Genomic DNA, 132589 nt, shown 5'->3' on the forward strand with positions numbered 1-132589 from the left:
AAGTTCCAAAAAACGAGTTTCACCTGACAGTGAGCCTATCGACGGCCACTGGACTGGAGTTATCAAAGTGCCTAGTATATAAGTATAATAGTATAGAAGTCTCTGGTACTATCTAGTATGAGAAAGGTTTATAACTATCTAATAATAGACATAGATTGTAAAAAAAAGTAAGGAGAGTTTGTCCTTGATGGAGTTTGACGAATAAAATACTGTAATATTGTTATATAGGTAGTTATAGTATAACTATACTATAACAGTAACAGTAACAGTAGTAAATGGATTACGTTACTGTTACTTTTATGCACTGTACTGCATTACTGTATTATTTTTGTTTTACACATATATGAGATGTAAACATTTGAGTGTGTTCCTCTGCGTGGGGACCTGTGCTTGTGTCAGGATGAGACTTTTTGGTGATCTCAAAGTAAACTGATATTATATAGTATATACTCTTGGAGTGTATCTGTTCCCTATTTCAACAAATTCCCCTGATATGGCTTGAATGTGTTGCAAGAGCCGTAAAATCCTTTAAAACAAACAAACCTTTATCTCTTTTTCAAAGGATTCCTGTTTCTTTATTGGGCCATTTTCTTTTTTATTTTCTTGTTTTTAGTTAATATCGTTATAAGATATGAAAGCAAAAATTTGAAAATATCAAAACAAAACATCATTAAAAATGATGAAGATAAAAATTTCATTTTAATTATTTTATGATTCTATATTCGATAGCAATCATGCCATTCCCATGGCGGCTGAAGAAAGCAAGGAAGTATGACATATCAACAAAAAATCTGTTTATTGTGGGTGTCTACTTGTTAGACAATGTGTACTTGGAATGCACTTTAAATGCAGAGAGCACTGGCCAAGAATGTTTGAATAGCATTGCGCAGAGAATCGAGCTTACAGAGGTAAAGTATGCTTGTTATAGAATTAATGGATGTAAGGAGCGCTTATGCTTAGTGAGGAATATAAGTAAAAATCAACTTGAGCTTTTATATAGAGCAATATCCACAAAACGTGCCCAAAGCGCTTTACAAAGGGTCCCTGACCAACAGCAACATGTAACTTGTAGAACGAGACATGATGCCTGTTAACTGATATTACTAGATTTTTTCTGGACAGAGACGACGTTGTTACAGCCAGGTACTCATTTTACACCTGAGTATAATGAGAGAATGTGAGTGAAGGCCTTTTTCAAGGACTCAACTATGCGCTGAGCAAGGCTCAAACCCGGGACTATCCAATCCGAAAACGAGGGTCATACCATTAGTCCACATAGCAACACTAAAGAGACTTGATCATTTTTCATATTGGAAAAGCTAGATGCAAAATTTATGAATTGTTTTAATTAAAAAAAATATATATATAGATCTTAGATCTATTTCATGCTCATAGAATATACAATCAGAAAACAATATATTGTGTGATAAATACATCATTAAATGGGTTACCTGTGAGGAAGAAAGTGATTAATCGTATAATGTGCAAGATATTTTCATTTTCATTCGTGTTGGTTCACTCCTATCCAGAGTCATTTCTTTGGTTTGAGATATGTTACAAAGAAGTTGCATTTTCACTGGGTAGATTTGGAGAAGCCATTGAAGAAACAACTGGACAAATATGCCCAGCAAGCCAGTCCATCCCATTGTCTCTATTTTGGAGTCATGTTTTATGTGTCAGGTGCACATAAAATACCTGATGATGTTGCAAGGTATGTTCCCTTAAATTAGATATGTTTCTTTTTTTTTTTTTTGTGTGTGTGTGTTACTTTACTTTCTAAATTGTGCTTTAATTCTCTTGGGACAGAATACATTCAAATTTACAAACTAACCAGGATGACTTTGCTTATTCACTATGCATGTAATTATGTACTGCCTGGCACAAAAAAAAGTACTTTGTAAAAATGTCCAATAGCTCTTTTAATTGTAGGATCACATCACTGTAAGTTTGAGTTTGAGGAAATTTTTATTTTGCTGGAAATAAGTGCACCTATTCCCTTCCGCGTTAGAATTCCAAATGCACATTTAGCAGACGTGCTAACCAGTCTGCATTTAAGCTTATTTTATACTTTGACTGGTCTCAGGTCACATTTAAGCTTTTACTACTTGTTTAATAGAAAATTTTTAATGAAAGTTAAATTGAACTTACATCTTTGAAAATGAGACCTTCAATTAAAAACTGTATTGCTAATAAGTTGAAATGTAAATGGGTTATTTCCGTTTATAATAACTAAAATTACTCTATTTTGATTTTTAAAATTTTTAATGACAATTTTTTTCTTTGTTATTTTGTATGAGTCTGATTTTTATTACCAAATAGGCAGCTTTAGGAATGCTGTTTAGTTCAAAATGAATTCACTAGAACTAGAACCATTTTTAGAAGTATTTAACATGTCTTTGCGTAGTAGTGTTAGTAGTAGTAGTAGTAGTACTTGTAGTTGTAGTAGTAGTGGTAGTATTACTACTATGTATGAATCAGAACAGACTGAAACTCAATGATGATAAGACAGAGGTGCTGTATGTGGGGAATAGGAAGTGGAAAAGTGGAACAGATTTGAAGCTGGGGGATGCTGCCATTCAAATTGTTGACAAAGTGAAAAACTTGGCACATTTTTAGACTCTGGACTGTAGATGGAACATCAGGTTACTAATTTGATTAGATCTCTATTTTTCAAACTATTATAGTTGTTTCCAACTACTTTCACAACATTATGTTTACTGACAGTATATTGTTTGAAAATGAAACATTTTTAGGTACCACTACTACTTACAATTGAAAAATGATGTAATTGATGGACGGTTACCATGCTCAGTGGATCAGGCCATTCGTTTGGCAGCTTACAGTCTTCAGGGTAAGTATTACTGCTGCCTTTGTTCCCAACTCCCCCTCAACTGTCTCTCAAAGAAGTATGTTGTATTTTAATAACCCATGAGTTTTAGTTTTAGTACGGTTTACTTGAACTGAATTTATATACTTTTTACATGATGATTAGTGCTTTACATTTTTTCTTCATTCAAAGTATTGTGCAGAATAAAAATCAAATTGAAAATAAGGATTGGAAAATACTGATTTTACATAATGGTTGAGCTATATTCTAGCTGAAAAAAGTATAAACAAATTGAATGATAATGCATTGGAAATTATGATAAAATGACTGTTTTTTTTTTCTTTTTCCCAGCTGACTTTGGTGACTATGAACCAGAAAAATACACTGCGGAGGAGTACCTTTTATTTCCGAAGGTAATTCTCATTAAATGCCTGCTCAAACTTTTGCTATATTTGGACAATGATTTGTAAGTTGCAATGTCTTGCTTTTAAAGACCCGAAGAGCCAATGTAGAATTCAAATCCTTCAGATTGGACAAAATTTCAATTTCAAAATTGCAATCAAATAATTGTGTGTTGTCCAGAGATTCAATTTGTTTTCTCTTTGGCTCAAATTTTAATTGACTAATTAGAGGAATATACACTGATTTTGCAATAAATGACAATTAGATTAGTGAAATCTGATATATCTCTATTTTCAAATCAATGCATGTATTTAGAGTCTGCTTGATAATGTGAGTTTTTAATCACAGTAAAGTGACTCATCTTTGGTTTGAATCACGACAGAAAGCCACTTTAATATGTTGTGATGAGTTTTAATGTTTTTTTTAAATAGCAGATGGACTTTAAGATAGAGGTGCCTAAAACCTTGTTTGTGTTATAAAAGGTATCAGATTAAAATTTTGTGAATTATATTATCCATTTGGAGATCATTTTTTTTCCCCCTCATTTTATTTTTAATTGTTTTTAAAATTTATTTATTGATTTATTTTATGTGTTACTGATTATAAAGTATTTTTACATAATAGATTTCATCTGTTGTTATTCCTGAAATTAAATATGAGTTTCAGACTTCAAAATGCTCTCCAAATTAGGGGATACTGTCTCTACTATGGTTCTTAAAATTTACAATTTATTTTTGTCCCAGGCTATGATGCAAGATGACACAACATCCTCTGAATTATTATCAGAAGCCATAGCTGGCCATGCAAGGCTACAGGGAATTCCACCTGACAGAGCAGAACTTCAGTATGTCAAAGAAGTACAAATGATGGATGGCTATGGCGCAGAATACTACAGTGCCAAGGTTTGAGTTGATGCGTTATAAAAGTAGTCCTTCAGAGCCATTAGGCCCATGGTGCAATAGTCTATCTCGGTTATTATAGCATGAAACGGACAATAGCAATTGCTTTTTATATTTTCGATAGGATGCAAGTCTATCGCAAAGTACTTTTCACCAGATCCAATAGGCTCGGCTACCCAATCACTTCTTGGTGGACAGGGGGGTCACAAAAAAATCTTGACTGTACCTGGAATTGATTATGGTCCTTTAGCATGTGAAGTGAGTGCTGTACCAACTGAGCTATTATGACCCTCTGATGCATCATAAATATGTAATTTTGATTATGGCTTTAATGATTTGAATATCGGAATAGAATTAAAAAGAAAATGTGCACACGGCTTTACATATTGATATTGCATTATGGAAAACTTAACAGTAATTAACAAATAGGATCATGAAAATTAATATTTTCTATTATTTTTACAATCAATTTTTTATATCTTTGATCTGATTAAATTTTTTGATGGTATCGAAACAGGTTATATGGAAGTCATTGGAGTCTTGGATTGTATTAAATCTGATTGAATTCTTCATAGTAGAATTTGGAAAGTTAATTTTTTTGTCTTATAAGTTCTCTTTTTTCATATACCGGTTACAATGTTATTAGTTTCCATGTTGTTGTTGCAGTGTGTTTTAATAAGTTTTGATATATGCAGAGTTAGGCTCGTTCTTTTTTGTATGTAATACTTTTTTATATAAACCATTATCAATCAGAACAGATTTCAGTAAGTAAAGCTATGAAAATAGCAATCAATAATTATTCCACGATATTCTCCTTTATTTTCTGTGAAGTTGTTTGCTTTAACATATGGGACTACGACTACCTCATATAATTCACTTTTAAATGGAACAAGATATTAATTGTTATGGAGACATCTAATGGTGACATTATATTCTATGCTGGATAAGAATGATGTCATGGCTTTCATGATGCTTAGAAGAGAATCTGTTCACCAAAATAGAAGTTTTCAAAGCATGGCTCTAGTATAGGAATCAAGTCCATACGACTGTGCTGGGCAGTCCACTAAATTCATTCCTTATAACCAAACGTTATCTGATAAATGTTATTTCATTTTGAAATAAATCTCATTTAAGCCAAGTCCTTTGAAAGCTTGAGAAATTCTTTTCTGAATGATATCGCAGAGAGAGACTTTTATCTTTTGTTTCTTTTAGCTGTGTGTACTTTTTTGGATCCCTTATAAAATTCAAAGGAGTTGAGCATTGCAGTCCAATCTCAGTCATATTTTTAATTTAAAACAATTTGTGTATTTTCAGGATGAATCTAGAAAAGACTTGTATTTAGGAACATCCTATGCTGGAATATTTGCAAGGTATATCGATGGACAGTCTACAGTGTATTACAGGTTTGTCCCTTTGTGTTATTTGTGGAAACTTCCAAAAACTTTTGCCATTATGTTTTGCTCATGGCAAAGCTATTGGGACAGAGGAATGTTTAATTGGCGTCATGATAATGATATTGAATCATGCATGTTATAAACTGTTTTGTTAAGTACTGAACAAAATGGAATATAACAGTAACAGAATTTTAACAAGAATAAAATACCAAACATGAACTTTTCAGACTCAAAACCCTTCTTCATCTAATAACAAAATCAATAAAAACATTAATTTAGTACATCACTTAAAATTTAGGCAGATGACAGAGAAATATTTGGCATGTATTGTCCACAAGTAATAGGAACTTGAATAGGATCCACAGCTTTTACCAGATTAGTATCACTTCAACGGTTTTGTTATGAGGCTTATCCAAAATGCGGTGGATGGTAAATCGTTCTTTAGGTCTGTTTAAGAAAAAAGATAAGATACAATTTTTTAAAAAGAATTCTTTGTGTAAATATATTGATTCCTGCTCTGTTGTTATGTTTCAGATGGAATGAAATTGCCAAAGTTAATCACAGTAAGAAAATTTTGGAGATTGATACTCCAAAAAGCTCAGTTCAATTTCAGATGGTAAGTTGAAGATAGTCGTGGTTCTAGAGATTATTGATAAGGTGGATCGCTCACTGACAGTTGATCGTTAAAGTTGATTGCTGACTGTTTTTTGTTTTTTTCAGCAAAGAAAACCAAACTTGGATGCAATGTTTCATTTAACAAGAAAGAAAGAAAATTTTGAAATATTTTATAGAAAAGATTTGGAACCCGTAAGGTTTTATTTAGTTCAATTTTTCTCGGGTAATAGTCGTGAAAATAACTAAAATTGTTGCAATTCCTATGAAACTACTTAATACAACAATGAAAAAGCTTTCTGATTGGAATTGTATCAAAGTAAATCAATTTATTATTTTATTTTTATATGAGGGTGTTCGTTTCAATTAGAAAAATGTCAGACTACACCTTGTTTCATCTTATTTCTTTATTTTTTTTTGTTTTCTTAATCTCATTTGAAGGAGGACACTGACACGTCCAAGTATGTGAGCAGAATGGCTCAGTTGCAACGTCAATTTTACAAATCAAGCAAAGCCAATTTAAGGTAATACTTTGAATTGTTTGAGGAATTATATTTGACCAGTTAATTTCTTTGCCAGCTGGAAGCCTTAAAACAATATTTACATTATGGAGCAGTTCCATCTGAGGGAAACCTTAATAAAATTGTCCCAAACTTAATAATTTGCGAATTTTTATGATGATTGTTTGTGAATCAAAGTTTGTCAATTGCTCTATTTAAAAATCGAAGTCCCTGTAATGATAATGATGTCATTCCTGCATTCCTGCACCATATTTATGGACAATAAAGATCTATTATTATTATTATTATTATTATTATTATTATTATTATTATTATTATTATTATTATTATTATTATTATTATTATTATTATTATTATTATTAAACAAAGGAAAAACATAAATTGCAGATTTTGATAGACATTTTTAAAATACAGTATACTAATGGAAGTCAAAGCATTTCATAATATTACATTTTGATTTCAATTTTATGTCTTTGTCCTATATAAGATGACACATGTCAATCTGGTGTTTCGGCAATCACTTTCAGCAATAATGGGTTTTATTTACTACATTTCAGGAATAAGGTTTTGATAAGGGTTAAAATAGTTATCCATTATTATTGAATGTATTCTGGCAATACTCATCTTTTTTATATGTTTAGTGTTGTTATCGTGGCCCATTTGTTATTGTTCAATGAAGAACTATTTCCAGATCCTTATTTTAGTTAAGCATATGTACAATTGTCTGTAATCAGCACTGGTTCAATGGTAGATGTAAATGGAAGTCTTGGTAAACATTTTTATTTGGATGATTTAAAATTTAATTTGTTTTGTTTTAATTATTTCCTTGTTTGCGTTAAATATCACCAAATATAAATAAAGTTGAATTTTATTGAAGTCTGGCAGCAAAATAAAAACTCTGAAAATCTTTAACATTTGAACAAACCATAAAAGGTCTTATGTTGAAATATTCAAGACCAAAAACTCTTCTTATAGTAATGTTAAATGATGGACATCAGATGTTGTAATCAATTTAATTAGTAGCTACTAATTACCAGTATTTTCAGTAATAATACTGTCAGTTATGTTTGGTTGTCAATTCTTTTCATTATTTCTTTCTTTATTTTTTTTAGTGAAATATTTTTTAAAAAGTTATAAGAAATAAATTTTATATTATCCTTAAATAACGTCTTATACCCTGTTGCTTCTCTTTGTAAGTGCTATTTAATTGCATGTTATGTCCTCTTTAATGTGGCGTTTTTTTGGGGGAGAAATGTGTAACAAATTTAAAGATTACTTGTTGGCTTCACATTGGCATTCGCGGGTGGTTGGATGGGAGCATCACCCTTGAATCATATACCTATGATGTTCGCATGGGTGTACGATCCGATAGTGATGTCGTTTCTTCTTCTCTTTACTAACCTATCCTGCTTCTTTGGTTTGTGATTGTATTTTTGACAGGGGATATTTTTTTTTCTGTAAATCTCCTGCCTGTTTGTTCTTGGTTATTTATAATTTAGCTTATGATATCTTTAGGTTATGATTTTGATTTACATTTGTACTATTTTTGTTAGATTGCTTGTTTTTTTGTTTCAGCGGTCTCTCATATAACCTCAATTGTGTTGGAAGAGACCTAAAGCAACAAACAAACAAACATTGGCATTCAGCAATGATAATGGCAATAATCCTCTCATTATACTTTCAATTCAATTCGTGAATTGCTTGTCATACTAAGTACAGAACGCAATCTATACAGTGAAGATTTGCATTAAGAATAAGGCCCATGTGCACATATTTGTAGGTCTGATAACTTAATGCAACTATGGGCTTGAGTTAACATTGGACATTATTTGATTTGGTTTGAGAGTTTTTCCATTATAACAATGAGCCCAAAACAATTTATGACATCAGACCTGCAAATAAGTACACGTCAAATTAACTGTATGTGAGCTTAGAATGATTTATTTTATTTTCAATGAGGTTCGTTGTCATGGGTATTTTAACATGTTTCATAAATGTCAGTTTCTCCTATAACTTAGCTGCATTTTTAAAACTTAATTTCAATCTGATTTTTTAATATTGATAAATGCATTTATTAACTTAAGTCAAGATTAAGAAATTCTTATTGGTTGCCTAATTAACGATTATGAGATTTCCATCTCAATAATTCATACTAGTTTTTCATTGCAAAACATACTGTTTTCTTACTAGCATAGACATTAAAATTGAGATATAGAATGTATAAATTACCTAATTTCTTGTCTCTCCTAAAAATCAAGCATCTTTTCGAAAAGGATTTTGTTTGTTTTGGTGTCATTCTCAATAATAAGGCCGGCGAATAACACTATTTTGAATGGATTCTCATTTTTTATGCTTTTACTCTAATCAGCAATAGATATAGCAGTGATGATGGTTCAGAGATTTCCGCTTTGCATGTAATTTGTTGATCATGATATTAGTGTTTACTTGCTGAGATCTAAACCTGAGAGATAATGAATGTAGATATGTTTGTAAGTAAAACATTTTTTTTCTTTTTTGTTTGTTTTGTCAAAGTGCATGTTTTCATCGTTTTGCATGGTTGTTTCCCCTCCTGTTTATTTCAGTAACAGTCATGCTGATGTGAATGCAATAGAAGAGACAGAGAGCCAAACTTACATGTATGTTGCCTTCTTTAAATCCTTTTTGTTTCAAAATTGAGCCCAGTGAATATCCAGCAATATTTTAATCAATTCATTTTACATCGAGTAACTTGGTTCGGTGCAGACAGATGTCCTCTGATCTCCAAGATTGATATAGAATTATGACGAATGAAAGAAAAAAAATGGTATTAGCTAATTACAGGAAACAATTATTTTCTTTCTTCATATCGACTCTATTAAAAGCAGAACTGCATTATTTATTGAAATTCATTTTTTTAATTAGCAGAAAAGTTGCATATATTAAAGTCTTTTCTCATTTAAGTAATTGGTCAACTCTCCTATACTGATGAGATCAAGGGAATTTGAGTGAAATGATCAGTTATTGTGCTAGACTTATTCTGCATTTTAAAATTTATTTTGGAAAAAAAATTGACTTGCTGTTGTATGCCTGTTACTGCCATTACAAGTAGTACTTGTTTCTTTCATTATTGTACGCGTTTGCTGAGAGCTGTACTTAGCTCCTCTGTGCGTTTAGAAATGTTTTGACCAATAAGAGGAATAATGTGTTGTTGCCAGATTAATGCCATTGAAATATTGATAATGTTGTGTCATTTCATTGTCTAACAGAGATGCCCAGCCTGTCTACATTCCTCCCATTGATCATCCACAGTCCTCTCAAGAGTTGGTATGGGATTATTGTAGTTGTTGTTATTATTATTATTATTATTATTATTATTATTATTATTATTATTATTATTATTATTATTATTATTATTATTATTATTATTATTACTACTATTATTATTATTTTGTTGTCTTTATTATTAAAATTTTTGTCATGAATTAGATAAAAGATGCAGTTTCTTGTTTGCACATTAAGTTTTTACATGTCAGTAGGAAAAATGTATTGCTAAGGTAGGGAAATGTTTAAATGTCGATATAAGTGTCATGTCATTATAAGGGGACAATTGAAAAATGGTGAACATTCAAAGGCAATTGCAAGCGAAAAGGATAAATAGATCTAAATTTTATGAGGGCTCTTAAAAGAGCTGGTGTTGAAGAAGATGGGGACATTGCTATCCTTTAGTTCTTGGAGTTGAAAAGGGTCAGTGATTATTGCCTGCGTGCATCATATAAACGTTCTCATTTACCTCATCCTTGGAATATCATTGATAGGTGTTTCTGCATATTTAGTTGCTTTAATTTTTCCTCACTGCTGGATATTATTTACAGGCAATCTCTTGTATTTTATTGCTAGAGACATACTATTGTTATGGATGAAAATAAAATAATGTCAATATATGCATCTCCTAGTTGAATTTGATGGTGAAATATTTAAATTTATTAATGTCATATAGCCAATGAAAAAAAATAAAAAAGAAACAAACAAAAGTAGGTCTTAAGTGCGAATTTACTATGATGTTGATATAAGTACACAGTGCGGCACAGATATATTGACATTCTACCAAGGTCCTGATTTTTAATAAGATGTTAATAATAATGATAATAATAATAATAGTAAATAATGGTCATATATACAGACGTTCTTTTGAACAGAATTGATTTATATTGATTCTGAAAAGCTAGTGGAGTAGGCACTTATGTTAAATCATAACAAGAAATGAAAGAAATTTTAAAATGTCAGACAATAGAGGATAAAAACTTTTGAGGTGATTAGGAGTTGAACCTTAGGCCTAACTGGTATGGCATCCTTCACCTGGCCATGAGATGGACACTCTACAATCGATGCTATCCACCACGTCAGTTCTCTGGTTCAACCAACCACCTCTGAAAAATTATGATTTCTATACTTCTTTGATCTTTTGTAAGGCTTATAATGGAATCGCAATGTTGTCAGTAGAATCAATTAAATTGATTTGTTGCACACAAGAAATTATTTGTCAGTTAAGCTCAGCAGTGAAAAATGACCTCAACCTCATTCTTATCAATGCCTGTCGCAATGGTCAGAATTAGGAATCCTTTTTAAGAACTCAGTTACATCCTTCCAAAAGAGACAGAGCAAGAAGATTATGCCAGATTTAAACGTTGGAAGCAACGAAGAAGTCTCTATCTACACAATTATTACTGACATCATAACAAAAATATCAATTCTTAATCATTCTTTTTTCTTTTCTTTTTGTGTGTGTGTGTGTTTTCCATAGGGCCATTCTCAAACATCCTTGACTCATTTACAGATGCAGGGTTATACTCAAGGTAAGAAACACTATGATTAAATATTTAATGGGAAGTTCAAGTTTTTTGATTTGTCCTTGTGTACCATATTAAACATTTCTTATAGTATTAAAAATATAACAAATATTTTGTTATAACTCAAAATGTCTTTTATGCTTGACTTTAAATGTCAATCGTTTTAATAATTGTTTATGTAAGACTCTAAGACTACCAGTAAGGTCGCGGGTTTGAGCCCCCATCGCCATGAAATTTCTATTCTCTATTGTTGTCTGGCACTTTCCTACTCACTTCATTTCTTGTTATTGACTGTTAATGTAATGCAGTTTCGTATTTGCTACATGTTTTCTTTCAGAAATCCTTCAGAGTTCTCAGCAAAGCCTTGCATCTTCATCAAGCAGTCAGCACCAAGAAATACAACAGCAGCAGCAACAACAGCAAATCCATAACTTCCAAATGCAGCAACAGAACAATCCCCAACAAATGCCACAACCATCCTCCCAGCCCCATCAATCTCTCCAACACCACAACAATATCATCACCATTGAAAATGAGAACGTACACCTTGGGGAGGTTAGATCATGTTATTTCTTACTCGTTTATGATTTCTATGTGTCGATATTTTTCATTGGCTCTTTAAACCATTCTGCTAATGGTGTTAGATCTGATGACTCATCCTCATCTCCATTATCCTGGCATTGTCTATTGTGTGGCTGAATGGAGTCCAGTAGCTCCTGAGATGTCAGTTCACCATTGATGGGTATATTGTTGTCCATCGTAACGAATCGATCAAATCATTACTTTTTTGTGTATTTTTAAGATATTTTTCTCCAATTAAGATGGAATTAAGGTGTAATGATTAATCAGTGATTTGCGATTATATAGGAAAATTTCAATATTTCAGTAATGTGCAGCCTATATGCAGTGTGTGCTATTAAGCGAAGTGAATTGTTTATGTATTAATTCTTAATTTTTTTTAAATTGACCCATTTGTCAGATATTTGGTGTCCTTTAGAACATGAACTTTAAAAATGTATTGTGTTTCATTATTACCAAACACTTGAATACAATTACATATCCACAGAGACATGACTCAATGACCCCAACAGCAGACACAGATCCGGTCTATGTGAACAGAGCTGCACTGCTACCTGCTTATAGGCCAAGTCCAGACTATGAAACTGTCATGCGACAGAGAATTTTGCAACAAGAACAGCAGCACCCACAACAGCATGATGATCCACAACAGCAGCAGCAACAACAGCACCATCTCCATAATCAACATCATCATCATCATTTCAATGAAATCAATACTCATCTTGGACCGGGCCAAGTTTATGTCCATCCAGAGGGGATGGCCTATAGCCAACCGGAGATCAGACAGAACATTGGAGGTTTTGGGGAGGATCACAGCAATTATGCCAATGTTGAAGCTCTCAGAAATTACAGCCATTCCATATATGCAAATATATTTCATGACAACCATAATTTGTATCCAGGACAGGGAAGTGGAAGATTGAGTAACTTAGCAGCCCATCCAACTTACAGTTCACCGGAGTTGAATACAGAGATGACTCAGCAGGATGCTGCAAGTTTTGGAATGAGAGGTGACCTTGCTGGTCATCAACAGTCAGTACCATACCATTACAAACCACCACCTCCTTACCCTCGTACCAGCAGCAGTACACCAGACTTGGCAGCTCAAGGTGGTGACCAAAGAGATATCATATTGACCAATGTATCGGGATCACAAGAAAATATGAATGTGCCAAACATTGTGTTACAGCCCCATGTAGATAGAAGTATTGAGGATATGTCGGAAAATCTGTATATGGCTTTGTCCTCCTACCCATCCAATGTACTACAAAATCATAGCCAGCAGCAACAAGTTGTTAAAATGGAGGAAGGAATACCCAGTATTGGTAATAATAGTATTGAGGATGAATACGATGAAAGTGCTGATGACAAACGAAGCACATTGACAAGAGATTCTGTGGCTCCAGTGGAAGATGTCACAGATGGAATAGAGTTGAATAAAGTAATGAGCGATGACCAAGATGACACGTCTAGTGAACACTCTTATTCAACTTTCCACGCTAAAGAGTCAGAAGAGAGTTCCGATGATGACACTGCATCTGCCCAGCCAAAATCATTGCCAACACATCAACAGAAAGAGGAACCAAAAATTCACATAAGAGTATTAACAGCTCAAGAAGCACCTCCTCCATCAAAGATTAAAGAAGAAGCTACTCTTAGAGAAAGTTTTAGACGGCTGAAAATAGCCAGAGTTGGCTCGATGGATAGATCTCGTCAACTTCAGACGTCGTTGAAAGGTGTCAAAGAAACATCAGAATCTGAATTAAGTCTTCCTCCATCTACAGAAGAAAATGATCAGATGCTCCAAAGTGATGGAGGAAATCCAAGTTCTTTGTCTGTGGGAGGTCCTGACAATATAGAAATGACTCCTCACATGAAAGAGGTTTTAGAAAGACTAGGAGCACCTCCACCCTATCCAGGGATCCCGACACGTAATAACAATAATAATCCAGAAATCTCAAATTCTTCATCATTCTCCTTAAATACTGATAAATCTTCCAGCATTTTATTAAAAGAACACCCTGTCCAAAACAACAATAACAAACGTGAGTTACCAGCTCTTCCACCCTCAAAACAGCAATCTCATATCACTGTCAAACGATCAAGCTCAGTGGGAACAACGCCTTCAAATCAAAGTGCTCCTCTCCTACCTCCTCGCCGCCAGCTTCCTGAAAAGCCAAGAGCTGCTACTTTTAATCTTGATACGATAGTCCCTGTTTCCAAACCTGGAATGGTTCTGTTTAGAAAGGACTCTACTGAATCTGATACTGGAACATCTGTGTTGAAAGTTGAAGAAGCAGAAGGCCATGATGTTGTCAAAGATAATAGTGGTAGTGAACATCTTCACAAGAATCAAGAAGACCATAATGACTCTGTTGCTGGATCTGATAGTGACTCTGATAGTGATCAGGTGAGTTTGGTCTATTTAAAGTCTCCAGATGATTTTTTTTTCTTCAAATGATAAAAATCAATGATTTTCTCTCTGCCATTCTGGTTTAGTGGGAAATTGATGCAAGCATTTGTATGCATTTTTTAAATGGCTCTCAGTCTCTGTAAAAATTCGCATGATTTCGTCCTGGATGTTAAATATCATTCTTCTTGGAATGTGATTAAAAGGAACACTTTATGATAAATATCAATGAAAAATGCTTAATTAAGTGTTAATGCATTTTTAATGAGCAGAAACAGTAATACTAGCCTTGTTTAGTCAGTTGTATTTTTTAAGACAGAGGCTTGTCAGCACTTTATAAATGTTTTTCATTTAGAAATAGATTTAGATCTGTTGCATTTATTTGAGTCCCTTTTTAAAAATATCGTCATTCTATATCCTATTCTATATCTTATTTAAGATAATCTATTTCAAGAAAAGTGCCCAATAATACACAGTCTGAATACAGTTGATAGACCTAATTAATGGTTGATAATACAGGACCTTGACATTTCACCAATGTTGTCATTCTCATCAGGTAGCCTGAATATTGTTATGTTAACTCACGAATCCTTTTTTCTACTTTTTAGGGTTCTTACGATGGCCAGTTACACATGGGTCCTCTCAAAATGGCAGCCATGAATGGCCTAACCCTGTCGAGGTCTGTAGTGTTGTCTTTGATGAATGATGACAGCAGAGCTCCAACAGATGACAGGGTGAGTGCTTATTTAATTTCCACATCAACAAGGATGAGATCAGTTTATTTTAAACTTGAATAATTCTGTCAAGTAGTATAAATTTTTAAAGTCTTTTGAGGTTTGATGTATATAACATCCCTCCAGTAACGTGACAATGTTAAAGCATTTATTATCTGTAAGCCTATGAAATTCTACATTGATAATTTATTTGTATTTGTATTGGAATCTCAATGAAAATTACACAATTCATAAATCAAGTCTTGGTCAGATTTTGTGTTAGAGTGAAAAATGAAGTTTTTACGAATTATTGTCTGGCACCACTGTTCATACCTATATATATCGCCTTATGTTCAAAACCTGTCCTTTGATATTTGAAACTTAATGAAACTTCATCATTGTCATAGATCTAGAGATTTTTTTTGAATTGTCTTAACAGTTACAAATTTTAAAAAGTCAAAGAGTAAATCAGAGATTTCAGCCTATCACCAGAATAATCAACTTTGTGCTGAATTCAATGATAGGTGTGCATTATTAACTGTCATTTGAATTGCAAATGTAAAGCTTGCCTTGTGTAACGAATACTTAATGTTTGGAATCATTTTGATTTTACAGTCATCCTCTTGGTAGCGCCCATTGCTGAGCCAAGTTTCTGTTTCTTTAAGTATTAAAGTAACAGAAATACAAGCAGTGGACTGAATTAATTTTTCTTGTAAGGATGTCCTAATTTATTTATTTTATTCAGTTCACTTTTTCTTTTCAGAGGCGAATGCTTGAAAGTAAAATTTCAGAGGGTCAGGTATATGTTGAGTTTGAGAAGATCCCCAAAAAATCTGATAGCTTGGATTGCAATATAGCTAACTCCCCATACAATGGACCCAGGAATAGGTTCAAGGATGTTCTTCCATATGATGTGTCCAGGGTGAAATTGTCACCAAGGAATGACAACCCTGATGGGTACATCAATGCTTCCCACATCAAGGTAAGCTTTAAGATGATTTCATTGTTAATAGTAATAATAATGATATTTCTTCTTCTATTGCGCCTCCTGCAGAAACATAAGCACTTTACACCCCATACTTTTAAAATGTTTTCACATTATTAATACACTCAAAAACACACATGCAGATGCATTTGCAAGTGAACAGACACCAGTACAGATGCATGATTTTAAAAAATTAAAATGTTATGAAACAGTAATATGTATGTAACTAGGATAATTAAATGTAATAAAAACTTTGCAAAAAGAAATCACTTCAGATGTTTCTTGAAAATTACAGCTTTGCTTAAGAATTGGACAGATGAAGGAAGCGAATTCCGAATAGTTCGGCAAATCATATATCACTGAAAGATTTCCGTTTTGTTTTAGCTGTTGATAGCTGTTTACGATTCCGCATTATCAGCATGCTTGTTGGCTTGTATTGGGTAATTTAAAAGAAATATATATCTATACTAGGGTAAAAAAATTAAAACAAAAATTAGCAATTTTGTATTCAATTCTTGCTTTAACTACTAGCCAATGAAGAGTGCAAAGCATTTGTTGAATTTTGATTTTCCTAATGCCAACCTGTCCATCCTGTTCTGAACTCTCTGAAGTCTATTTATCTTCACATCTGAAAAGTGACAAGCAAAGATTTACAATAATCAAGGCAGGCTTAAATCAAGGATGGCTCTACTGTCTTCATTGGGTCAACTGGTAGAAATGATCTGATATGTGTTTTACATATCTTATTTTAAAAAAATGATCAGGTAATGTTGCACAAGTCCAGGATTTTAAAAATGGAAATGTTAATCATGTTTTTACAGCTCACGGCTAATGACAAGCAATGGGTTTTTATTGGCACTCAGGCGCCACTGTCACACACATCTGTGGATTTCTGGCAAATGGTTTGGGAAAACAAAACTGATGTCATAGCAATGCTTACACCATTCCAGGTAGATTTGGTTTGATTTGTTTTTGTTGTTGCGGTTGGGTTTTTTGGGGTTTTTTTTTTTAGAGTTAAAATTTTTAAAATTATAGTTTGTCTTTTAAATGATGGAATATGATGTTTATTTGAATTGAATATGAGTGCTGAGAGTTTATTATGTATGATACATACTCCCAATAATGCATGATGTATTGAATTTGATTGTAAAGTGGTCATTTTCGTACAAATAGTTAATGATTATTCATCAAGGATAGTAGTCTTGTTATTCGTCTTGATAGGGTGCTGGACTGGCACATAAATGGGGCAGTTTCCAATCTGGTCAGACTTTTTTTTTTCCCTTTTTACCCACCTGGCAACGATGAAGTTACTTATGTCGACTAGCATCCTATTCAAATGGTAGCAAACTATTATTACTATCCTTTAAACATCACTGTGTTAAACTCCGGCTCCACAGGCCTCATTGCTTTGAATAACTATTCATTAAAGAAATATTATTACTCTGCCCTCTTATCAGGAAATGGGAAAATCCAAATGCTTCATCTATTGGCCTCAAGAACCAGGCAATGGATACAAACACAAGTATGGAGATGTAAGTATTGGATTGGAATGGGTTGATTTTAATTCTTGGGGGAAAAAATCTATTTATTGATTTGTATTTTTTTTTACATAAAAATTTTGAAAAATTAAGCTACCATTTTCAAAAGATTTTATGACAAACTGTGTCTATATATTTACATTTTATGAAGAGAGTGAGGCGAAAAGCATTCAACAATGCTCACTGAACAAAGAAAGGGGGGAAAATGTATATATATAAAAATTTTATATTAGGACGTAGTTCAGTTTTCTTTTTAACATTACTTTTTAAAAGGAATAAAAACTACTTTGATATAACGGGAAATATACTATTTTACATAAAGTGCACAAATGTGGGCAAATTTTTTATTACAGCTTTGAAGGAAAAGGAAACTGGATTCCTTTAATCATTTATTACCAATTTAAAAAGAAAAAAAATATTCATGCATCCTCGCAAAATCTAATGTTTTTTGTAAAATGTACATTTTCTTAATTTACAGTTCGAAGTAGAGCTGCAATTTACTGATGACTCCCTATGCTATGTGACTAGTCGGATTATCTTGCGACATTGTCCAACTGGCCAAGTCCACATGGTTTGGCATCTACAGTATACAGATTGGCCTGATCACGGATGTCCAGAAGATACGTATGGATTTTTAGGTATGCTGTCACGTCTTATCCTTTCAGTAAGAGGAGAACAAAAAGCATATTCAGGTTTACTTCCAGAAAACTAAAAGAATGATTAAAATTTGCTTGAGCAAATAACAAATGTGAAAATGGAATCATATATGTCATGAGATTGGCATAAATTTTAAGAAATGGAATGTGAATGTTTCTGTGGTATCATATGGTATGCTTTCTCTTTTTAAGGAGACTTTGAATCTCATTGTTTTGGGGAACAAGGCAGTTGGACAGATAGGGCTGTGTTTTTGTTTTGTTTAGCTTACATCAGTCATTTTATTTCATAGAATAGAGAATCAATACGATTCAGTAGTCTGATGTCACGCGCCCGGCACCGGCGGCCATCTTGGTTCTAAACAAAGAAAATCATTACTTCATGCTGGCTAGAACTTTTCATTCCCTTTTCGTATGCCTTGTGATCAGAATGTGTAAAAGTCAAAACATGATCAAATTTATGGGTTTTTTTTCCTCTGGAAACGCTTTTGTGCTCGCCGGAGAAATATTTCATACGGGCGTCCGCCATTGTTCCGATAGTTTAGAGCCAGTGTTACTAGGTTACCATGCGTCATTAGGAAGGAAGTGACGTTACGACTACTGAATCCTATTGTTTTGTTTTTCTTTGTGTCATGAGCTTAAAAGGGATCATAATGAGCAGCAACTCTATTCTTATACAATGAGGAAAGAAAACTATCATTCAAGATATTGCTCTTTGGGACAGAAATAATCTTTGTTTTTTCAAGTTTTAAAAAAAATGGCTTACCCATTTGTTCTTTCTGCATTCTTTATTTTATTGGAATATTAGTTTAGCCGCTTTAAAAAATGAAAGAAAGAATAGCATAACATGTATATTATTTTGTTTTTTCAGGTTTTGTTGATGAAATTGAGTCAGTGGCCCGTTTGGCTGAGGCGGAATCTGGCCGTGGACAAGCAAGTCCTGTAGTGGTTCATTGCAGTGCTGGGGTGGGCAGGACAGGGGTTGTCATCCTTACCATGGTCATGAAGTGGTGCTTAGAACACAATCATGTCAGTCTTTTTATTCTTTGTATTATCTCTTCTTCCCTTCCTCTTTCCCCATGATTTTGTCTTAACATAAATTTTAGTTTAGGGACAAAATTGAAAATTTAAACGATGAGATTTGATCTGTAGGTTTCTTTGATAACTTAAAACTACTTGATAACTTAAAACTACTTTGTTAATATTATTCTATCATTTTAATTTAAAACTGCTTTATTAATATTATAGTAATATAGAGCTTAACAACATTCAAGGAAAGCTAATACAGTTTTCATTCCTTTATTATAGAAATTAAGCCCTGTCAGTGAGTATCAAATATAAAAGGGTACAATTGGTGAAGTGGATTTGTTCGTTTTTGTTTTTTTTGTTTGTTTATTTGTTTGTTTTTTGTTTTATTGGGTTTTGTTTTTTTTGGTTTTTGGTCAGATATATTGATTTGATTAGGTTTAGTAGTAAATTACTATTTAAATCGTCCCCCTTCTCTCCCACAGAATGTGGACTTACCAAAGGCTTTGACTGGTATTCGCAACCAGAGAATGCACATGGTACAGACGATGGGCCAGTACAGATTCATACACGACACTTTGATTCAGTATTTGAAGAACACCAGGCTCATCTAACTTTTATTTTAAATCCCCAAATTTAATTGTTGGACATTGTTGTGATAACTTTTCTGACCTGGAAATAGACATCCATTTTAAAAATTTAAGTGTAAACTAGTTGTTTTCCAAGTTACACTAAAATGTATCTGCAGAAAACCCATTGAATATAATAGAAATAGATCACCCTTGTTTCAAATATATCCGGGCTTTTCATAAAATTATGGCAAATTATATCACCTTCTTGTCTTTAAAGCAATACTTTAGTTATGTCATTTAGCTATAATAAAATGTATTCCATGATGAGGATATTTATTATAACAAAAAAGATGAAAGAAAATTGTTAAAATAGGATATATATATATATATATATATCTATTATAAAATTTATATTAAATATATATATATATATATATATATATATATATATATATATATATATATATATATATATATATATATATTAAATGCATGTCGGTCATAGCATTTATGGATCACCCATTTATCTTTAATGCATTATCATGGCTACTAAATACCGATGAGATTTCTACTGTATTGATCATGTAGTAAATTTGCTTTTGTTTGATTGTTTGTTGATTTGTTTGTTATATGAGAGAAAGGTAAATGGTATGTATAGTTCAATAATATTTTCAATATTGGCTGTCTGTAAACTAATTCTGCTGATTTTGGAAGAATGACTCTACATTTTAGCAATATTCTTATTTATATCCATGAAAGCTACAGACTACGGATCTTTCTCTCCCTTTTCAGCGTATTTGGGAAATTGCCTGCTTGTATTTAAATCTTGATTCGTGGAATTCCTATGCTCATGGGTTGTGATCCACATGCAGTTCTCAGGATGGATGAGTGGTTGCCTTTCATAATGCTGTTATGTTGAGAGACTTGATATACAACAATACTTGATCAAACTGTTTAAATGAGCTATTTTTACTGTGGGGCAATGTGCGTAGGGATGTTTTAAAGAATCCAATGTTATGATGAACAATTGTCGAACAATATTTGTGATGTAAACTATATTTTACAGCTAATATACACTGAATATAATTTATACACAACAGTGAAATCTCACTATATCACCTTCATCCCTCATTCAACTAGCTAACTAGACTTATCTCCAACCTGATGCAGACATATTATTATTTTACCAATATTTTAAGTGATACCTCTCAAATTCCTTTGTCCAAAGTTTTGTGGTATAATGAAGTTTGATTGTACATTGAAGTACCTGTGGATTACAATAATTTGGAGTTTTATCCTTGTATGGCGAAATTGGTTGTGTGGTTATCATTGTAAATGTTGATTTTATAGATATTTTTTTTAATTTGTCGTTTTACAAAGTTTCATTACTGTATTGTCCTTATTTGTGCAAACATATCTAGTCCATGCTTATATGCATACATTATTTATTCAGTGTGAACAATTTAACTAAAACATGTTTCTGAAATAGAAACAATATATTTCTTCTAAGGCCATAGAAACCTTGGAGATAAAGTTTATTATGGTTTCTATGGCCCACAATGGCCGATAAGAATAGTTTCCTATTCTCTGGTCATTGTGATTGACTCACTTAATCCCTTTTAGCCAAGTGGAAAGATAAAGGGGATGGGAAGAGTTTCCAGTCATGCCTTTGATAAATTGCATTATTTATTCAATTAAAATAACTTGTGAGTGGAATTTGAATGGTAGTTCTACAACATTGATGGTGGCACAATGCCCTAACGGAGGATAATGTAGCACTTAAAGAAAAGGTATTTCTGAATTAAACCACTCTGCAGGTCTAATGATGTCGTAAGGTAGATTTAAAAAAAAGTTCTACAAATTCTATAACCGGCATCACTAATCGTGACAGATTTAGCATCAGCTAACTCTTCTGTGTAAAGATTTGCCTTCTTTTTTGGTAAATAAAATGGTGATTCTACAATTTCATTAAAAAATTTACTGTCAAACTACTTAATGTTTTACTCAGCCTGCCTTCACAAATGGCCTTACTTAATGCTGATTGTAATATTCATCATTTATGCAAGATTATCATTGCTTTTGTGGTATAGGATCTTGGAGAGGGCGAAAACATTTGACAATTTAAATGTACATTATTTATATATTTTGTTATTATTAGTACACCTTTTGCTGTTATGGGTCAGCTATAAATGTTTATACATCTTCAAGAAAATCATTCCTTAATTTGATTTTCTTGAAAAGGTATAAACATTTTTAGCTGAACCATAACAGCAAAAGGTGTCCTAATAAATTGTCCAATATTTTCGTCCTCTCCAAGACCCTCTAATCAAATTAAGGAATGATTTTCAGACTAGTCTCACTGGAATGTTTGTATTTTGTATAAGATGAAATTATTGGAAAATACTCATTTTCTCTGTTCAGAAAAAAAAAAGGAAAGAATACAAACAATATATATTCTAAAATTTTCTACCTACACTTACATCTCTTCAATATTATTTTCTAGTCAATGTGAAATCCTTATCATTTACGATATGTGGTACTCTGTCAAAATGTTCAAAAATAGACAAATCTGGATATAGCGAAATGTTCAGTGATAGAAAATCACTATAACTGGATTTCCGCTACATTTGGAATTTTTAGCATTGAATAACACTATTCACCTTTGCATTTTTTTTGTACAGGGCATGACTGACATTTGTTGGATTACAATCTTATATTATAAATCCATTCAATAATTTCAAATTTATAATCATTAATATAATGTAAGTGAAAGAAAGGCCTTTTAAATCAAATTTTACAGACTGCATTAAGTCTGATTGAAAACATTGATATTTTAAATATAATTTTGATTGCCTATTGAAGTGGATCTTGATATAAAAAGTATACCAAAGGATTTATGGTGTGATATGAACTGAATAAAATATATAGATTAACGGGTGCAATAAGTAGACAGTTGGTCGAATCTTCAATTGGTATGCAGTGATGAAAAAATAATCATATTTTTAATGTTATCATATTGCAACAAATTACCAATTTTCAAAAGTTCTTGTATATTTATAGAGATTTTATTAAGTTTTCACAATCTGTTCATGTGGTGTTTCGAATATATAATATTGTGTCATTTACTTGCCTCTGAAGTGAAGATATGCATCTTGTCGCTTCTATAACTGAGTTATGCCGAAGAGTTTATAGGTTTCAAGGTTATCTACACATCTTTGGTTACGCATTGAAACGAGGCACAAACTGGAAGGCATTTTTTGTTGTTTAATTGCAACACAAACATTAATATTCATTGAAGTTACCTTTCAGTATGGATTTTAGTTTTGTTTTTTGTTTTGTTTTTTTTCTGGGTGGGGTTCCTGAACTCCCATAATGGGCAGGGAGGTACTTACTGCGTCTTCTATCCCCCTATATCTGTTTTCCAACTTGCTTTCTATTTTTGTCTTGGAATGAGATTACTTGGTTTTGACCGGCCCTGGCCGGATATCCTGGCTGAGAGGGAAACAGTCAAATGTATAGTTAGTTTTGGGAGATGATAATGTTTCCCTTGTAAATCATCTCTCTGTTATGCACTGTCTTGTGTTTTGCTTACATATTATATATGATATGTAAACATTTGAGTGTATTCCATTTAGTGGGATGAGACTTTTAGGTGATCTCAAGCTAAGTACTTTGATAATGTGCTCTTGGAATCTACATCTTTTTCCTATTTGAACCAATTCCCCTTTGTCTTACCTTTTCTTGGGTGCTTTAATTGTAATTCTAGAACTTTTTACTATCCCATTTTCTTCCTTTTTACTGGCGCTGATATGACTTTAATGTGTGACAAGCGCTGTAAAACCCTTAAAAACTAAAAAAAACCCAAAACATTTTGGTTTTTGTGTGTGTGTGTATTTTCACGATTGCCTCCTTAATTAGAGATGTAATTGATTAGGGGATGGAGAAATGGTAATTGATATTTGTTTTAGTGAGCAGTTCGTCTTTCAAAAGATATTAAATTCAAAGAGAATTAATGGAAGCAATGGTCTGATAAGAGTTTAAATGCACATTATGATTTATCATAATGGATTTTAGCTTACACTATCACATTAATGTTGTGAATTGTCAAATTTTTATAGTAAAAGCCTTTTCCGTAGGGCACAATGTTTTTTCTTATACTGCCAGCTGTTTTCAATTCTTTAAAGTGTTGTGAATCACTTTTGTCATTAATACTGTCATGAGTGAAAAAAAAGTAATGATTTAATAGAAATATATATTGTAAATGTAATAAAGTATACTATAGTATTTTTAAATTATATTATAAAGGAACGAGATATGCTTCTGTATACATGCTTTTGCTTATTGAAATAAGTATTTGGTGCTTTGTTTCCTTAGAGTGGTCACCAAAGTGCCTTCTTTGCATTTACAGATGTAAACCATGATAAAATAACATTGATTACTAAGAGCTTTTTTTAAAAAAATGTAAAGTATGGAAAATTGTCTTCAGTTTTACTGATTGTATGCTCTTCTGTATCACTGGCCTGTGATTCCTTTATCAATGAAATGGTTTGGAATGTCTGCTACTGCAATGGTCATTATCTCTTATGCATCCTGTCTTTTATTTTCCAATTCCTCTTCTTCTTCTTCCAATGTCATCTCATGGGTTGAGGTCGACTTGAAATGACACGCCAATCTTCCCTGTTGACAGCTTGCTGACTGCATTCGGCTGCCGACAATCCTGTCCATGTCCTCACATCATCTATCCAAGTTCTTGCTGGCCTGCCTCTTCCTCTTTTCCCCTCAACTCTACCCTCAAGAATGTCCTTGTTGACAGTTTGATGGGCGGGTGGTTGGATGGGAGCATCACCCTTGAATCATATACCTATGATGTTCGCATGGGTGTACGATCCGATAGTGATGTCGTTTCTTCTTCTCTTTACTAGCCTATCCTGCTTCTTTGGTTTGTGATTGTATTTTTGACAGGGGATATTTTTTTTTCTGTAAATCTTCTGCCTGTTTGTTCTTGGTTATTTATAATTTAGCTTATGATATCTTTAGGTTATGATTTTGATTTACATTTGTACTATGTTTGTTAGATTGCTTGTTTTTTTGTTTCAGCGGTCTCTCATATAACCTCAATTGTGTTGGAAGAGACCTAAAGCAACAAACAAACAAAAAAAAACAGTTTGATGGCGTCTTAGGTGTCCAAAATACTTAAGTTTTCTTGTTTTTATTACTTTCATTAGGGTCGGTCTGATATCAAGGATGTCACAGACTTCTTGATTTGTTTTCTTTTCTTTCCAACCGATTTTTCCAAGGCGACGGAAAGTCCACATTTCAAAGGCCTCAATTCTTTTCTCTATTTGTTTGTTCAAGGTCCATGTTTCTGAGCCGTAGAGAAGTGTTGAGTGGACATAACATTTGAGTATTCTTATTCTCGTTTTCATCTGCGTTTGTTGCGAAGTTAAAATGTTATTCAGTTGACTGAACCTCGACTTAGCTATAGCAATCCTGTTTTTCACTTCCAGCTCATTCTTTCCGTTGTTGGTCATTGTCTGTCCAAGATATTTAAAAGAATCTACTTGTTCGATGTTTTGATTATTACAGCAAAGGGTCTAGAGATGAATGTTCAAAAGACGAAGGTAATGGTCATGTCAAAGAAGCCTGAAAAAAGCGCAAAAATCCAATTCCTCTACTGATTCAGTAAAAACGTGAGTATGGTTTTATTTTTCAATATTCTGTTGTACTCGTGTGTGCATATGATTCAAACTGTTACACAATCTGATAAATAAAGTCCTATTGTAGGAAGAAAATACAGCGCAGTTTTTCTTTTCTATGTAACATAAGGTTTTGATTTTTTTTTCTTGGTGACTGCAATATCAAGCCTGTGAATAATATTTTAATTGCTTGGGTGGAAAATTCTTTCAAGTCAATAGTGTGATTGATTGAACTTCATTCTTGATGATTTTTTTTCTCTTTTGAGTATACTTCACGAATTGACTTTAATTTAATGAATTTAATCTGGTCACATCCATGAGTAAATCTTACACTCATGAAAGTTAGTTAAGCTTCCAGTCTTTCTAAGTTGGTGTACGAATCTATTTGAGAAATTATTTAAACTGTGATTGCTTCCTTCAATGTATATATTTTTTCCTGGGTGGGGATCCTGACCTCCCATTGCGGGCAGGGAGGTACATACTGTGTCTTCTATCTCCTTATATCTGTTTTCCAACATGCTTTCTGTCTTTGTCTTGGAATGAGGTTACTTGGTTTTGTTCTGGCCCTTTCCGGAGTCCTGGCTGGGAGGGAAACAGTCAAATGCATAGTTATTGTTTTGGGAGATGATATTTTTTTCCTTGTAAATTATCTCTCTGTTATGCATTGTATTATGTTTAGTTTGCATATTATATTATATGATTGGTAAACATTTGAGTGTATTCCTCTTAGTTGGGACCTGTGCTTGTGTCTGGATGAGACTTTTAGGTGATCTCAAATTAAGTACATTGGTGGTATGCTCTTGGAATCTACATCTGATCCCTATTTGTTCCCAGTTCCCCTTTGTCTTACTTTCTCTTGGGTGCTTTAATTGTAATTCTAGAACTCTTTACTATCCCATTTTCTTCCTTTTTACTGGCGCTGATATAACCTTAATGTGTTGCAAGCGCCGTAAAACCCTTAAAAACAAACAAACAAACAAATATATTTTTTCTGTCAGAAAGATCTGTACATAAGACACAAAGCTTGAGTCTCTGATATTGGATGCCTTCGATGAGGAGTTTCAACCAGATGCAAAGTTTTTCTACGACTATATTATCATATTTTTTGTAACTGTCTGAATAGTTCTGCCTGGATTTAGTTTTGTTTGATTTAATTTGATGCTTGCTCTCCTCCAAGATTGAAACAAGATGACAGTGACCATCTTAATTGTAACTCTTTGTGGGACAAACTTATCGGGGTCACTTGCTATCTTACTCTTGACTCTTATGCATTGCAGAAAATCCAGAGATAGTTATTACATGTCATTGGTCTTTGACAAACAATCAATATTCTTTATTTTGTTTTGTTTTTGTTGTTGTTGTTTAGTTGTTGATGACTGTGTTTTGATTTATATTGTGGATTAGATGCTGATATTATCATAGTGGTCACTGCCTTATAACCATCATATAATGGCTACTTTGTGTAATTAATAACCCAATGTTCTCATGTAACTGACTTTTTGCTATAAAAATCCCCCCCCCCCCCCCCCCCTTGGCTTTTTTTCATAAAATGCATAATAAAATATAATTTTCATCAAATTGTCTTGCAATAAAGGTTCAGAATTTGTAAACACGCACCACTGTGTTAAAAATGAAATGTGACCCTCCGCCTCGAAGCGGTATTAAGTCGGGATTTGGAAAACGAAGAAAACCGGTTTTAAAGTGGAAATGGTCAAAATTATCAAATTTCAGTTTTTGGTTGTTTCAGAAACTACAATCATTTTTCTACATGAAAACATAATAATTCAACATAAACAATGACGATAAGTTATATAAATTTCAAGTTTAAAAATGCAACTATCAGTGACACATTCAAAACGAGAGTTGACTTTCTCTCAGAGAGCCACCCTTTCCAAGGCTTAGTAATACCGAGTCTTTTTCTCCACCAATAAGATGTAAGATATCACAGCAAAGGGCGTGTCTTTATCTATCTCAGAGAAAGCATGACTGTTTTCACAATTTCATGGTTCAACCAATAATGGACTTTAAAAACTGTAAACAAGTCTAGGTTTTTCCCTGACAACCTTACAAATGAATGATTCTGATTGGTCAACGCTCATCACATGCGCTGTGGCTGTAGACCATAATGCTCGGGCGATGCTTCATGACGTCAGCATGCGTGTGTTACATATGTGTGTGTTTGTGCATTTTGATACACACCACGTGCTATTATCTCTTTGTCGAGCTGCATCGAGGTGATGGTCCTCCTTTGTCCCTCTTTTTTTATTCATGAAATTATAGGACATGCTAAGACTTAATAGGACAACAGTTGACTAATCTTACACTTACAGAGATTGTTGTAGGATAAACATTTAATTTTAAGTACAAAAGCAGAACAATAAATAGAACCTTCACATTAATGAACTCCCGATGGAAATACGTGTAACTAAAAAATGAATGGATGGATAATACACAGACAGAAAGACAAACCTATAAATGGATAAATAGATAGGTAGATAGATAGATAGATAGATAGATAATAGATAGAATAGATAGATAGATATATAGATAGATAGATAGATAGATAGATAGATAGATAGATAGATAGATATAGATAGATAGATATAGATAGATAGATAGATAGATAGATGATGGATGGATGGATGAGGATGATGGATGGATGATGGATGGATGATGGATGGATGGATGGATGATGGATGGATGGATGGATGGATGGATGGATGGATGGATGGATGGATGATGGATGGATGATGGATGATGGATGGATGGATGATGGATGGATGATGGATGATTGGATGGAGGATGGATGGATGGATGGATGGATGGATATGGATGGATGGATGATGGATGATGGATGATGGATGGATGGATGGATGGATGATGGATGGATGGATGGATGGATGATGGATGGATGATGGATGGAGGATGGATGGATGATGATGGATAGGATGGATGGATGGATGGAGGATGGATGATGGATGGATGGATGAGATGGATGGATGGATGGATGGATGATAGATAGTAGATATAATAGATAGATAGATAGATAGATAGATAGATAGATAGATAGTAGATAGATAGATAGATAGATAGATAGATGAAGAGGGGAGAGATACAAACAGAGAGAGAGAGAGAGAGAGATGGATGTTCGTTTTGTCGTGCTTTCTTTGTATACTGAAAGAAAGGAGGAGGGGGGGGGGGGGGGTCTTTTTAGACAATGAACAATGTGGGTGAACGCTAAGGACAACTTGAGAGATTCAATAACAGGTTTTCATGTAAGTCACTACACAATAAGCCCCACCCCTCCTCCTCAAGCTGTCATCTGACTCAAAATGGAAACAATGCAATGATTGATTTGACCAGCCCATTTCTTTAATTGCAATCTCATTGGTCAATATGTTTCCAGTTGATTGACTATGACTTACTTTGTAACAAAATGCTTTCTTTAAAACTATCCCTACAATTCTTTGCTCCGCCTCCATCCCTTTCTTCATGTCTACCTCACTCTCTCCGTCTCCCTTTTGTTTCTATCACACACACACAAACACACACACACACACACATACACAGACAAACACACACATACAATTATACAGGTTTCAATCTTTATTCTATTTCCCTCGCGTCCTCTTAATGCACAAGCAGTCTCACTCCCCTCCCCCTCTCGCTCCTCTTTTTCTCTATATCTCTTTCTTTCTTTCTTTCTTTCTCTCTCTCTCTCTCTCTCACACACACACACACATGTGTGTGTGTTTGTGTGTGTGTGTGTGCATGTGTGTGTGTGTATTTTACTCTCTCATTCTATCTCTTCCTCTCTAATCCTCTTTCTTGATAATTCTTTCCCTGCCCACCCGGCTTCACGTAGTTTCAAAACTGTGCTTTCAAATTATAAAACCTTCTTTAACTTTTGGCATTTTGAAATCGTATTTTCTCTATTAAATAAGACAAACATTTCACATTAATATCACATTAATAATGCATTATTTCATTGATTCTTTATTCAAATATCAAACATTCTTGAAAAAGTGAGCAATTGTCGGCATTTTTTTCCCCAGTGTTTTATTTGTTTAAGAACATCTTACATAATAATGAATAACTACAAAAGTAATTATTGGATTGTTTCAAAAATTTGTATGTACATTATTAGATATATAATCTAAGCTCATGCCAAATTTCACTATTCTCGTCAAATTTTCGATGCCCGTATCTAAGGAGTTATCTTTGCCCATTGATTTGACTGTGCGTGAAAACGGTGCCTCACTTCAAAGTCGATTTTCTCAAAATTTGGTTTTCACACTCCCCCTACTTCAAACGGTCATATCTCGGCAATGAATGATCAGAATTGTATAAATTTGGTATCAAATTTTAAAGCATAAAATAAGCTATGATTGGGTACCAAAAACCCAAAATTGAAAAATCCGACTTAATACCGTTTCGAGGCGGAGGGTCACAAATAGCATCTCTTGCAATTGTGATTAATAAGCAAATTCATACAGGCAGCCTGAAATAGAACGTAATGCACCTTTGTCTACCTTAGTATGTAAAATGCCTTGCATCTGTCAGCCAGATTAATTGTCATTGAGCGAAGTAGGCTGTGTTTGGACTGTGTCTCTGATCCTAGTCCACTGTAATACACAAGCCATAACAATTCATTGCCCTGGCAAGTAAAATATTGGACCATTACAGTCTTTCATGTCAGATGCCTGGAAAGAGATAGTATCTTTTGGTTGGGGTGGCATAGACTCAGCCAAAGTGTTGCCAATTGTCAAAAAAAATGAAATGATAAAATAAAATAAACAACAGCAGGATGATTCATTAGCTGTTTAAAACCAAGGTGAGAATCTTGTTTGGAAATTTGGCAAAACTTTACTTTGTCATGCCACTTGAATTGTTCAGAGTTTAGTCACTCCCCTCCCCTACCCTCCACTCCCTTGATGTCTTCGCAACCCTGTAATGTTGCAACCCAAGAGCTGGTCATTAGGTAGTGACCACTGCAATTTAAGTGTTCTTTCTTTCTTCTCTTAATTTGCAAACCACCTCTGGTGTATTGTCTCAAATGTAGGTGTCTTGATGTTTTACATTTCAGGATGTATTTGAGTGCTATAGTAGTGAATTAGCCTTTCTCTAAACTGTTCTGTGGTAATTGAGTTTACAAAGATAGGTGGTAGGTTGTTCCACATGTGTATAGAAGAGGTGAAGAATGACTTCATGGCTTTGTATTCGGGGTCGTGGCACTGTGAATCTTGGATTATGTCCCCTTGTTCTTGATCTCGTTGTTGCTGGACTAAGGTTGTTTGGGGGTATTGCTACAATGTTGTGGAGTACGCGATAGAGCATTGTCAGTTTGGATTGCTTCCTTTGTTGTTCCAAAGTTGTCCACTGTAATGTTCGAACCATCTGTATCACGCTGTCAGTGGTTTTGAAATTGCCTAATGCAAAACGCGCTGCTGTCCTTTGTAGTATCTCAAGTTTATCTTTACTTCGTTTCATCTGTTGCAAGTGCTGTTAAACCAATATAATTGACACAAACTACAAAAGCTTCATAGGTGGTTACTGATGGTTTAAGGTTTACTTTTGTGACACCATTTGTCAAAATTTGATATTTTTACTAATCTATTTTATTATATAGTCCCATCCATGTATATTTATGCATATATATTTATATATGTTTCTCTCCATTCTAATGAAATCAGTTTAAAATACTTAATTCTTGAACTTGGATGGGGTTCCCGACCTCCCATAGTGGGCAGGGAGGTACTTACTGTGTCTTCTATCCCCCTCTATCTGTTTTCCAATTGCTTTCTGTCTTTGTCTTGAAATGAGATTACTTAGTTTTTTCCTGACCCTGGCCGGAGTCCTTGGCTGGGAAACAGTTGAACGTATTGTTTCAGTTTTTGGAGATGATATTTTTTTCCTTGTAAATCATCTCTCTGTTATGAACTGCTATTTAAAAAATTTTTAACATATGATTTGTAAACATTTGAGCGTATTCCTCCAAGTGGGATCTTGTGCTGGTTTATGGGTGAAACTTATAGGTGGTCTCAAACTAAGTACACTGATAGTGTGCTCTTGGAATCTACATCTGTTCACTATTTGAACCAATCCCCTTTGTCTTACTTTTTCCTCAAGGCCTTTTAATTGTACATCTAGAATGTTTTAACTATCCAATTTTCTTCCTTTTTACTGGCGTTTATATGTCCTAAATGTTCTACAAGCGTCGTAAGACCCTGAAAAACAAACTTTTGTTGAACTTTCTATATTAATTGAGGTTTTTGTTTAATATTAATAGGTCATTCGTAGCCTTTAGGCCCATGTCGCTGGAGTTTATTGGACAATAGGAGTTGCTTGCTGCTTTTTGAATAGGCTGTAAGTCTATTGCAAAGTACTTTCCACCAGATTTAACAGACCCATGCATCCATTCATCCAGTCAACCCTGGGTTGACTGGGGAGGGTAGAAAAATATCCTGACTTCACCCGGGATCAATGTAGGTGAGTGCTCTATTAAGTGAGCTATCAGGACACCCTTGTTTAATTCCTCTTAAACATGCAGTAGGCAGAGGCTATTGATTGTTTTACCTCCATAATCTGATTTCCCTAAGTTGAGATGAAGCCTGTAATTCTCTTTGTTGGAAGGGAAACAGATTGATATATCTTATTGTGAGAGATTATTTTTGCTTCCTCAATAACTTGTTATTGATGAGAAATATATTTTTAAAGCTTTGACATATATTTTCCTTTTGGTGGAGGTCTTTTTGCTTGTGTCAGGATGGGGCTTTTGGGTGGTCAAAGACTAACCACAGATCACTGGTAGATCTTTTTTTTCTCCTCTATCTGAATTAGTTATCTGAATTAGTCCCTTTGTCTTTTTTATTTATTTATTTATTTTTTTTTTTTTTTTAGTCAGGGAGAGGGTGCGTTTTAGAGCATCTATAGTCCTTTTTTCACTCTTCTATCACACAAACTCTTTAAAACCCATTTTAAAATAGACCAATAACAAACACATGTAGTGGGCGATTGCTGCCGAGATCTACATCTGTTTTCTCCCCTTTCTTCCCTTTTCTCCATTTTTATTAAGCTCATGTGAATCTAAACTTTCCTGGGTGGGGTTCCTGACCTCCCATAGTTGGCAGGGAGGCACTTACTGTGTCCTCTATCCCCCTATATCTGTTTTCCAACATGCTTTCTGTCTTTGTCTTGGAATGAGATTACTTGGTTTTGTCCTGGCCCTGTCCGGATACCCTAACTTGGAGGGAAACAGTCAAATGTATAGAGTTTTGGAAGATGGCATTGTTTATCTTGTAAATCATCTCTCTGTTAGTTATGAACTGTATTGTTTTGTTTACATATATATGATTTGTAAACATTTTGAGTGTGTTCCTCTTGGTGGGGACCTGTGCTGATATCGGGATGAGACTTTTAGGTGATCTCAAACTAAGTACACTGATAGTGTGCTTTTGGAATCTACATCTGTTTCCTATTTGAATCAATTCATCTTTGTCTTACCTTTTCTTGTGTGCTTTAATTGTAATTCTAGAACTTTTAACTATCCCATTTTCTTCCTTTTTACTGGCGCTGATATGACCTTAATGTGTTGCAAGCACCTTAAAAACAAAACAAACAATCTAAACTTTCAAAAACCTAAATGTGTTGCAAGCACCGTAAAACCCTTAAAAACAAAAACACAATATAAACTTTCAAAAAGTGTTGACGAACTGAATCTAAAATTGTTCGCCCGTTGTATCCTCCTCATGTATCTGTTTAGAGTAGTTAAGCTCCTAAAACAAATACTACTGGATGGGGTCTTTTGACCTCCCACGGTGAGAAAGTGATCTTTTGCTTTGTCTTCTATCCCCTTATATCTGTTTTTTGAGTTGCTTTCTGTCTTTGTCTTGGAATGGGATTACTTGGTTTTGTCCTGGCCCTTGTTGAAATCCTTGGCCAAGAGGGATACAGTCAAATATATAGTGTTAGTTTTGGGAGGTGATATTTTTTCCATGTATATAAATCATCTCTCTGTGTTTGTACTGATAGTTACAGATTTTTTGTTTTTAACATATCTTGTTAATATTTTAGTGTAGTCCTCTTAGTGGGATCCTTTTCTGGTGTTTGGATGAGAGTTTTTGGTCATCTCAAACTAAGTACATTGATTATATGCTCTTGAAACTACATCTGCTCCCTATTTGAACCACTGGGTGGGGATCCTGACCTCCCATAGTGGGCAGGGAGGTACATGCTGTGTCTTCTATCCCCCCATACCCGTTTTCCAATTGTTTCTGTCATTGTCTTGGAATGAGATTACTTTGTTTTGTCCTGACCCTTACCGGAGTTCCTTGGCTGGGAGGGAAACAGTCGAATGTATAGTTATAGTTTTGGGAGATTATATTTTTTTCATTGTAAATCATCTCTCTGTTATGCATTGTATAATGTTTAGTTTACATATTATATTATATGATTTGTAAACATTTGAGTGTATTCCTCTTAGTTGGGACCTGTACTTGTGTCTGGATGAGACTTTTAGGTGATCTCAAACTAAGTACTATGGCGGTGTGCTCATGGAATCTACATCTGATCCCTATTTGTTCCCAGTTCCCCTTTGTCTTACTTTCTCTTGGGTGCTTTGATTGCAGTTCTAGAATCTTTTACTATCCCATTTTCTTCCTTTTTACTGGCGCTGATATAACCTAAACGTGGTGCAAGCGCCGTAAAACCCTTAAAAACAAAAACAAACATATTTGAACCTATTCCCCTTTGTCTTTATCTTCATTCCTTTACTTTTTCTTGGGTGTTTTAATTGTAATTCTGAACTCTTTTAACTATCCCATTTCTTACTTTTTACTGGCACTGTTCTGAATTAAATGTTGCTAAATAGAGACCAGTGTGAGATTTTAGATTTGAGATTTCTTTGTTTTACAATATATTGTGTAGTGGGTTTATACTCATCATAAAGATATCAATTATTTTCATTTTCAATGTAATTGGTGTACTTAATGATTTTATTGATTTTAATTTTATTTATGATTGTCGAAATGTGTGCAGTTTGCCTTTACTCTACATTTTATTTTGTTTTTATTTACCTAAAAGAGAAATTAATGGTCAAATTCCATTTTGTTTTTTAATTTATTAATCAAAGTCTGTTTAGAATATTTATTTGGTTGCATCAGTGTCAGCACTGTGCCTAATGCTAATCTTTTAGATGATAAACTACATGATTTACAGTGCAACCCCTGGATAAACATACCCTGGGACTGGAAAATTATGTCGTTATCCATCCGTTTTCGAGATGGCCGGAAAAGGGGGCGTGGTGAATACATAACAGTACGATGTGCAGACCAGTGCCTGAGAGAAGACATGTCCCAACATTGTTAGATTATAGTGTTTATTCTTCCTGTTTACAAAGGGTATATTATGTTTTCACTCTACAATGTGTATTGTCATTGTTTTGATCGTAAACATTTCTCGAACGCCATTTAACAAAGCTAAGACTAAATCAAGAAAATCAAGGGCCAATATGATAATACCGCACAAGAACACAGATGCACACATCTAGCTTTGAATTTAATTGAAATCCATGCGGTACTGCTGATGAGTTTTGAATACCAAAATTTTTATCGAAGTGCACCAAAACTTACAAGCACTTAAAATTAGTAGATCCACATCTCGTGATATCAAAAACAAAAACAAACAAAAAATCCAACTAGTTATTAACCACAATGATGACAAATTTGGACTGGTGTTTAGAAAAACAACTGATTTTTCAAATGAAAATGATAAAGAAAGGCTGTTATTGCTTCCCCCACTATCCAAAATATGATAAGACCATAAAGATCCATAATTGCCTCCACTGGACACGGCACTGCCTGATATCAGTTAACCTTCACTGACCTCTAACTGATAAACTTCCTTTTCTGTGGTCCCATATGAACCAGTGATGATTCCATGTAGTGAAGTAAACATATTTTCAGATTGGTCAGTAACAAAGCAATTTCATTGAGAAAGAAAGAAAAGTGTTTTTTATCAGTCAAGAATAGGAGATAATGATGGTTGGGTACTGCCGATTAATGTTATGATGATGTCGCTAAACAGGGATTTTACTAAAATGTATGTCGCTATTTATTGTTTTTTTTTATTACATATGAGAAAAAATCGGGACCAGAGGTCATTGTCGCTATCCAGGGGTTGTCGTTATTCAGAGGTGTTGTTTTCCTGAGGGTACACTTTTTTTTGTAATTCGATACCAGCTCATGTATTATTTTTTTTTCAAAGAAGAGCTATTATATAGATCAAAGATAATTTCCACTCCATTTTCTCAAAGTGCTTTATATAGGGTATCACACCCAAAATAAAATTTTCCCTGGAGGATGAAAGTTGTCGTCTGTAAGGTATTAGTCACATTTCTTTTTTGACAAGTACAGAGTAGTAGTATTATACCTTCACCTATAGTGGTGAAAAGGAGAGGGAATAGTAGTATTTTTGGCCAGAATTTTAATACTTATCAGGGGCAGTTGATTGTGAACAACACAGAACTATTAGCCTAATGAGCCACCTCACAAAAATTCTTTTGAAGATAATTTTACTAAGAATAAGAAATAAAATACGACCTGAAATTGGGGAGATGCAATTTGGTTTTGTTGAGGACAAGGGTACCAGAAATGGAATATTCACATTATCAATGCTGATGGAAAGATGTATTGAAGTAAATAAAGATCTGTATATGTGTTTCATCGACTATTCAAAAGCCTTTGATAAAGTACAACACGAAAAACTATTCAAAATTCTATCATCCTTGGACATTGATGGTAAAGATTTAAGAATATTACGGAATTTGTACTGGGAACAAGAAGCAGCAATGCGTGTTGACAACGAACTAAGCAGTTTTACACCTATTAGAAGAGGAGTTAGGCAGGGGTGTGTCTTGTCTCCAGATTTATTCAACCTCTATAGTGAAATGATATTAAGAGATATCGAACATAAGAAGGGGGTGTGTATTGGAGGAAAGAATGTAACAAATCTGAGGTATGCAGATGATACGGTTCTACTGGCAGAATCTGAACATGAACTACAAGAATTACTGGATGTTGTAGTCAGGAGTAGTGAAAATATGGGACTGGAACTGAATATATCTAAAACAGAATGTATGACGGTATCTAAAAATAATAACCCACCAGCCTGTGTAATAACAAGCAGAGGACAAACAATACAACAAGTTGAATGTTTCAAATATTTAGGCTTCAATGTAACATCCAATGGAAAATCAGATTGTGAAATAAAGAAAAGAATAGGTATGGCGAAGAATGCATTCAACCAGCTACATACAATTATGAAAAACAGGAATATTAGCATGAAAACAAAAATCAAAGTCCTGGATTGCTATGTACTGTCTGTGCTGCTATATGGTTGTGAGAGCTGGACCATAAACAAGACCATGGTTAAAAGACTGGAGGCAGTGGAAATGTGGTTTTACAGAAGAATGATGAGGGTGTCATGGATGGAAAGGAAAAGAAATGAAGAAATTTTAGAAATGGCAAACAGAAAAAGATCACTGATAACAAAAATCATCAAACGCCAAATGGAATTTTTAGGACACATTATCCGCCACCCTGGTTTGGAAATACTCGCCTTGACTGGAAAGATGAATGGAAAAAGAATAAGAGGAAGACAAAGAATAACGTATTTGAAAGGGATAAGAACTTGGACAGATGAAGCTGAGAAAGGTGGCGCTGCTTTAATAGAATTGGCAAGAGATAGATCAGCTTGGCGGAAGATGACCTCCGACGTCTGCTTCAGATATGGAACTACATGAGATGAGATGAGATCAGTAAAAAATGAAACAAAGCAAAATGGACAAAACACTTTCCAGAATAGTGCCTAATGGTTTTTCTCCAGTCCTGGCCAGCTATTCATTTTTGCACTTGCATAGTGAGTTTAGATTTAGAGCCTTTTCCAAGGACTCAGTTTAGATTAGCTCACTTAATCATCTTTAGTTTTTACTTCTAAAATCTCAACTTTGCATCATCCATAGATCGTACTCAAACCCCGGGGTTCGTGGATTCCTCATTGGTCCACACCCTCCTTTATCCCAATATATCTTTTGTCCTTCCCATGTGGTTTTGTTTCTTTGTTCTAGAATGAAACCATTTGGTTTTCCCTGGTTTGTGCCCGGAGTCTTTCGCTGGTTGGGAGGACAGATTGATTTATCTTTTTGTTAGAGATGATGTTTTTTTTCCATGTAAACCGTCTTATTTAGTAAAGGTATCTTTTACTCTAAATGTGTTGCAATCACCGTAAAACCATTAAAAACAAAATAAAATTTTACTTATTGATATGTTTGTAACCATCAAATCTTAGTGTCTTTTGCTCACCCTGGTCGTAGTGTCTGGGCAGTCTTTTAGATGGTCTCAAACTAGACACAAAAATGGATTGCTCTTTCATCTAATTCTGTTTTCAGCCTGAACTAGGGTCACAGATACCATTTAACTTCTACAACAAAACTATCTCTCTCTCTCTCTCTCTCTCTTAACACATCACTCTCGTCCTAGTTGTAGAATGCTTTTCCTTAAAGAAGTGTATTTGTTCCCCTTGCATCGTGATTCGATATATCATGCGATTATAATAAGCCAAACCTCATATGATGATTACTAATTTGATCAAATTTCACGATAATAAACAGGTAACTATAGATATCATGCAATTTGTCTTTTGTTTTTATTCCATTCACAATTATTACCCCTGAAGGCGAGTAGGTTGGGGCCCTTGACCTTCCTTTGGCTGAGGAAATCAATTGTTGCTGTTTTCTCTGTCGCCATGAGAAATCATCTATCCCCAGATGAATCACGTTACCACGCTGTAGCTCACTTTGCAGCGCTGCACTGATGCTGATGCCTGGATTATTCCCGTCTTTCCTTGGAATAGACCCTAAAGACAAATTTCCCCTATGGGATGAATAAAGGGAATCCCCCCCCCCCCCCCCCCCCCCCATTTTCAGACATGACTGATTACAAGGTGTGGCTAAAAAGTCTTGATGTCTTGAAGTGCAGCTAGAATTGTGGTTTGACACTCGCTTTCGGATCGAAAGGTCTTGAGTTCGAGCCTCGCTCAGTGCATAGTTGAATCCTTGGAAAAGGCTCTTTACTAAAATGCTCTCACCATACTCGGGTGTAAAATGAGTGCCTGTCAACAGCGTTGTCTCTGTTGGAAAAAAATGTAATATCACCTAACAGGCATCATGTCACGTTCTACAGCTTGCATGTTGCTGTTGGTTAGGGCCCTTTGTAAAGCACTTTGAGCATGTTTAGTGGATATTGCTCTATAAAAAGCTCAATTTTTGTTTAATGCACCAGCATTCACTAGATAGTCTATACATCAAAATGTGTGCAATTTATTTTTCAAATTATGTCACTAAAGTTTGTTTCTCGTGGGGGTTCCTGACCTCCCATTGTCGGCAGGGAGATACTTGCTGTGTCCAATTTGCTTCTATCTTTGTCTTCGAATGAGATTACTTGGTTTTGTCCTGACCCTGGCCAGAGTCCTTGGCTGTTAAGGAAACAGTCGAATGTATGTGTGTGTGTTTCTCTTTGTGGGATCTTGTGCTGGTGTCAACGTGAGACTTTTAGGTGATATCAAACTAAGAACACTGATAGAGTGCTCTTGGAATCTACATCTGTTCCCAATTTGAACCATACCCCTTTTTCTTACTTTTTCCATAAGTCATTTTAATTGTACATCTAGAATGTTTTTACTGGCACTGATATGACCTAAATGTGTAGCTGTAAAACTCTAGAACAAAACTATTTTACTCTTTCCCCTTGCATATTGCTCTCTGTCCTCGTCATAGAATTATGTTTTTGTTTTTAAGGGTTTTGCGGCGCTTGCAACACATTAAGGTCATATCAATACCAGTAAAACGGAAGAAAATGGGATAGTAAAAAGTTCTAGAATTACAATTAAAGCACCCAAGAAAAGGTAAGATGAATGGGAATTTGTTCAAATAGGAAATAGATGTAGATTCCAAGAGCACACTATCAAAGTACTTAGTTTGAGATCACCTAAAAATCTCATCAGACACAAGCACAGGGATACACTCAAATGTTTATAAAGCATATATAATATGTAAACAAAACAATACAGTGCATAACAGAAAGATGATTTACAAGACAAAAAATAGCATCTCCTAAAACTCTAACTATACATTTGACTGTTTCCCTCCTAGCTAGGGTATCCGGTCAGGGCCTGGACAAAACCAAGCAATCTCATTCCAAGACAAAGACAAAAAGCATGTTGGAAAACCGATAGAGGGGGATAGAAGACACAGTAAGTGCCTCCCTGCCCACTATGGGAGGTAAGGAACCCCACTCAGGTCATAGAATTAGAATGTGGTTATTTGAGTTTTTGTTTTTGCCATTTTTGGAATCTTATGTATTGTTATGATTGTTAATTGTTGATAAAGTCAATATTATTGTCAACATTTTGATGTATCCCGTGATCCCTCCTGGGAGGCCAGAATTGAATTCAAGATATGGTTGTTTTTTCATGCGCTTATACCTATCTGCTTCCGTTGAAGTAAAAGAGCCCTGGATTGGATGATTAGTACGTGAGGTAAATAAGGAGTGATATCGTAACCCTTCCTTATCTCCCCTTGTGGCCAACATTTAATACAGACAATTCAGAAGGTCCACCTGTATCTGGGTTTAAATTTTTGAGAAATCAGAATCAACCCATGAAGATCTTGTTCTTTTGATCCACTTGATTTTATTTTCACGAGCACACCATCACGTTTTAATTGGTCGCTTAAATTGTGAGTATCATTCAAAAGTAGAATTGGCCCAGGCTTGCAATGCAACAAATACGGTAATTCAAGCAGAGAGGAGTACATAAAGACAGATTTCAGAGACTTAAAACTTAGGGCCTGATTCCATTCCAGTATCTATAATGTTAAGCAGATGGTAATAATTGCTTCGCACTCTTTCGATAAGATGTAAATCGATTACAAAGTACTTTGCACTGAAACCAATTCACCCAGTTGCCCAATCCTGCTGGGTGGACAGAGGGGTTGGGCTTCCCTGGATTACATTATTACATTCCAGTACCTATTGTGTTAAGCGGATGGTAATAATTGCTTCACACTCTTTAGATAAGATGCAAGTCCATTACGAAGTACTTTGCACTAAAACCAATTCAACAAGTTGCCCAATCCCCCCCCCCCCCCCCCCCCCCCCCCCGACCAACTAAAACAGGAATTGCCTTGCTTATGAGTTAGGTGATCAACCAATTGAGATATCATCCCATGAGCGATCTCTACAATTGTCTCGCCTGAGATCAGGACTCAAGCAACTTTTCCTCATCCAAAAGAATAAACCTTTCTGCTTCCATTGAAGTAAAAGAGCCCTGGATTGGATGATTAGTATGTGAGGTAGAAGATGAAGTAAATGTGGAGTGATATCGTAACCCTTCCTTCTCTCCCCTTGTGGCCAACATTTAACACAGTAGCACGCTCTTGGGAGAAGCTAAAAAGCATGCCAGATGTTCATGGGAGGTAACAGATTATTATATTGTATTCATTTCAATCTCAGAAAGAAATCTAAATTAATGTGAGAGTGACACATTATTTGAAAAGAAAAAAATAAAACGATTTATAAAAATGAAAACACTTTCACTTCAATTTTTTTTAAAAAAGTTTTATTTTATTATTTCATGTTAGTACATTTATCACAACTTCAATAAACATTCGACTAAGATTATTTCATGTAGGTGAAAATAAAGAATATGGCAAGTTGAAAAAAATCGAAATATAATAAAAATATCATAATAAATTACGGGAGGCATTACTACTTTCAAACCAAATCTAGAGAAGCACTACATTAATGATTGGCGAACAATTGGCGAATTATAAAGGACAATATGCAAGAGTGAAGAGATTCTCATTCTGATGTAATGTCAGATCAATAACAAAAGAAAAAAAAATAATATAGACCGTTTCTAATTAAAATTGAAATGTGCTGATTAAAAATGACTGATCCCATTCCCATGGATAGAGCTATTGACAAGAACTTTACAATTCAAGAAAAAAATCTTTAAAATAAAAATTGGGGATTGGTTTAATTTAGTGCACAGTTTTATTTAACGACAAAATCAATGTCCATTAAATTCACGGCAGGTAGAACAAAACAAATCTATTTCATTCTTATAGATTTTCAAAAGTTGAGCTTTTCTTAAATCATTTTACATAAGGGTCCTCAAGTTAAGTAAGAAAATTATGACCAATACAAAATTTTACATGAGTGTCAGGACCATGGCACCATAGACTTATGTTGTGCGTCATGTATTGAAGGCATGCAATTATTGTTAGATCTCTGAATTATTAACAAACACGACAACCCATTAATATATGATTTGTATCCATGCATTGTAGCTCATAATATTTCAAGATTATATGAGAGCAATGAATATTATTCGCTATAAGTAAACAATAGTAAAAAAACAACCTTCTCATTTAAATGTACAATATGTTGGACAAAACCAAAATCTGATAAACTGTTACAAACACGTTCCTCTATAAAAAATACATTAAAAAACAAAATCTAAGTAAATGAAATATCAAAACATGTGGTCATAAAACGTATATATATACTTATACTTGTGAGACTGGTCTATTGTAGAAGTAGATCATATCTTTGTTAATGCTATGACTTGGTAACCATTTTAACCAGGTTTTAAGTATGAATAGGCCTGTCTCATATTTTCTGCTCATAACCAATGCTTTAGTGCTCGAATAACAAAGGATATGAGCCAACTGAAGCACCAAAGTAAAACTACCCTTAACAATATCTAGCTCTCATCTTAGATTGGCTATTATTTATTGAAAATTACAAGGGCTTTAGAAAGAATGAAAACATTTTAAAGATTGAACTGTGTTTAAAAACTGTGATCTCTAATCACAGATGATGTATAATAAAAATGAGAGGCCAGCCAGTTTGAAGCTTTAAAATTTGAATAATAATTTTTTTAAAAGACAGAAGCCAATTATTTAAAAAACTTCAGGCAACAGTAGGTAACTTCCCTCTGTATATGTGCATGAACCAACTTCATTCATGTTTTGATTTTGATTTTAAGGGTTTTACGGCGCTGGCAACACATCAGATCCAGTAAAAAGGAAGAAAATGGGGTAGTAAAAAGTTCTAGAATTACAATTAAAGAACCCAAGAAAAAGTAAGACAAAGTGAATTGCTTCAAATACGGAACAGATGTAGATTTCAAGAGCAGACAACCATCAGTGTACTTGGTCTGAAATCACCTAAAAGTCTCATCCTGACACAGGCACAGGTCCCCGCTAAGAGGAAGACACTAAAATGTCTATAAATCATATAAATATGTAAAAAAGACATACATTGCATAACAGAGAGATGATTCAAAAGACAAAATACCATCTCCCAAAACTCTAACTTTACATATGACTGTTTCCCTCCCAGCTAGAATATCGAGGCCAGGGCCAGGACAAAACGAAGAAATCTTATTCCAAGACAAAGACAGAAAGCATGCTCGAAAACAAATATAGGGGAATACAAGAAACAGTAAGTGCATCCCTGCCCACTATGGGAGGTCAGGAACCCCACTCAGAACTTCATTCATAACACATTGCTGTCATAATCAGAATATCACAGTATGGAGTGTGGAAGGTAACATGGCAAAGCTATCAAGTTAAATCAATTGATGGTGTTATTTTACGATTATAAAAGACGATGCAGAGGTCTTGGCAATACTCTTTTCATCTTTAAATTCACACTTGTCTATTCTGGACTTAGGACTCCCTTTTGTCTGCAGCCATTTCTTCCTACAATAAATGTAATGGATAAAAGAATCTTATTTTATTACTTTGAAATTAATTGACTGCCTATCACACTGTGAAAACATTTTTACAAAAATAAAGCGATTAGAAATTACAATGATCCAGATGATAATGAAGACGTAGATGTGTTAGTATTAGCATCCTGTATTAAACGCCTCTCTTTTCTTAACATATTACATTACAAATAGTTACCATGCATTGAAATGTTAAAATTTCAAATGTTGTTATTCTATGAAAGTCATGAAAGCACTCAGGGCACATCAGTGTTGAACACAAGGGAGATTATGATTGCAGGATCAAACGATAAAAACTAATTGAACAGCAATAAAAATTGAGCCAGATGACAGATGTTCATTCTGTTATTGAAAAGTTGGAGAAAGAAGGACTTTCAATGTTTTTCTCATCTGAAAAAATACATTTTTCTATTTTAGATTCAGGACTGCCTTTTTCTTGAAGCCACCGCTTCCTGGGAAGAGAAAAATAACATATCATAAGACGCTATTTTTGCAATCAAGTACTTATAATTAACAATACTAGGTTTTAAAACTAATACGATGACAAATATGATCCAACAGTTGGGAGGAGCTTTAGATTTATATAAGTCTGAAATTACTGTAAAATAAAGTGATATTAACTTTTCTTCTTCTTCACGGTTATAATTTTATATATTATATTTCTGTTAGAAATTGAAATCTTAATAACTGAGCACCTGAAATTATAAATAAGTCAATTTTTGTATTGGGAGTACAGATTGATTAGCATTGGCACCACACGCACACCACAATGATGAGACAAAAATATGACTGGATGTGAATTATAGATGTAATGGAGGATTTTAAAAAATATTATATATATCCCAAATGCTTTCTCATCTTGAAGATGGTTAACAAACACTACAATGAGTTTAAATGGATTTTTTTAGATGGCACAACAATGATAGTGATTTCAGGATAAATAGTCAAGGTAGACTATTTATATCATTATTTTCTTCATGTCATCCCGCTATCATAATCAATGTGTTATGCCTTTTAGATTTAGATCTTTCAGCTGTTTTTGACATGATTGACCATGACATTTTGTTAAGAAGACTTGAAAATATGTTTGGTGTAAAAGGAATTGCCCTTAAATGATTTACATCATATTTACAGGATCGATGGCAGACTGTTGTGGTCAACGGTGTTCAGTCAGAGCAAGTTTTACTAAAATTTGGAGTCGTTTTATATTTCCATATAGAAAATGAGCTGAAGGGATCAGAGCTTATCCTGATCTTTGTAAATTGACAATAACATTGCTTGCCTCCCGTTGGATAAGATGCTTGTCTAGCAAAGTAATTCCCGCCAGATCTTACAAACCAAACTACCCAAGCATGGTTGAAGTGGACAAATGGGTAAAAAGGTTACATTCCCCACGCACCCAATTCAAAACCAATGTTTGCGTGTGAATCAAATTCTATACACAAATTGGTCTGTCAAGACCCATTGAACAGAATCAAGTATAAAATTCAAACATATCATCATACATGGTTTTTATGATCTTAAATATAATCATAGGAATTTTTAATGATTTAATAAATAACATTTTAATTCATCAACCAATCAGGACTGAGTAATACTGATGGTATGTATTTTCTTTTAAAAAATAAAAATGATATTTACATTTGCTCAATTTTGTCTGAAGGTCCCTCAATTGTACCAACAACAGTTCCACTTGATGTATTCCTCACATAGCCAACTAAGCCTAACTTTTTGGCCGTTGCATTCGTATGCTAAAGAAGGGAAAAAAGAAATTCTGCTACTGCTATAGTTATACCATTCCATGACGTATTAGAAGTATAGATGGCCGTTAATGTTACATTCTTATTGGTCATGTTTTTTTTTTCTTTTTCACATCCTCACATTCTCTCACAACAGATTATAAACATTCAACATATACATACTTTTCTTGTGAGTTTATTAAAACTATTTATAAACGCTTCATAAACAAGGACTATAGAGTACTTTAATTGAGCCACATGCTATCAATATCATTAATTAAATACACAAATTTTACTTCACGTAAAATTTCTCTCCTGAAGGAAAGAAAAGGTAAGAAAAAAATAAAATAAGAAGGAACCTACAGTAAACGTCACACTAACAACTTTCAACATATGTAAAATGACATGACAAACTGATTTCAAATTCTATAATATGTTGCATTATGAACAAAAGGATCAATAAAAGGGAAAGTTGGGAAAGTTCAACCAATAAATTAATACAGTCCTTGCAGTCTTAAAAGATCAGCAAACTCCCTTAATCGAGAGTTGATAAAACATGAAAAAGAAAAGAAAATAAGAAAGAAAAAAACAAACAAACCCAACAACCAACAACAAAAAAGAAAAGAAACAAAAAAACTTCTAATCTTGAGCATGAAAGTCCCAAGCCCGTAGTAAGCTCAGAGAGGAATGTCCTACATAAATGGCACATGCAAGCTGGTGCTTCGAAATATCGACACACTTACCCTAACTCTCGAGGGTGTGCAAATAAGCGGAGTCAACTGTATCATGAAAATGTAACAGCTAAAAGGTAGTGCTTTAACATTAATTTAAAACTATCAATAGATTAACATTAATTTAAAACTATCAATAGATTCTGCTTCTCTTATCCTTCTGGCCAGGTCGTCCATACAAGGCGCCCAGTGTGGGTAAAGAAATGGCTGCCATAAAATTTATTATTAGAGATTAGTTTTGTCTGTCAGGGACCGTGAATTCCTATTTGGTACATATATTTCTAAAATGCTTTTGATGTAGTCAGGTGCTTCATCATTTAGGCTTTAAAAACAAAACAGAGCAATATAAAAAATGACTCTTTCTTTGACAGGCAGCCAGTTCAGCTCATACAGAATAGGCAGGGAGTGTGCCATTCTCTTTTTTGTCTTGTCACTAATTTAGCTGCACTATTCTGTATGACCTGCAGGTGTGAGATTTTTCATGGCTTATGTGAGATAAAAGGCAGTTGCAATAGTCTAAAGTGATAAAACAAGAATTGTGACGAGTTTCATTGATGCATCTTTAGTGAGGAAATCTCTAATGATAGATATTTTCTTAAGATTATTTGTAAGAGCTTTACAGAGTCTGTCTTCTTGCATTTTCATAGTAAAATCTTGTTCCAGGAATACCCCAAGATTTCTAACACCTGTCGAGGGCTGAATTGGACAACCATTTATATTCAGATTTAAATGTACCATCAAGCCATTTCCGCTTATATTTAAAGGTTTATCTTAAGTACCTAATAAATGTAAAGAGGAATTAATCACTGACCTTTCTGAAGAAAACACCTGTAGAGAAGAAACAACAGAAAAAAAAAACCCCATTAAAATAATATCCTGTTGTGAATTGTATGTATGTGTACATGTGTGTGTGTGTGTGTGTGTGTATGTGTGAGAGAGAGAGAGAGAGAGAGAGAGAGAGAGAGAGAGAGAGAGAGAGAGAGAGAGAGAGAGAGAGAGAGAGAGAGAGAGTCTGAGAGCTTCAAAATCAATATTATTAAGTGAAGAAATGTGAGCTAGTTATAGAACAGTGGAGTCCATTTATAACGAGTTATGGAATAACAAGAAATCTGTAACATCATCTTTCTAAAACCCAATTTTTTTCTCTTCTTTATCTTTATTAAAAAATTATTGCTATAACGCAATCGGACAAATAAGTGAGTCGATTATAATGGAATAGTGCTGCTGACTGCTCCTGCTGTGTACAGCGCAAAAGCAAATAAAAGCTGGCCCGTTGAGAAATGACATAATGCGTCGATGGTGTGTATAGCGAATGGGATATCCTCAGTGTGGAATGAGTTAGGAGGGGAGGGGTAGGGATAGAGAGATAAGGTGGGCGCATCGCATGAAACAGGCTGGCAGCAGTGATATCTATAGAGCTGGCAGTGTTTGCTGTTAGGTAAGATGACCAGTTGTAATCACTTACACCAGTCTCACCTCTTTAATTACGATGGGGGATGAGTTGGGGGTGGGGGAGGGACTGTAACCTTACAATGGACTGAATGAATGCGAGTGGAGGGCATGAGATGTGCAAATGAGCGGAACAAACTCACGACGTAGTGGGATGGGGGTGACATGGTGGTGTTACACGATGCCTTGGGTAGGGGAGAACACAACTTGTGAGTCCCTTTCTTTCTTATTGCCAACGCCGAGCAGTCAACATTGCTAGCGCTAGTCAGTGTTAATTATCATCAGTACCAGTCACGAAATATTCTTGTTCAATGCATTTTTATGATGGCCTCTATCTCTAAATCATAAAGAAACGTAAATGTTTAACTCTTGAAACCAAAGCTATGTTGATTGAAGAGGTTGATAAAAAGATCCGAACAAAAGCAGAAATTTGTCGGTCGCATGACATTGCACAAGTACCGCCAGTTTTGCATGCAGCTAGAAAACGGCATGTCAGTGCTAGGGAATATCAACGTCCTAGACAATTTCATCAATGACATTGCCACCAGTACAAAGAAACAGTCAATAATTGACTTTTTAAAACCCAAATCCATGATATAAGAACAAGTGTTTATGCAATATTATAACCTATATTACCCATGCTATGTATCATGAATTTGCCTAAGATCTGGAGATTTGAATGAGTGGACGAATGTGGTGACTTAATGTAATTATTCTGCAATGTTAGAATTAGATTGTTAATACTTTTAAATTTCATGTTTATTTTTTTTGGTTTTTTAATAGTCTGTCTGGAGTGTTGGGTGCTTGTTTGAATTTGTATTTTGTTAGATGGGATGAATAAAACTGAAACAACCCCCTCCCATAAAGTACAAAAAAGAAGAAGAAAACACAAATTTAAAAAAAACATACACCCCCCCCCCCCCCCAAAAAAAAAAAAAAAAAAAACAAACAAAACAAACAAACAACCCCCCCCCCCCCCCCCCCACACACAAAAAACAGATTCCTAATTGAACAACTACACTTAATGCCCAAGGGTCATGTTCAACGATATCACTTTCAGGGGAGATAATAAAAAGAATAATTATAACCATGATGTAACTATAGTAGGCCATGATTATAACCCAATACCCAGAGTAGGTCCACGTAATTACTTTCCTTGAGTTTATTTATCGTAGTGTTTTTATGCACCTCCATTGACGGTGTATCTTAACGGATCGTTTTTATACACCTCCGTCACGCATGCGCATTCCACCCAATTTCATCAGCGATATTGTGTTTCTGTTTTTGGACATGGCAAAAGTTACATTGTGACATCTGTAGGATGTTGTAAAAAATAATAATAATCTAAAAAACTTAAATATAAAACCAGAAAATAGAAGTTGCATTGAAGGTAAAATAATATTATAGAAAGACCTTATTAAATGTTGTGGTCAGTCAGCTGGCTCCGTAGCGCAGTGGACAAGCTGTCAGACTTTAACCTTGAAAGTACCAGGTTCGATTCCCATTGTGGATATATATTTTTTTTTAAAGTTTACTTTATTGAGAAAGACATCATTTTTGTTTGTTTGTTTTTTCTTCTTCTTTTTTGTTGTTGGTTTTTTTGTTTTTCAAAAACTTTTTATCATGTTTAAAAATAACTTCGATTTTAATTTTCTAAAAATATTTATTCATTTGAGATTAGTATTTGTGTGCCATGTTTCTTGTTACCTTTGATTTTTTATATCATTGTTATTATTCTTTAATTTATTATCATTGTATAAACGTACATCGGTAATCACTTAGCAACATGCTAAACTACAATCTAAAACTATTTAAACCTCATGGACGTATGCAACAACATTTTCATTAATTAACCGTCACCGCCAACGGAGGTGCATAAAAACGGTGCATTTTTGTACACCTTCAGCGGAGGTGCATAAAAACGCCACCTTTATTTATTACGGGATCTCTTATAACAAGAATCCTGCTATAACGGATTTTTCGCACCAGTCCCATACATATAGTTACAACAGGATTCCGCTGTACTTAATATAATATATGCCTGAAGTCAACACCTGACAATGGTCAAATGTTTTCCTAACTTATTGTATCTAGATATTTAATTCAATGTAAATGAAAATGAGCATCAGTTGATATTGTGAGAACGAATCATGAAATAATTTTGTTACTCTTACCACGAACAGAGAAAGAAGCAGAAAGCTTGTCCTGGATTTGTGGTACTACCGCAAACTCGGGGACCCAAATAATTTTGGGGTTTTGAGAGGGTCGAAACTTTTTTAAAAAAAATAATTTTGGGGGTTTGGGAGGGGGGAAACTTTTTTTTTTTTTAAAGTTTCTCCCCTCCCAAACCCCTTACTAGTAGGCACTTGCAAGAATTTTTCAAAATAGTGATATGGGTATTAATTTAGCGTAGAAAAATAAAGGGGAGTGAAACATTTACTAGAGTGAAAAAATTATCGCTCTATCTCAACTGGTTAAAAAGTTATGACTGTTTATGTGGTGAAAAATCTCTATACAGCTTTATGGGAAAATATGTGACCAAAACACAGCAACCCAATGGATAATCAAGTATAATTCAGAAACGGCTTCAGATACAACTATGAAATTTTTACATGTGGTAATTCAACATCTCTGTAATACATTGCAAACAGAAAAAGAATTCTTTATTGAGAGAGAAAAGTATAGTTTAGAGCTGAAACAGCTGAAATCAAGGAAAAATAGATCACAACATGCAAATGAATGACCTATTGGAATTTTGGAAAAGTCAACAATAAAATATTTGTTCACATGAAGATAGACCAAATACACCACTGAATCGGCGTCATTTAGTTGTTCACTTTGAACTTTTCAAAATGAAAATAGACCTCATAAAAGCAAAGATATGGACTGATAAATGTTTGAGGTGGTGTATTCGTCAGGCCTGTAAATGGTTGGTGAAAAAATTGTCGGAACTTTTTGAACACGCGAAAATAGACACAACAGGACAAAAATATGGACACAACACAGACATGACACATCAACTGACTAGTCAAATCATGTCACTTTCCCCTACTTATTTATAACAAGGTCCTTATTTTATGGTACCAAAAAAGAAAATCCAAATTATTTGAGGGCCCAGGTCTGAGTTAGTTGTAAAATGAAAGGAAGAGAACAAGTCCTACCCTTTTGAAGGATGTGTATCTTCGCTCCTGTTTGTGTTAAATGTTTGCGCTGATTCTTTCATTTATTTGGATTAAGTCTTATAGAAGAAGAAGAAGAAGAAGAAGAAGAAGAAGAAGAAGAAGAAGAAGAAGAGAAGAAGAAGAAGAAGAAGAAGAAGAAGAAGAAGAAGAAGAAAGAAGAAGAAAAGAAGAGAAGAAGAAGAAGAAGAAGAAGAAGAAGAAGAAGAAGAAGAAGAAGAAGAAGAAGAAGAAGAAGAAGAAGAAGAAGAAGAAGAAGAAGAAGAAGAAGAAGAAGAAGAAAGAAGAAGAAGAAAGAAGAAGAAGAAGAAGAAGAAGAAGAAAAGAAGAAGAAGAAGAAGAAGAAGAAGAAGGAAGAAGAAGAGATTAGAAGAAGAAGGAAAAAGAAAAGAAGAGAGAGAAAAAGAAGAGAAAGAGCAAGAAGAAGAGAAGAAGAATGTGAAAGAAGAAGAAGAGATGAAGAAAAGAAGAAGAGAAGAAAGAGAGAGAAGAAAAAGAGAAAAGAAGAAGAGAAGAAGAAGAAGAAGAAGAAGAAAGAAGAAGAAGAAGAAGAAAGAAGAGAAGAGGTGATGCGGTCGTGTGAGCTTTCGAAGAAAAATAATTATTTCGCATTATTTTTTTTCCGTCTCACATCCGGACGGAACCAAAGAAATATAGAGACTGAGAAATAAGAACCGGAGATATGCATGTATGTCAGTAGCAAAATAGAGAGAAACCTTCCGATCCGGTTCGACACACTTCTGTGTGTGCGTTATTTACTGACTAGGTGTGTGTGTGTGAAGACGACTCGCGCGAACTTCGCGACCTCTCTCTCGCTGGCTGTGGCACAGTAGCCAGGCAGTGAATACATCCATGGCTAGCGGAGCGTGTAGGTGTGGCATGATAATATTATGGTCCTAATATTATAGCTTTTGTTTTGTTTTGTCTTTGATGAGACAAATAAAAAGTTTTATTTTGTTTTGTTTTTTTAAGTCGGCATTTGAAACGGAATAAAATCTAATTTTTTCGAGTAACGATATAAAATTCTTTTATTTTCTTTTTTATTGGTTGTTCTTTGACGTTACAATTTTATTTTTACTATTATCTTTAAAAAAAATTTTTTTTTTAGCACTTATAGAGCAAAATCGTACTGTCGGAAATCCGACAATAGACGGAAGATTTACAGGCCTGATTAGTGTTTTAAAATATCGAAAATAGGTGATTTTAAAAACTTCCGCTCACTCGTTCCCCTAAATTGAACAGTCGTCCTTCAAAGAAGTGAAAATCGATCGTAAAAAAAAAAAAGAAAGAGAATCGTAACTAAATGAATGCATGGACATGAAAACGCCAATTAATTGAATAATTTAAAACAAAAATAACTTTGATTAATTGCATATATTGTAAGAAATACAGTTGTAAAATTTTGATGTGGATTGACAAAGTTATCTCTCAAGTGAAAACAAAAGCACAGCAGACGACAGGAAGTGAATCAATATAAGAAAATGGCAACTTCTGCAAACAATCGAGGACAAGTTCTGTTTTTTGGGGAGCTATAACTTTTGAGTGCGTGCAACCATATTTTGCTCTGAAATTTTTAGAGAAGCTACTTAAATATATATCTCAGAAGGACGTTTTTTTTATTAAGAAGGACCATCTCTGGTTTAAAAGTTATAAACATTTAAACACATATACTCTCTTTACACAAAGATTTCTCAAAATCACGATGTAGGACCATTGTATGTAGAATTTTATGCCCTTTCCAATGATATATAATACTTGCCATTTCATTTCACTTAGAAAGAAGAATTAATATTTTTAAAACACTCATAAAATTTATCCACTCAAAAACGGAAACAGAAATCCTCGCCCCTTTTCAACTCACAAGGGCTACTTCATTTGCAAGTGCCTACTACTCTAGACATTTAAATTTAAAACAAAAAAAAAGTTTCCCCCCTCCCAAATCCCCAAAATGATTTGGGTCCCCGAGTTTGCGGTAGTACCGGATTTGTTTGAGTTTAAACACTTTACCTGAAGGTGTAATAAGTAGACAACAACAAACTCTAGAAGAGGTGTAAGTGTAGAGAGGTGGGCCTTTGGCCGACCAACCTCTGCTGCACGTCCAACTCGCCTTGAGCATGCATTCACGTAAAATATAAAGATTTTTTAAAAAAACCTACCCCTGTTTCAAAAACTAGCATCTTTCAACTTTCTAAGAAACATTTTGATTTTTCAGAACTTTAGTTCGTTAAAAAATACTGGCCAATCTGACCCGTTGAGTCGAATGAAAACGAAATATTGTTGTTTACACGGTTCAAAGGAAATGCCGTAAATAAGCTTTCATGGACTTCCTGTGTTGTTTTTACAGTGTCACGTGACCGTTTTGAGAAATTTGTCGTCTGCTGCAAATAATTAGACCGTGGGGGGTAGATATTTTCGTTGGAGCAGAGAAAAAGTGAGTATTATTTCTTGTACTTGTAGAGAGGCCTGGGGTCCAACAGCAGTCAAGTTGATTGAATAAAAGAAAAAAAGGCCTTTTTTATCTGCCGCCACCACCACCGTGAGAGTGGAGAGGGGGGGGGGGGGGGGGTTGTATGATGAAGACGAAAGGGAGACGTGTCGCTTGGTGACCTTGGTGACGTAGAGCATGTCAACGATGCTGGCAGATGTTCTTAACCCCTTAACAGCGAAGCAAATTATTTGCTTTTAGATAATAGTTTGCTTTTATCTTTATTATTGTTAACGGGGAATACAGCGTTTCCACCAAGAGAGCAGTCAGACTATCGCAACTCGGACTTCAATTGTCTATAATCGTTTTGCCGTTACTTGTCTTTTGATGATAGAAGATTTGGTGTTAGGTCAAAGATCGAATTTCGCGGCTCAAAGGTTGCATTGCTACTAGGTTTGCTCCCCCCCCCCCACCTTTTTTTTTTCTTCTTTTTTTTCACCTTAGTATTGTTGATTGCTGCTATTTCCTTTTTTATGATTAGCAAGTGCCGTAGGAGTCTCACAGGATGCAGGAGTACTGCAATTAACCCTTTGCCAGTGACACTGATTTTTTTGTTTTCAAATAATAGTCTTCATTTATATTATTTTTTAACGCAGAAAAAAAAAAACGTTTCCACCATAAGAGCAGTAAGAATATTGATAAAAAGCGCTTTGAGCACGTTGGGTGGATATTGCCCTATATAAAAGCTCAAGTTTTTAAATTGTAATTTGTTTTTTGTCTTTTGATGAAAACGGTAAGATTTTATTTTTGGTCCAAGTAAGATTGATATTCGCCTTTAAAAGGTTAAGTTGTTTTGTTTTTTTCAGGTTTTTTGTTTTGTTTTTCAAATGCGGATACGCTGCTTCTTCATTTTTTTCCCTCAACTGGCAAGCTATCCTGTACTTACCCGCATGGCTTGCACACACAAAAGGATACATCTAGGTCACAAAACCTTACATCCAGGTCACAAAATCAGACAACTAGGTCACACATCAAGACATCTCTGTTTCGTTTGTTCCAAGATAGCAAAACAAACCAGACGTCTTGGAGTTCGAAAGAGCTTTCCATAAAATATTTGGTATTTGAAAGAAATATTGAAGGAAACCAATTCCCTATACAGCTCTTGTGCACGGTTACTTATGACCTTGATTTCTTTCGTACCCACCCCCCAAAATCCCACTTATTGTGTGTTATAGGCAGAACATAATAAATAGCTGGGCTGCCACATGCTGACTAAATTGGCCAAAGAGAGAATCTATACTTTGGCATTAGACACCCATTACCTGATGTCTTGGTTTTTAATCCTAGCCTAGTGAGAGAGAGAAAACAAAACAATCATACATGTATCTGCAAACAGCAGAATGTTTTCATTTTACATTGAGATGGGAAGGGGAAGGGATAACACTATGACAAGAAGAGAGAGAGAGAGAGAGAGAGAGAGAGAGAGAGAGAGAGAGAGAGAGAGAGAGAGAGAGAGAGATGGGCGGGGGATGGGGGGATAGTAAGGGGGAATGGGAAAAGATGAAAGAAACAATGGGTTGCCTGATGACGTAGATCAAAGGATTGTTACAGCAGTGTTCACGGTGCGTACTTCGTGAAATTTTAACCTTTTACAGTGACACTGATTTTTTTCTCCAGATTGCTTATGCAGAATAAATCGTTTCCACCAAGAGAGCAGTAGTAAGAGTATATTTCGACTCGGGCTTCAATTAAACTATAAATATAAATCGCAAAGCTCGTCTTTGATAACATTAAGACAAAGATCTGGAGTTTGGGGAGTGTAAGATGGAATCTCGCCATTAATGGTTAAAATTGTTTTGATTTTTAAAAGAATAACACACACACACACACACACACACACACGAGCGTGCGCGGTCACGACAGTGAGGACCATCTATTGCTTGTGTTGCAACGGTAAACCAGTTTACGTGTACGTAGATCCTGAGGCTAGATGCCCCGTTACCGTGTACGTAGGCACTCCCAAAAAAAAAAGAAAGAGACACACACACACTCTCTCTCTCTCTCACACACACACACACACACAACACACACACACACACAGAGTCTCGCATCCGCTACGAACTAATTTTGCGCACCAATTTTTACTGCACTAATGCACCAAATTGCATACCTATCTAGGACACTTTTTTCCGTATCTTTTTCTCAATAAACTTTTTTTAAAACCTTTGTTTTGCGCGGCAGGCACCAACCATTGGACAGACGGAAACCCACACGATTTCGCGAGGAATGAATCATGAAAATATTTAGGATATAATTTCAAACACAACTTTTGAAATTCATCAAGGATTGTCTAGTACCGAATGTTTTTTGATAGAAAACAAATGCATCTTCAAATCTAAACTGCTTTTGACGGTTAGCGGTAAGTTTTTTTATTTATTTTTCTGTCCAAAGGAATGATTTGTCCTGGTATAGAAGCTAAGTATTGTAACACCGGCTCACCTCTCTAGTTTATTAGTGTTTACACGTCTGTTACTGTTATAGACATGAGCATGCTTTGTGATAATGAATAGTGAGAAAGGTTTACCTTGTACTCGTCCAAATACTTCAAAGTTTACAGATCTCATCGCTGGTGTTGCCATCTTGTTTATTACAAATACAATAATAAAAAATTGCCTTCCTAGCATAACCTGCTGAAGTCAACTGTCAACAAAAGAAAACGAAAGTACGAACCGTCAACCGTTGTTGTTAAAAGGAATATCCTCACATTTATAACGAAACAATATAGTGATGCTGGTTTACGCTTCTTCTGTCCTTTGATATTCTTATAAGAAAAATACTGGCCTCTTTTGATCAATTCTAGTGTATAAGGATATATTTTATTTTAGTTACAATGTTTTTTAACCAGAATTAATCTTCTGAGCGGAGCGTCATTACTATGTCTGTATTAATATTTATTCAAATATTGTTCCTTATAATTACGAAGTAGTTGTTGTTTTGGACATTTCAATACTCTCTAAAATATCTACATTATTATGAAAATGAACAGCATTTAATGATAATTACAAAGCAAAATTACGTTTTAACAAAAGTTAATTAATTCTTTATGAAAGTAAATCTTTATTATAAGTGCCAGTATCAATAAGAATCTAATTTGAATTTATTTTGAGATTATATATTTAGCTTCCTTGACAACCATTGAGCAAGTCAGCGGAAGCTACTTTTCGTTTGTTATTAGTATTAGTTCTCGTCATTGAACCACCAGACCACTTGACAAGCTAATTTTGTACATTTTTCTTTTCTTTTAGTTATTAAAAGGATTCAGCAAAATGACGGTCAGTTTAGAGGAATACTTCCGAACTACGTTCGAGGATAAACTCCTCGTGTAAGTATTGTGTTAGTGTTTCTAGACTAAAGTGAAAGTCTTTACTTTAAATAATTTGATTTGATCTGGTTCAATTCACATTCGGTTCTAGATATATACATACCTTTCTACTAATAGACAATATCAACAACATTAGTTCCACATAATATATTTGTCATATATGTTTCGATAGGTCAGTTGGAGTTATCGTATTATTTGAGCATTTGGTAAATGATTTATCTAGTTTTAGAAATTTAGTTTTAGCTAAATTTATAAACCATCAACAACATACCTATATATTACGTCTAGTGTTATCATATAAGGTTGTTTTTTTTTGTTTGTTATTATTTTTATTATTATTATTATTATTATTATTATTATTATTATTATTATTATTATTATTATTATTTGTTTTTTTTTGTTTTTTTTAAATCGATACAAGTAAATATTCAATCATTCAATCATGACCAGCTAAGTTTCTACGTGAGATAAAATCTTTTGACAACGATATCGATGAGGAAGGTCAGGAGTTATGGATTTTTACAACTTACGCCCTTCCATCGAGTTAGATATAGTCGCCTAGGCATTCTATGAAGGAATATAATAGTCCTTCGAACAAGATGTCTGGTGTCAACAGAAATCACCCATGTTGTCCACAGTGAGCAAATTTGGGGGTTAATAATCTTGCCCAAGGAAAGTGCCTGAAGCGGAATCGAACCCAGGACCTTCCGGTGTTAGGAGGGAAAGAGCTCGTGTTGCAGAAGACAAGAACAAGCATCTTCAGTCACTAATCAGCATTTCAGTCAATGATTTGTGAACGATCCTTTTCTTCAGTTTTGACCTTAACACCAAATGTCCAACATAAAAATAAAATGTTGATCAAATCTTATCTTAAATCACTATTTCATGTTTAGCTGTATTTATAAGATTAGTGCGAGAGTAAGTTCATTTTAAAAGGAAAAGAAAGAATGTCATTTTGGATTGTTTTTATTTTATTGATATTTTTAATTTGACATTTTCAGTTTTACTGTACAGTAATCTAATTTCAAATAATTTGATATTCAATGATGCCTTTTTTTACTTTTACTTATGTCTATTCCATTTTGTCAACCAGGAAAATGCCAGAGCGGGAGGATGACCATCTTACACCTGCCACACGTCTCCTGGAGAAAAGGAGAGAAATGGCTGAAGTTGAACAAGCTTTAGCTGCCCAGAAAGAGGTATGACAATCCCTGCCCCCCCCCCCCTTCTCTCTCTCTCTCTCTCTCTCTCTCTCTCTCTCTCTCTCTCTCTCTCTCTCTCTCTCTCTCTCTTTCTATTATTATTATTATTATTATTATTATTATTATTATTATTATTATTATTATTATTATTATTATTATTATTATTATTATTATTATTATTATTATTACTATCATCATCATCATACTTAATGTTATTATTATTTCTAAGATTATTATTATAATCATCCTCACCATCGTCGTCATCATCATCATCATCATCATCATCATAATATTATAGATTACCCTTTCATTAAATAGGTCTCGAATCATACATTTTCTTTGCCCATAACAATAATTCATGCCATTGTTAAGACTTGGCTTACTCTTGCAACGAAATTAAAAGATATTTGCACAGATGTATTTAAAGATTATTAAAATTTTATCATTTAAACATTTTTATGGTATTACAAATAAAGGAGTTTATTATTATTATTATTATTATTATTATTATTATTATTATTATTATTATTATTATTATTATTATTATTATTATTATTATTATTATTATTATTATTATTATCATGCTTAATGCTATTATTATTTCTAAGATTATTATTTATAATCATCATCATCATCATAATATTATAGATTACTCTTTCATTAAATGGGTCTCGAATCATACATTTTCTTTGTCCATAACAATAATTCATGCCATTGTTAAGACTTGGCTTACTCTTGCAACGAAATTAAAAGATATTTGCACAGGTGTATTTAAAGATTATTAAAATTCTATCATTTAAACATTTTTATGGTATTCCAAATAAAGGAGTTTCAGATGAAAATGGAAAGCCTACAACAGAGACGAGAAGAGCTGGAACGGAAGGAGTATCAATTAAAGGAATCGTTATTAAAGTTTGACAAATTTCTAAAGGTAAAAAGTCGAGCAAATTGTTTCATATTTAAAGTTAAAGGAATAAAAAAGTAATATTTTTTTAATATTAGCTCTAATGGAAATAAAACTTGATCATAAAGTCTGTTTATTATTACAATGCATTGATTGATAATGAATTAATGTATTTTATTGTTTCTCACTCAAATCATAATAGTGAAGAATTAAAAACTAGCTCTGATGGAAATAAAACTTGATCATGAAGTCTATTTGTTCTTACAATGCATTGATGGATAATGAATTACATAATGTATTTTATTGTTTCTCGCTCAAATCATAATTGTGAAGAATTAATCTCTAGAAATAGAACACAATTAGGATAAAATGAAAATTATTTGAACTCAATGGATGAAAAAATATCATGAATATTCTGTAAATATTAGACTGAAAAGAAAGGGAATTGGTGCAAAAATCAACAGTACGACAGCATGTAACTAAAAACAGTAGGGAGCCAGGGAACAAAAAGAAATTAAGTGCTCTCAATTATTATCTTTTATTCTCAGGAAAACGATTCTAAACGAGCTCGAGCGGTCAAGAAAGCAAATGATGAACGAGAGCTAAAGAAGCAAAAAGACAAAGAAATAGATAGGTAACTTTTTTGCCTTACATTTCCTTCATGGTAATATTTTATGTTTCGTTTGTCCTTAACATTCTGCATTTTGGTATATTTATTAATGACAAAATCGTTATGATATTTTAGCAACTTACCAAATGGCAGTTACACACATACACATATGCACACACACATTATAAACAGATACACAGATAATCTTATCTCAGGTCAATTGATATAATTTATCATGATGCAAAATGATCAGAAGATCTATGTAAGTACAGTGCAACCTCTGGATAACGACATTGACCTCTGGCCCCACTTTTTTCCTATACGTTATTAGTGATAAAAACCCCAAAATAGCTACATATATTTCAATAAAACCCCTGTTTAGCGAAATTATTATAACAATAATCTGCAATTGATACCGATACTTGATACCCGACCATCGTCATTTCGCACTCTTAAACAATTTTTAAAAATGCTTATTTCCCCCCACTCAATGAGATCATTTTGTTACCGACCAGTCAGAACACAATGTTTACTACACTGCGTGGGATCAGTGTTAATTCATATGGAACCACAGCAAATGAAGGTTATCAGTGGATAGAACTCTCAAGGGTCCATTAACTTTCCCAGTTAGCTACTTGTCTGAGGTCAGTGGAGGTTAACTAATATAAGGCAAAGTAGTCTCCAATGGGTTGGTGGGGGGGGGGGGGGGTCGATTATGGATAGTTATGGTCTTAGAATATGTTGGAATAATCGAGAATACAAAAATATATTTCACTTTATTATCTTCATTTGAAAAATCAGTTGTTTTTTTTCCAAAACATCAGTCCAAATTTGATATTATTGTGATTAATACATAGTTTTTTTTTTGGTTTTATTTTTTTGTTTGTTTGTTATTTTTTTATCGGAAGATGTGGATCTTCTAATATTAAGTGCCTGTAAATTTTGGTGCACTTAAATAAAAATTCTGAGTATTTATGGATTTTCTTGATTTATTCTCAGTTGGTAAATGGCGTTTGAGCTCAGTTTATTATCAAAACGATGACAGCACACATTGGAGAGAGAAAGCATAACTGGTAAACCCTTAGTAAACAAGAGAAATACACATTCTAATGATGTTGGGATGTATCTTCTCTCAGGCACTGGTCCGCGAACCCCATTGTTATTGTTATGTATTCAAAGGTCTTACCACGCCTCTATATCCGCCACCTTGAAAACCCCAGAATAACGACACCCCTGGATAACAACATAATTTTCCGGTCCCGGGCGATGTCGTTATGCAGAGGTTGCACTGTATCAGGGTTTGTTTTTGTTTTTGTTTTTTTTTGGGGAGGGGGGGGGGGGGGTTGGCTTGCTATCGAACCGTTATTCTATTTCTATCTTAACCATGCTAATATTCTTCCCACTATTCATAAGTAATTTATAAATGTAAAATGATAAATGTGGTTCTAACTTAAAAATTAGGGATTTTAATAAAATTATATTCAAAACTAAAAACAGATAATTATGAAATGAAAAGAATATTCTAAATTGTTTGCTATTTTTCACATCGGCGTATTCAGGGTAAAGTATGAGACAGATTCCCACCAGAAACAGAAGGATCGTCTGCAGAAGAAATTGGACAAATATACAATATTTCATCAGTATATGGATAAAGTGCTGGAGGCAGGAGAGGAGTTCCACGAAATGCGTGACATCATTGCACGATGGGATACTTTAACATCGACTCACTTGGTGAGAAAAAGAATCTTATTCATTTCATCTTTTATGCAACACATTTCCAAGAGCAACTATTAGTTGTTTTATAACTGACAAATTGGCACAATGTTAATAGAAAAGGATTTCATTGTCAATGTCAAAAATAGTAATTCATATTGAAAATATCAAAGTGACATATTAGGGAGCAGGCATTGTTGTAAGATAAAGATCTGAAAAAGTGGGTATGAAAGAAAAAAAAAACCCAAAAATAAACCATCCCAAATAATCAGCCTGCCTCGACTGGGGATCAAATCTCAGACTTGCTGTTTCGATCTTAGACCAACGAATCTAGAGGCGAAAAAATTGTACTGCATGACTAGATGTTTTTGTTCAGGTGTATGCAAAACTAAAGGATTTCATTTTGTGCAGAGGGGAGATATTTTCATAATTGCGTTCAAGAAATTTGAACTTTTTGTTCTCTTTCTTTTCTTTATTTTTAACACAGATATGGAACCACCCATACATATGGAACCACCCATACATTTTTTATATTGTAACTTACAAATAAATACCAAATGCATGGGACTGGATTACTTTGTTTACAAAATTAAAGTTAATGTATTTTCAGTCCTATACATTGATCATATAAATCTTAAGATTTTCTTTAAGATTAAAAAAAAAATATATCTCGTTTCAGGACTTAGTAGAAAGGGAATCGAAAAACAGTGATCGTGTGGAGAAACAACGACAAGACTTGATGAAATATATGGAAGAGAAGGAGAACGAAGTTTTAAGTTACAACAACCAATTGTCTGGACTCCAAACGAGACTGGATGCAGCTCAAAGTGAGGCCGTGAAGTGGGAAAGCATATGGACCCACATTAAGAACACATCAGCCAAGAAGACATTGCTTTTGGGTAGAATCAAAATGTAAGTTATACATATTTAAAAAGTTTGTTCCTCCTCAAAGGCACTAGATGGTTTTTACCACCAGTTCTGAAAAGAGTTTTTTTTTTTCTTTTATGACTATAATGTAACTGAGTTTAACCAAAAAAAAATAAAAAGCAACCAACAACTAAAAAACAATCAAAAAACAACAAAAAAAAAACACAAATATGAGACATGCAAATTTACAAGGGGATCGCACTTTATAAGTACCTTTTCCCTATAAAGCGCAATTTTAAATATTAAAATATATATTGGATAATGAACCTGAAAATGTGTAATTTTAAACAAGTAGTATGTACCCAGATGAAAAAAGGAACAATCAGTAAGATAGCCAATGTCATAATCACAGACTCTACCACAGTAAATTAATAATGTCCCTTCTGACTTTCACTTTTCCTGCTTTGGTTTTTATTTCTTATTTTAAATTTTACTTAACTATCGCATTTGACTTACAGGGCAACTCACAATTTATACCAGCTTGTGAAAAGCCATCAAAACCAAATGGATGACCTCGAGGACACAACAGAACAGCTTACGCAGGTAAAAAACTGGACACCTCTTTGGATTGAATTTCTATTTTTATGTCATTCCATGGAAAACCATATCCTCCTCGTCCTTATCACCACCACTATCATTATCATCATCACCATCACCACTATCGCCACCACTGCCACTATCATCATCATCATCATCACCATCATTACCACCAAACTCAATTTCCACCATCATTGATATCGTTATGAATGCTATTTTCGTCTTAATTTATATCATCATAATAAGATTGGTCATAAGTGGTTACCTCACTTCTAAAATAACCCCTCTCTTTGTTGTCAAAGTCACCGACTACCAATAATGAATCTTATCACACCGTTGTACTTCATTCATCAGATACAACAGTTTGTCCAAGACTTGAACCAGATCACCATGGAAATTAAAAGAATGGAACACACAGGAACCTCCATCGTCCCTCCATCTTCAAGCTAGTCATACCACCTTATCATATATAGTGTTGATACTAAAGTGGATATCATTTTATCATAGGAATATTCTTAATTTTAAGTTTGTTGATATGAACTAAAACCAACAAAATGGGGAGTGGGAAAAAGAAAAGAGCAATCATAACAAAGGTCATTTAATTTTAAGTGGATAGCCTTACATTGAGTCGATTTTCAAGTTCTCATTAGTGGACAATGTGATAAATAAGGCAAACGAAGTTATTATATTTTGAAAATCATTTTATTTTCCAAAAATAATAGCACCATGAGATACCATTTACCTTTAATCTTTTTTAATGCACTATCTGAAATAAATACAAAAATAGTAGTCAATATCTATTGCTACCGCCTTAATGTACATTAAAAAAAACAAAAACAGCAACATATGAAGGATGAGAACACATTCTTCATTAATTCCAGAGTTTCAAAGAATACTATCATTAAGATGAGTGAAAAAAAATTGACACGAGCGTGCAAGTGTGTGTATGTGTGAGTGTGTTTGAGAAAAAAAAATGGAGAGAGAGAGAGAGAGAGAGAGAGAGAGAGAGAGAGAGAGAGAGAGAGAGAGAGAGAGAGAGAGGAAGAGAAAGAGAGAGAGAGAGAGAGAGAGAGAGAGAGAGAGAGAGAGAGAGAGAGAGAGAGAGAGAGAGAGAGAGAGAGAGAGAGAGAGAGAGAGAGAGAGAGAGGCAGAATGGGAGAGGGACAGAGTTCTTGTGGACCTTTAGATTGTGATGGAGCAGGAGATAAAGACCGGAGAAGATATCTCTAATTTAAATTAATAATTTGCAATCCTATTCTTCGCCTTGTTTTCATCAATTGGGATTTAAAAAGAAAAAGAAAAAAGATCCGGATGTATTGTAATCTATTTATATTTTTTACACTTTTAACTGTGATGAATTGCAGCTGTACGATATACAACCATATTATTTTTATCATTCTCGTTTACCATTTGTATGCAAACAATGTAAATTTATTCTATATATTTTTTTGTATATGAAGCATTGAGAAATTTAAGTTTTTGTTGAAAACACAATATGTATTTTCACTCATTGGAAGACTTGAATTTATTTGTTTAAGACGTGTAAATGACTTTCATATGGTGAAGAGTTGGTTAATGGTTAACCTGATAATGGTAACCACATGAACTTCGGAGTGAAAAAAGGAACTATTTCAATTAAACAGAAAATCATTAATAAAAAATCATAAAGAATGTGGTTTGTAAAGTTCATGTATGAGGCCTATTTATGTAATATTTTAATTTCTTTGTATACTGATTTGAATGTGATGTATGATGGAAAAATGAAATAAAATATATGTAAAATCTTTGTAAAGACTTCTTTGCTTATTCTCAAACAAATTAAAAATCTTTGGAGTAAGTGCTAGTATCAGCCTACCAAAAGAAGAATTACAAGAGAATGACATTATTGAAGGAGTGAGGGGAAAAAAATCATCTCCCAAAAATGAAACATTTAACCGTTTCCCTCTTTTGCTATGGATTCTATGACGCCATGGCACAATTAAGTAATCTTTTTTCCAGAATGAGCGAAGAAAGTGACGTGGGAGGGAAAAACAGATAAATTATTGGGACAGACACAGCAAAAGTTACTTCCCATGCCCATCAGATGAGGTCAAAAGACCAGACTTCTTATAGGGTGAAAACATAATAAAATACATACATCCCTCCCTACTCTCTCCCAAGAAAGGTGTTTATAATTTTGTTCGATGTTGCTCATGTTTTTGTTAATTTAATTTTCTAATATTTTGCATCTCAAAAAAATCAATTTAGCGTTTTTGCTTGCTATACAGGGTGTCCCAGAAATCGTGCACCATGTAGATTTTTATGATAATAATGCATATGAGTAGCAATTTTATTTATAATCATGATAAATGCTCAAATTTTTCACCTTCTGCATTGATACATGCATAAATTCTCATTATAGAACTGTTTCTTTGAAACGTTTAATCAAACACAGTGGCTTTTCTCCGTCATGATTAATTATTCAGCTATAGAGAGGTATAATGCCCCATTTTGTCGAAACATAAAAACCAATTAAAATTTTTCTCGTATCATTAGTCTCGCACCCATATCTGGAACATTAAAAAAAATGATTGTATTATTATAAATTAATATTATGTTACTCTTATGTATTTTCATTAAAATCTACATGTTGCGCGACTTCTAGGACACCCTGTTTATAAATTCCTCAATAGTTTTCACATTTTTAATTGAAATGCTTGCCAAATTTTAATCTAACATGTAAAATGGGAATCAAATTTTGATTACCAAATTTCAAATATTTTGTTCTGATGGTTTTCAAATTATTGATAACTTTAAAATAGATTGTGCAATAATTTTTTGTTGGATAAGATGTGATAATTTTTTCATTATCTGCTAAGAAGCAAAAAAATCAGGATCTCTTACATGAAAAAGTCATTCTTGTAGCATAAACTGGTAAAACAAGTGGCATAGCGAGCAGAAGACTCAAAAACGCCAATGACTCAACAAATTAAAGAGAATTTGGAGAAGCCCCCCCCCCCCTCCCCATCCCTCTTTGATCATTCTCTTTATCTTTATCCACTTTAATGTTTCACTTACTTTAGACCATAAGGGATCAATAAAAGTACGATCTGGATGAGGAACAGTGCTAATACGAAATTTTCCATAAGGCCATTCTGGCTTCAGTCTACCAAATCCTGTTTTATAGACCATATTTTGTAAGCCTCTTGTTAAGTTATTCAATGGTCCCTTTTTTTCCTTCAGAATCAAAATGCGACATTTCCTTGTAAGCCATGTGAATTTTTTCACCCATTCATTGAAATGGAGAAGAATGAGAATGTATGTTAGTGTGATGTGGCAATTTTCACCTCACATAATGGACATATATAAAATCATTTCCATACACCTTTTGAGGTACGAATAGTTTTTATTAATAATAAATGGCAATGGCATGTGTATAGAGCCTTACCCCGAATTCATTGTTGAGAGCAAATATATTGAGACAATGGTCGATAAAATTAGCACAGCTATATGATAAATCCTTCAAGGGGAAGACAAAGTGAGAAATCTGCTGGCCAAACCACGTCCAATGCTGAACAAAAACACCCACAAAGTGAGTGAAATATTGTTTTATTATGGTGCGGTCAAATCAGGATAAGATATATTTAATGAGCCAGTGGGACAATTGATATTGATATTTGATATTCAATATTTTTTTGAAGCGGTTGTGGGGGGGGGGGGGGGGGGGGGGAAGAGAGAATCGTGACTCAGCAGTATGGTCTTTGCTTTATTGAATTGAGATAGTGCAGTGAGGACTTAAGCAAGTCACCTCACCCTGGTTCAAGGTATGTTTTGTTAAAGTTGCCAAGAGTGGCTCTTTTCATTCAATGAAAACATTCTCTCACGGAGATGAAAGACTTTCAAAACTATAAGATTAAATTTGAAATGAAAAGATATAACAACATGATTTTGTTTGTAAACTCCATTTGTCAGCTAGATAAAAATTGTTTGAAATGTCTCGGTAGAATACATATTGAACTATAGTCTTGCTCTGTAATGCTTTGAAGTCTTTTCAAATTATTAATTTGTATTTGTTTTAGCTCCTGCTCCAAATTTTCTACCTCTTGTTGAAGAGCTGAAATTTCCACCTGCACCTGCAAAACAATTTAAGTAATAATGGATGAAAGCAAATGTTAAAATGCAATAATTTTATCAAATTCCCATAGACTCAGATTTTTAAAAAATAATTTCCTTAAGGTGGGTCAAGAAATCTTATTTTTAAAGAAAACTATGTGTGATGCACATGTTTCAAAGACGCAATGAAAGAATTAATATAAAAGAGTAATGATAACAACTTTTGAAAAAGAAACTTTTTAATATTACGTTGAATGATTAACGCTATAACACACTTAACAGTGACCTAAAGTAGGCTGTAATGGGCAATCCCAGAAAATGAATTTTTTAAATGTTGCAGATACACACTGGCAGTACAGTAGTCCTTCAACTAGTAATTGGAACACCAGTTTATCAGAATAATTCCTTGGAATAATCTGTCTGTAGTAGAATTTTACCACTATATCTTCTGTTTCATTTGAATGATTTTGGAGCTTCGTCAAACTATGTAATTATCTCATGCTTTTAAAGAAACAGGTGCATTAATAACCTAATTTACCAAATAACTAATGAGATGGTTTAATTGCTTAACTAGTTTGTTTATTATGCATCGCAGGTTATGAAGTTGAGGTCAAAGCTCAAGTATTGTGCACACTGTTCTTGTAAAATTGTGTTGACTGAAACTGTGTAAGATGCAGTAATCTATGATGGAACAGGTTTCAAGTGACCTTGAGTTAATGAGATATCTACTTAAGGTTATGAATGTTATTATATTTCAAAATAAAGAGGGAGTCATTACAAACGGTCACTCGAGTCTCTTTACATTTAACAAAATAACTCTTCAGAGGAGTAAGGATTACACAATTTCATAAAGAGCCTCCGACATCAAAGAATTGTAATTGACTGTATAAGCTTATTCAGTCGAAGCACATATATGTGGTATCAGCAGAGCAACTATTTCAAGACTAAAGACTCTTCTACAAGTAAATGATTTTTATTGCAATATTCTGTGGCATGGTAATGTTGAATGCTATGAGAAAAAGTAAGACTAAATTTTAGACAAATGACTTAAAGGAAGCTATGCGTCAATATTGATATAATAGTGCCACATTATATGTCTATAACTTATATAGATTGTTCCTAGAAGGAAGGTCATTTGTGAAATCAATTAATTTGAAAGCTGCTCAATTGAAATCCTTTTTTGCATAACAAAACTGCATCAATTAAGTGACTGTATTATCAACTCACTGATTCTGTGACTTCGGCTTCTTTACAAGCTTTGATGTACTCGGTAGTTTGAGGCACGTATCTCTGATTTCTTTGACCCTTCCTACGACCATTGTTAACAGCATTGGATGAAAGATTGCCTGGTTGATGAATAGAAGCTTTCCTTTTGACATCATTTTGTTCAGCATATGGAATGTCAAAGTTGCCATTTTCATAGAGGGAAAACCGATGTGATAACTCAAACAATTCTCTTTCAACTTGGAAATTAGCCAACTCAACGTCCATTGAAGAAATTTTCTGTTTAAAATATGAAAAGAAAAAAGAAAAATCAACATAAAAGCTGTCATAAAGAAAGAGCAAATTAATTATCTAAAAATAACAGGTAAAACTGCTTTAACTGAATATTAATTGCATATCAACTAATATGTTTGTAAATTAAGATGTATAAAAAAATATATATATTAAAGGCAGTGAAGATCAGAAGAACGGAATTGGAAGCAAGGAAACCATGTAATCTATGATTCATATGCCTGAAAATGAGCTTACCTTATTTGAGACCAATTTTTCTAGAGTTTCAATCTCTTCTTCGTGTCCCAGGATGAAATCCCTTACATGTGCTCTGAGATCAGCTACCTGTTTTCCTATATCTGACGGGGTATCGAGAAACACAGATTCGTCGTTGCCCAAGTCCTCATGCCTTTGTTCATCATTTCCTTGATCTTGAATTTTAAGGGTTAAAACACTGTCCTGATTTTTCATTTTTCAAAAAGAGAAAAAGGGAAGAATCTAAAAGTTCTGAGCAAATGACATTTTAATATAATATTTTCATATCAATGTATTAAATTTTTCTAGCCTCCCCACATACTTACACAGTTACAAACTGTTTAATGTGTAATTTCTAAATGCACTCACAATTGTATCAGGTACACAAGCAAAATGTTCTTTTTTTTTCCAGCAGGGTTTCAACATCAGTCTAAATGTCAAATGTACCAGATATAATACAACATTCTCCTATTGTATTGAATGTTGTTGAAACAATTAAAAAAAATATTCACACAAAAAAAACATATGTAAAGAAATTATTTACTGTTTAAATAAGACTACGTACCATCCACTCCCAAAACACATGTTCCTTTTCCTTCCAATCCAACAGTCTTTTCAGCTGGTCGTTGTCTTCTTCTAGGATGTTCATCATCTAGTCAAAACAATGAAAAATTCAAAATAAATAATATTAAAAAAAAACAAAGCAAACACTCCTAAAAAACACACACACACACAAGAAAACAACAAAACTCTGCTTAAAATACATTCATGTATGTACATTCATAAATGAAAGAAGGGAAATGAAAAAAAAATAAAAATATATATCAAACACATAATCCTATTTTCAAGATATTTTAAATGAATCTTTGTGTGTGTGTGTGTGTGAGAGAGAGAGACAGAGAGAGAGACAGAGAGAGAGAGAGAGAGAGAGAGAGAGAGAGAGAGAGAGAGAGAGAGAGAGAGAGAGAGAGAGAGAGAGAGAGAGACATGAACATGGAATTGGAAAAGGTGATGATCGTTTCGAATACTTTCAGAATCAATCTTACATATTTGAAATCTATTACCAACAGAACAAAAAAATTACTTCAATGCCTCATAGGCATATAAAATTGGCAATTACTATATTCCATTGTCAAATCAATTTTCCAATATTGATACACCAGTTAGGGTGAATCAAACGAGATTACAAATCAAAAACCCTCATACCCATACTTCAATAATCAACCCCTTCCTAGAACATTATTAAGCAATGAACAAAAATGAATATAATAACTTCGGAAAAAAAAACAACACCAAACACAGCCAATAACAAAAATATTAAAAACATTAATACATCACTTAAAACCCAGACACGCCAGAGAAATATTTGGCACTGGTGTCCGCAGCTTAGTATCCCTATCATATTATTGAAGAAAACTCACTCTTCCTAAGCTCTCTGGATACCGTAGAAGAAATACTTCCAATGGCGTGAGATAATTCAGCTCAGGCTGAACACTGATACCAAGTGTGCATTTACGAATCTAAAGGATAAAAAGGAAAACAAAGAGATGAGACTGTGGAGAGCACATTGGAACAGAGACTGGAGATAAAAATATAAGAGAATAACATTGGATTTTTCAAAGCATGATATGTATTGTTATAAAAACTAGCCTTAAATTAGATTATAACATAAATTAATATTTAGTAGGGATTGTGCTTTGTCATGGTTAATGAGGCCATCTTATTCTGACAGTCAGCCCCAGAGAAAGGCATTTTCCATGTGTTGTAGCGCCTAAAACTTTCATGTACAGTCCACTCCGGATAATCGCAACACCTTGGGATTAGCGAAAATGTTGCAAATAACCGAAGTTGCGAGTATCTGAAGTTGAGTTTTCTGTACACTGTTGCAACATTTTCCCTCTGAGTTGACACGACCTTGGATAGTGCATGTCCTCATTAAAATATGTGTGTGCGTGTGTGTGTGCTATTTTGTTTTACTTGGGTTTTTTTCTCTCTCTTCTTTTCCACTTTTAATGGTTGTAAATTCCATCATTTGCCTTTGCATTTGACATCACTCATTCCGCTAAGACGGCATGAGGGTCTTCTGTTTTCTTGCTAAGCCAGCTGTTTATAAACGTGTTGCTCAATAGTTTCCAATGTTAGAAGCAAATATGTTAAAGGGTCTTCTTGAATACGGCAATGAAGATTTTTCACGGTCACAGAGATCCACACAAACCCACACTGCAAAGCCTCACCCTCTTTTGTCTGAGTGGTGTAGCATTAAACCCGGCCCAAAAGCGATTCTTAACGTTGTATGATTTCACTCATAATGAAATTTAATAATCAGAATTTGTTTGATTGGTTTCTTGAATTTGTCACTTTTTGAGGTCGAAAATTTGTTGCGATTAACCAAAGTTTGTTGCCATTAACCAGCGATTTTTATATAGAATTAATTCTGTTTCTTGGGAAATGTTGCGATTAACCGAAAGTTGTGATTTTCCGGAGTGGACTGTAAATATAAATATTCATCAACCATCAGGATATCAAAACTTTATAAAAATGTATCAAATGGGGGAAAATGTTGTGGATAAGTGCTATTTAAATATGAAAACAGAAAATAGTGAATACATTCTTTTTCAAACAGAAAAATGAAACATGAACAACCATTTACTTTCGAAAGTAAAGAGTTTATAAAATGAAGGGAAACAAATATATTTGCAAGTCTATTTTCATTTCCTAAAACCTTTGCACACAAAAAAAATCATATAATTTTGTGAAATTCGTACTAGAAGAAACAAAAATTCTGCAAGCATTTGATAATAATAGATAATGTTGAAGATGTATGCTAAAAAGAATTTCAGAATCCCATAGTAGGTAAAAATGATGAAAATGCTAAATTCATTAAAACATGCAGGTCGCTGCTCAAAATTGTGCATACTGTCTCTCTTAGCTGTGCAAGTTCCTGTTGTGAACTGTATAATCTCCTCAGCTTTAGCTTCAATTTACCACACAGGAGTAACTGTCTTTGGAGTCTTTCCTTCGTTTGCATGCCTCTAGGGGGTTGAAAACTATGATAGGCAGCAGCATCAACTGGTATTTTCTAGGAGTGGGAGGAGGGGGTGAAGGAGAAATAATAAAAGGAGAAAACCAAATTACTAATGTGAGCAATTTCATTCAATTATCTTTCCCAAACATTGTTCTCTACTAATACATTAACACTATTTTGACATGAGGTTCCTGATAATAATACCATCTGCTGTTCAAAATAAAGCCAAGAATAAACCATAGATAAATATAAAATTCCCTTTATTCATCCCCAAGGGTAAATTTGTCTGCAGAGTCTATTCTAAGGGAAGACTGGAATAATCCAGGCATTATCATTAGCCACAGAGCAGTGCTGCAAAATGAACTAGGGCGAAGTGACTTTTTCAAGACCAGACAGCAAAGTAGGGAGTCAAACTCATTACCTTCTGGGTAAGAAGCAAAGCCCATATCACTGTACCACGCTGCCCCAATATTTGTTTCTGAAACTGTAGAGAACTCAAATTGTATGATAATTCACTAGTTAATGGTATGTGAACGCTGCTGTATACATCACCATTTGTGACTGATTTCTTATTTTGTGTGTGTGATGTAATGTAATGTAAAAATTTATTTATACAGTGTGCAGAATTAATAAAGTATCTATGGTGATAAATACACAAAGACAACAGGAACACACGATGCAAATACTCTTACTACACAAAAGCCTGCCTGAATAAAAAAGTTTTTAAAAAATTTCATAAAATTACTGAGCACAGGGGCGTCTTTGATTTCTTTATCTAATTTGTTCCATTATTTTGAGGCTATGACAGAAAAAGATTTTTCAGATAGAGATAATTTACGTATGGAAATAGTAATCAATCATTCATCTTAAAAAGGTCCATTATCTTTAACTGATCAAAGAAGAATGAAGTGAGTGGTATACCATTGTCTAGGCTGTAGCACTTATTGATAAAATGGTTTATAACTAGAATCTATTTTCTTCGTTGACAAGCATGTAAAGGCAAGAAGGTTGTCATGGCTTTTAGATTTCATCTTTTACAATTTGCTGATAATGGGCTTATGTCAAAAACATTTGTCTCATGTCCATTATGAATAATTGAGGATTTGCCGTTTTACCCATATTTTAGCCACTTTAAACTGTTCCAAGCCTCAAACATCTATTCTATAGTTTTTCTTGACAAAATTAGCCAAATCCGTATACGGTTGAGGATGTATATAAAGGTATCACTCCAATAAGATCTCTGCTACAATTATGAAAAATATTAAAACATCTGTTTTGCAGTCTTGAAAAACTACATATAAAAAATAAAAAATAAAAACAAAAATAATATTCCCTTTATTCAATATCAGGGGAAATACCCTTTTAGGATCAAACTCAAGAAAAGACCAAGATAATTCAAATATCAGCTGCGGTGCAGCACCACAAAGTGTGCAATAGGAGCTAAGTTGCTTGCCGAGGTATAAAAAAATAAGAAGCTGAAGCAATGCTCAAGGGTCTAGCAATTAGAGGTACAAGGCCTTATCCATTTGGCAGATCGCCCCATATATAATGCTCATCTATAATGTATTCAGGGGTCCCGACAGCTCAGTTTGTAGAGCACTCACTTCACCCCCCCCCCCCCCTCTCCCCTGTCCATCCAACAGTGATTGGGTAACTGGATCTGTTAGATCTGGTGGAAAACAATTTGTGCTAGACTTGCATTCTATCAAAAGGGTAGCAAGCAATAACTATTGTCCTTTCACGCTAGAGATATCGGGATAAACTCCAGATCCAAGGGCCTTATGACTATGAAGGACTATCAATAGTGGATTCATTTCTTGACACTTGATTATATCAGCTTGAAAAGAAGGAATAAGCAGGATGAATGAAAAATTATCATGATCAGTAAACAAGAAAAATCCCTCTGAGCCATCAGGCCCATGGAGCCGGAGTTTATACCAGTTTCTATAGTGTGAAACGGACCCTTTGGATAGGATGCCAGCCTATTGCAAAGTACTTTTCACCCGATCTAACAGACCCAGCTACCCATTCACTGCTGGGTAGATAGGGGGATCAGAAAAAAATCTTGACTGCACCCGGGATCGATCTCAGTCCCTTTGAGTGTGAAGCGAGTGCTCTACCAACTGAGCTATCGGGACCCCCCAACATGATCAGAGACGAGATAAATCATTTCAAAATGCCTCACCTGAGTAAAAGAAAGAAGATCCACATGCAATGGACTGGTCCTCTGACGTATCACTTCAGTGAATAATTGTTTATTGTGGATGACCCATCCTAATGCTAAAAGTATTTCTCTGCTGCCAGTGGTCAGACTTGAGGGAACTTCTGCAAATGACTTGGACAAATATCCCCAATTTTGCAATCTTGTTTTCACAAATATAACCTGTCCTGCTGTGAAAACAATACAATTTGTTGATTTTCGTATTAAAAATACTACAGTTTCAAAACTTAATTTCATGTTATTATTATTATTATTATTATTAATGTTTTGTTTTTGTTTTGAGACAAATAGAATGTGAATAGATACACTATTGAGCATCCATTTCAAATTACATCTGCATATTTATTATAATTTATTTAAAGTGGAATGAAAAGCACTTTTTAAAAAATCTATTCAGATTTTTTATTGAAGTAGAGCTATCACCATGAAGACATTTACTTTTTTACAACTAAAACTGGATAACATCGAAAGAGAGATGGAGCAAACATAAACTGAAGATCTTCTTTAAAGGTGGACTAACACAAATCACTATCCTGAGCCCACCAAAGAACCCAAGAAAGGAGTGCTTCTATCAGCTACCTCACTCACAAGTGAATGCATACATTCATTCCTGTGTCCCAAGTATAGTACGATTATGAAATACCTTCTCCGACAACTTGAGAAACTAACAATTAGAAAACATTTCTGTCACAGGAGGTCATAGCCAATGTGATACAGAGCCATAACCTAACACTATCCCACATCAAACCAATATTGCGTCTATCTTCAGGTTTGAAGCTGTAACTAACTATGGATTGGATTGGATTGGAAAAAATGCATTAGTTACAAATGCAAAGCATGAAAATAAAGTGTTTAAATATAAATCCCTACATGTGATCATTTTTATACAGTGTTTTTCACAAGATTGACTGTCAGTTAGTTGTCTTTACACCCTGTGCTTGCTTTTCTGTCAAAAAGGAAAGTCTCTTATCAAATCTGTCTCACCTAGTGCCTGTTTCAAAAAAATATAAATTTGCCTTTAAGCCCATTTTTTCATACCAGCTCAACATAGAAAGAGGAAAGGTGACATACGATAATTTAATTAATTGCCTTAACATGGCTGAATAGTATATCTCTAATTTACTTAACCAACTTGTGATTCAAGTCCTTTGAAATGTATGAAAAGTCTTTGAATTTGTTGATTAGTTACTAGGAACGATGGCTTTTGTTTGTTCAGCAGATGAGTACAGTCTTGTGTCTTTTTCTTATTTCTAAATGGTTCGACATAAATAAAGTGGAAGGACTTCTTATATAGCCCCAGCAAGATGACTATATCTGATGATGTGAGTAAAAAGAAAAATAAGTAATCATTGTGATCGTGTTATAGTGGCCAAGGAGGTTCCAATGGCTCAGGAAAGCAAAGAAACAGGTTTCAGTCATGGGTTGAGTCGCCTTTCTGTTCTTTTCTTCTTCCATTAAGGCCAAAGCTTCAGACTGAAGATTGTAAGGCCGTCTTTTCAGTAACAGGGCTTTTAGAGGGAAGCAGGGAACGATTTTTTAAAGTCATCAGTCAAAAGGGCTTGTTTACAAATGGTTGGTAGGGAGTTCCAAAGTCGGATGGTGGAGGGGAAGAAAGAGTAAAGATGATGGTTTGCTCTTGAGTGGGGGATTTCAAAATTAAATGCTGAGTTGTGTGTTTTGTTGTTGTTCCGTTTCAAATGGCTAGTTGGAATTTCGAGTTTTCCGTTTTGTGCTTTGTGGAATACGAGGAGTTTGTTGATCAAACGTCTTTCATGTAGCGGTTTCCATTGAAGATCATTCATGAGCTAAGTTATGCTCATATCCCGCTCATAGTTGCCACTGACAAATCTGGTCGCCTGACGTTGGACTTTTTCTAGTTTGATTGATTTCTTGTGATGTGTTTGGGTCCCACACTGTTTGTTTGTTGGGTTTTTTTTAAATATATATTTTTTTTACAGTGAATGGGTAACTGGTGAAAATTGCTTTGCAGCAGACAAAGGAAATGAAAAGCAACATTATTATAAATTTGGATATATGTGTATATAAAAAAGCATTTTAATTGACCATTTTTCCCACTTGTATTAACCAAGTCAGAATAGTAAAACTGTTATTAGAATACCTTAAAAGCACTCTTAACAACAAAAGCAAAATTAGAGCTTATGATTACTCGAGTTGGAAAGGTATAATTATAAGAAAAAAAGATTGAACAATTTGGGGGAGGAGATTAGAGGGTTGGACTTGATGGATAAAGCCATGATGAATGACCCATTCAGTGTGATATCCAGTAATCATTTTGCGGGCAGTTTAATAACACAAGCAAAGTCATATGACACAGTCGTGGTCTTTACGCTCAGGAGACTCAAATGATATCTCATGAGAGGAAAATAAGAGGAGCCTGCATTTATGAGGTTGTTGTAGCAGGGTGTTTAGGTGAAATTCTTATTTCAAAGCAAGTATTCTGAGTGATATTAATAATAATAACAATAATAATAATAATAATAATAATAATAATAATAATAATAATAATAATAATAATAATAATAATAATAATAATAATAATAATAATAATAATAATAGACTCTTATAGAATGCACGGTATCCTCAACAATATTCTTAAGTGAAAAAAATCATTTCCCCTGAAATTGTAGTCACAAAAGTGAAACGGATTATAACAGAAAATAATTAGACGACCCTCACTTTGTGACAAATGCCACATGGATACATTTGGTGAAGCTGTATTCCTGACAACTTAACAGTCATAATTCAAAACATCAATCACTATACAATGCAATCATATACTCACCCTCTGAGAGATGTAAACTAGAACCTGATTCCTTGTCCAAGAAACAAACAACATTGAACAGAATTTTCCACAATGATCTAGTCTGTAAATTAAAATGTAGAATGAAATTATCAATAAATGTTAAGAAATGTTTTTTTTTTTAATATTCATTTATTTGACAAAAAGAGAAAACCAGCATGAAATGTTAAATGGCACTATGTTTGTGATATTATGTAATTTGTACGTTTGCAATAAACTATCTTATTGACTGGACACCAATGAGTGTCTTCCCTGATAGTCTCGGTGTGCACTGCCTGTGGTACATAACAGAGAGCATAACAAACTAGAGCCTGATTCCTTGTCCAGGAACAAATAACATAAAAACAGAACATTCCACAATGATCTAGTCTGTAAATTTAGATATGGGATGACATTATCAGTAAACATATAAATATTTTAAAAAAAGTTATTTATTTATAATAATAATACTAATAATAATAATAATAATAATAATAATAATAATAATAATAATAATAATAATAATAATAATAATAATAATAATAATAATAATATAATAATAATAATAATTTTGGGATCATATTTGAAATGCATAATATTGCAATGAATAAAAAAAATAAATAAGTATGAATGTTTAAATGGATTTCACAATGTTTCATTCATTCTCCCAGCAGACAATTTGGAAACTTATTTCCATTTCGTGCAGTACCTGTTGTTTGTATTTTGTATTCGCTCTAACATCATAATCTGTCACTGATTATAGCCAGATACTCATTCACACCTGAGTCAAGTGCCTTACCCAGGGATAAACCATTGGGACCAAAATGTTCCAGGATCACTGTAACCCATCCAGGCATTGATTATGTTGAACATCACTTGATATTGTGACAAGTCGAGCCACTGTGCCACATATAAATTATTATAGATGGGGAAAGCATGGAATTTGAAATGAAAACGACATATTTTACGACATAATGAAATGTGCTACTTACTACACCTTTTACGATTGATGATTCCAAATTTTAGAAGATCCTAGGTGTCATAATTTTAAAACTAGACAATCATAGTGAAAATACGACCGGGGATTGATAGTCAACCCCTTTATATATATACTTTCTTGAAAATGCCCCATGTCTCCCCCTATTGGGAAGTAGAAAAAAAAAAACGAAACAGAAATCCAATGTGGCAACCTGGTTTCCAGACAGAATACTGGTAAGATCACACCGCTCTGGACCACGTCTTTACCACAGATCCTAGCAAGGAGCCCATTCATAACTATTTAGGCCTTTGTGTTATCATTTCAGACCTGCAAATAAGTACTTGAACTTGAACTGAAGTAGATCTACCCATGAGTCCGACTTACTTAAATTCTTAACTACGTACACCCAGTGACAATGACAACGAAGTGCTTATTCACAGTAGTACTGTGAATAGTGATTTCACAGTGGAATCACTATTCGCAGTATTAAAAGTAAAAAGTGCTCTCCAATTTCTGAAAATTAGCAGGGTTGCCAGTTTGGCATTTTAAATGCCAGATTCCAAAAATCTGGCATTTTTGAAAACCGTTTGGCATTAGAAAAATCATTTGGCATTTGGCATTTTCATTTGGCATTTTCTTTTCTTGTATATTATACTTAAAATGACACCTTTTCTTAATAAAAAAAATTACCCCAACAGGAAATTTAGTATAATTCAAAAAAAAAAAAAAAAAGAAAAAAAAAGAAAAGAAAACACGCAAGCCACCAGGATATGATAGTAAATTGTCTATCAAAAGTGAGTAGTTTTCTTAGTGGGGGTGGGAGTCAACAGACTTTGGCATTTTTTTGAGTGTTTTGGCATTTTTTGAGTCTTCCCCTGGCATTTTGTTGAAAAATAATCTGGCAACCCTGAAAATTAGTCTTTGTCCCTTCACTGAACACAACACTGTATTTTCTGTTCAAAATGGCGTGTTGTCGAATGGCTTGAAGTTGTTAGTTAAATATATATTTTTAAAGTACCAGAAATCTCTCTCTCTCTCTCTCTCTCTCTCTCTCTCTCTCTCTCTCTCTCTCTCTCTCTCTCTCTCTCTCTCTCTCTTTCGTTCTTTCTTTTTCATCTGCTAAATCACTATTCGCAGTACTAAACTCAAGAAAATAAATATATGAAAACTTACAGTCACATCTCTGTTGAATTTACCCTGTCGTAAAGTTTCAGCACGTACATCAGATATTTTATTGTCTGACAATATTTTACAAAATAGTTCAATTACAGACCGTACATTATTTGTTGACGACCCCGCCATACCTTGGTCTAATCATAATCACATTCGTATAAACGCATTGTTTATATTCCACCAATATTTGTTATGAATAATTTGTCACAATTGGATTCATAAATATCTATGTTATTAACACTGAGATCAACGATCAAACCAAAAGTCTCAATACAAGATATTTGGCTTGAGGCTGGAGTCTGGAGTTGCAGATGAAATTTCACATAGAAACCATAGTTATTTTCATGCTCAATTTTACTTTCCATAAAAAAAGAGCCTTTGAAACTAAATTTATCTTTAGTTGTAAAGAGTGGTACAAAAATAAAAGAAAGGAAGGGAAAGTTTGCAGGTTCGAATCACTAAAGTAAAAAGGAATAGGTTGATGAATAACAGTTTAGTAATTGCTAAAAAATATAAATTAAAAAATCAAAAGATAAAAACTGAACAAAATCTTTATCGACAATAATATTGATAACAATTAAGCCTTAAAGATAACATGCGATTCTGATTTTTAATTCAAGGGGCATAACTGTGAAAATTACGATAATACGCGAAAAACAAGAAATAGCGCCGTAGAGAGTCTAAGGTAGCCAATCTTAGATTTCACCAGACATTGGATATTATCTCTTGAATGACAATGCAGCCTTCTGATAAAAAACATTTTACAGAGAACATCAACTGTCACTCGATATAATGAAGGTTACTATTTTGTAAATTATCAATTCCGTCCATAAAGCAGTGCCGTCTTGAATTTGAACTTACTTTTTTTACAAGCCAAATAAATCCTTTCCATTTCCAGGTCCAGTAACTCCTCTGGTCCTGGTGATTGGGTTTTGGGGAATCCAATAATTGTTGACATTGCAGTGATTTATTTGACAATAAAGTCTTTATTTGTGTTTGAAAATGTGTGTTTTTAATCGATTGTTATACTTTGTATACTCTTCAGAAGTAGAAGGTGATCAAAGAAGTTAATTCATGAATTCAACCGGATAGCGTGCATCTGCTGATTGAATTTGAATGAATGTCACCGTCACCATGTTGTCTTTAATGTGAAATTATCTCCCCTGTCATTGTAACATTAAATGGTGGCACCACTTATTTCCTTACGATGGAATTGCTCTCAATCATTGAGTCAATGCAATGTGATCGTGTCAGTAGGTCAGTTTGTTTATGATTGACTTGGTTTAAATTCAATCAGCAAAAGTAAAATGTAATTTGAATTCTTGACAGATTTTTCCTTCAGATAATAAAGACTAATATTCAGACCCTGTCCATACTTAATTATTGTGACTTAAAACTGGATTAGTTTTGTAGGTACTTACACTGTGTTCAGGAATTTTAAGTGAGAAAAAGTGTTTCATGAAATAGAAATAATCTCTCTAAAAAATGTTGACTTCGGTCTAAAACAAGTATGTGATAGTAGTTTTGCGCACTGTTGTTGTGTGCTATCTTTCGGAAAGTTCAAGCCGGACAAGGCTTGTACCTGTATGAAGTGCATTTTTATATCGTAGTGTTTTTAATGCACCTCCGTTGACGGTGTATCTTAACGGATCGTTTTTATGCACCTCCGTTACGCATGCGCATTCCACCCAATTTCATCAGCGATGCTGTGTCTGTATTTGGACATGGCAAAAGTTAGGCCTATATTGTGACATTTGTAGGTACGTCTTTGTTAACAAATTAAAAAAAAAAAATAATAATAAGCTAAAAAAACAAAATTTAAAACCAGAAAAAAAGAAGTTGCATTGAAGGTAAAATAAGGTTTTAGAAAGATCTTATTAAATGTCAGGTGGCTCCGTAGGGCAGTGGATAAGTTGTCAGACTCTAACCTTGAATGTACTGGGTTCGATCCCATTGTGGGCGATTTTAAAAAAAGTTTACTTTATTGAGAAAGATATAATTTTCATTTTTTATTTTTTGATTTTCAAAAACTTTTTACCATGTTTAAAAAAAACTTCGATTTTATTTTAATTTTTCTAAAATTATTAGTTTATTTGAGATCAGTCTGTGTGCCATGTTTCTTTTTACCTTTGATTTTTAAAATTATTCTTATTATTCTTTGCTTTATTATCATTGTATAAACTTACATCGGTGGTGAGTAAGCAGTGTGCTAAACTGCTATCTAAAACTCATGGACGTATACAGGTCTATTCACAGAAAATAAGATGAGAAGCCTCTTTTATCTGTGGGTCTATTTCTACACCGCACGTTTACACCCCAATGGCGGTACATGAAAGGGACGTGTTAATTAATTTTATTAATATTTATTATCATAATTCAATTCGTACTTCCTTACAAAGGGGTATTCTATTTCCTGTCCCATCATTGTTTAGATTTATTCACCTTATCTACGCCATTCACACATCTCTCATTTGTCCTTAGTATCTTATTCGTCATGTTTTGTTGATAAAGGGGAAACCAGAAACGTTCACAGTATGTCTTCGTCTAATAAATTGAGGCTTATTCAACACTTATCGTTATTTTTTCCTTCGAGCTTCAAGCAGCAACATTTAATTGATTAACCAGCACCGCCAATGGAGGTGCATAAAAACTGTGCATCTTTGTAGACCTCCAATGGAGGTGCATAAAAACGGTGCATCTTTGTACACCTCCAATGGAGGCGCATAAAAACGCCACCTTTATATATATTCAAATGAGGCTCGAATTATTTAGATTTAATTTTAATCTATAACCATCTAGGGCCTAGTCTTATTGTATCGCAAAGGGGGCACTAAACTAAAGTAATGTGCTTTGGGCTTAAATTCGGAACTAGATTTACGTTTGTTGTGTAAACATGGAGGTTTATTTTTAGTTTACCGGAAGCAAAACATGAGCTACAGAATCGAAAGTAGAAGATGGTGGATAATTATCGAGTATTCATGACTGAGCTCTGAACTGAAGTTGTTGTTACAGTTTCTTCTTAAGCTGGAATTTATTTCTGGTTCTGTAAAAGTAATTCATATGTGTTGTAATTCATTTCAGTCAAATTTAGTCTGAGAATATATTTCCCTTTGCCTTGGTCTTTGTAAGATATGGCTATGGGGTCTCATTTCTGGATGAGACTACGACTACGAACTTTTGACTGTGGTGAAAAAATAAATTAAAATTTGTTTGTTTTCATTGAAACCTACACCATAATAAAGGAGTTTTTAGCATGTTTCTAAACCTAATGACACCAATTTTTAAAGTCAGATAATCAGAAGAAAATTTGTACTTACGAAAGAGTGATAATGGAAGGGCTTCAGATGGGTACAAACATTTTGTCAGCATAACAATAAGCAAATGAACATGGTAAACAAAATAAAATGGAGTATAACTTGTACTGTCTGTACTCAATGGTGATTGGAGTGTGAATGAGACGTTGGCATGGCGTGGGTTAGTGAGTAGTGGGCAAGGTGTTTGTGCATTGGTCGAATCTTTGTGAAGAAATAATGGTCAGGTATCTATGTAAGAAAAGTTGAGTAAATTGATAGCATTGATAGAAAAATAGATAGGTAGATAGAGAGAGAGAAAAAAAGGACTACTGCTACTAGTACTACTACTACTACTACTACTTCTACTACCACTACTATGGCTATAACTTTTCTGCTACTACTACTATTTCTTTTATTTCTTCTACTTCTTTTTATATTACATTTCTATACTGTCTATTATCTTCCATTATTTTCTAGAAAGTCCCTGTCTCTTTCACACGATGACCTGCCCTTATCATTCCTATCACATCCCAGGGACTCTCTACTCACTAACACCACGCCAACGTTTCATTCCCACTCCAACCACCTTTGAATACGGACAGTACAAGTTATACTCCATTTTATTTGTTTTTTTTTTCATGTTCATTTGTTTATTCATAATCTGTCATGGCAGTTTTTTGCATTGCAGCCGCAAAATTTGCAAATTTTAGGGATTTTGCAAAAAAAAAAAAAACATTTAGTGGGGACCAGTGATGATAATCTTCTGCGGAATTCCGGGATTTTAGAATTTTTTTCATAAATGTTCCGCTGTTTTTGTCATATCAAACATTTTCCGCTATGTGGTATATCAGGGGGGGGGGGGGGGGGAACAATATGCCTTGTATCCTTTTTTAACACCTCTGCTCAGTTGCATGAATTTTGGTGACACTCCTTTATTTATGACGTTAGTCTAGACACACTGGCGCCAAATGTCAAAAGTAGCACAAGACACATGGTGACCATGGATGAGAAGATGATTGAAAGGGAAGGGGATGGAGCAAATGGGTGTAAATATTTGTGTACTTTTTAGATGTAGGCAGCATGATAGTACATTTGGCGATTTTATAAGTTTTATAACTGTGTCTTTTTTTTTTTTTTTTCTTCCTTCATAATTGTTTTTTTTTTGTTTGATTGTTCTGAATTTGTTAATAGAATTCTTTACAACTTGTGTCTAATTATAAAACAATTTTAAAAAAAATTAAAAATCAATTCATAAAGTATTCTTGCATTCTCTCTCTCTCTCTCTCTCTCTCTCTCTCTCTCTCTCTCTCTCTCTCTCTCTCTCTCTCTCTCTCTCTCTCTCTCTCTCTTTCTCTTATATCCATATTTCTCTCTCAGCCACCCTTCTATCTTCATATTATTTTAGACATGTAAATTCTCAGTCAATTAACTGAAATCAGTCAATTCGTCAAATTCAAATATTTTTAAAAAAGGAAAGAAAGAAATAATTCATGAATCGAAGTCGAATGACCATGAAGTAATTACGAATGTTCCACAGCGTTACGCATAGCTCAAGTGCCGTTTATATTTACGATGGATATATTGCCAAGGATAAACGACGCTTCTTAGAATTACCATATCTGAACACATCCCAGTGTATTTTCACACAGCCTTCGTGAGATTATCTTTTCACATTCCAAAACTGTTATAGCCAATTTAAATGAGCTGCCGAGCGATAAATTTCACTGTTTCGTCTAAGCCAAAATTGACCACATTTACTTGGTGGAACCTAAAAGTATGAAAAAGTTTAATGCGAAAGCCGGAGGTGCGTTATGAAAATCGAAAGTGATATGATTGCTACAAGCACATCTCGATTGCCTCATGTTGTAAACAAACTGGTTGACCGTTTCTTCCCTGATTGGGTACATAATTATAAGAGACAGTTGTAAGTAGCCTAATTTATTCCCACGTAAATTCGTTTTCTGCCATTGTTTTGCTCAAGTAAGCTTGTTGTTTACTATTCATCTCGATTCTTTGGATTTTTTATGATACGATACTAAGAGTTTCAATGAGGTTCAGTTTCAGTCTCAGTCAATTTTTATAGAGCTCATTTACAGGTCTATTATTATGTTTACAGATATCATTTGGTAATAGAGAGATAATATGTAACAGTACGTTAGGCTGATCGATTTAAGAAATGATTGTTTAAAGGCTAATTTAAGTTTGCTTTGTAGATGGAATATGTTTTGCAATTGATTAAAGATTCTTATTTACAAGGTTGCAATAATACAGACACTAGCCGGGTTTGTTATGTAAAAAAACCAAATACCTCCTGGTCTTTTGGCCAAAAGTTTATCATAATCTCTTGATATATTGGGCAGCATTATAGGCCTCTAAAATGTTTAATTGGAAATGACAATTTATTAAATTACATTTGCACAAGGCCAGAATGTGTCTAATGATCAGATGTGCTTTAGGACCAATAATATATTAAATAACTATGAATAGCTATGTTATATTTGCATTAGATTTGGGCTTGACTGACGGGCCGGTTGATTTTCCTCCTCTTTGACAAATTGTCATTATCATCACTGGGGGACCTGTGCTTGTGTCAGGATGAAGCATTTAGATAATCTCAAAATAAGTACACGGATACTCTTGGGTACTTTAATTACTTTTTTAATTGCAATTCTAGAACTTTTTACTAGATCCCATTTTCTAGTAATGACTATGAAAATTTTTGGTTTATACTTTTGTAGGAAATACTACTCTTAAATCAAAGCCCTATCTCCACTGAGTAAAAATCTTTTTGAATTTTGAAAATCCATTAATATATAACAAAGTTATGCAGTTTCAAATGTGTCATTTATTTGGTGGATGACTCACAAAGAGAAAAAAATACGGAAAATATGGGACACTTTTTCTGCGTTTTATTCTGGTTTGTGGCTGTATCTCGTTTAATACGTGGAATTAGATATCAGAACTTGGCAATTTTATGGCAAAATTATCAGAAAATATGATGAAGACATCAGAAGAGTTCAAACTTGTATATTTTTAGAGCTGTATGGCTAGGGTCAACTATAATTTTGTTTTAAAATATACATATTGATCATTTAGAACTTTTCCGAAGTGTAATTTTGTGTCTACAAACCATACAAATGACACGAAAAGTGCCTGGTAAATTATTATCAATCAGTCCCGTGAGACCATGGCTTATGTTATTTCGAGTATTTATTTGAGAGAGAGAGAGAGAGAGTGTGTGTGTGTGTGTGTGTGTGTGTGTGTGTGTTAATCTACTATCCCTATGACATAACAATGAAACAATACCTTGATTTTTAAAAAGCGCACGAGGATTTGTGTCATCCGTCATCGCGAACAAGGTTGCCAGATGGCCACGTGTGTGGCCAAATATATAATTTTGTTTCTTTTATTAAATTTTATTCCTCTATTTTTGTCTCAGTGACATTTATCCTAGTCTATTCAATTTTCTGTATGTTAAAGTTTAGTTCATTTTAAGTGGGCCAGTCTTAATAGTGAAAGCCATATGATTTTCTATTTAGCCACTTTTGATGTCGAATTTGGTCAAGTTAAAGTCTGGCCATCTGGCAGTCTTGCCTCGCTCACGTCATTTTCGTGTCGTGCGATGGGGGAGCAAAATGGCCGTCTCTATATTTTCACTCATTGAAATGCAAATTGGGTTGATGTTTTGTGAGAATACGGGAAAAGTACTTATCATAATCCAATGAAATTTGAAATATAAATAGAAGAAATGTGCATATATAACCTTATGAGCGACAAAATCTCTCCTCTTTGTAGTTTTCGAAATATTGTACTCCAAAGAGTAAAAATCTATTTTTAACGGTCTTCTGGTAATCGCATGAGTTTTGTCGCTTGACATAATCTAAAATGACCTCTTTTCTAACTGTGTGCCAACTTTCAGTAATATTCATCGATAAACAGCGTCGTAATTAACTTTTTAAAATAGCATGTACGGAACGGCTTCGTCCCATGTTTTTTCGCGAATTTGGGCACTTAGTGAGCGAAAAAGAGGCCCAAAGATTTGTGCGGGATAGTCATTGCTACATTTTCTTCCTTTTTACTGGTGCTGATATGACCTTACATTTGTTGCAAGTGCCGTGAAACCCTTAAAAACAAACAAATACCTTTCTCTATCATGAACAAATTAAGGGTTTTTAGGAAAACTAATCGCAAATTTTTTGCAAATTTTGCTGTTTTTATCTTGCAAAATTTGGGATTGGGATTTGGAAATGTACTCCTAATTGCCTTTGTTATTAACTGAAGGGTTTTGCGACCTGAAAGTAGTAAATATCAGGTAGTTACTATACCATTTCAAATTCAAAATTGGCAAGTAAGATGGCTGCTGAACGTTGAATAAGGGTTTAAATTATATTGTTATTAGATTCATTTATGCATCGGGAGTAATATTTTGACCTGAATTTATATTTTATAAAAAGTTTAGGTGTTGGGTTACGTGCAGTACCAAAAGTTTAGAATTGCAAAATTCTGATTTTTTAAATTATCCAAAACTAATTTAACCCTGTTTTATCCATAACGATAAAGTATACTAAATTGGCACGGGTTTAAACATAGACACCACCAAATAATGGTAATTACTCCGGGCAAAAAGGAGACTGAGACATTAATATCATTAAAATCCATCCATAGACAAAAGTCCTACAAATCTTGTCACAATCACTAGGCCATTTATCACCTCATTCCTGCAGTACCAATTGGATGTTTACTTAAGTAGGTAGCTTGCAGAATTTCAGAATTTTTATCGTTTACATTTACATCCCTGTGAAAGAATAACTGTTATTTTAGATGACTAGATTTATTTATGTTGTTTATTTATTAAATTTTTCTTATACAGTTTTAGAAGATGCCTTTTTGGTTGAGAACAGCTACCAAGCCATGAAAATGCTGTAATTTACTGTGACATGGATTTGGAACTCCAAGATGGCGTTTCCCCCAAAGATTCAGATAAATGTTCAACTGATGCTCCAAATATTTCTAAGGGAGAATCAATAAGTCCTAATATGAATGTAGAATTGGATACCAATAAATATATGCAAAAAGTTGATATCATGGAAGTAGATAATGTTGATGATGATGAAGATGGTGATGACGATTGTGATGAGAATGTCATGGTCATAGATACAAATTCAAATAATGGTGACAATAGTGAAAACGATATGAAAGATGATGCCTCTGGACTTGAGTGTAAAGAAGGCGTTGGTAAAGGTGTTCCTGAAAAAGTGTTGTCCTCGAAAGAATCTACCATAATAGATGAGCAACCAGAGTCAGAGGCAAATCTCATCATTGATGAATCGAGTAATGATAGAGAATCAAGTGTTAGTTTAAGCAACACTATAATTGATCTAGAAGATTCCCAAGGCACACAAACAAGCACAGGTACAACAGATTCATCTACATCTCAGATTGCACATTATCAAACTACCCCAGGTGGCAGGTTACCTCCAAAACGAAGTAAGCCATTTTGATGTTATGTTATATCACTATTATTATTATTATTATTATTATTATTATTATTATGATTGTTATTTTAATCATTATCATCATCATAATCAAAGTGTGTATTGTGTGTGTGAGAGAGAGAGAATGTTCCTATTCATGACTGCCCAGTGTCTTGCATCTTGTGGGACAGTTCTGCATTTGGGACAATTGTTCTCCCCGCATCATCGCCTCATGTCCCTCATTTCAGCCCAGTTGTTAATAGTTCAGGGCTGAGAATCTTCCGCCTAAAGGCGGATTTCCGCCTAAATGGTAGTTTATCTCCGCCCATCCCCATCACAATTCCTCCTTTTTCATATTTTTTTTTTTTTTTTTTGATAAATAATCAGTAATTTTGAGAATTTCTCAGAAATTTTCCCCTGGATTTGCCGTGTCAAGCATTTTCCTCAAAACCCCAAAATCACCATTATGTCTTATGTCATATTTTGACACCTGTGCTCAGTCTCGTGAAATTTGGTGACGGTCCCGTTTTTATGACGTCGGGCCAGACAGAATTGCATCAGATGTCACCGTTGACACAGAAGACGAGTGGTGTTCTTTGATTAGCTAGTTGAAGGGGAAGAGGAGGGGCAAATGGGTCTGGATTTTTTCCCCCTTTTGTAGGTACCTATTGCCTTTTTAATCTTTCTCTCTCTCTCTCTCTCTCTCTCTCTCTCTCTCTCTCTCTCTCTCTCTCTCTCTCTCTCTCTCTCTCTCTCTCTCACACACACACACACCACACACCATCACACTACAGACACTTCACTACTCTCAATTACCACCACACACTCATCCCTACCACTTTTACTACAACCACGACCACACCAACATCCTAGCACCATTCCTACTACAAATAAACCACATCATCCCTACTACCACTACTACCTCAACTACCACCACATCATCATTCCTACCACAACTACCACTGCAACCACCACCATATCATCAACCCTACTACCACTACTACAACCACCACCACATCATCATCCCTACGACCAATTTTACTACAACCACCACCACATCATCAACCCTACCACCACTACTTCTACAACCACCACATCATCATTTCTACCACAGTTACTACAACCACCACCACACCATCATCCCTTGCACCACTACTACTACAAATAACACCACATCATCCCTATCACCACTACTACAAATAACATCACATCATCCCTACCACCACTACTACTACAACTACCACCACATCATCATTCCTACCACAACTACTACTACAACCACCACTACATCATCAACCCTACTACCATTACTACAACCACCACCACATCATCATCCCTACCACCACTACTACTACAACTACCACCACACCATCTTTCCTACCACGGTTACTACAACCACCACCACACAATCATCCATACGACCACTACTACTACAATCACTGCCACAGCATCCCTACCACCGCTACTACTACAACCACCACCACACAATCATCCATACAACCATCACTACTACAATCACTACCACATCATCCCTACCACCGCTACTGCTACAACCACTACCACATCATCATCCCTACTACAACCACTAAATGTTGTAATTACACTTTCAACTTTTGAAATTCCACCGAGTCGTGTTAGAAATTGCTGCGAGACAAATGTTGGATCGCATCTCAGTGAATTTTAGTGAAATTCAAATTTATAGGTTATAGTTGCATGGATGGGTCATGATCTTCAAGATGAAAAATTTCCTCCTTTTTTGTGACCAGTCATTCTCACCCCTGTAGTTATTAGTGTTAGGAGAATACGACTGCATAGCTGCCAACCATTCCGTTAAAAACGGATTTGTTCCTGAGTCCGTAAGTCCTTATTTTTAGTTCAAAATCCGTATTTTGTCATTTTTTACTAATTTGTGGTAAACAAGGCATGTGAGCCTAATGATTTATTATTATTGATCCATTATTATTACTACTACTATTATTGTTATTAATTATTATTGGTGTCCAGTGAGAGCATAATCTCCATTTGTGTAGCTCTTTAATTTGAATTATGCCTCTATCATAAATGATTTTCAACAATTAAAAAAGTTCCATTCGTTTATATGACGCCTGTATTTTACTCAAACCTTTCATAATGTATTGGAGATTTGCGTAGAATATGGATGTTAGCCTCGATATACTTTGAATATTCTAAGAAAGTATTGATATTTTCACTATTTGTTACAAATATTATTTTAATTAAGAATAAAATTAAATCCACATCTTTGATTGGAAGGTTTTCAATCAGAAAATCAATTGCTTATAAAGATTAAACATGACAATGATTATTTCCCTTTATTAATTTATGAAATATATAAATTTAATCCCTTTAAAAAACATCTTCATCTGATTTTAATTATTTTTTTTTTCAAGCAAGCTTTTGTAATGGTTTAGGTTAAAAAAAAAAGTATACTCCATTTTTAGATGTGTTTATCTTGTCAAAGTAAAGAAGTAGGGATTCTCTAATATTTAGAGGTGCATTTTACTATAACTACTATTATAGTATACTACTTAAAGACCATTATATTGCATGAAAGAAAACATATATGCAATCGTCTACTTTATATCTGAACTCACCTAATTTTTACCCCAAAACGCCCTCTCAAGTGATGTACCAGGTTGGCAGTTATGCATTTCTAACCATCTTAAGTTATTTCATTTATTTTTACAATTGTGCTTCTTGTGTATTGGTCCTTATCAAAGTTGAGGCAGTTGAATTCTTTCTTTATATTGTCTGTTCTGAAATTTTGATCTCATTGTGGAAAGTGTCATTTTAACGATTCAAATGTGCTGGTACTAAACCCGATAATTTAGCAACATTTGGACTGGCCTCTGTCATCTGTTAGATATTAATGAATATGTTTATGTTGTGTATATCGCACGTGTGAAAGAAAGAGAGGAAGAGAGAGAGAGAGAGAGAGAGAGAGAGAGAGAGAGAGAGAGAGAGAGAGAGAGAGAGAGAGGAGAGAGAGAGAGAGAAATAAGTAGGAGTGAAATATCTGTTCAATGTTACAGTTATCGTTTAACGTTATAACAAGTGTAACTAAATGACAAATTGCCATATTTATGGACAATAAAGATCTATTATTATTATTATTATTATTATTATTATTATTATTATTATTATTATTATTATTATTATTATCTCAAACTTGTAAGTGTTAGTAATAGTAATTAAAAAGGCTGACTTTTATATGTTGCGATTCGATGTGGGGGGGGGGGGGGGGCGGCACACGTCGTCCCCTCATCCCGGGCCAAATGAGCGTTCCTTATTTTATTTTTGAAAAGTTGGCAGCTATGCGACAGTGATATGACACTTTTTTTTAATATGTTTGTGCGCATTTATGTAGAGGCAGATATAACAGATAAAATACGCAAATTGGAAAAAAAAATGTGTAAAAAGTGTAAGTTATAGTCTATTTTTTTTTAGCATCCTCTATGGTCAATCAGTGCATATCATTTTTTAATATTTTTGTTTTGTTTCAGGAGGAAGGGCAACTGATCTGGAATTGAGTCCTGATTCACTTGAAAAGTATAGGTTCCCTTTTAAGCACGGTAAGATTTTCTGATATATGTATAGTCGACAGATTTTCTTCAAATGATATGTGTGTTTTCAAATAATCAAATTGTAACCCTTTTGTTCCCAATATATGTGGGTGGGGTTCCTGACCTCCCATAGTGGGCAGGGGGTTACATACTATGTCTTCTATCCCCTTATATCTGTTTTCCAACAGATGTCTTGGAATGAGATTACTTGGTTTTGTCCCAGTCCTGGCCGGAGTTTTAGCTTAGAGGGAAACAGTCAAATGCATAGTTATTGTTTTGGGAGATATTTTTTTTCCTTGTAAATCATCTCTCTGTTATGTATTATTATACTTGTTATTTTGAATGTATAATGTAAGCATTTGAGTGGATTCCTCTTTGTTGGATCTTGTGCTTGTGTCCGGATGAGACTCATAGGTGATTTCAAACTAAGTACGTTGATGGTATGCTCTTGGAATCTACATATAATCCCTATTTGTTCTCAGTTCCCCTATGTCTTACTTTTTCTTGGGTGCTTTTACTTTTAATTGTAATTCTAGAACTATTTATTTTCCCATTTTCTTCCTTTTTACTGGCGCGGACATAACTTAAATGTGTTGCAAGCGCTGTAAAACCCTTAAAAACAAGCAACAAAAAAAAGATTAACTGAAGTGTAATGATAAAGTGATGAATAACAAAATCTGTGCACCTCATTAAGGATTTCAATTGTTATGGGATGTTTGATATTTATTTTTGTGTCTTTCTCTGACAGTCTTCTGTACCAGGCAATAGTATTTTTACTGTGATTGTATTCTATTGTGGCTTTTTAATTGGATTAATTTCAGGTTGGAAGAGGGAGGTCGTCTATCGAAATGTCACCACTGGCAAACATGGCCAGTGTGATATTTATTACTTTACACCTACTGGCAAAAAACTTGTGAGTCTGAAAATGATTTTAAAAAACCAAAACAAAATTCCTGATCGTATTCATACAATAATTAAATGTTACATTCACCTTTCACTAATCCAATTTAGTTCTTAGTGTTCGGTTTCTTATTGGTATTATTATTATTATTATTATTATTATTATTATTATTATTATTATTATTATTATTATTATTATTATTATTATTATTATTATTTATTATTATTATTATTATTATTATTATTATAAGGGATGCCAAATATCTGGGGGGGTTTTCTGGGGTTTTTTAAAACCTTGTTTCACACCATAGCAGCTTTTGCTGTCTCTAAAAAAAAGGCCACTGAAGATCATCTTCTCAGGACAGAAATAATAATATTGGAATTGATGCAACAAAGGCCCTTTACACTTTTAAAGGAGGGAGAATATAAGGTTCATTTTCCACTCATCCACTCATTTTCAGAGGGGTGGTGGGAGTATCAAAAGTCGTTTAGCATCCATTTATTATTATTATTATTATTGTTGTTATTATTGTTATTATATCATTATCATTATTATTTGTTTTTGTGAGTCCATAATCCTGCTGGGACAGGTTAAGTTCTGTTGCTGTTATGTAATGTGCTCAAAAAATACATATCAAATTTTTTCACAATTAATTTAGTAAAGGCACGTTATATACCCATTCATCGAAGAATAAAAAATAAAAAATTAATAGTACTTGTATAGACATTGCAGAAATTTTATCAAGAAACACATTTAATTATGACTTCTCTGTATTGTCATTCATTTTTTCACAAAATGATTGTTTAATTTCCACAGAGATCAAAGGTTGAACTTGAAAATTGGAGTAAGTTACTTAACACATAGATTTTTTTTGTTGATTCTTATCCTCTCCCTGTCATATTTTTCATGACTTATAATAAAAGAAGTACTATACATAGCCAGTATTTTGATACGGTGATAAACGGCTGCAAGCATTTTGACTTATTGTAAGGTCATTTAATTTTAAGGTGATGGGTACTTGTTTTAATATAGCATCTCTTTCATGAAAACTGGCTTTGTTGGTTTATCTTTCAGGCAAAAAAATTAATCCTTCTGAATTTTCACTCATGGTCCCATCCTTTATGTTACTATAATTTATAATAAAAGTGGATATGCCTGCATTTGTAAAATCCACATTACTTTCCACGACTCTTTCATTACAGTTTCAAATTAACGCATTAATGGTAATGTCATCTTGAAAGCGAAATTTCATTGATAAATTGGAATTTTTGTGAGCTATGCCTTACTTTGTTTTATTATAAATCGAATAATTTTCATAAAGGTAGTTCTTAACAAAAATGTTTCTTGTCTTGTAATGTAACAGAATGTGATTCATTTTTCTTTTTTTTTTCTTTTAAATTCTTCAACAGTTAAAGACAACAAAAAGAACCCTGTTAAGAATGATCATTTCACCTTTTTGCGCAAAAGCATTTTTGAGCCTCCTTTTGAGATTGTTAGAGAAGCTGGAAAATCACGTAGGACTTCAAATCAAAATAGTAGTGTGATTGAGGAAACCCCCAGTCCAAAGAGAACCCCTGTGACAAAGGTCGTTAAAACCAGCCTTTCAGATGCAACCTCAAGCCCAGCTCAGAAAAGGGCTATTAAAACCAGTATTACACGTGCAACCTCAAGCCCAGCTCAGAAAAAGGTTGTTAAAACCAGTCTTACAGATGTAACTTCAAGCCCAGCTCAGAAAAGGGTTGTTAAAACCAGTCTTGCAGATACGACTTCAAGCCCAGCTCAGAATTCTGCTAAGAGAGTAGTCAAAAAGACAAAAGAATTCATGAACTCTCTTCAATTGCGGTCCAGATCAAGAGAAAGTAGAAGTGGAATTAAATCAGCGACTCCGTCTCCATCCGCTGTTTCTGCAAAGAAAGATCAAACTCCTATTTCTGCTGTTGCTCATTTGACAGGCAAAGCTACACCACCTGAAATTCCAGTCAGACCAAGGAGAATTACATTCAAATCAATTTTATATACTCCTCTTACTTCATCTGATAAAAATGAAAGCCCTTCAGCTCCAACTGTTGCATCTCCTGTCCCACCCGAGCCTATTAACAGTGAGCCATCCCAGCCCAAACCTGTTGCCCGCACCGGTCCCAAAATAAAATATGTGCCTCTGATTAAACCGAAGGCAAAAATTCCCGCACGTGGTGTTAAGAGACCAAGACCCCCATCCCCTGAATGGAGGCCTTCAGATGAGTCAGATGGCGAATCGGCAGAAGATTTGGAGAGTTCTCCTGAGCGGGATGTGGAAATAATTAAATATGGAGTGTCAAATCAAGATGCACCCAGTGCAAATGATGAGGATGAGTTACAAAATGTGCTTGGAACACCCTCTAAGTTGATTTCATCCATTGTTAACCCTGACCCTCATCCTCCAAAGCCAAACCCTGTCAGCTTCAGTCTGACCGCTCCTATGACACCCCAAGTGTTTCGAGTTGTAATGGGGAGAAATCCAAATCCACAACTTGTCCAGCTTAGGTGAGTTATTTCAATGTGGTTTGTTAAAACTTACCCAATTCACCTCTCGTAGTGGGCAGGGGGGGGGGGGGTACATACTTTGTCTTCTGTCCCCTTATATCAGTTTTCCAACATGCTTTCTGTCTTTGTCTTGGAATGAGATTACTTGGTTTTGTCCTGGTTGGAGTCCTAGCTGGGAGGGCAACAGTCAAATGCATAGTTATCGTTTTGGGAGATGATATTTTTTTCTTTGTAAATCATCTCTGTTACTGTTATGTATTATGATATTTGCTATTTTGAATGTATAATGTAAGCATTTGAGTTTATTCCTCTTTGTTGGATTTTGTGCTTGTGTCCGGATGAGACTTATAGGTGATCTCAAACTAAGTACATTGGTGGGATGCTCTTGGAATCTACATATGATCCCTATTTGTTCCCAGTTCCCCTATGTCTTACTTTTTATTGGGTGCTTTAATTGTAATTCTAGAACTTTTTACTATCCCATTTTCTTCCGTTTTACTGGCACTGATATAACCTGAATGTGTTGCAAGCGACGTAAAACCCTTAAAAACAAAACAAACAAAACACCTCTTATAGATCCTTTTAACTCAGTGATTTGCAAAGAAATGTTTGGGGGTAATTTCCATTGCTTTGCCTTTTAAGAAAAAAAAAATATTATCTTCTTCAATACCAAGAGGTTCAACATACTTTTGCAACCTGTTACTCTGTCATGGGGCAGAATTTGACCACATCTTTTGGGGGGGGGGGGGGGGGGTTTGTGGGTTTTTTTTTTTTTTGAGGGGTGGGGGGGGGGGCAGATTTGGATTTTTGTTTTTAGCATAGGTACCAGGAGGAGCATTTATTGATATGTTTTGAAATTCAGTATGTCTGTTTATTATAAAATGCGTTTTCTAGTTATAGCCTTTATAAAAGGATGGTCATCCTATTGGTTTAAGATAGATATCATCTGTTATTTTGTGCGTTTTGTTCTTGACATTCAGAATTTTAAATTTATGTTTTGCCTATGCCTGGTCAAATACAGTCAAAACTTTTTATTAATCAAATCTTTTCATTTTGGGAACATAATGTTTTGTCCTAATAAATGAAGAGCTCTTCAGATTTCCCCCTACCTTTGTTAAACACATTTCTATACATACACTGATTGAGCTCCATAACAGTGTGCCTGATCAGCTATGCGTTATGTGATTATCATAGGTATGATGGTTGACGGCTGATAGTAATAATTTTATTTTTTTAGATTACACTAATCAACTTAGTATTTGAGATTTAGGGTTTTGGACATTGTTATTGAAAGAATTACTGTCACAATGATAATACATAATAATAAAAGATTTAGGACATAATGCATAACATAATTGCATTGTCATAAAAAGTGTATGAGTGCCTTATTTCCTCACTCATTTATGCGTTTATTAGAAGTTATACAGTAATTAATTATATGGAGTTTAAGCCAAAGTAAAACAAAAAATTTATTCTTCTACATAGTTTGTATAAGCTGTCTTTTTAGGTCCTTACTGCCATCCCAGGTTCTGTAGGATACAAAGCACTTTCCACCAGTTCCAATAGACCCAGCTACCCAATCACTACTGAGTGTATTGGATCTCGTAAAATAAATCGTGGACTTAACTTAGGATTTAAACCAGTTCCATCGTTTCTCCAGCCAATTGAGCCACATGGACCTCCAGTATTGTATCAGTAAGGAGAAGGTGGATTTTAAAGAATTGGCATCAACATATCTTTTTTTAAAGGACAGGAACTGGTCTCTTTTTTCTTTTTCTTTTTTTTTTTTTTTTTAATTTTTTAATAACATGCGCTTCTGAAGTTTTTATGGTAGAAGCTGATGTTGTAATAGTAGGTAGTAGTGGTAATGATAGTCGTCTGCCCTCCATCCCCCATCCCTGCATTAAAGATTTCTTTCTTTTCTTTTTTTTTTACAGACCAACAGGTGGCACCAATGTAAGATATCACCTATATCCACAGGTACATGATGATTTATATCTTTCTCTAGCAATGTAGCAATTACCTCACCTTAACCTTCCTACTGGGTGGGGTCTTTGACCTCCCATGGTGGGCAGGAGGTCACGCTGGGTCTTCTATCCCCTACATGTTTTTCGAGTTGCTTTCTGTCTTTGTCTTGGAAGGGGGGGGGGGGGGGGGGAATCATTCAAATATATAGTTTTTGTTTTTGGAGGTGATATTTTTATCCATGTAAACCATCTCTCTGTTATGTACTGTTACTTTTTTTTTTAATATACTAGTAAAAAGCCCGCATTTTCGCGGGGAAAAAACTATTTTCATTCGATATTGCCAGAATCATTTTCTTGATTAGCTTGATTACGATTAGATGCACATTTTAATCGATGTGCTTGTCGTCGCTGCCATGCTTTATTCGGCATGATTTTAGTTTGTCAGTCAGTAGATATCAATATCAATAAGTCGCAAGTATGTACCACGCTTTACTTGGGAATGCTTTGCACTACCTTCAATACTTCACAAATAAAAATGGCGGCCGAGAATCAAAACAATGGTCGAATTAGGAAATTTTAAACTTTCACAAATCTATCAAGGTTTGTTCTAGAGTTTTTAAAACGCTTTTATATGATGACAAATTGAATAAATAAATGCCTGACAAAAGGTCAACGGTGAAAATACAAATTGAATGAATACTGGGGATATAGGAGCTTTCGGAATGTGTCCCCTTAATCTTTACTTAAGTGAGGTCAAATGAAAATCTGAAGCGGACGCGAAAAATATCAAGTCCCCGAATCTTGTCTACTTTTGGTTTGTTCGGGCTAGAAGCTAGACAGAACCAATTGACAGTTTGCCGAAACGTTTAACTAAATATTTCCCAGGGCAATAATTATCACATCGATGGCATAAAAGCGTCAGTAATATCAGCAGTAATATTAGTTGATGTTGTTAATCAGTGAAACTTGTTTAAAATTTCTGTAAATCCGAATACCGTCATGGGATCAAGTGAATTATATCACTATTCATGCCACGATTTGCTGAAAAATGCCAATCTGACAGTTCCTAGCAAACACACCCCCCCCCCCCCCCCCTCCTTGCTCAGGAATTTCTCTACTTGATGGACCCCCCCCCCCCCCCTTTTTTTTTTTTTTCTTCACGCAACCACACACATGTATACCACACATACACACACGCACACATATAAACATACACGCAATGAGAACACACTACGACATAACAACACTGATCACGGCTCAATCAACACAACGGAAGTAAGGACTCAACTGGACAGATAGAGTTGAGGGTGTGGCCATTAGGAGATGTTAGTGTCTTCAGTAAATTTTTTATGATATCTGTTTGACTTAACGAACTTTCAAACTGACTTTAAATTATAAAAGGAAATCAAGTTATCTGTTCATCTATCTGTAAAAAATACATTTCTATTTTTCAAATCTTTCAGTAGAGTTGTGTGCCGTATCAATTTTTTTATTGACTCAAATAAGCACAATGTTCTCCACAAGTCTATATTTTTTTAAGAAAGGATAATGGTTTGTGAGCATTCAACTTGAGCTTTTATGGAGCACAATATCCACTAAATAAGCTCAAAGTGCTTTACAATTTTTACATTTGAATATATTCCTCTGAGTGAGGACCTGTGCTTATGTCTGGATGAGACCTTTAAGTGATCTCAAACTAAGTACACTCTAAATAATGTGCTCTTGGTTACATCTGTCACTTATTTGAACCCTTCCTCTGTATCTTACTTTATCTAAATCTATTACTTTTTTGACTATTTTCTGTTTTTATTGGCGCTAAAATGACCTAAATGTGTCGCAAGCACTGCAAAACCCTTTAAACTTTAAAACAAAACAAAAAACATCTCTCTCTCTCTCTCTCTCTCTCTCTCTCTCTCTCTCTCTCTCTCTCTCTCTCTCTCTCTCTCTCTCTCTCTCTCTCTCTCTCTCTCTCTCTCTCGTGTGAGATACTTTAAAAAAATAAAAATAAATGATATATTCTGTAATTAATTGTATTTCCAAATTGTCATGTCGCATCAGGGGTATATAATAATCTTTCTAATAGAGGTGGAAAAGAAGTCTTTTAATAGAATTTTATACTACCTTGCTTACATATTGGTGGATTTTATGATACCAGGTTTTGGGTTGTTTTTTTAAAATTTGAAATGAGAATGACATAATTGGATTTTGAGTTTACTTTACCAATTGGATGCGAAGAAGATCATTTCTCTCTACTTTGATCAAGCAGTTTGGGTTGGGGTGTTCGGGTTTTGAGTTATGAAAGAGAGGGAATGTTTTATGAGTTCAATTAATTCATTTTTTAAAGGGAGTCTATTAGTTAACATTGTTTCCTTCACAATATATTTATTAGGTTTATGGAGGGAATGGAAATTTTGCCAAGTTTTGTTTTTAACCTTGTTCTGATATATGTACCACTATATTAGGATCTGTTTTTCTCACATGTAAATTTTTTCACCTGCTATGGCAGCCAGCCTTCTTGGCTAACCATAATTTTTTCCTCTATTGTGTTATTACACACGACAACCGTTTTGTGACTTGGCAGAGTCCACTTGGAAAAAAAGTCCTTGAATTTGAATAAGGTGGCCAGTGATAACTAATGGACAAAATTAAATCCTTCCTACTGGAGCTTAAAAGGACCCAGAACTGGCATAAGTGCCATCTGCTTGTCTTTACTGCGATCAGAGGCAATCAATCTGTCTTACGTTGTAAGACTATAATATGAAAAGCCTTTTGCTTGATGACTTTGCAGGAATAGAAAATTTAAAGATAATTTATGTCTCATTATGTTGCCTAAGTAGCATGTCATTGGTGTGATTCTATTCGTTGAAACTTCGAAGAGAGGGAATGAGAGATAGAAGGGAGAGAGTCGTGTGGGAGCGAGAGCATCCAACTAATTTTGCTAGAGACTCATCAATTATCCTATTAAATCTTAGAAATATCGACTTGTATAAGGTGTCCAACTGTCTAAGTACGACAATTTTGTTGAATCTCATTGTAACCTGTACACATTTTATGCTTGTCTGTTTTAAATTTTTATCATATTGTTTTTAACTAGAATTTTTAGGACTAGATAAAGATCTTTGTGTTACAATTGTGATTTGAGATAACAGACAATGCTATATATTTTCTTTTTGAATCCTTTTTAAAAAAAAAAATTACCATCAGACTACCCAACAACCGGATCAAGGTAAAATAAACACCCTACAACAAGCCAGCAGAGCACCTCCCATTATGCAAACAATGCCAATGCCTGTCCTTTTACCTAGACCTTCACAAACTTCTGAAACCGTTACCACTCAGATTCCACTTATTCTACGACCACCACCTCCCCTTTCATCTAAACCAATTTCAACAAAACAAGTGGTTGGATCGTCAAACCCCGACAGTCTGTTACCTCACATAATGGGTGTTCCACTTCCTGCAGCGATAAGTCCACTTGATCAACCCCTTTCATCTCTTCCTCCTCCACCACGGCTTCAGCATTTTGCAGCAGAACCACCTTCACATTCTCCCTACCGAATTGTTCCAACCAATGTTAGTAGTAACAGTGAAAATGATTTACCAACTCCATTTTTACGCTCGGCATTGGAATCTTCATTGTCGACTTCATTGACCACAGAAACCAGGACATCTTCATCAACCCCTATTTCCAAATCAACTCCCATTTCCAAATCAACCCCCATTTCCAAATCAACTCAAAGCAGTGCAGCAGAACAAGGTGATCAAGAGCTAGTCAATAAGATTTTTAGTAATTTGCCAGACTTTTTAAATATGGGTGTGAACAATAATAGGCGTCGGCATCCCCCTCCTGTTGTAAATTTGTTGAATACTCCAGTTCAACCCTCCCAAAGTGTTTCACGACTCCCTTTTCCACCATCCATTAACCATTCTGATGAGTTGAGGAATGAAGATGATAATGCACACAGTAATAATATTGCCCATACATCTAAACAGTCAGTCTCACATCAAGACAACGATGAGAGCAGTAGTGGTGAAGAAAGTTTTTCAGATGATTCTGACAGTGAAGATTCAATTTTACCCATTACTTTTGGTCTGCCATCTGTTCAAAGTGAAGACCAGGATTTAGATAAAGGTTCAAATTCTGAAATCCAGTTCTCAAAATCAAGAGATGCTAATGGCCCACATTCTGCCACTGCAACTAGAATAGATTCCCCTTTGAATTGTTCATCAGATGAATCTGATGTAGAAGAAATTGATACACCAGCCAAAGTTAAAGAGTCGAACAATGCCCGTGGCATAATGTTAAAACGGAAAGGGTTCCTGGCCTTCAAACTTGTCCAAAACAATTTCTCTGCCATGGTCAACATTTTTACCCACCTGTCAATGAGTGATCTTTTAAGGTGAGTTAGAATAATTTTTCATTTATATATTTATATTCTACTTCTGAATATGAATTGCATTGTTATTTTGTTGTTGTTGTTGTTTTGTTTTTTGGGGTTTTTTTTTATTTTAAAAAACCATAGAGATCTGGTTTTTCCCACACACACTTTTGCTTTTCAACATAGCACCCAAAGTTAGGCATTTCTGCAATCTGGCCTTGACCTTGAAAAGACTTGAAAGTAGAAGTGAGTGGGTTGACCTATAAGCCACTCTGTCACTCTGACTCTTTGAGAATATCATTTTCATCTTTGAAATTCCTGTCTTTTACATCTCTTCTCATTTTTGGAGCCAAAATAGGAGAAAACGTAGTGACCTAAGTCATATTTGCTTGATGAAGAGATGCATGTCATGAAGGAGAGCAACATATTATTTTCTGAATTGTCAGTGATGAAATTAATTTTGAATGGTATGCACCCTGGTTGTTTTATCTGTGCATCCCAGAATAAAGTGAGCATGTCCCAATAGATGAACGAGTTATTTTTACCTTTCGGGAAAGCAGGTTCAGAAAATGTTTTCCATTGTTTTGACTGGTCATCTCAGGGTCATTGATATAGACCCATGAGTCATCAAATGTAAGCACAGAGTTGAAAAAAATTGGTGCTGTTTCAAAATCGTTGTCTGGTCCCAATAGATGCTCTAGTGCAGGTTCGTATTATGACACTTGTGAATGGTAACTTGACAGTCATAAGAAAATAAGTCTCGCTCCGATGGTGGCATTTACCTCCAATGTTAAAAACCTTTTCCCCTCCAAATAGAATGGGGTCTGGGTGTATCTTTCCTTTCTTATCAACAACCATATCAGCGGCAATTTATTTTTTCCTCTTTAGTATCATCATTTCGTGTGGACAGTGCAACATGTATTTGTTGTAATTGTTCATTTGATAGCCAGTTTTGATATAAGCGTGATGTCATTATATAGACCAATCAAAATATTGGAACAAAATCAATGAATAATACTTAATGCCGTTAACAAAACACATCAATGAGAATTAATGGGAGCACTCAAAGGATCTCATTTTGAAGATGATCAGGACTTTGCCGAGTTACAATGACTGCCTTTTATATGCGTGTTCATTTCTTTGATTTCACTGAAGCTATACATATTTATATTCATTGCCCCATAATTATATTGATTCTAACATAGCCTTACGCTCTGTCTAGTTGTGAGTTGGATGTAGATTTCATTGAACGTTGCATTATGTCATCTGTCTGTTTTTTGTCGTAAACAGGGTGAAGTGAATTGGTTTTGTTCAGAATTTTTAGGTTTATTATCCATTGACCATCCCCCTTGCTGTGCAATGTCAGACAAAACTATTGGGTCTCTTCCTGTCTCAATGCACTGAGTAAATTTGTACTCAATAAGAGAAAGTTCTGGATGGGAATCACAGCACACGATTGAGTAATGGTTGTACCATACCATGCACCTATTTTAAAAGAGGTGGTATATTTTTCCGTGTAAATCATCTTTTTTTAGATTAATGTGTTTGGCATTGACTATTTATGAATGGCACGATTCTCATTTTGAACACAGACAAGAGGCAAATTATTCCTTCCTTTCTTTTACTGTTCTTCCCTTTATCTAATCCTCTCATGATACTTTTTCCTTGGTGCTTATGTAGCCAATTTGTTTTTTTTTTGTTTTTTTTTTCAAATGTTAAAAACTCTAAATCAAACCCTGCCTCCCATCCTCAATTTTAAATTTGACTCATGTGGTGTATCCATTTGGCTGAATATAGGATGTGTTTTTTAACTTTTGTTATATTTTACATCAGGAGAGCCCTTTGTGTGGACGTGAGAAAATGTGACCTTTTATATAGTGCAATATCCACTAAAAGTGCCCAAAGCGCTTTACAAAGGGTCCCTGACCATAGCAACATGCAACATATAGAACGACACATGACACCTGTTAGGCAATATTACAATTTTTTCCAACTAGGACATCGCTGTTAATGGCCAGGTACTCATTTTAGACCTGAGGACAGTTAGAGAATGTGAGTAAAGAGTCTTTTCCAATGACTCAGCTATGTGTCGTGCAAGACTCAAACCCATAGCTGCACAAAAATGGACAATTGTGATGCCTCATTAATAATAATAATAATAATAATAATAATAATAATAATAATAATAATAATAATGTAATTTATTCATCCAAAAGGAAATTTTTGTACAGATGTATAAAATCCCGACAATGATACATACATAAACATAATATACGTAAATATAATGTGGTAAAGTAAAATTTGGTAATAGGTATATATAGTGTAATAATATTGTAGGCTGTAAGAATAATTACATAGTGTAAATTAAGGGACATACAGATTATAAAAGTGTAAAGATATAAATATCTAGAAAAAGTATATTGATGTCAACATATAAGAAAAAAAGATCAGTAAAAAGCTAAGAATTAGTTACAGTATAATACTATTGTAAATTGACTGAGAAAAATTACATAATATAAATTACATGGCACTTAATGTAGAATAAAAAGGTCAATAGAAAAGTTGTAGTAAGCGATTTTATAAATTGATGTTTAAAAATTGTGGGTATGGAGTAATTTTAAAGAAAAGGTTTCAAAGTTAAAACAGACGTAGACCAACATTTATAAATTATTTTCCTTATTAAAAATTCTGCAACTGTAAGGTAAAAAGGATCGGAGGTGTCTTTCACTTTTTGTTCGTATAGACAACAATCGGTCACTTCTGTTCGACTTAGTGATCTGCAGATTTCAAGGATGAGTTGGATTATCTAAAATATTACTCATTTTTCTTAAGCAGTATTCTTAATATAAATCATTAAAAGACATGGATCCTGTAGTAAATTTATTAGCTCTTTTAATAATCCTGTCAAAGTTAGCTTTTGCTGAGCTAAGACAATTTCCCCCCCAGGCAGTAACACAAAAAGCCAAAGCACTTTCTATTACAGATCTATAAAATAGTGTACAAAATGTTTTGTCAATGTTAAGTTGGGACAATTTCCGTAAAAAGTACATTCTTTGATTAATTTTACTATTGATATAACTGGAATGTACATCCCACCGTAATTTGTTGTCCATGGTGACTCCTAGATATTTGTATTCTACTACCTGCTCTACTTTTTCATTTTTAATAGTAATATGGTCTTTTGTATTCTTATCTTTTCTAAAGTCTATAATTAATTCTTTGGTCTTATTAACATTCAATTCAAGGTGGTTATTGTCGCACCAAATTTCTTTCTTTCTTTCTAATAATTTATTTTGTTATTATTAGTAATTAGTCCTTGTAGAGTTGTATCGTCAGCAAATTTTAAAAGGGGTATGTTTAAATCTGCTCTTTTACAGTCGTTTGTATAAAGTATAAAGAGCATGGGAGAGATTACACAGCCCTGCGGAGCACCAGTATTTATAGTAATGTTATTGAAGACATTTCCTTTTACTTGTATATATTGTGTTCTATTTGTAAGGAAGTCTAGCACCCAGGAGATGATATATAAGGATTAATTTTAAAAGTAGAAAGTTTATGAGCAAGGAGGTGGGGCTGAATTGTATTAAATGCGGATGAAAAATCAACAAAAAGAATTCTGCAGTAGCTTTTAGCTTGTCTAAATGTTTGTAGATATTATTTGTAAAAACTAGGAGGGCATCTTCTACACTGCGTTTACTTTGGTAGGCAAATTGATAAGGGTCCAAAAGAGGTCTAACATGGTTATTAATTCGTAACAAAATAAGTTTTTCAAAACATTTCATGACAATTGATGTGAGAGCGACAGGTCTCAGATCATTCATTGATTTTACTTTGTCTTTTTGGGGACAGGAATTATTTCTGAAGTTTTCCAAATACTAGGGATGGAAGAGCATGAAAAAGAATATTAAAAATATTAGTATAAATATAGCATAATTGTTCCGCACAGGTTTTCAAAATTCTTCCCTTTATACCATCCGGTCCAGCCGCCTTCCTTTCATTCAGTCTAGAAAACATATATTTTGTCTCACATTCACTGAATTCATTCTCGCATTCATCATTCATACGCTCTATCAGTAATTTTTTAGTCTGTTCAATTTCGTATTCATTATTGGTAGAATCAAAATGGGCATAAAATTTGTTCAGATCATTTAAATCGATATTGTCGGGTACTTTAGATTTGCTTTCATTGTAATTGATAATTGTTTTCATGCCTTTCCAAGTTGTTTTAATGTCGCCTGATTGGAAACTTCTCTCTACTTTAGTTTTGTAACGTTCCTTACATTTAATAATTTCTTCTTTGATTTCTCTTTGTTTCGTCTTTAGTTCATCTTTGGTACCATTTATAAATATATGCTTTTTCTCATTTAAAAGGGTTTTCAGTTCTTTTGTTATCCATGGTTTGTTATTTAACTTATTTTCTTTCACACACTTGTTGCTCACAAAACTTTATATACTATATATAACTATAACTACTATATAAACTTTATATATTAAAAATATTTTTTAAAACCTTTTCTCTATCATCTCACAGGGTTGGTAGGGTGTGTAAATTGTGGCACAAGATGTCAAGAATGAACTGTTTGGTGAGTGTTTTAGTTAAAAAGTTTGAATTTGTGAATTTTCATGAAGGGCATAATTCTTAACTCCTTTGAATTTGGATTTGTTTGATATTCCCCATAATAACTTCTTGTCAGGATTCAAGAATATCTGTGACTGTGACAAAATCTGAGACTTTTTCAGGATTTTATATCGTAAATGATGTGGATTAGGAATAATTACAATAAACTCGATCTTTCAATAAGAAAGAACAACTTAAATTTAAATAAAACATTTTGCTTCCTCAAGTCTTCAATTACATAACAATTACTTTCTTCATTTTCTCTTCTTACTAACCATTCTAACTCTCTCTCACCAACTACACACGTACCGGACACTCGCTCATTCGATCCAGATACACACAATGGAGATTATAAATAGTGAACAGTTTTCACAACAGTAAATTTAAATCCTTTTGTTACAGTCTTATACTCTTTTTCTATTTTTTTTAAGGGTACAACTTTGCATTAACAATTTTGTGATGGGGTTAAATTGGGAGTTTTTGAAATATTATTTTACTATTTTTGACCCATCTGGCAGCTATTTGTGGATCATGAACATAATTGTTTATACAAATCCTTAATTTGATACATCACAGGTACAATTGAAATTTAATTAAAAATTGACAGTATTTCATTACTGCCTTGTGACATCACCAGCAGGGCTCAGTGGTCAGGTGTTCGCTTCATATCTGAGAGGAACTGATGGCAGCCCGCTGTGCTGTGTGGCCTTAAGCAAGTCACCTTGTCCTAGCTCACATCGTGGTCCTGATGCCTGGGAAACTCAAGTTTTCCCTTGGAGTAGACCCTGAAGACACATTTCCCCTTGTGTATAAATAAAGGGAATATTTGTTTGTTTTTTGTTTTATTTGTCATCTTTACAGAATCATATACATTTTATGAATATCAGAAACTATAATAAGATTATATCACTTGTGAAATTATTTGAGATTCTTTTATTTATCTGTCTGCCCCCCCCCCCCCCCCTCCCCCCATCTCTCTCTCTCTCTCTCTGTTACTTTTTTTTTTTTACGTAACTTCCTCACATTTTCTTTTTATTCACATTTCAGTGGAAGAAGGTCACAGTCCAATCTGTACTACCTGATCATTGGCAAAGTGCTATTACATTCTTCATCAAAGTTGGTGTGACCAGTTTGGTATGTGATATGTCGTGTCTTTTTTGTTGATCGATAAATAGGATTAGTTTTCTGTTTAAAAAAAAGAGAGGGTACAGATGTGTGTTGCAAAAGTGGGTCATAGGGTTTGAGCTATTGGAAAGACACTTTAGCATAGGCATATTGTTCTGTTAAAGTATGTGGTGTACAGCAGCATTGTCATTGTCTGAAAATTTGTACTGGTATCCAACAGGCTGTATTTTTCATCCAATGCGTTGGATGTACTCTGGTCAACCATCTCACAATAAAACAACAATATTGTATAGTACATGATGTTAACTGTGGATCAGCACTATGTCAACACAATCTTTTATTTCAATTTCTAATTTCTGAATAATTTAATATTAATTAGAGACTTGAAGGCAATTTTAATGAAAAATGAAGATGATTACTACTAATTTTCTATTGAAATATTAACAATTTGCAGGTCCTTATCAATAAAGTATTGTCATTTCTTCTATAAAACAAATGTGCAATAAATAATGTTGAATTATATCATTTTGATGTCTATAATATCACTCTTGGGATGTTTTCAGACAATAATTGAAATTCCCAAAATTGGTGAGACGGGTGCTGTGGATGAAATGGTCAAAGCTTTGAGTCGCCTGACTCAGCTAAAAGAGTTACAATTTAATGAAGTGTCGCAGCAGATTATCACCCTTGTTATGGAGAACATGCCTCAACTACAGAATGTCGGGGCCAAAGTCATCTTAAATGCTGAACCAATGGGTGACAGGTATGTTTGTGTTATACTGGTAAAGGCAGTTTAACCCTATAACAGCTAGATTGAATTTCCTGTTTTAAAAAATAACGCCTTCCATTGTTTATTAATTGAAACCACAGCCTCAGCAGTTTTCACTTTCAGGCCAGTAACTGGTGTTACTAGAGCTTCAGTTCAGTGAAGACCAAATACAGTGGAATCCGCATAAAGTCAACGCCTCATGATGTTCCCAAATTTTCTGTAATTTAAATCTAAGTATGTTCCATTGATAATGGTTAACATCAATTTTGCTTCAAGTCATCCAATATTTCCAGCAGTCATGGCTTAATTAGGATTCTATTGTATTTTTGGCTGTTACTGCTCTTTGGTGAAATTGTAATGTAAGAATATCAGGTGACAGTAAAATTGAACCCCAACCGTAAATGGCTCAAAGTATGCGTAAGCAATGGCAAAGGAATCTGGTTTTTTTCGGCCTTCCCTGGTTGCGCCTGGGTGGGGGGGGGGGGGGGGGGGGCATTCCTGCTTTTTCTTTCATCCCCTTATGCCTGTTTTCCCTTTCCATGGTTGCAGTTTGTCAAGACCTGGAATGTGATTACTTTTTTTTTTTTCCCAAACTTAGTCTGAGGTCATAAACCAAGGAGAAATTGGTTGTAAGTTCACTCCTTGATTATATCCTTCTTCTAAAGACCCTGGGCTTATGTCTGGTTGAGACATTTCGGTTATTTACCTCTGCCGTTTAACTAGTCTGCTTGTCTGATTTTTTTGCTTGGTTTTTATAAGCACTTCTTCTAAACTCTGGATCTATAATCTTTTGATTATCCAATCCTCTATGTTTTTACAAGTACTGAAATGACCTTGAAGTGATGCTAGCTTGAAAAATGCTTAAAACAAACAAACAAGGAATTGCAAATAGTTTCAGGTATTATTTGAAAAACAATGCTCTTTATCATTGTGAGATGAATGATAATCAGTAGATCTTTGTGTGTACTACTTTATTCTTTTTTCCATTTTTTTTTCTCTCATGTTTTTTGTTGATTGATTATACAGTAGAATTACTTTAAACCGAAATTTTGAGGACCTTCTAAACCATTTCGGTTTAAAGACATTTTGGTTTAAAGCAAGTTCCCGTTTTGCAATGTTTTTCAAGGGTAGTAACTATTTCAGGAATTTGCTCATTTAATCGTATCATGGGTTTCCCGTTAAATGGAGTTGTTGAATAAATGCCGTCTTCGTAACCATTAATTTTTTAAATATATTTTTTTTTTTTGTTTTAAAAATATTTTTGGGGGTTTTCGTTTTCAATTCAAAATTGTTGAAAGAGTTTAGTTCGGGATGCCGTGTATTTTACATATCTCCGTCTTGATCAACTTTTTTTTCATCGACTTCACATAGTATTTTGATTTTAAACTCAAACGTGTAAGCACAGTGCTTTCTTTTAGTTTAGACCTCTTTTAGTAAAATGCAAAGCTAAAATAAGACCGAAAGTTCTTGTGCGATAATTGATAATGAATGATGCGCAGCTACTCAGAGGTGAAGTAAAATGGAAATGAAAAGGCGAGTCAATACTTAGCTGTCTACTACATATCTCTCTTTTGTTGAAAAGTCATTAGGTTCAAAGGCCTAATTACATAGAACCTCCCCCTCCCCCCCCCCCCCCCCCCCCTTCACACACACATTTAATTAAAGTGGAAATGAAATGGCATTTCAATGGTAAGTTGTCTACCCCCCCCCCCCCTCCTTATTGTCTTGTTGAAAATCCAGTCAGTTCCAAAGCATCAACACATGAGCGAGAACATCTCGCTTGCATGATTCTACACCCCAACTCCCCCTCTTTCCTCATTTTTCGCCTGCCAGTCACCCGCTGTCTTCCTTTTCCAGTCTATGCGACTGGTGTTGGCCAAGCCCAAGTGCAGTGATTGAAGTGTTTGCCTCCCCCCCACCCCACCCATCACCCTCATCTTATACTTACGCTCTGTTTAATATCGCCGGGCAATATTACGTGTGGCCTCCTTCCCGAATTTTTGAAGAAAAATATAGAGAGAAAAAGAGAAGGTGCTCTCAAGTTGTTTCGGTTTAAAGAAAGTCCTGCTTAGAAGTATTTCGGTTCATCGTAAGAATTAGTACAAAGAAAATGAAGAAACTAGTACAATTTATTAAATTCTTTGCGGTTTAAAGTATTTTTCGGTTTAGCTTCTTTCGGTTTAAAGTAATTTTACTGTATTCTTTTAAATACACCTAGCTCTATTGAGGAAATTAAGGAACAGTATGGGCTTCCACAAATTATGACATGGCATAGACTTGTTTGTCCATTTTGAAAGTGATTAATGTATTTGTAATTTTTGTAATGGAGGTTATACATTTGGTCATAGTCTGCATGAAAAAGTTATTGATATGATGATGCCATGACATAATCTTTTAAAATCATATTTTATGAATAATTCTTTTCTGTTTTATATTTTCACAGGAGTAAATTCTCATGGAATACCTTTCCAAAGGAACTGGCTATGGCTAAAGCAGTCGAAGCCATTTTGGAGAACAAGATGTCAACTAAGGCTGCTGCTATCATGTGTAGTGTGTCAGAGTCAGAATTGAGACATCTAATGACAACTGATCAGTCAACCCTTAGGAAACAGGAGGAGGATAATGTTCTACTGTGTTGCATGCGTTTGGCCAAAATGGGTTTCTCCATTACCTTGCCATTCATTGAGAAACGGATGGAAGAGGAGATTTCAAAACGACCTGAATTATGCCGTCCAACAGCCCATCTTTTGAAAATTTCCTGTCATCGTCTGCTGGAAAAAAACAAGCACCTGTTTCAATATTCATTGCCATACAAATCATCATACTGTATGATCACAAAGTTAACAGGATATTCGTTGTTCCTTCAAAACCTTTACAATGATTTGAATGTGACGGGCGGAATGAATATTCTTGCATTTGTCATGAAAAGGTTTTCTATCCTTAATTTGGCTGGAAACAGAATTTGCAATGTTTCTGCTCTGTCACTGCTTAGTGCTGAAAATATCCCAATTCCAACCATGTTGATATTTCCTAATGTGGTTCAATATCCGGAGAATGTTAATAAACTTATTCTAGTAGGTTCTAGGGATGGTCTTCCAACTTCCAATATGGTTACCCATTACTTACGGGCAGTTTTCACAGAATTAAAGAAAAGACCGTTGATCATTTTCTTTGAGGGGAATGAGAATTTGATATCAGATCAGCTGGTGTCTGAATCCATCAACAGTTCCATACATTTCCATTGCATACCCGGTGACATCTCACATGTCGTATTTCCTGGTAATCATGGCGGTATTCTTCATTCAGTCTCTAAAGCTGCCGTCAAGGGAATGCTGAGGGTGAAAGAAAAAGAGTTTATTGAGCTCATCTGTAAAGAAATGAAAACAGATACCAAAAGCCTATCCCAGTTACATGCTTTTGCCAATACAGGTATCTTTCCTGTGAAAGCCAAAGCATCCATTGATTTATATCGCCAGTCATTATCTAAACATCAAGAAACTATTGAACTCGAAGACGAGGGCTCATCAGATGATGAAGATGATTCTGGTGATGAAAGTGATAATTCAGCTGAGAGTAATAATGATGCAAATGATGATAATATTAACAACAACAATAAGAATGCTCCTTCTGCTTTGACAGAAGGTCAAGAGCCAGATTCTGCATCCAAATTATCAACAAAAGATCAAGAATCAGATGTATCGTCCAAATTATCAACAAAAAGTCAAGAATCAGATGCATCGTCAAAATTATCAACAAATCGTCAAGAACCAGATGCATCATCCAAATTATCTGAATGTAGAGATGTTTTGAAAAATAGACTTCAAGACAAATTAAATGAAACAAATGTTTCGAGGTCTTTGAAAAAGGATAACTGTCAAACTTCTGAAAAAAGTTCTAAAGAAGTCGATAGCCCAGTAGATGAATCAGGGGATTTGAAAAACTCGGAGAGTTCAGAAATTAAAAAGAAGAGACCTATTAATACAAAAGAAGAAAAGAGCAATAAAGACAGCAGCGGTCAAGGTCCTTCTAAAAAATTGAAACAGTCAGTGCCCAAGAAGGTTTCATCCGTGGACTCAATTCTGGAGACTATAAATGAAGTCATTGCTCAGAGTAGAGAAGAGTATGAAACAAAGGAAAGGGAGATGGCTGCTGAAAAGAATGCTGTCAAACAGAATTACAATACATCAGTTTCAAAACAGAATAAAAAGGCGCCAGTAGCCTCCAGCAGTGAAAAGCCAAGGCCATCTTTAAAAATCAAACTTTCATCTCAAGGATTTGTTAGTGTTTTGAATAATGGAGGCCCAGAAAAAGGGAAAGAAACTGAGAAAAGAGAAGGAAAGAAGAAAAATAATAAAATTACTAAAGGAAAAGGCAATGATTCAGATGATGAATTTGATGTATCAGAAGAAGAGGAGGAGAAGGGGGAAGAATGGATGTCAGAATCAGACAAAGAAGCAATGGAAGAGGAAGAAGAAAGTGAAGAGGAAGAGGAGCAAGAGGAAGAAGAAGATGACGAAGAAGAGGAATCTGGGGAAGAAGACAATGAGGACGGAGAAAGTGAAGAGGAGGAGGAGGAGGATGGAGAAAATGAAGAAGAGGAGGAGGAGGAAGGAGGAGTGAGTGAGAAAGAGAGAATTATGATGGATAATAAAAAGAATCACAAAGAATTAGTAGCAGAGGATGATGATGATAAGGAAAATAAGAATTATAACAAAGCAGAAGGCAACAGAAAAATAGATCATGACAAAAATAAGAAAAAAGATGAAATTGAAGTTTCATCTGATGTAAGTGAAGAGGAGGTGGAGGAAATATGTAGTGATGAAGAGGAAGCTGATAATAAAGAAGATATGAACACCTCTCATCTTGCAGTGGATGCAGATTCAGAAATGGAATCCCCAAATAAGGAAAGAAAGAAAGTAAAGAAGAAGAAAAAGAAAAAACACAAACAACGTTCGTCTGAGGAAATAAAAGAGGGTAGCAGTCTAAACGAGAGTATTGATAAGAAAATTCGCAAGCACAAAAAGAAGAAAAGGAAGAAGAAAAAGAAGAAAAATAAAGCTGAAAAGAGTCTGGAGGAGAAGACGAGTGAAGAACTTTCTACTCTGAATATCTCAACTTCTGTTGGGGAATCTGAATCAGTATCTGAACCAGTAGTTGAGAATAAGATGAATGAGAGTGAGATGAAGCTTGAATTTATAAGGCGTGTTTCAAAGGCTGATCATGACTATGATACCAAATTTGACTCTGACTCTGGCACTGAAGCGGTCCAAGAAGATTCTGTGCTGGAAGTAAAAATGGATTTTGAAGAGTTGAAATCTAATTTAAATGTTGAAGAAACAGTCAAAGTAGCTGGTAATGGTAGTGAGGACAAACCTGAATCAGAGGTGAAAGATATCAATGAAGGAGAAAATAATAGTAATGAGACAAGTGACAGTGATAGTAGCAGTAGTGAAAGTGACAGTGATAGTGGTGGCAGTAACAAAAGTAATGGCAGCAGTGGTAGTAGTAGTGGTAGTGATAGCGGCAGCAGTAACAGTAGTTCTGATAGTGGGTCAGAAGAAGAGGAAGAGGGTAGTAGCAAAAGTCCAGTTCAAAATGTGCAAGGTAGTAATGGCAAAGTGAAGGCCCATAGTGAGAAAGAAGAGCAAAGTGACTCAGAAAAGAGTAGTTCTTCAGCTGTTGAAGAAGAAACGTCAGCAGATTCGGATGAAGAAGAGGAGGAGGAAGCTAGTGATGATAGTAATGAAGAGGAAGATGAGGAAGAAGAAGAGGATGATGAAGAAGATGAAGATGAAGATTCGAAGTGTCAGATGTGCATGCTGTCCAATCCACCACATTCCAAAGACCAAGTCATTGACTGGGTGGATTGTGATGGGAACTGTGGGCGCTGGTTTCATGTCATTTGCATAACGAGGTCACAGGCTAAAGTAAACCCCAAACATTATGTGTGTCCTTCTTGTCGTTGCAAAAGGTGAAGGATGACGGTTGTAATTGTGAGCTGGAGTTTGAGATTGACTAATGGATATTACTTGTGTCCCTTTTGTTTCTGAAAAAAGCAAAGATATTTTGCTCTGCAAGATAGCTACTCAAAGTCAACACTATTTAATTAGTGCATTCATCAAAATAAGTGTTGGAAATGCATTATCATTTGTTTCAGAGATAATTTGATAACGTACAAGCTATTCAGTCAGGTGCATCATTACATTGAAAATAGATAATGAACAAGTTTCTTGATTCCTATAGTTAATTGTAACTTAAACATCATCATTCAATTGTAATTTTATTAGAAAAAGTACATCTCTTGAAAGATGATTCTCATTGTGGATCTGACAATTAACTTCAACCTTTAGATGTATTCATTAATTGTATATTTAGCCTGAAATCTGTACCATAAAGAGAAACTGGCATTTTATATCTGCTCAGCTGTTTGGAGAGGGTTATATTACGTGCTTTTTAAAATTATTATTATTATTATTTACCAAAATGGTATTTAGCAAGGATTATTAGTTTGATTTTGTTTTTAGGGATTTTACAGCGCTTGCAATACATTGTACATTTCATATCTGTCATGCTCAGTAAGCAAATTCAGCAGACCTCATCAAATACAAACAGACAATTGCATTTTTATCCTTGAGATGGTCAAATGTGAGAAGTCTGGCAATTCATGTTTAAAAAGGGAATAGTTTGTTATCAGCAATGTTGTTATGGACATGATTAATTGGATAAACAAATTCTTTGGTAACTCTAAAATTATTTCTGCTAACCAGTTTGTATGTTCATTAACTGATAGAAATTATGTAGAAAGAAAATTTTGTCAAATGCAGATTATTTTATGTCGTAATAAACAAAACTTTGCAGTTTCATAATTGCAGAGTTCTTTAACTGCCCTTTTGAGATAAAATAACTTTGACTCTTCTAAACGAAGAAAATTTTCAAATAAAATTATACGCGATGGTTCTTTTGGGGGCAAAGCGGCCGAGTGGTTAAGGCATTGCACTGTGATCCAGAAGGCCCGGGTTCGAGCACTGCTTCAGGCACTTTCATTTTTTTTTTCCTTGGGCAAGATTATTAACCCCCAATTTGCTCACTTGCACAACATGGGTGATACCTGTTAACATCAGACATCCTATTTGAATGATTATATATATTCCTTCATGGAATGCCTATGCGACGGGTCTTATGGTGCCGTTGTGGAAGGACGTAATGTTTAAAATTTTATTCTTTAGACTTCCCGTGGGTGGATGGAGGTCACTGTCTCTCTCTCCCCATCTATGTCTTCTATCCCCCGATATCTGTTTTTCTTTTTCAGGTTGCCTGCTGTCTTTTTCTTGGAATGAGATTGCATAGCTTATCCTTGCCCTTACTTTTTCCCTCCTTTTAAATCATCTCTCCATGTTGTGTTATGAATGTGATATTTTGTAAGCATTTGAGTATCTTCTTCTTAATGTGCTCCTGTGCTTATGTCTGAATGAGACTTATAGGTGATCTCAAACTAAGCACATTGATAGTTTGCTCTTGGAATCAACTTCTGTTCCCTATTTGAACTAGTCCCCTTTGTCTTTCCTTTTCTCAGGTGCTTTTAGTTGTAAATCTATTTTTTTTCCTCCATATTCTTCCTCTTACTAGCTCTAGCACTGACCCTTTTTCAAAATTTTGATTAGCACTGAGATGTCTGTAAAACCCTTTAACATCATTTTAAAAAAACAAAGCAGTTTTCTTCCTAGTCTAGAGTGAGAGGGCTTGGTTTTGCTTGGGCCCTGGTCACGATATTTTATTGAAGGGGAGATATTGGAATGATCCATGCTTTTTTTCTGTAAAAGATAACTTGTTTTGTTTTTCTTTTTGCTTTTCTGTGAATAATGTATGTATAAGGAATAATGTATGTTATTTAGTTTTTAAATTTTTGCGGGAATGACGCGCTAGCATGTGTGTGAGACTGGTGTGATCTGCTCAATTGGATGATTTCCTCTGTGTTACTGTTTCTTATGTGCTTGTAGCCAGAGAATGTTACAGGCACTGAGCTCTGGATCCATCTCTCTTTCGTGTTGGGTACCATCCTATATTCATTTAAAGTATCGCAAGTGCAGATAAATCCTCATACATTCTTGTTCTACCATAAAGTATACTTCCGTGGTATAGGGTTGCTTGGGCCACTTTTATTTTGATAGATTAGTTCGCCCAAAATAAAATTATTTTTCAAAATCTAACAATAATTAGTTGGTTTTTTTTTTTAATTAAAAAAAAAAGTTTATAGGTGCGCTAATCTTTTTCAAGAAAAGTGGCTCGTGACTCACCATATTACGGTATGGAACTATTACTATTACAAAAAAGCTTTTTTGTGTTCTCATTTTTTCCAGAAAACTTTTACTTCAAAGAAGTTTTAAGCTTTGCCAGTGAAGTGCTGTATAAAAGTGACAATGCCTAACTTTTAAAAAAAATATTTTGTTGTTGCTTTATAAAAAAAGTCATGAGTTTGTTCTTGATTGTATTTTTGTTTGTGTACTGTATTTGTTTTAATGAATACACGTGTAACACTCTCCACCTTCATTTTTACTATTGACAAAATTATGGCACACAATTTAATCTTATAATATGATTGTAAATATAATGTTTTGTTATGATTTCATGATTGCCTGTATATATACTGTTTTGTTATGGTTACAGTTGCATTAATAATTCAACCATTCTATCATATGAATTATAGGAGTGATGACAGTTATGCTTCTTCTTTTTCATCGAGGTTAGTGTATTTTCCTTTTTTTATGATACTATTGAAGTAGATCATAGACTGCCGTTGATGATTAATACTAAAAATTAAAATTTTGAAAATAAGTGAATTTTTACAGTCACGCTTCGAATCGAAGTAAACTGTATTTTGTCGGATATATTTTGTCTTCATTTAAAGTAGTATATTATTGCTTTTATCACATCTAACTGGGTAGGGTTCCTGGCCTCCCATAGTGGGCAGGGTGGCACTTATTGTGTCTTCTATCCCTGTATATCTGTGTTCCAATTTGCTCTCTGTCTTTGTCTTGGAATGAGATTACTTGGTTTTGTCCTGGCCCTGGCCGGAGTACTGGCTGGGAGGGAAACAGTCAAATGCATAGTTATTGTTTTGAGAGATGATATTTTTTTCCTTGTAAATCATCTCTCTGTTATGCATTATTATATTTGTTATTTTGAATGTATAATGTAAGTATTTGAGTGTATTCCTCTTAGTGGGGTCCTGTGTTCGTATCTGGATGAGACTTTTAGGTGATCTCAAACTAAGTACATTGATGGTATGCTCTTGGAATCTACACCAATTCCTTATTTGTATAATTCCCCTTCGTCTTACCCTTTCTTGTGTGCTTGAATTGTAATTCTAGAACTTTTTACTATCCCATTTTCTTCCTTTTTACTGGCGCTGATATGACCTAAATGTGTTGCAAGCACCGGAAAACCCTTAAAAACATAAAAACATTATCACATCTAATAATTTTTACACACTGCAGTTCACCCAGAATTTATCCCCAAAGACCAGGCAAAAAAGTTAAAATCTAATCATACCAAAAACTCATGTTGACCTGAGGTTTCCTTAAACAAAAGTTGTTTTTTTTTTGTGTTTCTTTTTCTTTTTAAGATATAAAAAATGCTGTTTGAAGCGATGTGCAGTTTATTGTTTTTTATTGTTTAGAAAAAAAATAAATGAAAACTTAGCATGTCAATAACAAGTTTATTGTAAAGTGAAATGAGAAGCCCAAAATATTTCCTGTAAAGGTTTGTTGATGCTTATTTGAAGCTAATGTTGTTTGTATGTACATAAAATAGTTGATATTTTGGGCCTCGTTCTCCATCGCCCCTTTTCTGTAAAAATAAAATAAGGAATGCATTTTGATGAGTTGGTGTTGGTGTGTGTTTTAATACTTCATCACATCTAAGGCCGAGAGAACATTGGTGGCGCCTGTCTTTGTTGGATTCTTCATTGATATATCATTGCTGTCTGTTTTATTCCCCTAAAAAATCATATCATTTCACCTGTCCTCCATAGTAGGCAGGGGGGTACATATTGTGACTTCTATGCCCTTATATCTGTTTTCCAACATGCTTTCTGTCTTTGTCTTGGAATGAGATTACTTGGTTTTGTCCTGGCCCTGGGCGGAGTCCTAGCTGGGAGGGAAACAGTCAAATGCATAGTTATTGTTTTGGGAGATATTTTTTTTCTTGTAAATCATCTCTCTGTTATGTATTATATTTGTTATTTTTAATTTATAATGTAAGCATTTGAGTGTAATCCTCTTTGTTGGATTTTGTGCTTGTGTCCGGATGAGACTTAGAGATGATCTCAAACTTAGTACATTGGTGGTATGCTCTTGGAATCTACATCTGATCCCTATTTGTTCCCAGTTCCCCTTTGTCTTACTTTCTCTTGGGTTCTTTAATTGTAATTCTAGAACTTTTTACTATCCCATTTTCTTCCTTTTTACTGGCGCTGATATAACCTAAATGTGTAGCAAGCGCCGTAAAACCCTTAAAAACAAACAAACAAACAATCACCTGTCCTCTCCATGTGGCGTTGTGCCTTTAATTATTCTGAAAAAGTACCATTTAATTTGATCTCGCCAGAGTGCTGCACGAAGTATTTCTGAGAGGGTACCATTGGGATGGATTTATATTTTGTGAGAGTTTTTATTTTATTTTATTTTTTAAATAAATCACCTCTCTTTTTGTAAGAATTTTACAACAATGCTTATTTGGCAACCATCAAACGGCAGGATTAGTAATTGCCAGCCTGATTTTTCCACTGATTTTGCAGTGTCAAACATTTCCTTTTGATAAGCCCCAGGTCGCCAAAATATAGATCAGTTCTAAAATAGTCATCACATCTTGTGTCTTATCTTGACGCCTGTTCTCAGGTTGATGAATTTAGGTGACACACCCATTTGTATGACGTTGACACATACAGACTGGCGCCAATTGTTAACATTGACACAAGACCACGGAGGTCTAGGATGTGTAGTCACAGAACAGTCTCCAGCAATCACCACTTTATATGAATGTTATTGACTTTGAAAAGGCATTCGACAGTATTCATAGGGTTATTTGGAAACTTGTATAAATCTTATTAAACAACTATATGACCAAGCAGACTGCCAAGATCCATAATGGAAAACTTTCAGATTCCTTTGAGATTAAAACTGGAGTGAGGCAGGGATGTCTTCTTTCGCTAATAATATTTTAACTGTAATTGACTGGATAATGCCCAGAACCGTGGGAGATAAAAAGACTGGAACCTGACTCAATACCTTTGCCGATATTTTTCACAATATTTACAATCAAAAACAGACAGAATTGTCAAGGAAGCAGCACAGACTGGTTTAAGAATTAACACAAAGAAAACAGATGTGATTAGATTACTAAACAACAACACAACACTCATCTCAGTAAATGGAAACAAGCTGAAGACCGTAGACAAATTTACATATTTGGGTAGCATTGTTTCAACATCTGGAGGAACATGAAGACATAGAGGCTAGAATAGGAAAAGCACGATATACTATTTATCACCAACAGACCTACAGTATGGAAATCAACAAATCTATCACTAAATATTCAACACCAACGTAACGCAGTCCTTCTGTATGGCTCAGGAACATGGAGAGTGACCAATACTCTTTGTAAAAAACTTCAAATCTTCACAAACAGATGTCTTCGAAACATACTCGGTATGAGATGGCCTGAGAAAATCAGTACTAAAGACTTGTGGTTAAAAGCTGGACACGAGGAAATTAGCAAACACATCTCAACAAGAAAATGGAAATGGATTGGTCACAATTTCAGAAAACCAACAACTGACATTACGAGACAAGCTGTGGACCGGAACCCTCAGGGGAAAAGGAAGGTTGGGATGCCAAAGAAAATACGGAGAAGGTCTTGTGAGGAAGAGGTGAAGTCCTTGGGAGAGATGAAGAAGATAGAACAGAATACGGTGGAGGTGTACTGTTGACGCCCTTTGTTCCACAAGGAATGCAAAGTAAATGATGGCCGGTACAAGTGTTGTCTGTCAGAGGAAAAATGTAATAGCTCCTGATAAGCGTCATGTCTCGTCCTGAGTGTTATGTGTTGTTGGCTTGGGACTCCTTGTAACAAAATCTTGAAGAATAACAATCGATTTTGGAAAAAAAAAGACATTAGTAATCTCTCTCTCTCTCTCTCTCTCTCTCTCTCTCTCTCTCTCTCTCTCTCTCTCTCTCTCTCTCTCTCTCTCTCTCTTTCTCTCTCTCTCTCATATATATATGGAGCTATTTATAAACATTTCAAGTATTCATGATGTAATATTATTATTATTGTCAATATTCAACATTACCTCAGTACTTGAAATGTTTATGTATATATATATATATATATACATATATATATATATATATATATATATATATATATACATAAACATTTCAAGTAGCCTTATTTTTATATATATATATATATATATATATATATATATATATATATATATATATATATATATATATATATATATATATATATATATATATATATATATATATATCTCTTCTAGGTTCCATGCCTGGTCCAGGCTTCGGATACTGCATGAATTATCTCTCTCCATTCCTCCCTGTCTCTTGCCTTTTCAAACAGCTCTTGGATTGTTAGGCTGGTGAAGCCCTTCAGTTGGTCTATGAGTGTTTTTCTTTGTCTCCCCCGGCGCGTTTACCAGGTATTTTTCCACAACTTGCCAGGTATTCATTCTTATCTTTCCTTACTATGTGTCCGAAAAAGGATAGTTGTCGATCCACTATTAAGGGCATTAGTTTCCTTTGTTGGTATGTTTGTTTTAGCACTTCTTCGTTCGTTTTGTGTGCAGTATACGATATTCTCTGCATCCTTCTCAAGCACCACATTTCAAAAGCTTCAATGTTCTTTTGTGTTTCTGCATTTGTAGTCCAGCTTTCGCATCCGTATAACAAGATTGGCCACACGTAGCACTTCAAGACTCGGAATCTAATCCCGAACGACATCTGTTTGTTTTTCAAAATGTTTCCCAGGTCCATGAAGGCCTGTTTGGCTTGAGTTATTCTTGCTCGTATGTCTCGGTTACATCTTCCATCTGTTGTCACTATTGAACCTAGGTATTTAAAACTTTCTACGTTGGTAAGTTGCTCGCCGTGAATCGTTATATTGCAGGTGTTGTTGTTTTCGGGGTTTTTCTGTATTACCATGCATTCCGTTTTGGTGATATTCACTTCCATTCCCTTGGCTTCACTATCTACTACCACTTTGTCAACAATCTTTTGAAGTTGGATTTCTGATGTTGCAATGAGTACCGTATCGTCTGCGTATCTTATATTATTTATGTTGTGACCTCCCACTTTTATTCCCTCCATATTATTTATGCCCCTCATGATTGTTTCTTGGTATAGATTAAACAGATCTGGTGAGGCAACACACCCTTGACGGACTCCTTTCTTAATAGGAATGGAATTTCCTGTAGAGTTTCCGATTTTGATAGATGCCTGCTGGGTGTAGTATAATGTTTGCATGAGTCTGAGGTCTTTCTCATCAGCGCCAATGGAGTGCAGTTGTTTTAGTATTTCTTCGTGGCGTACTCTATCAAAAGATATATATATATATATATAAATAAGGCTACTTGAAATGTTTATGTATATATATATATATATATATATATATATATATATATATATATATATATATATATATGTATATATATATATATATATATATATATATATATACATAAACATTTCAAGTACTGAGGTAATGTTGAATATTGACAATAATAATAATATTACATCATGAATACTTGAAATGTTTATAAATAGCTCCATAGCTCCCTTTATCAAAAAGTTGAGCACTATTATTTCATGGTTTTTGCTTTTATAATATATATATATATATATATATATATATATATATATATATATATATATATATATATATAGCCGAGAAAGAGAGAGGAAGATAAAGAGGAGGAGGAAGAGGATAGGAAAAAGAAACTGAAATATATATATATATATATATATATATATATATATATATATATATATATATATATATATATATATATATATATATATATAAATATGTATATATATATGTATATATATATATATATATATATATATATATATATATATATATATATATATATATATATATATATATATATATCAAACCTCTGAAGTACTGGGTGGGGATCCTGACCTCCCATAGTGGGCAGGGAGATACATGCTGTGTCTTCTATCCCCCCATACCCGTTTTCCAATTGTTTCCTGTCGTTGTCTTGGAATGAGATTACTTGGTTTTGTCCTGACCCTGGCTGGAATTCCATGGCTGGGAGGGAACCAGTCGAATGTATAGTTGTAGTTTTGGGAGATGATATTTTTTTTTCCTCGTAAATCATCTCTCTGTTATGCATTGTATTATGTTTAGTTTACATATTATATTAGATGATTGGTAAACATTTGAGTGTATTCCTCTTAGTTGGGACCTGTGCTTGTGTCTGGATGAAACTTTTAGGTATCTCAAACTAAGTACTTTGACGGTGTGCTCTTGGAATCTACATCTGTTCCTTATTTGAACCAATTCCCCTTTGTCTTACCTTTTCTTTTGTGCTTTAATTGTAATTCTAGAACTTTTTACTATCCCATTTTCTTCCTTTTTACTGGCGCTGATATGACCTTAATGTGTTGCAAGCGCCGTAAAACCCTTAAAAACAAAAACAAACCTCTGAAGCATAGTATCGCAAGGAGGCTACTTCAGAGGTTTGATCAACGGGCCATCGATATATATATATATATATATATATATATATATATATATATATATATATATATATATTATATATATATATATATATATATATATATATATATATTATATATATATAATATATATATATATATATATATATATATATATATATAATATAAATTGTCACTCACATTTTATGGCCGAGACGTTCGTTTCTGTGGGTTTGTTCCACGCCCTCAGTCGGCTTAATGTCCGAAGAAAAAGTTTGTATTCCCACCAACATTCATATATATATATTGTAATATTTACCACGATGTTGTAGTCAGTCTATATCGTGGTAAATATTACAATAATAATTCTAATAATTCGCTCCATCGCTACATGTCGAGCATTATTCGTACAATATTTGTATCTAACACGATTCAATATATATATATATATATATATATATATATAATATATATATATATATATATATATATATATATATATATATATATATAATACAATATATATATATATATATATATATATATATATATATATATATTATTTTAATATTTACCACGATGTTTGAGTAAGTCTGCATCGATGTTTCAGGCCTAATCAGCCATCGTCAGGACTGTGTGTTACATGAGTTTGGTTTGTTGACTGTTGTTGTTTGTTGAAGTGGTTCCGGTTTGTAGTTGATTAATAAGAACTTCCGGCGATGTGGACACGTATTGTCCATCTCATTTTTCGTGTTGAGTGTGGCTTCATGAGGGTGTTTGAGTATAGTATATTTCTCTTCCAGGCATAAGCTACATTGTTTTGATGTTGTGTATCCTGTTGCTTTAGAAAAATTTTTCCATGAAATGTTGTGGTCTAGTTTGTTGTCTTTTAATTTCCAAATATGTTCGCTGAGTTTTATGGATGTTTTTTTGTTAGTGTTTCTAAATGTTAAGGTGTGGAGGTTGTATCTTGTTTTGAAATTATTTTCCGTTAGTCCTACATATTTTTCTTGCTTGTTTGTTTTAGTTTCGGTGACTGTGGCTTGGTAAATTAAACTTGATTCTAAACATTGTTTGTTTAGCGGGCAATGTTCCTTATTTCTGCAGTTGCATTTTCTGGTGGGTGGGTTTTGCTCTTGTCGGTGGTTTATTAATATTTTTTTTTTTGTTGTGGCTTGAAATTATTTGTTCTATGTTGCGCATACACGAGTAGCTTATTTTTATGGTATTCCTGTTGATAATTTTATGTAGCTTGTGGTTTTTTGGAAAGTGTGTATCAATTAACTTCAGGAACTGCTGTCCAATGTTTGTGCTGACGTTTTTGTCGAAAGGTGGGTTGAACCAAATAATATGTCGTTTTCTTGTTTTGCTTCATGGCCTCCACAAGTTAGACAAAGACCATGACAAAAATTCCATTCTCTACCAAACTTCTATCGAGTGTTAACTCAGTAATTAATATTTTATTGTGGGATCGTCCTCCACAGATTGCCCCCTACATTGTACAGCTCCTCTTCTATTCCTCCCATGTTTCATCTTCATCATTCAGATCATTTATCACTGTTCCTGACAGGTCAGCAATTTATTATTTTAAAATTGTTTTTGAAGAATTTTGGTTTTTCGTTCAAGGAGTAGTGTTGCGCAGATGTTCAGTCTTCGCTTAGCAACTGAGTGTACAGGGATCCAGCGGCGTGGCGTATTGACGGCATATGGTGGTGCCATGATTAGAAAAAAAATTCTAATACAGTGAACACGGTTAAGAGGAGAGAGCACGACATATTAAAAACTCTCTTTTGTGGAAGGGTGGGGGAGGGTCGATGGTTTCTACGAGTGGACAAAACTTACAAAAACAAATAATTCATGAAAACAACAAGCCACAACACTGAGATACAAGTCCCGTATGAAAAGGTCTTTGTAATTATTCTTTGTCCACCATTTAAAGGATTGGATTTGGTAGATAATGCAATCAATATGTTATAAATGTAAATCAAAAGAGAAAAAAAAACCTATGACAGAAATTATTTACTTTTAGTACTTGTAAAAAAATCTGCACTGCGATGTTTCATCTCTGCAAATCTTTTTATAATGTGTTTATTGAAATCTGGAATGGCATCTATTTCAGCTTTGTGAATTGACAGAATCATTAATGAATTTAACCGCTCCTGTTTCATTGAATTTCGCAACAAAAAAAATTTCACTCTTTTAAGGGTGCTAAAACAACGTTCAGGAGGTTAAGAAATACGATGGAAGTGGTTAAGGTCACTATAGCCTATAGATGTTCATGATTTGTCAGTGTTTGTTGTATCTGTAAAAAGTAGACAATAAAAACAAGACTAAACTAACTGTGCCTGTCATACCATGTCCCTGAAAAAGAGCGTTTTCGAGATTTCCACACCTGTGTTAATTCAAAATCAGTTGGTTGGTGAGGAACTAGTCTTTTTATTTCTAGTTTGTCATCTAGTGTCAATCTCCCAAACGGTCGGTGAAGTAAAGAGTCAACTTGATTCATTGCAATTCCTTGTTTAACAAAACAAAACTTCAAAGTATATCTCAAATAATGGAAATCAGTGGAATACGATTAATGATTGCACAAATAAAAGATAGATTCAGATCTTAAAGCATCACAAAGAAAAAATCACTCCACTTAAGTACTTAAAAATCTAAAAACACAAAAGTATAACTGTTGACAGTCTTCGGTTTCTTTCTCTGACTGACACAAATACACACGCACAAACACACACACACACACACACACACACACACAAATAAACACTCATACACACGTAACCATCAACTCGGCACTACAAGCAAGAAAAATGTTGGTAAATTCGTCCACAATGCTTCGTTGCAAAGAATTACTTTATTAAATAATCGTGAAAAAGAGGTGGGGGGGGGGGGGGTTGATATGTCATGTTTTAAAGTTTTATGATGTTTTTCTTTGCTGCTTACAAATAAACTTGACAATGATCAGTGTTTTTGACAGTAAATGTAATATTTTGGATGGCCGAAGTTACCCTAGATTGGCAATTGCCTAAAATAAACGTTTTTGAACTTTGAACCTAATTTGGCGCATCCCCCCAGTCTAACGGTGGAGCTCTCAGATCCTGGCACAAGTCGAGGGGTTTTCCGCTATTTGAAGATAGTATAATTCGACCTAGTTTCTCGCTCAATCAGCTGTCGCGATACTAATGGATATAGCATTAAATGGAGCTCGGATTGCTTTGCACCACGGTGTTTGATTTAGTCACTACTTCGCGGAGTGATGTCACCAACACACGAGTCGGCGCAGTGCGTGACTCAGATTCTATTCTTGAATAGAGTGGAGACTAAAAAGTTAGTATGTTGTTGGCGAGTTGGCGAAAGACAGTGGAGTTAAAATCTCTGTTTTATTTTTAATTAAATTATGCTGTTAATGATTTTTTAAAAGATTGGTGCGGTGCCTGGCACCATTCGATCCAATGGCCCCACGGCACTGCAGGGATCGATTCCGTCCACTGCACTGTGTGGCTATGAGTGAGTCACCTTGCCTCTAGCTTGTGGGGCGCTGCACTACGACTGACCCACCATAGGTGGTATATATCAACAATGTTTAGACAAATTTCCCTTATAGGAATGAAATATAATAATATAGTGTTAAAAAAATAAAAAAAATTTCGAGACTAAAACTGCAATTGTGATATGTGTACTGGAATAAATATTGTGAATATTGTTCAGTGCACTTTTATAAATTATTTAAAAGAAACTATGTCTCTTTATTACAAGGTAGTGCATCCCTTAGTAGATATTTTGGTATTCATATTTTTCTTGGGATCATCCTCCACAGATTACCTCCTTTTGTTGATATTGCACAACTCCTTTCCATTTCATCTTATTGCCCATCATCATCATCATCATCATCATCATCATCATCATCATCATCATCATCATCATCATCATCATCATCATCATCATCATCATCATCATCATTACATAATATGATGTATACTAATTAATCAAGCTTGTAAAGAAATCATCCCTAATCAATCAGTATAAGGTCAGTTTTTAGAATATCTAACTACTCATCCTTTCTGTTTCTTGGCTACTCTTATTCACTACTGATAATAATAATCATTCAATATTTTTTTGACCCAAAACTCACATTTATTCTTTAAAAGTTCAAAGGGCAGATTTTGCCCTATTATACCCTTAGCGAAATTTTGGTGTGAATTTTCTAGATTTTTTAGTTGGCCCCCACTAGCTTTGTCTAAAAATTCGTCATGATCGTCCTTTCAGTATAGTTGTCCTTGATATATATATATACATAATACGTACATATAGACATAAATACATACATACATAGCTATACACACACACACACACACACATATAATACTATATATATATATATAATATATAATATATATAATATAATATATATTGAATATATATTGAATTCTTGTTAAGCAACTTTAACCGAACCACTTCAGAAACAACAACATCAACAAAACAACTCAGTCCTGACGATGGCAAATAAGCCTGAAACATTAATGTAGACTGTCTCAAACATTGTGGTAAATATTTTAAATAATATATATATAATATAATATATATATATATATATATATATATAATATAAGAATGAGAGAGAGAGAGAGAGAGAGAGAGAGAGAGAGAGAGAGAGCGAGAGCAATAGGGAGAGGGAGGGGAATCAAGAGCAATAGGGAGAGAGAAAGGGGAATCAAGAGCAATAGGGAGAAAGCAAGGTTATTCATCAATCAACTGGTCGATGCGCCGATATTCCTGCCAATCGATCAGTCAGCTTGACCAATTCCTATATCTACTTCTTTAACCTACCAATATAGCATTATACCTATAGGTATACATCTGACAGCCCAGCGGAATTACGGGATCATTATTTAATGGGCGAAACTTTGCTTTGGTATGGGAGTTTTCCATTACAACAGCACTATATAAATCCTAACTAGGTTAAATTGTCTTCAGTTTAAATGCTATCTCTGATAATACTATAATTTAATTTATGGAAAATTCTCGAGAAAATTTTCTAATAATAACATTTCAACAAATTGAAGCAAAAGAAAGAGAACATAAATGATCTATAGATAAATCACAACATAACAACTCACTCACTCACACACACACTCACACACACACACACACACACAGACATAAAAATAAAAATTGAGGGGATCAAAAGTATAATTCAAATGAATTAATTGTTTCTGAGTATCATAAGGGAACAAACATCAAATTAATTAAAATGCAAACAAGAAAAGGGACACATTACGAAACCAATAACATATAAAAGAGCAAAGAAAGAGAAAAAAACCCAGAAGTGAATTAATCCGACGGTATCTTATAACGCCATTATATAATATTTCTCGTTCCATCCACCCAACAATGCCAATAATGGTTAGTAATCAAGCAACGAACTGCTTTGCCGTACTCTGGGAAAATACATTATAAACATTTTGGTCAGAAAACTCGTCCTTCAAGTATCTGTCGATTAAGATGACTTTCATCTTGTCAAAACCTCTCATACTTGAGATTTCCTTAAATATCGATTGGTTACGATGACATTCATCTTGTTAAAATCTCTCAAACCTGGGACTTGAAATGACCTCCATCTTGTCAAAAACGTTCAGGTTTGAGGGTTTATGACACATTGAGGGTTATTTTTAATCGATCGATTTTTTAATGACAAGTTTTCTGACCAACTTTTTGATGTGTTTTTTTTCGGAGTCGGCGATATCGTTTTCAATGAACAAACACAACATGAGCGTCTTGTAATTGTAACACATTCAAGCAAAATCAAACACGATCAGCTACTGCGACGTGAACTGTTTAAAAATGATATTTTGTGCCATAGGGCACGCTTTAGAAATTAGAAAGAAACGTTTTGAAGGTAGTGAATTAGGTGAAATAAAGAAAAATCATTTAATTGTCGATCTTAACATCAATCAATCAATCCATGCTATACTTTCATCGACTGATCAAAGCACTGGTTTACCTCATCACCTCGACCGTTCAAGGCACATATTATCATTATACAGCAACACAGCACAGTCAGTTGTCAGTAAAAGGCTAAAGGGTCATATCTAATTGATGCCCACTGATACATACCACTCCACGAATAAAGGGATTTGAGGGCTATTGCCCGACGCGTATCCAAGGTAAACAATACTTTACAGCTCATTGATTGTCACAGTCACAGCGTGTTAGACAAATGGCCATCATGCTATCGGATTAGTTACTCTTTAATCTCTTTTTTCTTTTTGTTTTTACCTCCACCACTGTGCCATTTGTCATGTATCTGAGTTTTTGGTTGAACATAGACGATTACATTTTAATTTTAAATTCAGTATAATGATAATATGATAATAGTTTAGGTTAGTTTTCTTTAAAATAGAATAACTCAGTCGCATAATGATAATGTGTAGCAATTATTTTCTTGGGGTTTGAAAGGGGGTGGGTGGGTGGTGAAGATTCCTCGAAAAGTACGTTTTACCAAATAATATGTAGGATGATCCAGAGCTCGATTATTAAATAGGCATCTAAAAAGATAATTACATTGGTGGATTGTTATAGATGTAGTTATGTGGATGAACGAATGATTACCTACATAAATTGTATACCCGTATTGTTTAGTATACAAGGGGACAGAAGCTTTAATTATTGTATAAAAGACTTTTATATACAAAAAAGTAAAGTAATAAAATACCAATTTAGGAATATAAGAAAGTCTCTCTCTCTTTCTCTCTCTCTCTCTCTCTCTTTCTCTCTCTCTCTCTCTCTGTGTGTGTGTGTTCGTGTGTGTGTGTGTGAAAGAGAGAGAGATAGAGAGAGGGAGAAAGATAGAGAGAGAGAGAGCGAGATCGATCGATAAGATAGATAGATAGTAGAGATAGAGTAGATAGATAGATAGATAGATAGATAGATAGATAGATAGATAGATAGATAGATAGATAGATAAGATAGATAGATAGAGATAGATAGATAGAGATGGATAATAGATAGATAGAGATAATAGATAGTGGATAATAGATGGAGAATATAGAAGATAGATAGATAGAGAGAGAGATAGTAGATAATAGATAGATAGATAGATAGATAGATAGATAGATAGATAGAGAGAAAGAGAGAGAGAGAGAGAGAGAGAGAGAGAGAGAGAGAGAGAGAGAGAGAGAGAGTAATGAGATAACTGCTGGTATTTTAACTTACATATTAAAATAGCCAGAGGACATACGAAGAACGCGACGGCGTGGCTACCAAGCTAATAAAGTAACGTACTCGTATTCTGTTTAGATATCTTATCTTATATGAAAGTAACAAAGACTAAATTAGATCCTGTAACTCTAGCTGGGTAGACAGTTTAACTAACATTCATAGCTATACTTAAAAGCTTTATGTTACATTGAATATCACATGCTCATAACCTGGCCAGGAGTATCCTATTTAACCGAGGCGCGTAAATAACTCAAGTTTTATCATAAGGTTTGACTCACGGTGTCTTTCAATTTTCTCTTATTAACTTTTAAATCTGTGAATCTCTTATACCTTGTAAATAAACTGCTACTGGTGCATAATTTTTAGGGTGACACAAAAAGATCCCACAAACCTGTTAATACAATTTAAATACAAATTTACTAAATTTATCGACTTTCGCCAATAATATACATTTTTAAAATGAGAACAGCCAAGAAAGAGGGGAAAAAAAAAAGAGAAAATGGTAAATGAAACCATTAACACATAGTCTAATGATAATAATGAATTACTGTGGTAAAAATATAACAACAGCAGTAACCATATTACAACGATTTATGAAATCATAACAAATATATGACCAATGGTATTACCAATGGTCTGGATAGATGGGATTTAAAATGACATGAAATACGAAATTTGAGTGTTTTTCAAAGTGAAAAATGGTAGTTATCCTCCGCCATACGGAAAACAAATATTAATCCCAAGTGTCATATTGATGACTACAAACTCAGTTTCCTGTACTTATTTCATCCAGACATCCTACCACCTTGAGACGATGGGCAACATTTATTTAATTATGTCAACGCCAACAAACGCACATTGATTTTCCCTCAGTAAAAATACGAGATCGTGTTCATAATCTTAAGGGGCTGTTTGGGTCTAATTATCAGGAAACTCCTTCAAACAATTAATTTTGAGATTTTGGTTGAAAACGATATTATCTTAGAAATAACATTATTGAAGTCCAACTTCTCAAAATATATTATAAAGGTACGAAACACACAGTCGAAAAGGGGACCAGGTGGTAAGAAAAGTGTGAAAAAACGGAAAGCTATTCTGCTATTTTTTCAATATTATTATGTCATTCTCCTAGTATGGGATACTGTGTCAAACATTTCTCAGAATCTATTCAATGAAATTGTCTGAAAATGTCCACAGTTTCAGTTATCACAGAGATAGTGCCTTATGTCACCAAAGAGAGATTTTTTTCCATAGGACTTGTATTTTGAATTATAATCCAAATTATACCTTTTTAACATCAATTTTGTCATAACATTTTGATTCGCAACTTTGTAATGTTCTAATAAAAATCTCATAAGCTAAAGCTGTAAAATCTCTCTTTGGTGACACATACTGCTACAATGTTGATAAGAGGGAAGAATATGGAGGTTATTCCTTTATTAGGTTTTATGGACGTTTGCCACAAGATTGTTTATATTTTTTTATGCCAGACCCCCAAATTAGGTTGCAAAACGGGTATCAACAGAGATTATGTATAGATTTTTCACCAAAGTGTTTTGTTTTTTTAAACCTATAATGACGACAAAGAATGATTAAAACCGCCCAATATAGGTGACTATTTTTTAAAAAAGAAAAGACTCAAACAACTCCTTAAAACAATTAATTGACAAAAATGCGTAGGATCGCAATGCTGTTTTCATCAGTGTGTCAACATATTATTGTGATAAATACCTACTCACCAATTATGGGTATGACCGATGTGGCTGATTGGCTTGTACTAAAGATAGCTTTGCGTTGACTGCATAGAGTAATCCATTCAAACACTTTTCTTATAGCTTTGTGAGCTTTGGGAAGGAAATAAAAATACAACCACTCCCCAACAAAACGTTCAGGGTAGCAATCATTACTGTTTCAAACTCAATATAAGCATCATTTTGGCATTTTGAACCGGTTTATTTTGGAAGTAGCAAACCGAGAGTTAAAGAATGTTTGTTAGAGCATTTCGTAGACAGAAAATAACAAATCAAGAGGACAGACAATCTGAATGGCAGGAAATATTCTGATTGGTGACGCTCGTATAATTGGTTCAATATAAACGCTTGCCAAACAGGACGAGACATGGTGTCACGTGAGACGCTTTTACAATTTTCTTTTGCCGATAGACACAAACATCTTACCAGCGAGGACCTCTTTAATTTAAACTTTTTAATTGCTTGGTTACTTAGTGACTTACTTAGGCCCTTCACTCCGGCTGGAGCATGAACCATCGAAAAGTCCTCTCCATCTTGTCTGACTTTGTGTCACCTTCTCGGTTTCCCTCCATGTTGAGCCTTCCGTTTTCAAATCCTACATTAATGCCCCCTCAAGTTTGTCCTCGGCCTTCCTCTTTTCCTCGTTCACTGTGGGCTCCACGTAAGAGTCTGTCTGGTAATTTGATGCAGGCTTTCTCAGGTTATGGCCCAGCCATCCCCATTTCCTAATCTTAGTTTCTACCTCTATATCTTCGCGACTGTCATTTCCTATAGTTATGTATTTCTAATTTTGTTATGCACTTTAATTTGTAGTACTCTCTCATTACGGCTATTGACGATTTACACCTTTTAGTCTGATGAAAATGGGAGAGGAGCTTTTTCAAGGACTCAACTTTGCGTTGTGGACTCAAACACGGAGTCACAAGACCAAAGTCATACTACTACTAGGCCATAAAGCTACTTAATACTTTATATAAATTGCCTGTTGGTGAAATTATAATGCTCAGATTCAATACCTCCTCGTAATTTAGCTGTCCCTTGATGGTGCATTTTATTGTATTTAACCAACATTATTTTTTTTCATTACTTGTCATTGCAAACATATACGTAATGTAGAACATTGGTCATAAAATGGAAAACAGCCCAGTGATCTCTCCCTCCCTCTAACACACAAATAGTATCCTATAGTTGTATCATCCAATAATTTTTACCTTTATTTTTTTTTTTTTAGAAAACGATGACCTTTTCATTTGAGGGATTAAGAGAGTAAGCAGATCAACTGTACACAAAGATTGAAACTATTATAAAAATGGTTTCTTGTTTGTTCTACGGATCAGGCTATTATGCTGATTTCTTCATTTAAGTCTCTAATATTATTGCTAGGTTAAGACTCATCATCGTCATCATCATCATCATCGTCATCATCATCATCATCATCATCATCATCATCACCATCATCATCATCATCGTCGTCGTTATCATCATCATGATCATCATCATGATCATCATCATCATCATCATCATCATCTCATCATCACCATCATCATCATCATCATCATCATCATCAGCATCATCATCGCCGTCGTCATCATCATCATCATCATCATCATCATCATCATCATCATCATCAACAACAACATTATCGTCATCATCATCATCATTAATATTATTAATATAGTTTCCGTTCATAAGCACGTTCCTCGTGAATCAGGCAGATTCGTAGACGAATTCTGATATTTTGGGCAAGGTCAGTCAAAACACGTTTCCTCAGATTTTCGATACGTATATGTCTTCACTAGGTTACGTGTCTGAAATTGTCAATGGTCCATTTAAAATTCATTTAACTTTTGTTTTCTTCATAGACCAGTGTTTTTGCGACAAT

General features: G+C 34.3%; 5 protein-coding genes across 10 annotated transcripts in view; 3 read left to right on the plus strand and 2 right to left on the minus strand.

Annotated features, from left to right (window-relative positions):
- Window positions 1-20209, plus strand: part of LOC144974232 (tyrosine-protein phosphatase non-receptor type 14-like) — a 21713-nt gene extending 1504 nt beyond the window's left edge. For all 3 annotated transcript variants that reach the window (XM_078917167.1, XM_078917160.1, XM_078917152.1), the window contains exons 2-21: window positions 730-908; window positions 1530-1711; window positions 2754-2851; window positions 3179-3240; window positions 3973-4131; window positions 5443-5531; window positions 6057-6138; window positions 6576-6658; window positions 9238-9291; window positions 9901-9958; window positions 11436-11487; window positions 11819-12036; window positions 12548-14470; window positions 15079-15204; window positions 15947-16165; window positions 16990-17118; window positions 17626-17700; window positions 18185-18344; window positions 19231-19388; window positions 19871-20209. In XM_078917167.1, the coding sequence (XP_078773293.1) occupies window positions 735-908; window positions 1530-1711; window positions 2754-2851; window positions 3179-3240; window positions 3973-4131; window positions 5443-5531; window positions 6057-6138; window positions 6576-6658; window positions 9238-9291; window positions 9901-9958; window positions 11436-11487; window positions 11819-12036; window positions 12548-14470; window positions 15079-15204; window positions 15947-16165; window positions 16990-17118; window positions 17626-17700; window positions 18185-18344; window positions 19231-19388; window positions 19871-19999 (4230 nt within the window). In that variant the 5' untranslated portion in view covers window positions 730-734 and the 3' untranslated portion in view covers window positions 20000-20209. The remainder of the gene's footprint in view (window positions 1-729; window positions 909-1529; window positions 1712-2753; window positions 2852-3178; window positions 3241-3972; window positions 4132-5442; window positions 5532-6056; window positions 6139-6575; window positions 6659-9237; window positions 9292-9900; window positions 9959-11435; window positions 11488-11818; window positions 12037-12547; window positions 14471-15078; window positions 15205-15946; window positions 16166-16989; window positions 17119-17625; window positions 17701-18184; window positions 18345-19230; window positions 19389-19870) is intronic.
- A 21099-nt stretch (window positions 20210-41308) lies between these two features.
- Window positions 41309-67521, minus strand: LOC144974181 (acylphosphatase-1-like). 3 transcript variants are annotated; one of them, XM_078917116.1, is made up of 5 exons: window positions 67513-67521; window positions 55614-55703; window positions 46788-46804; window positions 45148-45257; window positions 41309-43477 (listed from the first exon to the last, which is right to left on the minus strand). In XM_078917116.1, exons 2-5 carry the CDS (start codon window positions 55666-55668, stop codon window positions 43363-43365), a joined length of 297 nt encoding a protein of 98 aa, XP_078773242.1. In that variant the 5' UTR covers window positions 55669-55703; window positions 67513-67521; the 3' UTR covers window positions 41309-43362. The 3 variants fall into 3 exon arrangements, with proteins under 3 accessions (XP_078773242.1, XP_078773236.1, XP_078773228.1); XM_078917110.1 differs by lacking the exon at window positions 67513-67521 and having other exon boundaries at window positions 41309-43958; window positions 55614-55963; XM_078917102.1 differs by lacking the exon at window positions 67513-67521 and having other exon boundaries at window positions 55614-55945.
- Window positions 56225-64090, plus strand: LOC144974173 (coiled-coil domain-containing protein 42 homolog). Its single transcript, XM_078917091.1, has 8 exons — window positions 56225-56411; window positions 57505-57610; window positions 58440-58544; window positions 59066-59151; window positions 60687-60858; window positions 61520-61752; window positions 62226-62310; window positions 62659-64090. The coding sequence occupies exons 1-8, from the start codon at window positions 56356-56358 to the stop codon at window positions 62752-62754; spliced, it is 939 nt and encodes a 312-aa protein (XP_078773217.1). The 5' UTR covers window positions 56225-56355; the 3' UTR covers window positions 62755-64090.
- On the minus strand, window positions 63393-78701 carry LOC144974156 (uncharacterized). 2 transcript variants are annotated; one of them, XM_078917083.1, is made up of 9 exons: window positions 78344-78701; window positions 76195-76276; window positions 73356-73558; window positions 71063-71224; window positions 69567-69665; window positions 68711-68797; window positions 68149-68349; window positions 67624-67899; window positions 63393-66416 (listed from the first exon to the last, which is right to left on the minus strand). In XM_078917083.1, exons 1-9 carry the CDS (start codon window positions 78470-78472, stop codon window positions 66252-66254), a joined length of 1404 nt encoding a protein of 467 aa, XP_078773209.1. In that variant the 5' UTR covers window positions 78473-78701; the 3' UTR covers window positions 63393-66251. The 2 variants fall into 2 exon arrangements, with proteins under 2 accessions (XP_078773209.1, XP_078773201.1); XM_078917075.1 differs by having other exon boundaries at window positions 73356-73561.
- Window positions 78702-78963: 262 nt separating this feature from the next.
- Window positions 78964-116844, plus strand: LOC144974203 (uncharacterized). Its single transcript, XM_078917121.1, has 12 exons — window positions 78964-79141; window positions 86507-87123; window positions 90632-90700; window positions 91513-91604; window positions 92409-92436; window positions 93002-94115; window positions 96053-96095; window positions 99287-100482; window positions 104993-105044; window positions 106127-106213; window positions 106768-106967; window positions 109417-116844. The coding sequence occupies exons 2-12, from the start codon at window positions 86574-86576 to the stop codon at window positions 112946-112948; spliced, it is 6963 nt and encodes a 2320-aa protein (XP_078773247.1). The 5' UTR covers window positions 78964-79141; window positions 86507-86573; the 3' UTR covers window positions 112949-116844.
- The last annotated feature ends 15745 nt before the right edge of the window (window positions 116845-132589 follow it).

This window comes from Berghia stephanieae, chromosome 1 (assembly GCF_034508935.2).
Source record: "Berghia stephanieae isolate SIO BIC M18660-M18661 chromosome 1, UCSD_Bste_1.3, whole genome shotgun sequence".
Lineage (NCBI taxonomy): Eukaryota > Metazoa > Mollusca > Gastropoda > Nudibranchia > Aeolidiidae > Berghia > Berghia stephanieae.

Excerpts from the sequence above, each read along its gene's own strand:
- LOC144974181 (XM_078917110.1), bottom strand. The coding sequence starts at position 55,713 with ATGCTAGGAAGGCAATTTTTTATTATTGTATTTGTAATAAACAAGATG. Across the intron at positions 43,959-45,147 it reads TCAGACAAAATTGAGCAAAT|GAAGCGGTGGCTTCAAGAAA; the intron begins GTAAATATCATT and ends TTCTCTTCCCAG.
- LOC144974173 (XM_078917091.1), top strand. The coding sequence starts at position 56,356 with ATGACGGTCAGTTTAGAGGAATACTTCCGAACTACGTTCGAGGATAAA. Across the intron at positions 56,412-57,504 it reads TTCGAGGATAAACTCCTCGT|GAAAATGCCAGAGCGGGAGG; the intron begins GTAAGTATTGTG and ends TTTGTCAACCAG. Across the intron at positions 59,152-60,686 it reads AAAGACAAAGAAATAGATAG|GGTAAAGTATGAGACAGATT; the intron begins GTAACTTTTTTG and ends CGGCGTATTCAG.
- LOC144974156 (XM_078917075.1), bottom strand. The coding sequence starts at position 78,472 with ATGGCGGGGTCGTCAACAAATAATGTACGGTCTGTAATTGAACTATTT. Across the intron at positions 68,350-68,710 it reads ATGTGTTTTGGGAGTGGATG|GACAGTGTTTTAACCCTTAA; the intron begins GTACGTAGTCTT and ends ATGAAAAATCAG. Across the intron at positions 66,417-67,623 it reads AAGCCGAAGTCACAGAATCA|GTGCAGGTGGAAATTTCAGC; the intron begins GTGAGTTGATAA and ends ATTGTTTTGCAG.
- LOC144974203 (XM_078917121.1), top strand. The coding sequence starts at position 86,574 with ATGGATTTGGAACTCCAAGATGGCGTTTCCCCCAAAGATTCAGATAAA. Across the intron at positions 100,483-104,992 it reads TCAATGAGTGATCTTTTAAG|GGTTGGTAGGGTGTGTAAAT; the intron begins GTGAGTTAGAAT and ends ATCATCTCACAG. Across the intron at positions 106,968-109,416 it reads GCTGAACCAATGGGTGACAG|GAGTAAATTCTCATGGAATA; the intron begins GTATGTTTGTGT and ends ATATTTTCACAG.